Here is a 144,179-nt window from a genome sequence, read left to right as displayed (position 1 = left end):
TAGTAGCCATCTGGCAATTTGGCATTTAGCATAAGGCTTTATCACAAGATAAGTAAAGCTTGATTATCAACAAAAAATGTGAAGGAGTGGCAAAACTTCTCAATCGCATAAACCATTTCTAAATCCTCCTGTTCAGTTGTGGAATAATCTATCTCAATCTTAGTGAGTTGCCTGCTTGCAAAGCAAAAAGTGTAGGTTGTGTTCACCAACTTGGTACAAAAGAGCTCCAATGGTAATTTTGGATGTATCATATGAATATGAAATGTGATCCTCCAATTTGGGGCTTATAAAATAGGTGCCAAAACAAGAGCCTTTTTCAATTTTTGTTGAGATGGTAAGCTCAACACTGCGGATATTGATGATGGACCACCTGGTTAGATGGGTCCACACATCTGCACTTAGCATGTTGGTAGTCATTATAACACCTACATAGCCATTGAATTATTAATTATTATATTTGGTTTATTATAATTATCTATGACTAGCATTTATAGTGCCAACTGATTAGTGTAGTCCCTTATGTAGTATTTGACTTAGTAGGCCATTTTTCTTTAAATTGTACCTTATCTATACTTTGTATACATTGAAAAGTATGTAAAATAAGAAGAAGAAACTAGTAAGAAAACGTTTTGACCTCCATCTCTCTTCTTATGTTTTTGAGTAAGCTTCCTTTGTGTGTATGGTATGTGTTTGGTGTAGCAGCTCGAGCAAGTCCCCGCACCACTCGATTTGTGACATAGTATTGGAGCTACACCACTGACAGAGACTAGTTTTTGAGGTTGAATTGAAGGAGAAGAAGCAAGAATTTGAGCAAGTAAGAAATGGATAAAAATCTCTCCTATTCTCTCACTCTCTCTTGAATAGTGCATGTGGAGGCACCAAAACCAGACCAGAGCAAGAATCTCAAATTGTTGTGAGATTTGTATGTAAGCATAGGATTGTATATTATTTACAAGATTCCTTAAGGACTGGCCCACTACTTTTTTGGCCATCTAAGGCCATTTTTAGGCCCCATTTTAGACACATAAAGTTGTGGATAGTAGTTTTAGGGTATACTATAGTTTTGATTGTGTCAAATCAAAAGTGGGTGTATATATTATAGATTTTGAACTTGCAAGTTTTGAGGAATTTACTAGAAAGTAAATACCTTATTATTGAGCAGTCAATGAAAAAGGTTTCTTGATGTGTTGCTATGCATTTATTGTAAAAGGTTGTAGAAGATTTTCTTGATATTTTGTATCAATTTTGTGATAATGGCAGAGAACAGTGAAAATGCCATCATTGAGAAGCGAATAACTCTACCAGTCATAGAAGTTTTATGTGACAAACTTCCAAATTGAAAAATGCCTCTTCGAGTTTGTTTTAGGTGAAGAAAAGAAGTCAGAGCTGAGTGACCCTACAACTGTAGATGAATTAAAGGCATGGAAAGAATGGAATGAAAAAGATAAAAAGGTGATGTACTAGCTATCTACAATCATTTGATAATACTATATTGAGACATATAAAAAATATAAAAAGTTCACATGCAACATGGACTATGTTTAAAAATATGTTTTTTGTGAATACAAAGGTACAAAAAATTCAACAAAGCAAGAGTTGAATACTTTGAGGAAAGAGAAAATGTCTATCAATGAGCATGTTTTGAAGGTGAGGAGCATTGCAAATGCTTTGGCAATGATTAATACAATACCTAATGATGATGATTTAGTATCATCTACTTTAGGTGGTCTTAATAATGAAAAGACTTGAAAATTGTTTGTTACTTTTGTGTATGTACAAAAGTCATTTCCAGATTTTGATGAGTTGCTCTCTCATGATCACTAAAGAGATCAACATGTAGGGTGAATCATAAAAAAAAAAGTGGTAAATAGGTCCAAGCATTCTATTCTAGCTCGTAAAGGGGATATTGTAGGTCCTCTTCAAGAGATCATAATACAAGACATGCTAATGATAATTGGAAAAATAGATTAAATCAATAGTTTTGTGATATACATGTTTCAAGAGGTTGTGGCAACTTTACAGACAAGGGGAGCTCTAGAGGAAGAGGTGAATGGCAGAATAGAGATTCTAGAAATTATGATATTATTTGTCATTATTGTGGCAAAACAAGTCATATCGCAGTCCATTCTTATGCCTAAGAAGGATGATATCAATAATGGTAAATTACAGTAAGAAAACTATGCATTGTCTTCACATGACTGAATGGAGACAAAAATGAGTGTTGGAGCCCCAACAAGAACACCAAGAAAATAGAAAAACTACTACAAGAAAATCTATCTTGTCTCACCAACAAGCATGTTCTTCATACTTTAATCAACTATAAGAATAAAAATAACACCAAGAACAACTAATCTTCACATAGCATCATATAGTGAATTTACCATGGATTTATTATAACAAAATTTCAATATATTTTTTATATCCTTCATATAAAACATCAAAGAACCAAAATAACACAAATAAATGATCAACTTTGAATGGAATTCATCACATACTATTCATATTTCATCAGCTTCATAGTCTTCATAGTCTTTTTCTTAATCTCTGTTATGTAGGTATAATATTTCTTCATAAAAATTAGCTATCTCTCATACACAATCTCTCTCATATATGCTCTCTCTCAATAATATATAAGAATAACACTCAATAATCCTCACTTGGTTGTAGATACCCCTCCCAAAAGATATGCTTGATATAAAAAGTCACCAGAAATGCTACAATGACCTTTGAGAGCTCACTACTATCATTTTCACTTCAGCCACCATCAAGTCTTCATTAGCTAATTCTTTTGCTTATTCAAGATATTAAAGAGCTTCCATTCATACATTTTCAAGATTAGGAAACATCCCCAAGCTAAACATTCATCCATCAAAACACTCACAGAAGTGCACAAAACAAATACAAAAGACTTATAGAATCTCTATAGAACACTTCATAGAAGATCAATGGAAAACACAAAGATCATTCAACTCAAACCAAAGCCAATTGAATTAATCAAAAACCATTTGACAAACTCTCAATCATTCCTCAAATCATTTATCAACAATAATAACCTCTTAGAAAGAAAACATACCGAAACAGAAGCCAAACAAACCTACCAGAACCAAACAAACACAATATAGAGCCAATCAAAACATCATAACTCAATCAAAAAATATCATGAGCTTCGCAAACCTACTCAATCCATTCAAAAACACTTCAAAGCACTTCCAAATTATAAAAAATCAATCAAGCAATCAAAAGATAAAATAAAAACTAGCCATAAATTTAATAAAAAATAATTAAAAATACAACCACTCCAGCACTCAGCAAGTGTCTATTTATTATGTAGCATAAGATGAATGCTATTACAAGAAAGGGCACACATGATGATGCATGGTATATTGATTTAGGTGCATCTAATCATATGAGTAACCATATTGAATAATTTGGAGAGATGAAGGATTTACAAAATCTAGGCTATGTGTAGATGGGTGATGATTCATACCATCCAATTTCACACATTGAAAAAGTTCCCTTGTCCTTGCATGATGGTCAGACAAAGAGTTTATTAGATATATTATATGTGCCAACCATTTAAAAAAATTAGTGCTTATTAGTTATATGGTAGAGCAAGGCTTGTAGATTCGATTTAATGGAAAAGTATGTTTTGTGAAAAAATTTAATTATAAGTGTAGGTTGGCTACAAAATGAAGTAGAGTTGGCCACATATTTACTTTAGATACTGAAATTCTTGCAATGAAGGCTGCTATGTATGCTAAATACAAAGGAGTAGTTGTAGACATTGAAATATAGCACAAATGTATTGGACATGCAAATTTGCAAATGCTAAAAATTACTCCTATCTAAAGGATTAGTTATAAGGTTGCTTGCTTTTAGAGTTGCAGAATTTCATAAAGTGTATGAAGCATGTCAATTTGGTGAGCACGCAAGATAACCTTTTTGGCATGATAGAGATGTGAGCAAAAAAATACTTGATGTTGTGCATATATATGTTTGGGGGCCTACACAGAGTATATCTCTTGATTGGTAGCAAATATTTTGCCATGTTTATTGATGATTGTTCAAGAAAGTTTTTGGTATATTTTATGAAGGAAAAGAGTGATGTGTTTGAGCATTTTAAAACTTTCAAGGCTGTTATTAAAACAAAAACAAGCTTGAAAGTTAAGTACTTGAGGTTAGATGGAGGGGGAGAGTATCTCTCTAATGAGTTCAGTGACTTCTTAAAGTCTCATGGGATAAAGAGACAATTTACTTACAAGTATACCCCATAGTAAAATGGGATTGTAGAAAGAAAAAATAGGCATATTATAGATGTTGCATGGGCATTGATGTTATTGAAAAGAGTTTACTAAAACATTTTTTTTTGAAGTTCATACTGCTATCTATATTATGAATAGAACTTCCACAACTACAGTTCATGGAATGGCCCCCCAAGAATGCTTTACAGGCAAGAAGCCTAATATTTCACACTTGAAAGTGTTTGGTTGTAGTGCATATGTTAATGAGCTAGATGAGTTGCAAAAGAAGCTTGATCTAAAGTTTGAAAAGTATATTTTCATTGAATACTTTTTTTATGAGATAAGCAATCGGTTTGCATCTAGTGGTGTTGCATTGGATGATGATGATGATGATAGTAATGTGCAAAAATAAAAGCAAGAATCACAGAGCCTTAATGGATCAGAAACATCATCTGATACTACATCTACAATTAGCTCTTGGTCTATAGCTCTTAGTCTGGGAGACTAAGGAGCACTTCCACATCTTTAAGTGTATCTATTAGTGTTGCAAGTAAAGATAAAGAGAAGAAAAAAGTGTTAGATGGTAATGATGTATCTACTAGTCATTTGGGGTTTGATAGAGATTCCAGTGGTTTGGAGAGATTGGATAATGAGATCTTGGTACTCCTTCAATCAGAACATGAGGTGTGCAAAGAGCACATAGTAATGTTGAAGCTCCATTGAGTGATCTAGTGATACGAAGGACTAGTAGGGTCAAATATCATGCTAAAAGATTGGGTTTTGAAGGTTATGCAACTCACCATTATGCTTATATGATAAAGATGGTTAAGGATGTTGTGCCCACTTGTTTTGAGAATGCTATTGGTCATGCTCATCAAGATGCAGTACAATGGACGAGAAGATGGTTGGATTAGAGGCCAATAAGACTTGGGACCTAGTACCATCATGTAAGGATAAGAAAACTATTGGCTATAAGTGGGTTTACAAAATTAAGTATAATGCTACTCACAAAAGGCTATGCTCAAACATGTGGCATAGATTATGAATAAACATTCATTTCGGTTGCTAGCACGGTAATTATTAGATGTGTGATTGCTTTGGTAGTAGCAAAAGGTTGGAGTTTATAGCAAATTGATGCAAAGAATTCATCCTCACATGGTGAATTACAAGAAGAGGTGCATACGGAGAGCAAGCAATATGTGTTACAATGATTTAGAGCATCCCACATATGTATGAAAGTTAAAGAAGGTGCTCTATGGGCTAAAACAAGCACTTAGAGCATGGGCTAACAATATCAGAGAGTATCTTGTCAAAATTGGCTTTTATGTTTTTGATGCCAATCACTCATTTTATGTGATAAAGGGAGATACAAGCTTAGTCATCGTAGCCATCTATGTGGATAACTTGATTATTAGTGGTGATAGTGATAGTGGGAAGGCAAGGATATTTTGAAAAAGAAGTTTGAGATGAAGGATTTGGGTGAGTTGAGGTACTTTCTTGGTATTGAGGTGATCATATGTGATGATGTTATATGATTGTTGCAAAGACAGTATGGCTTAGATATGTTGTCCAAGTATAGTATGACATCATATAAGCATCTTTTAGTGCTATTGGAGCAATATGTGAAGCTGAGTACTGATGTTGGGGATGAGATCAAAGACCCTAATATATTTAGGAGGATAGTAGGGAGTTTTATTTACATGACTATCACGAGTCTAGATGAGCTATAATGTTGGCCTTATCAATCAGTTTCTATAAATACCTAAAAAGCCTCAGTTGGATGTAGTTAGATGCATATTGAGATATGTGGTCTACTTTGCATTATGGATTTTTTAATGAGGAAGGTAAGGATATATATGTGTTTGGATACAGAGATGTAGATTGGGTTGATATTAAATCTGATAGAAGATCTACCAGCGAATTCATGTTTATTCTTAATAGTGCAGCAGTTACATGGAGCATCAAAAAGCAATCTATAGTTGGTTTATTGAGTACATGCTTGCTACTATGGTAGCATATGAGGTGATATGGCTACAAAAGTTATTGGGAGATTTGGATGTGTAGGTAAATGGTCCAATTATCATTTATTGTAATAACATCAGTAGCATACAATTGGATAGAAACCCTATGTTCCATATCTTGATAAAATAGAAGTGCATTACCACTTTGTGAGAGAGAAGGTACTTATAGGTGAGATTGACTTGCTATATGTCAGTATAGAGGATTAGATAGCTAACATTTTCATGAAGGAATTAGGTGGAGAGAAGCTTTGCAAGTTTTGAAGCATACTTGGAGTTGCAAAGATGTAGTTGAGCTTGAGGGAAAGTAATGAGATGATAAGGCCAACATGTGTAGACATTGATGATGGACCACCTAGTTAGATGGGTTCGCAGGCCTATACTTAGCATGTCAATAGTCATTATGCCTTTTACATGGCCTTTTACTAATCACTATTATTATATTTGGTTTATTACACCTATTTACAAACTGGCATAATTATAGCGTCAGTTAATTAATGTAGTCTATTATGCATTATTAGACTTAATAGATCTATTTCCTTTATATTGTACCTTATTTATACTTTGTATACATGGAAAAGTGTGTAAAAGAAAAAGAAGAAATGAGAAAGAAAATGTTTTGGTTTCCATCTCTCTTCTTGTGTTCTTGAGTGAGCTTTCTTTTGTGTATATTTGAGCAAGAAAATGTTTTGGCCTCCATCTCTCTTCTTATATGCTTGAGTAAGCTTCTCTTTGTGTATATGGTGTGTGTTTGGTGTAATAGCTAAAGTAAGCCTATCACCATGCAATTTGTGACATTAGTGCCTCATAGGCTTCTTGGCATTCAATGGTCCATGCCCACATAATCAAAAGCTTATAAAGGGACTTGGCAATAGTAGCATAGTTGAGAATAAAGTAGCAATAACGGCTAGTGTGCCCCAATAAAGCATTGAATGCCTTTTGAATTAGCAAGAGGTGGAAGCTCTACAAGAACATTAATCTTGGTTGTATCATGGCAATGCCAATCTCGGACACAACTATCCTAGAATAGTATTGTGTTTTACCCAAACTTGACATTTCAACAAATTTAGGGAGGGTTGTGTCATCACGTGCTCGCCTATTGGCTATCCAAGCACATTTTGGCAGTTCGCCGAGAAACGAATCTAAGTGTCACCGCCCAGCACTCCCATGGAATGTCACAGGGTTTGTTACCTAGGGTTTCCCGAGTCTGCCTCACAACCGTACATTCATAGCTGAATCCACTAGGATTTACCTGAAACTTGAGTTCCTAATGGTCATGGTCTCCTGACATCATTCTAGCACTAGGTCTCGGACATTCTGCTTTACGTGGAATTATCCAATCCGAAGCAGATCCATACCCCACTTGGTTCAAGGAGAATGGGAAACAAGAGGGATGTGCTGCTCAACCTCTCTGCCTATAGGGCATAGTCCCATTCAAGTCCCCTAAAACGGTATGAATCAGGTTCTAACTTAACACTACCTAAAGGTCAGAAAACCTTGCAAGAAGCCTCCTAGTTCTCTGGGACCACCCTTCCATAGGACATACCCATCGGGGGTTCTGCCCACCTGCTTCCCTCAATAGGCATACTTTAGTTATCTAATTAGCCCTATCACATTTATGGGCGACATTTAAAAGTAGCTTCTTTAATTAAGCCTTTTAGGGAACATGGTTCATTCACATAATCTTATGGCACTGACACGAAGACAATTTCAAACATGTTCCTTGGAAGTAAACTTAGTATTAGCATTTTAATTGAGATAAAAGTCATGTTCAAAAAGGGACAATATCTGTTATCCATGAGGATGCACCTTATTTCCTCCAAGATTCTGTCCTTGCACTAGTAACAGGGGCCCTCGAGAATCTATCTCGAGTCATGCAGATCATTTGAGTAGGACTCGAAGGCAGGAAATTTATAGCCAGAGCCCCCCCTGACATCCAAGCGTCCTCCCATGTTCAAACCAACCCACGGAGAGACCTATCGTGGCAGGTTTGGCGCACGTTCATGTTTCGTCGGCTATTTAGAACCCCCTTGGCTAGGGTTGGCGGGCAGCTGGGGGTGGTTTGGCACACCCTCCAAAAGTTCAACCTGATTCATTATTCCCATTTCTTTTATGAGTTTGGGGTTATACGATCTTTTACAAGTGGTGTTCCTAAACTTACAAGCATAAACAATGATATAGGCGAGTGCTCGGGACATCTGCTAAGGTGGGGTCCCTATCTTTGATGCTTAGTATTTGTCCTCCTTGCCTTGGCAGCAATTTCCAATATCCTCTGGGTGTTTGGGAATACCTTCTTTGTGACCCCGCTCATGTGTGATAGGAGTGAGCAATTATGCAATTGGATCTATATGCGATAGTTTCGGATGGTAGTTGTCCTAGCTTGCTAGCCTTTAGTCTAGGGTTCTGGTCTTGGAAAAATGACACCCAAATTTTCTTGTATTAACATCGAGTTATGTCATGGTTAAGGGTGATATCATCAAGGTTGGTTTGCCTTTATTGAGGCCAGATGTAGGATAGAGACCAATGAGTGTTTTACTTGTCTCAAGGTCCTCCTAGTAGTTTGATCCTAAATAAGTCCTCCTAGTAGTTTGACTCACTTACATTTAAACCCTAAATAAGTTGAGTGTTTTACTTGTCTCAAGGTCCTCCTAGTAGTTTGACTCACTTATATTTAAACCCTAAATAAGTCGAGTTAAGCCCTGTCCTTGCATATATAGGGTTCATTTTATTGAACGACCCTAAGAAATTTTAGCATTTCATATGCGCATCTTACAACTATCTTTAAGATGAATCCCTAGTAGCGCAACTGAAACTGACCATGATGCCACACAATCTAGATGCATGCCTTTCCTAAGACGATGATGCAATGCAAGCTTTTGCTCTTGGAAATTCATTTCGACGCACTTATGCAAAACATACATAGAAACTTGTATTTTTCTTTTGAGTGGGGGACATGAAGTTATCAGGCCTAATGCAAATGGGAGCTACTCAATTAGGGGGGTTCATATGGCAGGAGGGAGGGAAATGTTACATTCTTCCCCCCTTAAGGAATCGAGATGTCCTCAACTCGAAAGGTATTGGGGGTATTGTTGGTTGAGAGTACTCTTGTCAATCCATGTGGCATCTTCTTCTAGAAAGTCCTTCCACTGGATGATGTACTCCTTGAGGGTTCTACTCCTCAATCTCTTTCTCAAATGTCTAGGATTCTATTTGGCCAGAGCTCAAGGACTCCTTGGCTTGGCATTACAACTTGTTGATCATTGAGTACATGGCTAGGATTGGATACATATTTCTTTAATCGGCTAACATGAAATACATTGTGAACCTTTTCGTTCTTAGGGAGTTGGAGTTTTTAGGCATTGGGCCCTAGGCACTTGAGGATCTTGTAAGGTCCATAATACTTTGGACTCAAATTTTCAAATTCTCCCAATGATAAGGAACTCTTCTTGGGTTGTAAATGAATAAAAACCATGTCTCCCTTATTGAAGAGTCACTCTTGTCTATTTAGATCTTCATAGGCTTTCTGCCTATCCTTGGCGGCTCTAATGTCTTATCTGATGGCCTTAACCTCCTCATCCATTTCCTCAAGAATTTCCTTAGAAGCTTCTACCCTTAAATTAGGATCTGAAAATTTCAATGTAGTACAAAAATTACAATGCTTGAAAAGGTGTCATTTGAATGCTTTGTTGGTAGGAAGCATTATAGGTGAACTCTACCAATGGTAGATATTGGATCCATTTCCTGGGTTCCTGATAACAATAAGCTCTAAGGATATCTTCAATGACTTGGTTGACCCTCTCTGTTTGGCCATCAATTTGAGGGCGATAGGCTGTACTGAAACAGAGTTGGGTCCCAATGGCCTCGAATATCCCTCTCTAGAAGTGAGATATGAATAGGGAGTCACGGTCATTGATGATTCTTCTAGGCAACCCATGGAGTCTCAATATCTCCTTGATGAACAGTTTGGCAATATCTGAAGCCTTGTAGTTTGTCTTGACTGGAATGAGGTGTGCAACCTTGGTGAGTATGTCTACTATAACCATAATTGAATTGTAGCCGCCTTGCACTCAAGGTAACCCAACAACAAAGTCCATGCTGATGAATTCCCACTTCATTTGGGGGATGTCGAGAGGTTGCAACTTCCTAGGCATCTTGACATGTTTTTCCTTAATGTGCTGGCAAGACAAACATTCCGTGACATATCTGAGCACATTTCTCTTAAGGCTTCCCCAATGGTGGCTCTTTCTGACCGTGTTTAGGATCTTGACATATCCAGGATGGCCTGAAAAGGGGGAGTCATGTGCTTTCCAAAGTATTCTATGTTTGAGTTTCTTGCTCGAGGGTATGCATAATCTCGTCCTAAAATAGAGAAGTTTCTCATGGACGGAGAATTCTTGATATTTGGCCTTAAGTTTGGGGTTTTGGCCATTTTCCAAAAATTCCTTTATCATCTCCAGATATTTTGGGTCATGGCTAGCTTCTTCCTTAGCTAGTTCAAGGATAGGGTTGTTAGGTATTGACACCATAGCTGCCAATGATTCGGCCATTGAGGGTTCCTCCATGATAAGAGAGTTGAGGAATGCCTTGTGATTTAGGGTGTCAACGACCACATTCTCTTTGTTGGGTCGATACCTAATCTCAAAATCATATTCCTGCAGAACTTCTATCCAATGACATTGCCTCATGTTGGGTCGATCTAGGTGGAGATCCATTTAAGGCTCTTATGGTCTGTGACCAAAGAAAACTTGTTACTAAGCAAGTAATATCGCCAAAGTTTGAGGGCATGAATCTTTGCTAGTAGCTCCAGGTCATGGGTGGCATAATTCCTTTCATGGGTTTTTAGCTTCCACGAGGAATAGGCTATAGGATGATCTTCTTGCATTAGTACACATCCTAGTGCAAGTGAGCTGTAATAAAGCATTAAGTCACCTTAGTCTAGAGTAGGCTAGGGTTAAGTATAAAAGGTGGAGATGTAACTTGTGAGGGATATTTTTGCCATTTTCAAACGATACATGTTTTGAGGTTCCTTCCTCCCACCAACTAAGAGGGTGCATGCTCTTGCCACCAAGATATGGGGTGCATACCATGTCCCACCTTGACATGAGGTGAATATTCATGTCACAACTTACATCTTTGATTCTCAGCCTTCCATGGCAATATTACTTCAAGCTTAGCTACCTTGGCTATGGCTACTTTACAAACATGGTGTATTTCTTCTATTTCTTTGTAAGAATGGTATATTTCATGAATTTCCAATTATTTGATTTGCTATGAGAACTAGTTTATTACATTGGTATCAAATCATGGACTTTAATCCATGAGAAGAGTCATTTTCTTGGAGAATTTAGTCACAAGGACAAGAACTAGTTAATTGGAGCACCAAGATTTGGTCACAGGGTTTGGTACAGTACAAATTGTGACTAGTTAGAGTTCTTTGCAACAACTAATTTTGAAGGTCTCTTGAAGAAGATATTGAGGAAGATGGAGGTTCTTGGCCGAAATAGCACGACGTGGTCAAATGGAGGTCCATTTTGAAGGTTTTTAACTCTAAGTGGAGTTCAAACTGGGATTACAGGGGTTTAACCTTGATTACTTTTTGGGACCAGCTTCTCTCTCTTGCTTCTCTCAAGCTTTCTTTAAGTTTTCATGGTGGAGCTTGCCTTTGTTCTTCTCTCAGGCCCTTCAATGATTCAAGTGACCTCCAAGACTTTAATCTTCATGCTTTAAGATTTCCATAGAGTAGCCATATGCCTTGATCAAGGCAACTTTCATCTATTGGTACAACAGGCTGAGGTTGCGCATTTTGCGCTAAATTGATCATTTCTTTCTCCAAAAATCTGCAACATGTGGCATTGGCTATGGCTTTTGCAAGCTTTGACAAGGATTCTCTAAGTCTTCTAACAAGCATACTGAACTATATCTCATTCTCTTGATCATTCTTGATCTCTCAAACCCTGGCTATAGCAGATTTAGGACAACAGTGAGTTTTCTTGAAATTTCTTCAAAAGATCAAAGGGCTTTTACTCCATCAAGCTCCCTGGAGCTTCTTCAACACTCAAGGGATAGACATTGATGCATTCTTGGACGTGAAGCTTCAAAGAATGGTGGCTATGGAGTAAAAATAGGGCAAGAAGCTTTAAGAATCTAATTTTTGGATTATTTCCTTCAACTTCATGGGGCTTTTGCTTTAAAACACTTCAGGAAACTTCCTTCTACTTCAACCACTCAAGATATTGAAGAATCCAAGCAATATATTCAAGATTGAAGCTCAATCTTCTCTTGGATTGCAACTATGACATGGATTGAATAAATTTACTAAAATCTTCATCAAATAGGCTTCAAATTTCAGGGATTATCATCTACGCTATTCAATGGAGTTGAAAACTTGATCTATATTTCATTCTTGGATCAAATTTGAAGCTAATGAGTTGGTTATGGAGCTATTCTTCTCATGATCAACTGTTTTATTCAAGAGGAAGATCTATAGATCTTTGTGACTGAGGATTGACTCAAACAATGTAATTCTTCTTCAACCATTGAAAGAGGTATTCCTACTACTCTACTTTAATCTCTCCAACCTTCATTCAATTGCTGTTGCATTTCCTATTGCTAAAGGAGAGGTTAAGTAGAGTACTATTGCATTGTTGATTGATTACATTGACCTTCAATTTTGTCATTGAATGATTGAACCATAATGCTCAAGTAATCAAGAATAAATTGATTGATAAATCAGACCAATTGATTGCTAAAGAATTGCTTAGCCTCTAACTTTGGGGTCTTTTGTGATTCAACCCATTAAGAATACCCAATAAATTGTAAAAGGTGAGCATAGTAAATCAGTGAATCACTGATTATTATTGGTAAGCCTTTCTCATCCTCAGTTTTCATACATTTTACCTTTCAATTCTTGCATACCATGAAATGGCACAATCATGATTTAGCCATGCATTGCATGCCTTGATTGTTAGAACATTAGCTCTACCATATATATTCCGACCGAGGAAAAAGGTCGAAGCCGATGAGATAGCAATACAAAAAAGAGGTGACCCTCCCTTGCTATTTAAGACTCTGTAGGGGTGCACAACCTGGCCCGAAAGGAACTTTGCACACCTTCTGGAGTTTCAAAGCCCATTTAGGTTCTCGTTCTGCTGTTTTATCCCTCACCACAAGTGGTGGACCATGGAAGACCACTTGGGAAAGAGTGGATGAAGATTTGAAGACTAAGGGTACCAAACAGGGCAGTTTGTGACATCCTTGGGTAGATTTACAGGTCTTTCCACACACGTGTCTATCAGTTGGGGGGCAACACCTTTGATCTAGCCCTCTAACCATGATTTGCTCACTACTAAACCCTCAAATAACCTACCCTTTTATGTTCCACCAATTTCCAAGGAGTAGGATTCATAGTTACCTACTAACATTGACTTGGATCCTGAAATACTTCAACGTACCCCTCTCCCCTGCTCCAAGATGAACATGCTCATTCACTTGAGACCTATCAAGCAAAGGCCTTATCCCACGAATCCTCTCTACACTTAGCATATGAAGGAGGAATTAGACAAATTGTAGAATGTAGGATTCATTTATGAAATTGAGCATACTGATTGGGTATCACCCATTGTTTGTTACTCAAGAAGGATAATAAAATCGAAATATATATCAATTATAACAAAGTCAATGCAATGACCAAATGAGCTCACTATCTACTGTTGAGTGTTGAAATGACTTATTTTTGGCTGATTTTTGTTGTTTTTGAGAGCTGAATGGTTGATTTTATGATATGATTGATTGGTTTGGAAGTGGTTTGAGAGTGTTTTTTGGATGATATTAATTATGTTTTGGAAGTTCATGATGTTTATTAGTAGAGATGTGAAGTTATGATGAAGTTCTGTGATGTTCTGATATGTTCTGATTGGTTCTGTATAGCTTCTGTTTTGTTCTGATTGTCTTCTGTATGAAGCATGGATTGATGATTGATGAAGATTGAGATCTTATGAAAGCTTATTGAATAGTTTTTGAGAGTTTGGAATGGTTTGAGTATGAGTTATGAGGTTTTGATGACTTCTGTAACCTTCTGTAGATCTTCTGTAGAGCTTCTGTCTCTGTTCTATTCTGTACTATAGCTGTTCTGGTACTATACTGTGATTGTTCTGTATGCTTCTGTATGTGTTCTGATGGATGAGAATGTAGCTTGGGAAAGTTTTTTAACCTTGGAAAGAGGTGAACACAAGTGCAAAAGAGCTAAAAGAAGTGAAAGAAGTAGCTGCTGAAGACTCAAGTAAGGACTGGAGTGAAGTGACAGTGGTGAGCTATGAAAGGACACTGTAGTGGCTCTGGTGACTCTTCATATCAGATATACCTCTTGGGAGGGGTATCCACGACCTAAAAAGGATTATTGTGAGTGATTATGAGAGATTATAGTGAGGATATGATGTATTATTGATGGAGAGAGAGAGAGAGAGAGTCAGAGATAGCCAATTCTATTAAAACAGAGTGATTGTATATGAGAGATTGCGAGAGAAGACTATGAAGACATTGAAGATGAATACTATGTGATGTATTTCCATTCAAAGATGGTGTATTCCTTTGCTTTCTTTGTTCTATTGATGGATTTTGTGAAGATATTGAAGAATATGGTTGATTTTATCAAATCCGTGGGAGATCTACATGATGCTGCATGAAGATTTGTTGTGCTTGGTGTTCTTTTCTTCATTGTGATCATATAAAACCTAATTAAAAAACTTGTTGATGTTACAAGATAGATTTTCTTGCAAGAGAATTCCCTTTTCCTTGGTGTTTCTCTTGGGGCTCCATGTTTTTGGTGCGCAGCCAAGAAACCTTGCCATCAACAAGCACCAGAAGAGGCTGAAAATGAAGGAAATGGCATTGCCAAGAAGAGAAGAATTCAATGGATGTTTGTCAAGTTCCTTCTTCCACTGAAGAGTTGGAATTTCTCATAATCAAAGCCACTTTCCACAAGAAGTTCATCCCACAATGGCGGAAACACATCACCATCATGATGCATGCTCTATGTGGTGGACAGTTTCCTCTTCCTGATGAAGCAGCAGAAACTTGCATCTTGGTGGCAAACTGTTTGGGAACAAACTGAAGAGCAGAAACATAGAGAATGACCATACATGGAAGATTTGGCATTCATTGAGAAGTTTCCAAACATTATCAAGTGGGAGATTGTGAAGAAGCTTCAGGAGTCTTGGTCTGTGGAGGTTCATAGAGACAAGAAGGAAAAGACTTGGAATTTGTTCGTGGATGCTTAACAGCAAGATACATGGGATGCTTGGTGTTCTGACAATCTTCTGTTTGTTCAATTAGCAACCCACTGGAAGTTGGTAGACAGAGTTTTCTTTACAACATACACTGTTGAAACCATCAGAAGCTGGCATTACTATGATGATGGCACCACTACAATGCTTAGATGTATGCATTTTGACACCTTTAGAACCGAATACCTTCCTCTGTGCAGTGGCATGAAAGTAGAATTTAGAGACGTTGAAAAGGAATAAGTAGAAGAAATGTTGGCAAGAGAGTCCTCCAGAGACTGAAGCCTTCTGTTAACCCTCTGTGGAGCACTAACAACAAAGTGGAGCCAACCCCCTGATGAATGACGCAATAATGAGGCAAGCGTTAGAACGAGTCCAGTTGTACGTGAGAATGAGCTCGCAGCAGAAGCCGCCTTTGACGCCCTTGTGGAACTCTTTACAGAAGTCCCAATGGCACATCAAGCCCTTCCTCCTCCTGCTGGAGGTCCACTTCCAAGCCAGATCTGTCCTAGAAATATTGATGATAGGCCAGCGAATGTAGTCCCGTTGCCAGTTTTTAAGGGAGAGTACAATGAAGACCCCGATCTTCATGTAGCAGAGTTTATGGTAGCATGTGTGGCTAACAATGCCAGAACCCCTGAGCATTGGTTAGCAATATTCCCTGCCACTTTCAAGGGCGTGGCGTTTCAGTGGTATGAGAGACAAGCAGCAGGAACTTTTGGCACATGGGACGACCTGAAGTTGGCCTTCCTCACTAAATTCAGGCGTGAAGGTTTTGAAGAGCGGATGCGAGAGGAATTTATGAATTTAAGTCAGTCCTCTGGAGAAAGAGTAGAAGCTTATGTCTCACGAATGGAATCTATCCTGAAGAGATGGACTAACCATAATCTAGATGATGGCATTCAAAAGGGGGTGTTTCTCAAAGTATTACAACCAGAAGTCCGTAAATTTGTGGAGCTGCAAAGACCAGCCACACTACAAGCTACAACAGACGGTGCAAGACTGTACGATGAAGTGGAAGCTAGATTGGCGATGAATCCAGGAAGAGAGAGTCCTACCTCCTCTGATGCCAGGAATGATGTACCCACCAAATGCAGTCCCAGGGACAATTCCCTACCCCTACCAACAGATGCCCCCAGTATCACAGTATAGTGCACAAAATCCACAGTGGCCACAATCAATGCCTCAAATGATGGTTCAACCACAACAACAATGGTCCCAACCAATTTCCTCAATGTCAAATCAGCAGCAACAGTGGAACCCTACCAACTGGAGCCAACAGCCAACAGTTCAAACAGGAGCTCTGAATCAGAACCAGAATAGAGATCCCTCTGTACTAGCCCAACCTGTTTATGCAGCAATTACAGAGACTCCTCAAAACCCTACTGCCAGTATCTCAAGAGGAGAAAGCTTGAAGGATTATTTATCCAATCAGTTGCAAATATCAAAAAGGAGTTGATGGATGTGATTACAGAGCAGCTACAGACGCTGAAAGTGAATACCGCTAGCATATCCAACGTTGCAGGAGTAGGAAGAGATGTGATGCGGTCAAATACTTGGTGTGGTAAGTGTCATCAAGCAGGCCATTTAGCCATTGAATGTACACAAAAACCAACCATTCCTGGAGCTTTCTGTTCCTACTGTTTACGGAAGAACCATACAGAGGATATTTGCTCTCTGAAGGAGATGCATGATAGGAGAAGGAAGGAAGAAGATGCAAGATTCAACTTGCTGGAATCCAAAATGACAACACTGGATATTGGACCCAAGCCTAGGGAGTTTGGTCCTAATTTCGGACCCAGAAGATTTCCCTCTCAAAGTTACAGAGGAAGACAGTCTGGCAGTGGTCAGAGATCAGAAGTGGAGTGTTACAAATGCGGAGAAAAGGGATACATTTCACCAAATTGTCCAAATCCCAGAAGGTCAGTGGATTATAAGCCCTTATGCAGTCGATGCAAAGGAGAAGGCCACACTACAAAAGACTGTCCAAGCCCAGCCCCAGTGAAAAACAGTGCTACTGATAGTCTAGCCAAGGCCCAAGAGCCTACCTCCAATTTAGTGGAATTGGAAGTTGCTGCCATCACGCGTGCAAAGAAAAAGGAACCACCTATCCAGAAAGAAAATAATTCTCCTGCCAGAACAGTGAAGTTCAATCTTCCACCAGAAGAACAGAACAGAACAGAGCCTGACAGTGCCGTACAGAGCACCACAGTGCCACAGAGAGTCACAGAGACAGTTCCAAAGACAGGACCAGAGGTCCAGGAGATAGAAGAGGAGGAAGTGCCACAAGTGGAAGAAGAAGTTCCCATGATACCCCTATTGGAAGAACAAAGGAAAATGAAAATGGGTGTTGCCCCATTCCCTAACCGGTTAGAGAAGCCAGTGGATCCTATTAAGGAATGATCTGGTTAGAGATCTAGATACCTTTAAACCAAACCTCACATTCCGACAATTGTTGATGTTGTCTCCCAGTTTGCCGAAAAAGGTTCAAAAGTATACTAACAAGAAGACGTGGATTAAGGATTGCTCCCTCAACAGCAACAAAGTCCAACAAAGCTCCAGAGCCTGTAAAAGAAGTGGATGTGGCTAACGCCTTCCTAGATCCGGGTACCCCAGAGACTGGCGTGTGGATAGAAGGCTGCTTTATTGCAAATGCCTTGATTGATGATGGCTCATCAGTGAACATTATGACGGTGTGACAATGAAGGATCTCGGCCTACAAGGTGTGCAACCAACCCAATGGCTCATCAGACTGGTGGATCAGAGCAGAATCAAGCCTTTGGGCATTCTCCCATATGTGAAGACTACAGTGGCTGGAAGAGATTATTGGCTAACCTATCTGGTGGTGAAACCAAACTCTTATGGTAGCCTTGGCTTTGGTTGCTCAGCTTGACTTGGATTTATACCATATGGATGTCAAGATGGCTTTCTTACATGGGGACTTGCATGATGAGATTTATATGGAGCAGCCTAAGGGCTTTGCAGAACCTGGCAGGGAGCACCTAGTGTGCAAATTGAAGAAAAGTCTTTATGGCTTGAAGCAGGCACCTAGGGAGTGGTATCATAATTTTGATGGCTTTATGCAATCACAGGGCTAGAGCAGGAGTGCTATGGATCCATGTCTTTACACGAAGAACTCCCGTGATGGCTTTTTATTTGATTTTGGTACTCTATGTGGATGATATGCTGATAGTAGGGAAATCTCATGATGAGCTAGATGCTCTTAAGGCTCAGCTCAAGAAGAGCTTTGAGATTAAAGATTTGGGACATGCCTCTCACATACTTGGTATGCGCATTAGACGCGACAGGCATCAGGGACTCCGCTACTTGTCACAAAGGGAATACTTCATAAAGTCCTTGAGCGCTTTCGTATGCAGGATGTAAATCCTATTGGTTGTCCATTGCCTTCTTATGTAAAGGTATCACAAGCTGATTGTCCGCAGACAGATGAGCAGAGGGCCGAGATGGCCAAGATTCCCTATGCATCTGCAGTGGGCAGTCTTATGTATGCCATGATAGTCACTCGTCCAGATATTGCCTTTGCAGTTGGTGTTGTGGCACGCTATATGGCTACACCTGGCAAGAAGCATTGGGATGCCCTGAAAGGTATCATGAGGTACCTGAAGGGCACTACAGATATGTGCATATGCTATGGCAGCCATGATACATGAGTCGTGGGGTACATTGACTCTGATTATGCAGGACATGTAGATAGTAGGAAGTCCACTTCCAGCTATGTATTCACCTATGCTAGAGGTGTTGTTTCTTGGATGTCTAGGGTGCAGAAATGCACAGGCCTCTCTACTACAGAGGCCGAGTATGTTGTAGCCATTGAAGCTTGCAAGGAGGCCATTTGGTTGGGTCGTTTGGTTACTGACCTTGGTATTGATGCTATCCCTACACTGCATTTGGATTCTATGAGTGCTATTTAGTTAGCCAAGAATCCGTTCTTCCATCATGTGAAGACAAAACACATTGAGGTGAGGTATCACTTCATACGTGGGGTCGTTGAGGACAAGTCTGTTGACCTTGTCAAGATCTCGACTAACCAGAATCCTGCAGATCTGCTCACAAAAATCCTCTCTATAGAGCGCTTTGCCTTCCTCAGGAGATTGATGGGCGTGGGATGAGATGATGTCTTTCCTCATCCTATTGTACATGTATACATGTTGTACTATCTTTTTTCCTTTCCTTTTTACTCCTCACTAGGGCAGATTTGCCGTTAAGTGGAAGGTTGTTGGGGATAAAAGCGCCTCCGCCTATCCGGCCATGTATTACTACACTGACAGTCACCACCATTGCACACTGCAGGTGGTGGGTGCCCATCACCGTCACTTTATTCTTTATTCTTTTAGTGATAGTTTGAATAAAGGAAGGCCCAGTCACACATTGTGACTCTTGGAGTTCCCATTTCTTGTCTCTCTCTTTCTTGCTCTTGCTCTCCTACCATAGCTCTCGCGTGCAAGCTTCAATCCTTCTCACCTTTCATCCAATTGACTATTGCACACCAAGTTAGCTAGATTCTACTGATGCCCTCATTAATGAGGGTTTTGAATATAACACTCTTCTATATGACATCTAGATGTAGTTGGGCCAACCCACTTTGACCCTCGCTCACACCAAACTCAATCCCTATGGTGGCCAACTATACTCACTCTTAGGAAAATGTAAGCTCTTGCTTAGTGTTATGACTAAAAGCATCCCCCTATTTTTTTATGTTCTTTAAAATCGAGAAGACGTGGGGAAGGTACTTCTCTTGGGTCGCTCCTTTAAGTTTCAAGTTCCTTGTAATATCAACTATGTTGTTCAACATATTCATTTGCAAATCCCTAGTGCCTAGGTTGTTTCCACTTTTAGTAAGGGGGATCTTTTTGTTGGGAAAATGCCAACCCCTACATCACACCCTTTTCCACGTTAGTAGCTTATTCCTCCATCAATTGCTAATAGATCGCCACATCCACACCACTCATGTTAGTCGAGCCTCCATTCCCCAACCTAAGAAATCCATTGCCTTTTAGTAGCAACCTCAACCCACCTTGTTGCTTCCCCCTCCACATCCTAAACCCTCACAAGTCTTGTGCAAAAACCCCATTCGATGTTGCAAGTTTCCTCCCCAGCCCATGATTTTCTCATGTTGGGTAGTTTATTCCCTTTTAGAGGCTCAAGGCTACTACAAGGGGTAATGCCAATATTTGGATCCCCAAACACTCTAAATACCCATATGTCCTTGCAACTTGCACTTTCCCTACAATTGCTCTAGGAAAATACTAATGTCACAGTGGTATCCTCGCCAATCCCCATCCCCAGTTGCACCATCTCAGGTAGAGTTCGCTACTCTTGCCTCTCCCTTTCTACTTGAACAACCACTTTCTACAATGTCTACTATGTTCTCCACTTCCGATCTTTGTCCTCCATCTCCTGCTACTTCCCCCTACTAGGATCCATCTATTCCCTCACCCTCCCTTGTAATCTCCAAATATTTTGAGGCATCTACTTTTCCCCCCCTCTCAATCATCCCACCAATTGGATTAGGTGGCATGGGCTAAACTCCAACATGCATATGAGGAACTAGTGCACTCTCATCTCCAAATGAGTTCCACTACCCTTGACCGCCCTTTTGATCCTAAACCTCTACTCATTTGTCGTTCTCTCAGCAACATGGCCACCAACTTGGCCACAAATGATAATTCTTTTGAAGCCAATGTTAGAAGTGGTCATATCATAGGTTCGCGGGTGCCCACGGCTTAATTTATGAGCACTCTCTTTATTCTTTATTTGGTAATTGGCCAACTTATTTTGTGGTAGGGCAACTTCTTTATTTTTGTCTATAAAATGAGCATGTGGCCACAATCTATCTATCACACTTATCCTTGCAGTTTCTTGGTGTGGAAAGAGGGAGCTTGTGGAGTGTGTGGGCTAGTGCTCAACCATTGTACTCTTGTCATAATGGATTTCTATTCTTGGTTACATCTTGCATATTTGTCTTTTATTGATCTTGTGTCTTTCATTATTTCATTACATGTTTTATTCTTCTAACATGGTATGAGATGTTTAAGGTTTTTTGAATGAGATATAATTATGCTTGTTGGCATTTATTTTTTGTGCATCCAATCATTTTTTAATTTCATGTGACCTAATCCAATTGCATTTCGTTATGCATGGCAAACCTATTGTTTGTTGGCTAGTCATATAAATTGTCCTACATTCAGTGATGGTGATGACCACATTTGTGGTTTTGATTGTAGTAATCCATTATTGCCGATACTTCTTGGAGGTGGTTGTCATTGTGTTTTACCGCATCACCTTGTGTGATAACTTTTTACTTGCATTTTTTACATAGCATACTATATTGGCTATTAGTTTGATTGTCTCCTATTAGTGTTGACTTGGACTGCCACTACCTACTTTTTTTGATCTCTTGATGCACTGTGTTTGATAGAGGTAAAGAACTACTAGCATTGTTGACCTGTGTGTGATGCCAATGAATCCCATTATGCTATTGACTTAGCTATTGGCCATTGATTTGGACCTGTCTTGGATGTTGTGCTTGCCTATGTTGCTAGTACCACCATATTTTCATGTGCATCCATGTGGTTAAGCTAGCTGCACTTGACAAATGGTGACAAATTGGTTGCACAGCACTGCTGATCCCATCCCTGATGGGTTATGTTGTGTCGATTGCGTGCATACTATTGCAGTTGATGATTCTAGATGTCGCATTTGTGGTGTGTGTAATTGCATGAATCATCATTTTTCTTGCATTGATATGGTTTTCATTCTGAGATAATTGATGCTTTCCATTGAATGTTTTGACTTGGTTCTTAGTAGCGTTCGTGTGCTATTTAACTTGTTTGAAGGATTATTCACATGCTATCTATTTGAAGCGGTGAGTATTGAATTTTGGTTTGAGCTTTCATGTTTGTAGGCATTTTCACACTCCCTCTGCTACTCTCTCCCTATGAGGTAATTTGCAAGTACTTTTCTTTCTCATTTCACTTCATTATGATCATATAGGTTTCCTTTTGATTGGGAGATTCACTATTCTAACATATATTATGGAATTGTGGTTGTGTTCCTATGGTCACGAATGCTTTTCACATAAGGTATTGGATTGCTCCAACCTATGGAGGATTGTCTACTTCCATCATGATACAACACAGTTTTGCGATCATGCATATGAAGGTGAAGAGATGGAATGGTGTGGTGTAGTATAACATTGGAAAAGAAGGAAGATACAAAAGGCATGCTACTACTTCATGTGGTGGATATCCTAGTCTTGGTGGAGCACAAGTTCACCTACATATCTACATCCTCTTGGTTCATTACTAAAGGCCTACTAGAGTGGCTCGACTAGACAGTTCTTCTCTACTCTAGTGGTGCTGCATGCCCACACTATGCTCCTAGCCAAAAGGGGCAAGTGTGCAGGTGGAGAGAGAGCATGTTAATGCTCTTTCGTTATTGGTGGATTTGATGTGTGTCATAGAGTTCACATCTTCTAGAGATCCAAATGTTGGACATGTGTATCCAACACCAAGTTCATGCTAGGATAAGTGATATGATGTGTTCATGTGGTATCGCATGAGGGGACATGAAGAAGGACATGCTAATGCTCTAGTGGAGGAATTTTGGTGTCACAATGAGTTATCCATGGAGCTATGGCTACAAGAGGTGTAGGTGGCTAGCTCAGCTACTTTTCTTTTAGAGAGGGCTTATGGTATTTAGACTTCTTCTTCAATGTACTTTCTTAGTAAGGTGCATTCAACAAAGTATACACTATTGGAGTATCCATATCACATCCTAGGTGCTCTTATTCACTACTTGTTCACCTATGCTCTGAGAGAGGGTGTTAGAAATGGTCATATCCTCATAGATTCACATGCACCCATAGCCTAATTTATGGCACTCTCTTTATTCTTTATTTGGTAATTGGAAAGCCTATTTTGTGGTAGGAAAACTCCTTTATTTTTGTCTATAAAGGAGGGAGTATGGCCATAGTCTATCTATCTCACTTGTACTTGAAGATTCTTGGTGTGGGGAGAGGGATCTTGTGGAGTGTGTGAGCTAGTGTGCTCAACCATTGTACTCTTGTCATAGTGGATTCCTATTCCTAGTAACATCTTGCATATTGTCTCTTTCATCGATCTTGTGTCTTTCGTTATTCCACTGTGTGTTTTGCTCTTCTAATAGTTAATTGGTTCCTCTAGTTTGATTCTATGGTTTTCACTTTTTCCAAGCTCTTTGATATAATCTAGCTAAACTTTCCAACAATGAGGCACTTGACCTTGCTACACAATGGAATCCCACATGGGAGGAGAATGAGCATCTCTTTCACAAAAGTTTCCTAGTGCAGGCTGAGTATATCAAGACTCTTCCCAAAAAGCATCTTCAATCCTCTTGTCCCACCTTATGCTTAATGACCAAGTGTGATGTTTTTGATGAGATTGTTGATCTTACGATGAAACACACCACTTATAGTCCTTTTTTTACACTATTGCTTTGGCCACCCCCTTGAAATCACTCAAGTTAGTAGTAGTCATCTCAAGAGCACTACTTAGCAATGGTACTCCATTAACACTCTTCAAGTTGATCCTACATATCATTGTGTTTCACTCCATGTCACTATTCTAGCTCAGGAGCTCGAGGCACCATCTAATTTGTAGCATCACTAACAAGATTCTTATGGAGGAGGAATTGCACACGGCTAGTTTCTTTGCCAGTCCCTACATGCTCAAACAATATTATCACTTATTTCACTAGCTTGGTTATGTTCCCCTTTGACCTTGATGCATTTACCGAGTTGAATTACAACATCAACTTTTACACGTAGTGGTGGTCCATCATCCCCTCATCTTCACCCTCACTCTAGTTGCTTTAGGATTTTCCTTGTACATGCTTTGTTCTTGTTTCATTCCTTTTTTTTTTTTGGGGGGGGGGGGGGGGCAGGGATGTGTTGGAGTGACACATTTCCTAGTCCTTTGCTTGTCTGTGAAGTGCTTGCCAATCGGCTGTAGGCACGCTTTTAGCGGTCTATCGACAAACAAATCTAAGCGTCATTGCCCAGCACTCCCATGGAATGTTCTAAGTTTTGTCGCCTAGGGTTTCCCGAATTAGCCTCGCAATGGAACGTTCACAGCCAAACCCACTAGGATCGACCTGAAATTTGGGCTCCTAGTGGCCAAGGTCTCCTAATAGCATTCTAGCATGGAATCCTGGGCATCCTACTTTACGCAGAGATACCCAAGCCAAAGCAGACCCATGTCGCACTTGGTTCAAAGAGAATGGGAAATTAGAGGGATGCACTCCTCAACCTCTCTACCCGTAGGGCATAGTCCCATTCCGATCCCTTAAAATGACATGAATCAGGGTTCTAATCTAACAATTCCTAAGGGTCATCGGACGTCGGTAATACCTTGTGAGAAGCCTCCCAGTTCTCTAGGACCACCCTACTGAAGGACAGACCCGTCGGGGATTCTGCCCACCCGCTTCCCTTAATAGCTTTAGTTTTCTAATTAGGTCCTACCACATTTATGTGTGACACTTAAAGTCAGCTTCATTAATTAAGCCTTTTAGGGAACTGGGTTCATTCGCATAACTTATAGTAAAGACACGAAAACAGAGCAAGCAATCTATTGACAAACAAGTTCAAACAAGTTTCTTAACTTATCTTCAAGTTAATCTTTGTCTCTCACCCATACAGGAGAAATTATGTATCCCTTCTATCCAACAGAAGTATATCTTCTACCCTACAGAAGTAACTGATCCAAATCTCATGGCACCACAAATTCAATCCTTTATCTAGAATAGGATCTCCCAACATGCCCAGATGTTGGGGGCCACGGAGGTCTTCAACTCTATTCTAGACCTAGCAAGGGGTGTCCAGAGCTCCAACTGACCCGCAAGCTGTCTAGGAGCGAAACACCATTCCCATGGTTGGCCTTTTCACTACTCGACCTTCGGCCCATGAATCAAGCAGTGCCCTCTTTGGGTTAATCCGCGGTGCAATCATGGAGGTGATCCACCCGTGCAATATATCCTTCCTTAATTAAATCCTTCAAGAATCAAGGACAAACAAGGAATTTAGCCCTAATATCCTTTTCCAAGAAAACATTCATTTATTCCCATGGCAACTTGTCATCACAGACCCTTGCCATGCATTTACCATAAATCACAAGCACTTGGAATAATCATCCAAACAACAAAGCAACAACCAGTTGAATGTAAAAGCGTTTTGGATGTTGTTCGATCAACCAAAAAAAAACCAATTGTATTCTTTCCAAACAACGCAAGACTAGATGATATAACATTTCCATTGCATATTTGCTCTTCCCCTTGGGATCTAAGAGCGATACTATGAAAAATGTTTCTTAACACTTCCTTCAACTAAGGCATATGTTAAGGGTTCAAACACTATTCATGGCGTAAGTTCTATAGGTCACTTACATTGATCGATAACCCAACCCTGAATTGGATTATAGTTATCCAATGGATCTCAAAACATCTTGGTTTTAATCCGTATGATTAATTTCTTGTACTAGCTCTTAGTCAAGTCATGAGGCAAACAGGAAATTATTCTCATATATCAAAACATGTTATAGGCCTAACGTGTAAATACTTGATAAGATAAGTGCGAGATTATCTCAAATAATTAGACTCCAATAGGCCTTGCCTTGAGCTAGAATCTAGTTCTTCTTAATATTTGGGCTCTTAAACTAAGTACTTTTGAAGTGTCTAAACTTTTAAACTAGTACTCTCTATTCATGATTCTTAATGTCATATTCTTTTAGCAATTATGCTATTTATAACCCTTGACTATGCTTTAACCTAGCACTTATATGCACAATCTTTTAATGTCGTTCTTTTGATGACTATACCATTCATAACCCTTGACTAATTCTTCCTTGTAATTGCTCTACCAGTAAATAAGCCATATGCAACTAGGTGCAATTAACTTCCCTTGATATATGCACTTCAGAAACTCCATCTTTCAAGTAGGTGAGATGAAATGTATCCTTTCCGATGGCCTATACTCAAGCATCATAGTATGGGGCCTAACATCTCTCATACGAGAATCAAAACAAGCATCTATCAATTTGGAAGTACATCACTTACGACCAGAACCATAGTTGGATTGACTGTGATGCCTTCACCCGAAGCTTCATTGCTGGTTGTGGGATTCCCATCTGCACATGACATTATTTGCTTGGGGGCCATCACAGCAAGTAGACTCAAGAGATAAGGAGGGTGGAATAGATTTGAGATGGGAGAGCGTAAGAGAAGATGGGTAAGTCGAGGATCGAAATAGAGGGAATTAAACTAACTCTCTCCTTGCAACCTCTCTCTCTCTCTCTCTCTCTCTCTCTCTCTCTCTCTCTCTCTCTCTCTCTCTCTCTCTCTCTCTCTCTCAAGCTCTCTCTCACAATCTCTTGGAGGGGTATCATTCTCTCTACCTCTCTCTTGTAGCCTCTCGGGGTCTCCTTATGCTTTTTCTATGCCTCCCCATGCCTCATATTTATAGTGAATTAGAGAAGACGGCTTGTGGCTGAGAAGTGAAGCCCTTTGTGGAGGGGGATATTGGAAAGATCAGTGATTTGATGCTCAGATCATAAATTTGATGGTTCCATTGGCTCCAAAAGGGGGGTAAAACTCCAAGACACTTGATTAGAAAGCTCTTAGTTCACTCCTTCTTTTCTCTGTTTGAAGTGTTGTTTTCTGTCTGTGAACTATGATTGCGACGCACGCAATTTCGCAAATCCTCTCTTTTTTTTCTCTTTTTATAAAATATCCAAACTAACTAAAACATCACTTGCCTTTTCTTTTAAATGACATCCAATTCTAGAAATCTCCATATCTTTTTTTAGGATAATATCTAAAATATCTAAAATATCTAAAATATACTAGTTTTACCCAAAATCTATTATTTTTGGACCATCCAAACTATACACATTAATATTAGTGATTAATATAGCTCATAAGTCTCATTCACGTTGTAACTTACGTGAAGGGTGGCTACGGTCCTTGTCAATCCGAGAAAAATATCGGATTTACGAATCTCTATTTTTAAACATATTTTTTTAATTAAATAAAAATCCTTAGTTATTAATGTTAGTTAGTCTTTAGTTAGTAATCTTACTAACTTGTTAATTGACTAACTAACTTTTGAACTAACCAACTAAATTTTATTGTGTGGAAATATTACATTGTCACACCTATAAGCTAGGAAGCTTGCTCGTCTTTCTTGTCTTTGTAGGGGCAAACTAGGGCTAATCTATTTTAGGCATTTTTGCTGACAAGTAAAGGTATGGTTTATTTATTGTATTTTTTTATTGTTAGTTAACTACAGTTTCTCAAGATGTGGTGTTACTTGTCCATTAAGCAAATGTCAAGTACACCAACCAAAATGTCTACATTGATGGCTATGAAGGAGATTCGCTATGAGGAAAGGGGAGTGTTCATAATGGAGCAATGCAAGGAGTTTGATCTTGAAGTTAGCTTGTGGAGCTTTAGAGCTCTGAAGTTCCACCAACTTACCAATTTGAAAAACATTATTAGCAAGCATTCTACAACTAGGGATTTGGTAGTGAATGTGGATTGAATGACTATGTTAGAGCAGCCAATGGGCCTATTCACATTCCAAATTGTTACAGTTTTGTTCAAAACTATGAACCTAATTCTAGAACAAGTGTGATGAGATATTGGGTAGGAGAAAAGATTGACCAAAAGTGGGATGGTAAGCCTAGTGTCACATTGTTTGGATTATTGTTTGCAACTATTAAGGAGGAGGATCTTAGGTTCATCGCTTAAGTTTTCCATCATTTGTTTACCTTCAACAAACCCACCATATATCCAGGGAGGATACCTAAGGGTTTCATGGAGGATATTCCATCTAGCAAGATACTTGCAGAGGATTCGAATTTGTTTTGGTTGGACCAAGTGTGTGAGAACCTTACCAAGTTACACATGGTTCTTTCCAAGACTACTAATGAGAAGCTCACTATTGCTAAGGCCAGGTTGTGCATGATCAACTTTTGTGGTGCTCTCACTAGGGCCGTCTCCCTACAACCTTAGGAATCTCAGAAACTTTCCAAGTGGCTCTACTAGTCTCAAAGGTGGGTCAAAGAAAGGAGAAAAGGCCACTAGAGGAACATTAGCCAAGTATTGTGAATCCACTCAAGAAAATGAGCCAAGAGAAAGTAAGACAAGACAACCTACAAAAAGCACCACATAGCCATTAAGAAGTCATAAAATATGCACAACATATGAAAGACAAAGAGGGCATAGCCATGGCCATTGAAGAATCATCCGAGGAAAATATGAGAAGGAAGAACATTGTAAGGTATGTAGAAGGCCATAGTTGAAGAATCAGCTAGAAGATTTTTAGATGATCATGACCACTCTTCAAACCATGCAGATCAAGATCAATGAGTTGGAAAGGAAAATATAGAAAAAAGATGTAAGCATCATTTCTAAAACCGAAGTGCAACAACCTATTGTGACTTCAACAAGTTCGAGAGAAGGCACAAAAAGGACATCAAAGGCTTTGGGTGGTCTTAGCACATTAGAGCTCTTATGTCATTGAAATAGAACAAAGAAAGAGAAATTTAGGAGAGATTAGAGATGCAAAAGAAGTAGGAGAAAGAGAGAACACTCATCAGGAATTTATGAGGTGCTCATCCCAACAATCACATGACTTGCAAACCCAACTTGTGGAGAAAAACTAGGAGATAGCAGGGTTGAGAGATAAGCTGTAGAAGTGGAAGTTATGAGACAAAGGGAAGAAAACACTCTTGCACAGGTTGCAGATCTTATGGTCTAGTTGGATAAAAAAGCACGAGGAGCAACTCTTACGATTACTGTGGGCTATTTGCACTATGTTTTCTAGAAGCATTGATAATATCAAGGAACTCAAGGTTCAGTTGGGATTGGCTACATGCACTTTGGCCCATTTTGACAACCAAGAAGGAAAGCTTGCACTTTTGACCTCTAATGCAACTAGGAGCCAGATGATTGATCACTTGCATGATATGAAAACAAGAAGAAAAAAAATACAAAAGCAAAAGAGAGAACAAGCTCCACAATTAGTTAGGAGCACTCATATTTCACTACATCTAGGGGTTCTCAAGTTAGGTATGTCTAGTGGCTTCAGTCGGTTGGCTCCATCTCTAATCCCCTAGCCCTTCCCTCACTACACAGTCTCAAGGTGAATTAAGAGTAGGACACCCCAACTTGCTTGAACGACTTGCTACCATAAGTTTAGCACTGCACACTAACTTTTCACAAACTAAATCCTCAAGTGTAGGACAACACTTTAGGATTCCACTTGCATATGCACACATCACTACACAAGTAAGACACATCCCTTAGGGAGAGCACAAATTGGCTTACACAATTTTTGTGAAGAAGGACCATTTGATGAACTAAAGACCCATCAACATTGATTGTCTATGCATGCTTCTTCTTCCATTATTCATTTCTCTTCTTTAATAGTGCCATCAATGATCCATCATGCATCTGCCTTCTTCCATTTGCAGGCATATCACTCTTACCTTCCATGGTTCTTCAACTGCAACATTCATTTTTCCTCCATCAAGACTACTTCTTCATCGACTGATCCGAGCATTCCACGTCTACCTTTGATGTGTGTGCCATGGGATTGGTACTCCTCTCAAAGGGAGATAATGTTAACAATATTTTGTATAGGCTAAAGTAAAAGAATGCCAAAGCAATATCACAGTATAAGTGCTACATTAATTTGATGGTGGATTATTCTTTTTGGAGTGCTTCAATGATTATTTTGGACACTTGTATATTACACATCCACCACACCCCTCACCTTAAAGGTTTTTACATTTCGAGGATATGGCTTAGGATGAGATTGACCCCAAGCCACCTATAGAGGATTGCTCATGCAAAGAGCCCGTATTTTACCCACCAAAGGGATTTGGAACTGCCACCCTAAAATAGACAAACAAATAAGGAGATTGTGCCATTTGATATCCAAGGATTTTAGGGGGATAATCTTTAGATTTCATAGAGTATGTGTAGATACAATATTTGATGACATGACAATGCATCCAAAGAATGAGGAGGATCATAGAAAACACTCGGACATAGTGTTTAATCAACTACATAAGCATTGATTAATTGATCAATCAAGAGAAGAGTGAGTTCTCTTTGCATCAAACCCACTTTCTAGGGCATATTATATTGGTTGAAGGTGTATGCATGGATCTCACAAAGGTTGAAGCAATATGATCATGGCCACACTAACAAAATGTGCATGCACTTTGCATATTTTTGGGCCTATGTTCTTGCTACAGAAAGTATGTTTGGCACTTTGTTGAAATTTCTTATCCATTACATACTTTGCAGAAGAAGGTTGTTCCATTTAGATGATAGTAGTGGAAACTTCAGCATTCAAAAAGTTAAAGGTATGACTTCAAATCTAGTCCTTATATTGCTAGATCTCAAGAAGCCTTATGTAGTGCAATATGATGCATGTGGTAACAACATTGGGACTGGTTTAATATAAGATGGTCAAGTGGGGCCTATGAGAATCATGTCCTCCATACTTGAGAGAAGGATTTGTAGGTTTATGAGAAAGAATCACTTGATATAACTCATTGTCTTTCCCAATAAATACATTATATTTTAGGGGTTAATTTCACAATGTAGATAGACCATTAGACATTGTGTTACTTTTTAGGTCAAACAAAGTTATCTAAGAAGCTTATGAGATGGGAAAACTTCCTCTCAATGTTTCACTTTCAAATTGTGCATATTGATGGCAAAAAGAATGTTGTGATTGATGCACTGCCAAGGAAGCCTAAGATTTCAACAGTTATTGTAGTCTATCATATTAAGTTGGATCCCATGAAAGATCAATATGCTACTAGTTCAAGCTTTACTAATGCTTATGATCGGTTTTTCAATGGACAAAGACATAAGAATTATGTGCTTAGAGATGGATTTTTTATGATGCATGGGTGGTTAGTAAAGGCCAAAAATAAAGATCGAAAGTCATGCTTCCCCTTATGCAAGGCATAGAGTGCTACATTGAAGGAAATGGAGCACTTTTTCTATTTGCCAACTTTGAGACATTGTGTAAGTCAATTTGTATGCACATGAATTGTCTCTCAAAAGGTCAAGTATGATAGACAAAATATGACATGTTTATTGGAATCCTTTTCACTACTTAATAGGCCCTGGCAAAGCATTGCTATGGGCTTTGTCTTTGATTCTTATAGGACACCTACAAGGAATCATGGGATACAAACCATTATTTGCAAGTTCTATAAGCATGCCCATTTCATTCAAGTGGTGAACAAGATAAAGGCTAGCCATATGTCACAATTATTTTGCAACATGTTCTAAGTATCATGGCATACCAGATTTGACCATTAGTTATCGACATTCGTGAATGACTAGTTTGTTTTGGAAGCGAAATCTAAGAATATGGCCACATTGAAGTTTTCATCTTCCTTCTATCCACAAACAAATGATCAGTCCTCCGAAGAGGAAAACTCCATAACTTTAAATCTCTTGAAGTACTATTTGTAAGAGCATATCACAATGGAAGCAATGCTTGACTTTGGTAGAATTTGCATAAAATATGATGCATGGTTCCACTAGTAAGGCTCCATTTGAAGTTGTGGGGGGTGGCAAGAAAGTGTCCCCTATTTTGCACACTAATGATAAGATCTTAAAGATTGATTGTTTACGGGGAGAACATGGATGCAACCTATGAGAAGGTTGAGTATGCACTTCATAGATCATAGAAAACCAAAAGAGGATAGTTGATTGCCATAGACATGCTTTACAATTCATAGAGGGTGATTATGATTAATACATTTTGAAAAGACAAGGCTGAAAAATATGAGAGAGATTGTATCCAAAAGTGAGTATCTGATATTATGGGCCCTTCCAGGTGTTGAAGAAGATTAGTGATATATGCCAAAATTACCTCTACACTAATGAATGCATAATACCTTTCATGGTAGTTTTTTAGGTCTTTTCATAGTGATATACCAAAGGCTGTATTTGCAAAAGTTCAACCAAAGGTTGAGGAGTTGGATGAGATATTGGTACTACCCGAACATAACTTGGCATATAAAGGGAATGTTCAAGGTAAAGATGCCTCTGATAGCCGCCCGTGTATTACTACACTGACAGTACATGTACATGCACACTACAGGCAGTGGGTGCCCATCACTGTCACTTAATTCTTTATTCTTTCAGTGACATTTGAATAAAGGGAAGGCTGGTCACACATTGTGACTATTGGAGTCCCCACATTGTGTGTGTCTCTTTCGAGCTTCCTATCTGTTGCATTCTTCTTGGGCACTCTTTGAGTCTTCTTAAGAAAGTTGGAGTAGCCCCCCATATCCCTCACCCTACTGGTGTAGCATCATGTTGTGTAAAACATGTCCTTATTTTAGCAGCAACTCACATTTTTCATCTCCTATAGTATATCTTCTTCATTGGGTAGCTATACAAGCACTTATACACTTGGTTTTGATGCTTGGCATTGATCATTCCACTCTTGGAATTTGATTTGAGTGCTAAGCTTCAATTTTGGACTATTATAATAGTCCACAGACTATTATAAAATAGGGTATCACTTATCTTTAATGTCTACACTCATTGCCATTGGTTAGATGATGCTCACTTGATGCTTATAAATTCAAGGATGCTATGCCATTTCTTGGAGTTGATTTTGGGCTGATTTAACCACTTCATTTACTCTATTTTGGAGAGGTTTGCTAGCTGGAAATATAGGGCAGCACTCTATTTGATGCTTCTATGGTCAGCTTTGTTGGTCTTATGATGCCAAGTTATGATGGGGTAATGTCTACATGTTTGGGAATGCTATGCCCATGTTATGGACTGAATTTGGAGCTGATTTTGGTACTAAAATAGCTTGGTTTGATAGTGTATTCATTGTTGTATACATTAGGTCTGAACCTCTTTTAACGGGAAATGTATATGCCTATTGCTCTTAGCCATGACTCGGGTGTTCTATATGCACTATTGATGTGTACCATTAAGGCTTTGAGCTTGATTCAACGATTGATTTACTCAGTTTTGATAGTGAATTTAGTGATGTAATAACGCTGAAGCCTATTTGGTCAGTGTATGCTCTACTATTGGTTCACGGGTGCTTCTCGGGTGACTCATATGACTACACGAATGTATACGTAGGTTTGCACATGTCTTGTATTGCTCCGGAATGCCTTTTGAGCTTCAATCAAGCTCCATCTTGGTTGGCATTTGATTGACATTGGTCTACAGTGGCATGCTTTGTGACAATCATTATGCCTATGGTCTATGCTTGACCCTTCAATACATGCTTTGACGCATATGTCAAAAATGCATGCTCCTTACATTGTCTGTGTTTGATTGCCACTTGGAGCTCCAATTGGGCTTTCATTCGCATTCTTTGGAGCTCTTGGATGCTTATTTGGGTTGTTAGAGATTTGACATTGACTGTTACATGATGTTTTGGATGTTATAGGTGATGCTTGACTGAACCCCTTCTTTGGATGCTCCATTGATATACGGTCTTGGCTCCATGATGCCTTATGTATTCACATGTTATCTTTGAGCTTGGTTTCTTAATTGACATTGATCTTTCTGCTAGTGGGAGCTTCATGCTATCTCTTGTTGAGAGTGGAAAAAGACTAGATTTTTTTATTGATTTTTATTGTTTTTGAGGTTTGAATGGTTGACTTTTGATAGATTTTGAGTGATGATTGGTTGTTTTGGAAGTGTTTGAGATTGTTTTGGATGATATTGATTATGTTTTGGAAGCTCATGATGATTCTTAGTAGAAATATGAAGCTCTGTGATGTTCTGATAGGTTCTGTTGAGGTTTTGATTGGATCTTATACCTTCTATTTAGCTTCTATTTTGTTCTGATTTTCTTTTGTATGAAGCCTGGATTGATGATTGATGATTGATGAAGGTTGAGATATTTTGAAAGCTTATTGAATAGTTTTTTATAGTTTGGAATGGTTTTAGTATGAGTTATGAGGATCTGATGATCTTCTGGAACCCTCTGTTAATCTTCTGTAGACCTTCTGTATAGCCTCTATCTCTATTCTGTTCTATTCTGTTATGTAGATCTTATGTAAGTGTTCTATGGAATGAGGGTGTGACTTTGGGAAAGTTTTCTAACATTTGGAAAAGATGAATCTAATTTCAAATGAGCTAAAACAAATGGAAGAAGCAGTTGTTGAAGACTGAAGAGCAGACTGGAGTGACAGGGATAGAAGCAAGATATGAAGAGACACTGTAGTGGCTCTGATGCCCTTTCATACCTCCCATGTCTCTTGGGAGGTGCATCTAAGACCTAAAAAGGATTATTATGAGTGATTATTGAGTATTGTAGAGAGGAGATGATGTACTATTGATTGAGAGAGAGAGAGAGAGAGAGAGAAAGAGAGAGTCAGAGATAGTCAATTCTATCAAAAACAATGTATCTATCTATGAGAGATTGAGAGAGAGAACTATGAAGACAATGAAGATGAATCATATGTGATTATTTCCATTCAAAAATGGTGTATTCTTTTGTTTTCCTTGTTCTATTGATGGATTCTAGGAAGATGTTGAAGAATATGGTTGATTCTATCAAATCCGTGGGAGATATCTACTATGATGCTACGTGAAGATTTGTTATTTTCCCTGTTGTGGTTCTCTAAAGGATGAAATAAAAGCTTGTTGATGTTACAAGGTATATTTTATTGCAGTAGAAACCTCTTTTCCTTGGTGTTCCTTTTGGGGCTCCATGTATTTGGTGCATAGCCAGGGAAGCTTGCCATCAACAAGCATTTGAAGAGGTTGAAAATCAAGGAAATAACATTACTAAGAAGAGGAGAATTCAATGGATTGCAAAGTTCCTTCTTCCACTGAAGAGTTGGAGAATCTTATTGCCAAAGCCACTTTCTACAAGAATTTCATCCCACAATGGCAGAAACATATTACCATCATGATGCAAGCTCTATGTGGTGGACTATTTCCTCTTTCAGTTGAAGCAATAGAGACGTGCATCTTGGTGGCAAATTGTTTGGGAACAAACTGAAGAGTAGAAAATAGAGAGAATGACCATCCATGGAAGATTTGGGATTCATTGAGAAGTTTCCAGTTATCATCAAGTGGGAGATCGTGAAGAATCTTTAGGAGTCATGGTCTATGGAGGTTCACAAAAACAAGAAAGAAAAGAGTTGAAATTTGTTCGTGGATGCTCAAAAACAAGATACGTGGGATGCTTGGTGCACTGACAACCTCCTGTTTGTCCAATTAGCAACCCACTGGAAGTTGGTAGACATAGTGTTTTTCACAACATACACTGTTGAAACCCTCAGCAGAAGCTGGCATTATTGTAATGATGGCACAACAACGATCCTAAGAAGAATCAGTTTTGATACTTCAAAACAGAATATCTCCCCCTCTGTAGTGGTTTGAAAGCTGAATTCAAAGATGTTGAAAAGAAGGAAGCATAAGAGATGTTGGCTAGAGAATCCTCCAGAGACTGAAGTCCCCCTCTTATTCTATTCTGCTGAGTATAGACCAACTAGTTGGAGCCAACCCCTGATGAATGATGCAATCAAGAGGCAAGCGATAGAACGAGTCTAGAGGTACGTGAGAAGAGAGAAGGCAAGAATCAAGGCTGCGAATGAGCTTGCAGCAGAAGCCTCTTTTGATGCCCTAAAAGCACTCTTTACAGAAGTCCCCATGGCAACTCAAGGTCCCCTTTCTAGTTAGATTTATCTTGGAAATATTGATGGCATGCCAACAAATGTAGTCCCATTGCCAATTTTTAAGGGAGAGTACAATGAAGACCCTGATCTTCATGTAGCAGAGTTTATGGTAGCATGTGTGGCTAACAATGCCAGAACCCTCGAGCATTGGTTAGCAATCTTCCCCGCCACTTTCAAGGGCACTGTGTTTCAATGGTATGAGAGACAAGCAGTAGGAACTTTTGGCACATGGGACAACCTGAAGTTGGCCTTCCTCATTAAATTCAGGTGTGAAGGTTTTGAAGAGCGGATGCGAGAGGAGTTCATGAACCTAAGTCAGTCCTCTGGAGAAAGAGTAGAAGCTTATGTCTCACGAATGGAATCTATCCTAAAGAGATGGACTAACCATCATTTGGATGAAGGCCTCCAAAAAGAAGTGTTCCTCAAAGGCCTAAAACCAGAAGTTCACAAGTTCGTGGAATTGAGAAGACCAGTCAATCTGCAAGCTGCAGTGGAAGGTGCAAGATTGTATGACAAAGGTGAACCAAGGTTGTCAATGACTCCAGGAAGAGTTTTACCTCTAGGAATGGTATACCCATCAAATGCAGTCCCACGGACAATTTCCTACCCCTATTCCCACATGCAAACACTGCCGCAATACAATGCACCTAATCCACAGTGGCCGCAAACAACAATGCCTCAAATAATGGTTCAACCACAATAACAGTGGCCTCAAACAGTTCCTCCAATGGTGACTCAACAACAGTGGAACCCTACCAACTAGAATCAATAATCCCAAGTCCCAATAGGAGCTCTGAATCAGAACCAGAACAGAGGACCCTCTAGATCAACCCAACCAGTGTATGCAGTAATAACAGAAGCTTCTCAAAACCCTACTACAAGTACTCTAGGAAGTGAAAATCCAAAGGACTACTTATCCAACTCAGTTGCAAGTATCAAGAAAGAGTTTATGGATGTGATTATAGAGCAGCTACAGATGCTGAAGATGAATACCACCAATATATCCACTCCTACGGGAGGTGGGAGAGATGTGATGCGTTCTAATACATGGTGTGAAAAGTGCCATCAAGCGGGACATTTAGCCACTGAATGTACCCGAAAACCAACCATTCTTGGAGCCTTCTATTCATACTGTTTGAGAAAGAACCATACAAAGGATATTTTCTCTCTGAAAGAGATGCACGAACAAAGATAGAAAGATGAAAATGCAAGATTCAACTTGCTAGAATCCAAAATGACAACACAAGACATTGGACCAAAGCCTAGGGATTTTGGTCCTAATTTTGGTCCAAGGAGGTTTCCCTCTCAAAGTTATAGAGGACGACAGTCTGGTGGTAGTCAAAGATCATAGGTGGAATGTTACAGATGTGGAGAAAAGGGCCATATCTCCCCGAATTGTCTAAACCCTAGAAGATCTGTGCATTACAAGCCCTTATGCAACAGATGCAAAGGAGAAGGCCATACTGCAAAAGATTGTCCAAGTCCACAACCCTTGTGAAATCTACTTTTGGTACCCAACAGAAGACCCAAGAACTTGCTTCCATTTTGGTGGAATTGGAAGTGGCCGCAATAACACGAGTAAAAAAAGGAGAACCTGTAGTTCCAAAAGAGAACATTCCTTCTGCAAAGACGGTAAAATTCAACCTCCCTTGGGAAAAACAAAATAATACAATCCAAAATAAGGAAGAACATAACTCCATAGAGCCACAGAGAGCTACAGAGACAGTTGCAAAGACAGGACCTGAGGTCCAGGAAATAGAGGATACGAAAGTCCCTCCTCATGACAAAGAAGCGTATATGTTGCTACTCCTAGAAGAAAAAGGAAAGATAAAGTGGGTGTGGCCCCATTTCCTAGTCGATTGGAAAAGCCTGTGGATTCTATCAAAGAGTATGATTTGGTCAAAGACCTAGATACCTTTAAACCAAACCTAACCTTCTGACAATTGTTGATGCTGCCGAAAAAGATTCAAAAGCAACTTGACAAGAAGACACGGACTAAGGATTACTCCCCCAACAACAACAAAGTCCAACAAAGCCTCAGAACCTATGAAGAAAGTGGAGGTGGCTAACGCCTTCCTAGATCCTGCAACCCTAGAGACTAGTGTATGGATAGAAGGATGCTTTATTTCATATCTATTGATTGATGATGAAGGCTCATCAATAAACATAATGATAGATGAGACAATGAAAGATCTAGGTTTGTAAGGAATGCAACTACCCAGTGGCTTATCAGATTGGCAGACCAAAGTAGAATCAAACTATTGGGCATCCTCCCATATGTAAAAACAACCCTTGCAGGAAGAGACTATTGGCTGACATATTTGGTGGTCAAACCAAATTCTTATGGGACCTCATACCCTCTGCTCTTGGGAAGAACTTGGCTTTTTGAAGCAAGAGCCAGGATAGACTGGTTCAAAGGCACCCTAACCCTAGGCAGAGGACCCAACAAAGTAGTTTTGAAATTATATGGATCGCAAAAAGGCAATGGATCCACATCCATCATAGTCAACAGACTCCTCCAATGACGTAATAGATAGTACATCAGGAGACAAAGATGTTGTTAAGCAAATCTTTCCCAAGAAAATAGAGGCACAGTCCCTAATAATGGGCACTGTAAGCCAACTACCGGAGGAAGCAAAGTCTTTGTCCATGGGAGAATACCTCCTGCCTCAACTCGAAGTGACTTCTGAAATCACCTCTGATAGTGAAATAGAAGCATGGATATATTGTTCTCCCTGTTACATAGCAATCGCAGAGAAAAAAGCAGAGATAGAGCCAGAAACAAAGGCAGAAGCAGAAGCAGACACAGAGGTGGAGAATCTGTTCTTCTCCTAGAGCCTCTACAGAAGCAGAGATAGAGCCTCCAGAGGAAGAGGATGAAAATGATGAGGAAGAAAACGAAGCAGGTTATGAAAGTGTAGATGAAGAAGTTCCTTTGATAGCGAACAATCTTATTGATGTCCCCTTAGAGACCTTAGAGACTGAAGATCTCAAGGTATTGGATGGAATGACCATGGTTCCATTTGGGTTGACCAATGGACCACAAAAGTATGCAGAATCTGCATAAGAAATGGATCAAAGGTATAAAAATTAAGTTTACCAATGGTTCATGTCGCCCTGACCATTCATTCTGGAGAAAAGTGGATGATTATGACCTTTGTCAACAGAAGCCAGAGCCATTAGATCCACGGCTTATAGAAGGTTCGTGCTATGTGACATTCTTGGACGCATCCTCTAAAGATGAATCCCTAAGTCCAAAAGAAATCACCACTCACACAGAAGCAAACAAAGCTATGATACCCTTCCAGCAATCTCAACAGACAAATGAGTCATCTGTTCAGAAGGAGGACACCGGTTCTAGTGGAACATCAGACGATGACACTACTCCCTTGGAGGAGTCAGACCTCTATCCAGAAGCAATCCATGGGACATTTATCCACGAAGTGGAAGGTGAAAGGCAAGTGACATTCATGGATACTCACGGTACTAAATGTCACCTGAAAGTAGGTCTCAATCTTCCAGAAGAAGAATTAGTGGTCCTGCGAGACTTACTAAAGGAGAACTTAGACGTGTTTGCTTGGTCATATAAAGATATAAAAGGGATTGATCCCACAGTATGCCAACATCACATTGACCTAGAGCCTGATGCTAAACCTGTAAGGCAAAGACAATGGCATATGAATCCCAATTATTCTGCTCTGGTGAAGGCTAAATTATTGAAGCTCCTTGAAGCAGAGTTCATTTATCCCATGGCTAACAGTGAATAGGTTTCACCCATTGTGGTTGTACCCAAGAAGAATGGGAAACTTTGAATATGTGTGGACTTTCGAAAGCTCAACTCAAGATAAAGAAGAATCATTTTCCTATCCCTTTCACAGACCAATTGTTGGACACATTGACAGGCCATGAGCTCTATTCCCTCTTGGATGGATTCAACGGATATAACCAAGTCCAAATCGCAGAGAAGGACTAATCCAAAACAACCTTCACCACAGAATGGGAGACTTATGCCTATAGAGTGATGCCATTTGGGCTCTGTAATGCTCCTGCTACCTTCCAATGAGTAATGATGGCTGCCTTCCAGAATCATCTGCATGATTTCATTGAGGTGTATCTCGGTGACTTCTGTGTCTATAGCCTAATCCGGGAGCATTGGGGACACCTAGAGCAATGATTTGAGAGATGCCGAGAGTATGGGATCTCTCTCAACCCTGACAAATGTGTCTTTGGGATCTCATCAGGAGTTCTTTTGGGCCATATTGTCTCTGCACAAGGAATTGCAACAGACCCGGCGAGAGAAGATTGCCGCCTTGACAGCACCAACAAACCTCAAGCAATTGAGAGGATTTATTGGCCATGTGGGTTACTACAAAAGATTTATTGCACATTTTGCAACCAAAGCAGTTCCTCTGCACAAGCTCCTAAGGAAAGATGCGGATTTCCTTTGGTCTGATGATTGCGAAGAAGCCTTTAATACCCTAAAACAATGCCTCATTAGAGCACCCATCCTGCAGCCTCCTGATTGAACAAAGGAGTTCCATGTGCACACAGATACATCAGTTGAAGGGCTAGGTGCTATCTTATGTCAAAAGGGCCCCTCTAAGTTGGATCAACCAATCTATTATGCAAGTCAGAAAGTAACTAACCGAGAGCGGAACTACACAGTGACAGAGCTTGAGTGCTTAGCAATGGTGTTTGCACTGGAGAAGTTTTGACACTATCTACTGTCAACGCATTTCAAGTTCTACGTGGATCATAAAGCCCTGGCCTTTCCTGATGAACAAAGCAGATGTCAAAGGACAACTGATGAGATGGTTTCTCTTGTTCCAAGAGTTCGATTTTGAAGTGATCACTAAGCCTAGCCGTTTCCATGTCCTAGCCGATCATCTATCACAGATCCCTCAAACTGCAGAAGAGGAACAGGATGATCTAGACCTTCCTGATGCTTCCTTGTTTCTAGTCGAAATAGTTACTCCCTGGTATGCAGACATAGCCAACCTCTTGGCAACTCAACAATATCCTCCTGGCATCTCAAACCATGAGAAGAAGAAGCTTCTGTTAGAATCAACCCCCTACACCTTGCTAGGCGGTGCACTGTACAAGAGAGGCAAAGATAAAGTATTGCGAAGATGTGTTGCAGGAAGCGAAATCGGCATAGTATTGAAAATATGCTATGATGAACCATATGGTGGACACTTTGCAGGACACTTCGCAGGAGAAGCAACAACCAGGAAGGCTTTGTTAGCGGGATATTGGTGGCCGACCCTCCACAAGGATGCCTATGACTACTGTAAGAGATGTGATACTTGGCAAATGGGGAAACCCACCAAAACAAGTGCCATGCCACTACAACCTATCCTTCCCCTAAAGTCGTTCGAGAAATGGGGGATTGATTTCATGGATCCCATTGATCTGCCTACCAGACGGAAGCAGAACAGATACATCCTGGTATGTACAGATTATGTCACAAAGTGGTGTGAAGCTAAAGCTCTGAAGCGGGATGATGGTAACAACATAGCCCTGTTCATGTATGAGAATATTATCACCCATTTTGGCAGTCCCCTCGAGCTGGTAAGTGACAGAGGTACTCATTTCCTTAACAAGATCATGGAAGAATTGACGAAACTCTATAAGATCCGCCATTGCAAGTCCACCCCCTATTATCCCAAAGCCAGCGGCCAAGTCAAAGTCACCAATCGCATCCTCTACTCGATCCTGACAAGGATAATTTCCGCACATCGCCGTGATTGGGATGATCGACTTACAAAGGCCCTCTGGGCATACAAAACTTCATGCTTGCACCTATGCCAGATGGGTGAAACGCACAAATGCACCATCAATTGTGCACACTGGCATACTCCCTCCCAATCACTTTCCCCTTATTCAGTTCTACACCGGCCGTGAGCTATGGGGTTTCATGCCTATTCATTGAGAGATGTGCATCATGGGGTGAGTGAGTGTTCTATCATCCTCTTGAGTGCCCGTGAGCTAAGAGTTCTATTCTTCGTCATCGACACTTGAATCGACGGACTTTATCGATAAAACTACCTCCCTAGGTGTTATTGCATGGTCTTTGCCGTGCTGGACGTGTTCTATGGTGCGCCCTGGTCCCTCTTGCTGCTTGACGATGGCTTCAATCTTTCTGCATCAACAACGGTGATTCCCTTCAACCATATACGAAATGGGCCAAGTGTTCCTAACCCTACCTTTCTGTTTGCAAGTGCATGTTATGTCTTAAGTGTGGGGATGCCAGTGTCCAGTTGGTTGACAAGTTTGCAGCTGTGTCAATCAATCTACCCTGACCAGTAAGGCCTTAAGTGTAGGGACACATCCCTGCGTGTCTAATATGCATACCCCCTGCATATGTCATTACCCAATCATGTGTGTCTACCAAGTACTAGTTCTGCCCTGATGGGGTCCCTTCCTTACCCACCCACCCTTGTACCCCTTGTCGTCGAGGCCGTTTCCCTCGTGGTTGCTTTTATTGCGCAATTTTTTCATTTTCTATGTGAACATCCCCTACGTTCACCAAACTCTCGATCCAACCTTATACCCCTATTCGTCCCTTTGAATGACACACTTTTCCTTTTTATATCCCCCTATTCTGGCTTATCATTTTTGTGTTATTAATTTTTGAAGCTTTTTCCACACAATTGGATGTATTTCCATGTGAACACGCCCTTATCGCTTTGGAACAGTGATCTAGCATACCAGCCCTATCCTATACTTTTCTTTGGATATTTTTTTTAATCACATGTTATTTTGACGTACGGTTTTATCCATAATTCTTTTTGTATGGTTTCGTGTCTTTTTCGCGTATGTTTTTGACCTTTTTCCATGTGAGCCTGCCCTATTCTCCTCAGAATTCAATTCTAGCTGGATTTCCTTGTCTGTCACCCTTTATGCATAATTTTCCTTTTTCCTTTGCCTTATTTTGACCTCTCAATTTTTTGTTGTTAATTTTTATTGGTGTTATCAAGCTCCATTTTATTGTTTTTTCCATGTGAACACCTCCTAACCCCATCCGAACTGTAATTTGCTATGCCACCCCTGAAGACTCTATATATCCTGACATTTTTTCTTTTTCTCACCCTCCCTTCCAGTGCACAGATCATTAGCTATTAATTTTTGAATCCCGTTTCGGATACAATTTTTGGGTTTTTTCAATGCAACTGGGGTTTCTTTTGCTCAGCACTATGTTCTGATGTGATAGACTTGTTGGGCACAATTTTTTGCACATTTTACCTTCTTCCCTCACTTTGTTCCAGCTAATGGATTTTTCGATATTAATTCCCGTATACATTTTCGGGATCGATTTTTGCCTTTTTTGCATGCGAACCCTTCCTTCTTCTTTTGGCTATGCATTTTATTGCGCTCTCCATGTGAATCCCCTTCCCACTGACATTTTTCATTTTTACTACCCTTCATTTCGGTGACTAGATCTTTTTATATTACTTTCTGTATTCCATTTCGGAGTTGATTTTTTGGTTTTTTTCCATGTGTACACGTTTTATCTCTGTCGGAACGATGTTTTGACATTATAGGCCTGTCTGGCTTGACTTTTCTCACCAGTTCTCTTTTTTCTACATTTCCATTCGGTAAATGGATTATTTGATACTAATTGTCGTGTGCGTTCTCAGGCTTGATTTTTGTCTTTTTCCCATGGGAACTCCCTGACTTGATCCCAGACACCCTTTTGTACTTTTCTGTCGTCTCCCTCTCGCCTTCCAACCCAGCTTTCCTTTTTACCACATTGCATTCCAACTCACGGTTTGCCTGTTATTCAATTTTCTGTGTTTTGTCGTGTCCCTGCGCACCTTGCCTTGCATGTGAACGCACGTGTTTTTGTTTGTACGCCCCTCGCGACGCCCCCGTGGCGTCTGTGCCTTCCTCCTCATCGTCCTGGTCCCCCGTTGCTTCCCGTTACTGCAAATTTTTTTTTAACCCCGCCCCGCGCACGCGCGCGGGACAAGGGCAGCCTCCATTCTTTCTTTCTTTCTTTTCATTTTCTTTATTTATAGGTTTTTTTTTTGCAAACAAAAAAACAACACAAAACCAACCACTAAAACAAAAACAACAAACAACCCACCCAAAAAAAAAAAACTAAAATTAAAAAAACAACTCAAACATTTGCCACAAAAAAAACAAAAACAAAAAAAAACAAAACAAAAAAAAACACACATGAAAAAAACAAAAACCAAAACAAACAACCAAAAAAAACAAAAATTAAAAAAAACAAAAGAAAACGAAAAAAACAAAACCAACATAAACAACAACATCACCAAAATAAAACCATAAAAACAAAAATTTAAATTTAAAAAAAAGAGAAAAATTTCAAAAAACCCCCCCAAAAAAACACCAAAAAATCAAACCCCCTCCCCCCCGATGGTTTTTCCCTCCCCCTCTCTCTCTCTCTTTCTTCTTCTTTCTCTCTCCTCGATCTTCTTCTTCTTCTTCCTGTTCTTCTTCTTCTTCTTCTTCTTTCCCCTCCTCCTCCTCCTCCTCCTCCTCCTCCTCCTCTCCTTCTTCCTCCTCCTCCTTCTTCTTTCTTCTTCTTCTCCTTCTTCTTCTTCTTCTTTGGTATTCAATGATGTATACAACCTGTAAGTATCTTACTTTTTTTCCTATAGTTCAAGACCAGTTTCTTGCTATTCATTTTTTCCCTTTTCAATAAATGCGCTTCGTGGGATGGGCACGTACAATCTTTTGAGCTGTCATTGCTTATCGAAGTTCTAGTTATGTCCTGAGTGGGTTATTGAGGTATTATGGTTTGATTGTATGTTACGATTATGGGTGCAGTCTGTAGTTTTCTTTTCTGCCTGATATGGGGTCTCAAGTGCATGTTTGTTACATAATATGAAGCTTTCGATCGCATATGTGTAGAGGTCATGCCAAATTTTTTCTAGGATGTGGATTGTTTGGGATGGTTAGTCAGTTAGTCACGTTTGTGTGCTTATTCTGGTTGGTTTCTTTTTTATGGATATTCAGTTGTTTTGCAAGCATTCCCTGTGATTGTCTATGTGTGTGGTGAGTGTGTAGTCTATCTGAATGGTGCATCAAGCTCCTCCTCCAGTCCAGTACGTCCCAGTGGTCTCTCATGATTATTCTTTATTGCTGGAGTCTGAACTTATTGGCAAAGTAGGCTTAGCAAAGTTCATCGCACTCTCATTACCACTCATCCCTAAGGATACTGATACTTGTGATCAGTTTCTAGCCTCTTATAGTAAGAGATATGGTCATGTCAAAGGAACAGTTATCCAATTGACGCCTAAAATTTTGGGCAAGGCTCTGTCGTTACCCTATCAGGGAGACTCTTTTCCTACTGCTAGACAACTGTTCTCGAATGAGGATATCCTTAAATTGTTGCAAAAGCAAACACATGATGTGTTGGATTAAAAGAAAGTTATTACCACTTCTGGCATCAGTGTCTCCATGATCTCCAATCCTGTGTGGAGGAAGCTATGTCAATTGCTTCACGACAGGTTTATGCCTGCTAAGACATCCTCTAATTACCTTTCAAAGGAGCTGTTTACAGCTTCTAGAATAGTGTTAAAAGGCATAATAATTGATTGGAGTTCCTACCTTCTATCCAAATGGATCAACACTTTGTCAGAGCTACCAGGGGTAATGTAACTAATGTTACATTTGGATCCTATCTTTCTGTCCCCCTTCGAAGGAAGTTCCTACCTTGATAGTTGATCCACCAGATGCTCCTCCCCCTGCTGCCTGCTAAACACTCTGATGGCATCATTCAGGATCTTGATCCTATCCCTCCTATGGTAGTTTAGAGGAAACGCTTAAAATGAGTGGTTGAATCAGCCCCAGCTCCTCCTGCAGTCTCCGTTCCTGATCAATCTAGCAGTCACCTACCAGTTTTCCTCACAACGTCGAATCTTTTCATAGCACATCATGAGGGAACTCTAGAGATTTTCATCCCTTCAGTGCAACGCTTGGTAACTGGAGATGCAATTCCCTTTCTATGTCAAGATGTTCAACGTTCTATTGAGCTCTCAGGGACTGCATGTATCTAGCAGCTCTATTCCTGTTGTTATGATGAAATACAACAGACTAAAGAAGAGCTAACAAAGGCAAATGCAGAGCTAGCTTCTACTCATGAACGCTTTTCTGATCTGTGTACCCAAATGGAGCAATAGATCAAGATCATTGATTCTTAGAAAATGGAAATTTCTAGTTCACACACTCAGTTGGCTGACACTAACACTCAAGTGGTTAATGTAACTGAGAAACGAGATAGATTGTTGAAGGAATCTCACAAGCTTCAAGCTTTGTTAGCCACCTAGATACAGAGCAGCTTAAAATAGCAAATACCACCTTAGACCAAAGCCGAAACCAAATTCAACACCGTAACGAGCAACTGGCCTAGTCACATTCTTCTTCACAAAGCCTTATTGTGCAACCAGTTCATTCTTTAACCCCTGCAAACTTGGCAGTTCTCCAGAGACAGCCTGCATTATGTCTGTTGTTTCAAGATAAAGTGGAAAGATTGTAGTCCAGGATGGATTTATTATGGTCTACATAGCAATTTCAAGAGTATGTTCCTCTTGACCATTCCTTTTTTGTCCACTATCAGCTACAGAAGTTGGCCTTCTATATTAAGCTTTCAACGATGGATCTACCTCTTCCAGAGGATGGAGTGGAGCCTGGTCTTCTGATTTTCTAACATAAGTTGTCTGTATGGTCTTTGAGGTTTCTATGACTTTGGATACAATGCTGATGTCTTATATGTATCTACGAGGTGATCTATTAATTCTAGATGATGTAGATCTGGCTTGGTATGTAGGGGATGTGGTCTTACAAGCTGCCTTGTATGTCAACCATTTAGAGTTGAGGATAGATGAAATATTCCAGTGTTATTCTTCTAAAGTGGCTACTTGCCCTGACACTTTATGGCATTCAATGATTGATTCTATAGTCCTAAACCAACAAGAGAATACAGCCTCTACTCATGTGTAGAACACTAACCAACTGAGGGTGGATCTTTTAGCTTATCTTTCCAAGAACCATCCATTTGATTCCTCCTTCTTTGATGCCTACCATCAACGATCTGTTTTAGGTCCCTCTGTTCCTAGCTTATTTTATTATCAACAAATGGCCCATCGCTATGATGCTTATTTTTCCCTTTATCAATCCAACTCAACATCCATCAACCTCAGGGTACTCCTCAAATTCCAATATTTACCTATTGTTCTTTCATTGAAGATCGAGTCTTTTTCCCTTCACTGCCTTGTTCTTTCCCATCTATCCATATACCTTCTACTTTTCCTGCTTATCAATTAACACCTTTCTTAACTGATTCGCCTAAATTTTCAGCTAATCCTTCTTTAGCTTATTCCTCATTTTATGATTTTGACTACCCATCTCTTCATCCTCTTTTACTCATTCCTCTTCCATCTCCTACCACTTTTATTTCTCAACCCCCTCAGTTGGTTAGTAGATATGAAGAATTTGATCAACAGATTCCAAGAAAAAGAGGATAGAACTCAAATGATTCTCTTACGGGACCACATATTAATTGGCCATTAATTCCAGGGGACTGGACAACTGGTAGTCAAGCATATCAAAATTATATCCATTTTTTCCAACAATATTCACAATCTCTAGATCCTTCAATGAGATTGACAGCCCATTCTGCTTGGTACCTAGCATATATGCATAGGCATTCCCATAACGATCAAAATGTCATTCCCAAGCTTTGTATGAACGTCAATGTGAACATCAATTCCCAACAATTGGATGTTCTATATTTTCATGCCCTTTGTTTACCTAACAGATACCTTGTCTTGCTAGAAAGGATGTGTTGCCTTCAATTCTTTCAAAATCCTCCAAAATCTTTTGTAGATGAATCCTTATCCATGGATCATTTTCGTAATCATCAAGCTTTCAAGAGGGATCATCTTCACTGATACCCCTGGATGTATCTTGTATGCTTCTTAATGATATATCTCTCTTGGGAGGTGCCATTCAGATGGTTGTTTTGTGTTTGTGCTATATTAATTTTTATGTGATGAGTTCATGCTGGTTGAATAATGGATTTGTTCGAGAACTCTCTTTTCAACTATTGACACTGATGGTGATGGTGGATGAAAAGCCTATGATGCAAAGCTGAAGAACCTCTTATATCCTTTACAAATTTGTCATGACTTTCTATTGTTTATAAGATGTGTTACTGAATAACGGTGTTTTCCTTTAGTTGTATTCTTTCTTAGATACAGGTGACAAAGTTGGGGTCGTGGTTGGGTGATTATTGAAGATACTAAAAAGAAAAAAAATCGAATGGAGCTCTTTATTGAACTTATATTCTTCTTTTCCTAAGGTCGCGAGGACGCTTCCTTTCTAAGTGTGGGGATATGTTGAGAGTGGAAAAAGATTAGATTTTTTTATTGATTTTTATTATTTTTGAGATTTGAATGGTTGACTTTTGATGGATTTTGAGTGATGATTGGTTGTTTTGGAAGTGTTTGAGAGTGTTTTGGATTATATTGATCGTGTTTTGGAAGCTCATGATGATTCTCAGTAGAAATATGAAGCTCTATGATGTTCCGATAGGTTCTGTTGAGGTTCTGATTAGATATGATACCTTATGTTTAGCTTATGTTTTGTTCTAATTTTCTTCTGTATGAAGCCTGGATTGATGATTGATGAAGGTTAAGATCTTTTGAAAGCTCATTGAATAGTTTTTGATAGTTTGGAATGGTTTTAGTATGAGTTATGAGGATCTTATGTTCTCTGATGACCTTGTATAACCCTCTGTTGATCTTCTGTAGAGCCTCTATCTCTGTTATGTTCTGTTATGTTCTATATGTTATGTTCTGTAGATCTTATGTAAGTGTTTTGTGGAATGAGGGTGGAACTTTGGAATATTTTTTCAACTTTTGGAAAGGATAATCTAAGTTCAAAAGAGCTAAAACAAATGGAAGAAGCAACTGTTGAAGGCTGAAGAGCAGACTAGAGTGACAAGGACAGAAGCGAGATATGAAGAGACACTGTAGTGGCTCTGGTGCCCTTTCATACCTCCCATGCCTCATGGGAGATGCATCCACGACCTAAGAAGGATTATTATGAGTGATTATTGAGTATTGTAGAGAGGAGATGATGTACTATTGATTGATTGATTGATTGAGAGAGAGAGAGAGAGAGAGAGAGAGAGAGAGAGAGAGAGTCAAAGGTAGTCAATTCTGTCAAAAACAATGTATCTATCTATGAGAGATTGAGAGAGAGAACTATAAAGACAATTAAGATGAATCATGTGTGATTATTTCCATTCAAAAATGATGTATTCTTTTGTGTTCCTTGTTCTATTGATGGATTCTATGAAGATGTTGAAGATTATGGTTGATTCTATCAAATCCGTAGGAGATATCTACTATGATTCTACGTGAAGATTTGTTCTTTTCCCTATTGTGGTTCTCTAAAGGATGAAAAAAAAGCTTGTTGATGTTACAAGATAGATTTTCTTGCAGTAGAAACCTCTTTTCCTTGGTGTTCCTTTTGGGGCTCCATCTCTCGATATTGCAGAGCTTGTGGTTTATGAAGTTGAGCTTCTTGAGTAGATGAGACTAGGATCTCTTACATGTCTATGCTCTTGATAGATACTTGTCTACATTGGATACTTTTGGGCTGGTTTGATCCATCTTCTCTTTGAGCATACACCGACCTTTGTCAAATCCTATTAGTTAGGTATACACCTAGCTTGGCTTACCCTCTGAGTTATTTATGCCAGGGCTTGTATCCTTCTATTGGCATCGATTTCTTTGACATATTTGGATGTTTGGCTCATGGTTCTTGGCTACTACAATGTTTGTTATATGCCCGCTTCATGCAGGATCTGACCTAGCGGTCATATTTGACTTTAGATCACTATTAGCTCACTGTTTGCTCTCTTTTTCTCACCACTATGATTTATTATAAGTTATTTTATGCGCATTGTGATGTATTTACTGAGCTTAATCATATCATTTTGATGTGCTTTTGGTACTATTTGGTGGACAGCTGGTCATTTTAACAGTTTCTCTTATTTTCAACTTGTTTTAGCAATGGTTTTGGCATGTTTATTGCTAATTAAAGTAGGTTTTTTTCTACATAGTCTGCCTCTATTTGACTCATTATAGTTGGTCATCTCAAAGATATGGCTTTGTTTAACATGGCCAAGTTGGATGGCACCAACAATTACTACTACTAGTCTCAAATATGGCAGATTTTGGTACAGAAATTGCAGATTAAGCCACTAAGAAACAAAGGTATTAAACCTGAGAACATGGATGATGATGGATGGGCTAATTTAGATGCACTATGCAAGTCCACTATCATTTTATCACTCTCTAAAGAGGTCCACAATAATGTTGTTGAAGATGAAGATCAGAGTGCTTGGAATTTATGGGAAAATATTCAAGAACTTTATGCAAAGCAGAGCCCTGCTTCACAGATCTATTGGCTTGATCTCCGCATGAAGAAGGGGAACCCATTGTCTACTCACTTTAGCTAGTTTCATTCTATCATGAAGAATCTGCTGCAATGGGGTATTAAGTTTCAGGATAATCTGCATCCTTTTTTTCTGCTTGGCACTTTACTTAAGTCTTGGGATGTATTTTGCACCGTGGTCTATACCAACAAACTTGATGGGCTGAAATTGAAAGATGTAGAGAGTGCTCTTTTGACTAAAGAAATTAGTAAGAAAAACAATTATGCTTCCCACAATTCACATGCTTTATCCACTAAAGGTGGCAAAAGTGGCAAGAAAGATAATGATTGGCACGGGAAGGACTCTCAGAAGTCCCAGTCTAAGTCACGTGGACGTAGCAAGTCCCATGGATGTAAGTCTGATCTTACATGTCATTATTGTGGGAAAGCAGGACACATACAGATACAGTGCCATAAGATACGCGATGACAAGCACAAAGAAAAGGGAAAAGAAAAATGCAAGAAAAATCCAATGATCGCAACATTATAGCTACAAAGTCCAGCGTAAAGATTGAGGAGATAAATGTCATGCAATAGCTTGAGGAGTCTAATGGTGACTATATCGCAACCTCTTCATGTGATGCCTCTTAGCTAACCAAGGCTCGATCTATGCATGCATAATGTTTGCTCTTGGATTCAAGTATATCTTTTCATGTGACCCCCTACCATGAGTGGTTTCATACCTATCACAATGTATCTAGTACTGTGTGCTTAGGTGATGATTGGTCTCTTGCTATTGTTAGTATTGGTGATATCGCTCTACAATTTCCCTCTAGCAGCACTTTTGTTCTACATAATGTACGTCATGTACTTGCACTGACTAAAAGCCTTATGTCTGTTGGGTAGCTTGATGATGCGGGTTATCATATATGCTTTGGTGATTCTGCATGGAAGATAACTCGTGGCAAGCTTGTTCTTGCAAGAGGTGCCAAGTTTGGCAACCTCTACCCCTTGGTTGTATCCGATACTATTGACCATGTTTTGTCAGTGGGTTCTATCCCACATGTATCTCTCTGGCATGCTTGTCTTGGGCAATGTAGCTTAACGGAATGAAAATGCTTAGTACTTTGCAGTATCTTCCGACTTTTGACTACTCGCATTTTGAGTCGTGTCATCATTGTTTATATGATAGCTAGACTAGGAATTCGCATAAAAAGTCCAGTATTCCACGCATGGGTGAGCCTTTGGCTCTTGTGAATTCAGATGTATGTGGGCCCATGCCATGTCAGTCATTAAGGGGTAGGAAGTACTTTGTCACATTTATTGACAATTATTCACACAAGGTTTGGGCTTATCCCATAAAGCAGAAATTTGATGTCTTGGCAGTCTTTCAGCATCGTTGGCTCACACAAGGCTTGGGGTTATCCTGTAAAGCAAAAATTTGATGTCTTGGCAGTCTTTCAGCATCGTTGGCTTGCTTTAGTAGAAAACCAATCTAGGCATAGGCTGAAATGCCTAACAACAGATAACGGGGGTGAGTATGTCTCATGTGCCTTTGAGAAGTTTTGTGACGAGCGAGGTATTAAGCATCAATTGACCGCCAATTACACCCCTCCCCAAAATGGTATGGTTGAATGTATGAATAGGACTATCTAGGAGAGGGTTTGTAGTATGCTTATCCAAGTAAGCTTACCACAATATTTTTGGGCCGAGGCAGTCTCTATTGCCATGCATCTCATTAATAGGTCCCTTGCAAAGGTATTGACTTCCAGGTTGCAGAGGAGGTATGGGCAGGAAAGCCTCCCTCATATACTCATTTGCATGTCTTTGGATAAGAGGCCTTCTGCCATGTGCCCAAGGACAAATGCAATAAGCTTGATCCTAAAAGTGTGAAATGCATTTTCCTTGGCTATGGAGATGCAAGTGAGATGGGATATCGTCTTTGGGATCCACATCTAGACAATAGCCTACACCAGCACAACCGATCCTCATGGCCAATATGTTAGACAAGATGTGAGATAGGATGTTGGACAGGCAGCACAATCTGCATTGAGGCATTCTATTAGAGATAGATGAGCCCTCCATAAATTTTGTCTTGGTTACAAATGCAAGAAAGTCTCTCACCTATGTGATGTGGCTATGCGCAGGGGGTGTGACAGTCACCTGGGAGAGGGCTATACATTCTAAGATTGACTCATTGCATAAAAATCATACGTGGGGTTTGGTTTCCTTGCCTAGTGGCAAGTGGGCTTTGCCTTGCAAGTGGGTGTACAAGTTGAAAAAGTACCTTTGGACATCCCAGGCTAGCATACAGGGCCAGATTGGTAGCAAAAGATTTTAAGCAGGAGCATGGTGTTGACTTTGATGAGGTCTTCTCTCCTATGGTTAAGATTACCACCCTATGCTTAGTCTTGGCTTTGGCTGCACATCTTGACTTGGACTTATATCAGATGGATCTCAAGACGGCTTTCTTACATGGGTACTTACATAATGAGATATACACGGAGTAGCCTAAGGGCTTTGCAAAACCTGGCAGGGAACACCTAGCGTGCAAATTGAGGAAGAGTCTTTATGCCTTGAAGCAAGCACCTAGGAAATGGTACCACAAATTTGATGCATTCATGCAGTCACACAGCTATAGCCATAGTGCTATGGATCTGTGCTTTTATGCAAAGAAAGCCTGTGATGGTTCATTATTGATTTGATACTCTATGTGGATATGACATGCTTTTAGCAAGGAAAGCTCATGATGAGCTAGATGCTCTTAAGGCTCAGCTCAAGAAGAGCTTTGAGATGAAAGATCTGGGATGCCTCTCATATACTCGATATGCCCATTGCATGTGACAAGTCTCAATAGGGACTACTCTATTTGTTATAGAAGGAGTATATCCATAAAGTCCTTGAGAGCTTTCGTATGCAAGATGTGAAGCCTATTAGTTGTCCATTGCCTTCTCATGTGAAGGTATCGCATGCCGATTGTCCGCAAACAGATGAGCAGAGTGCCGAGATGGCCAAGATTCCCTATGCATCTGTAGTGGGCAGTCTTATGTATACCATGATAGCCACCTATCCAAATATTGCATTTGTAGTTGGTGTTGTGGCACGTTATATGACTACACCTAGCAAGAGGCATCGAGATGTCATGAAGGGTATCATGTGGTACCTGAAGGGCACTGCTCATATGTGTATATGTTATGGCAGCCAGGATATAGAAGTCATGGGATACACTGACTCTGAATATACAAGACATGTAGATAGTAGGAAGTCAACTTGTGGCTATGTGTTCACTTTTGCTACAGGTGCTATTTCATGGATGTCCAGAGTGTAGAAATACACAGACCTTTCTACTACAAAGACCGAGTATATTGTAGCCCATTGAGACTTGCAAGGAGGCCATTTGGTTGGATCGTTTGGTTGCTGACCTTGGTAATGCAGATGTTATCCCTACACTGCATTCAAATTCTATGAATGTTATATCTAGTTAGCCAAGAATCTGGTCTTCCATGCAAAGATGAAACACATTGAGGTGAGGTATCACTTCATTCGTGAGGTCATTGAGGACAATTCTATTGACCTTGTCAAGATCTCAAATAACCAAAATCATGCAAACTTGCTCATAAAAAGCCTCTCTATAGAGCGCTTTGCCTTCCTTAGGAGGTTGATGGGCATTGGATGAAATGGGATCTTTCATCATCATGTTGTATCTATGTATATGTTGTAATGTCTTTCTTTTTTCCTTTTCACTCCTCACTGAGGCAGATTCGCCTTTAAGTGGGAGGTTGTTGGGGGTAAAGGTGCCTCCGCTTAGCCGCCTGTGTATTACTACACTGATTGTACCCGCGCTTGCACACTGCACGCGGTGGGCACCCATCACTATCACTTCATTCTTTATTATTTCTGTGATATTTGAATAAAGGGAAGGCCGATCACACATTGTGACTATTGGAGTTTCCACATTCTCTCTCTCTCTCTCTCTCTCTCTCTCTCTCTCTCTCTCTCTCTCTCTCTCTCTCTCTCTCTCCACCATAGCTCTTTCTCCCACTCGTACTTCCACTTCAAGGCTCACCTCCCTTCAAGGATAAAGACCAAAGATCAAGTGTCCATACCAATAGATATTTAGTGAAGTTTCACAATTATTTACCAATGGATACTAACTAGATGGAAGAGTTGACCAACCACTCTCAATTGTTTCATCTTTACCTTGATGCCAAACTTTGAATCAAGCTCTTTGAGATTCAGACAAGTAGGAGGTTCAGAGCACTACATAATGCTCAGGAAAAAGATAGTACTTCCACTCCTCTAGTGATGGATATCTCATGCATATGCTAGATCTTAGATAAATTCAACATGCATCAAAGGTGCTATTTACTAACAATATGCTTGCCAAGAGGACAATATTGTATGTACTAATCACAACAATTGGAATGTGAATGGATATAGTTTTTACTATGGTGCTATGGCTCTAAAACTATACATTTGCATTAGATTATGATCTTCATAGATTGATTATTAACTACCGGTTTTCAATGGATGAACATCTATAAATCAATGGTATTCAAGTGGTTTTTATGGATATCTAAGTGTTATTGGATGCCATTCATAGTTTAACTATAGTTTATGCTTATTTTATACTTTATTATGGTTATTTGATTAGAATACTTCTAGTTTAGAGTTAATGGATGCATGCCATATGGTTCTGGTAGCAATTATGATTCATTTCTGGTCAATTATGACTTAATTATATTAGCTTGAAATTTAAGCTTGTGTTTGGCAATAGCATAGTATGAATAGCAACAGTTAATGTTCTTTGACTATGATGCCAATGATTTTTCTAGTTCATTGGTTATTTGCTTTTGTCACATTCCAATGAAATTGGGCATAGTTGCAAGGAATTCAAGGAGGAGGCCTATCATCAGGACATTTAGTTTTAATGCTTAGCTTTGTCATTATTAAGTTATGCACCTATGAAGTGCAAGTCCATTCAACCACAATGGCAGCCTAAGTAATCCTAGTGAACAATGGGTCATATTGATGAAAGTTATACAAAGCTATGTTGAGCAACTCCTTGTGGGTACTCGTTGGTGTTAGTTTGGGGTATCGGTCATTAAATGGACCATTAAATATCTAGTGGTGACATTGTCGAGTTAGGCATTAATTGGGCCATTAAATGTCTAGTGGTGGCATTGTTGGACTAGACATTTAATTGGGCCATTTAATGTCTAATGGTGGCATTGTGGGACTAGGCATTAATTAATAAATTAATGCTAGTCCAATCCAACTAATATTGGAACCATTAAATGTCCCCCCATGGGGGTTAGCACTTTAATTGTGAATGGGTATTAATAACTAGGTCTTAAGCAAAGTCAAACAAATAATTAATTAATTATTAAAATTTAAATTCCAAAAATTAATTAGTTAAAGACAGAAATTACAATTAGAAGGTTGTTAAGTGGCAAAAGAGATTGCCACTTACCAAAATTACCCATACAAGTTTACAGAATAGGCAATTTGGGTGTTGATTGAGGGTCATTCCTGCATTTAGAGACTGTGGGAAAAAGGAGCCAACACTGGATGAGCTCTTTGAGAGATGATAGTTGATCAAGTAGCACAATAGGATAGAGCAAGAGGTGCAATCATAGAAGAGGAGGGCTCTGTAAGTCACATTGGGGTTTTAGTCCCCCCTTTTTGAATATATTGATGCCATCAAAATTGTCATCAAAGCAATCATTTAAAGGATACCCCTTCAAGTTGATTTTCTCTCTCATTTTTTAATATTCCCTTAGTAATTCTTAGCATGCTCAAGTCATTGGCAAGGAGCAATTGAAGAAATTACTACCAAAACCTAAATTTACAACAGTCACCATTAGGGTCTCGACAGCCACCTTTGACTAAAGTCCCATGGCCAATTGGGTATTAGTTGTCTAAATTTCATTATAAGGTGTGTATTTTCATATTTATGTATTTAATGCTTGTTGTAAGTTGAGTTAAATTAGGTTATCGCCACCCTTGCTGAGAAGAAAGGCTACTTTCAAAAGAAGTTTGAGGAAATATCCGACAAGAAGTTTATGTCTTTATCATTTGAAGTTGATGTGCAACAAGAATGAGATGACCTAAAGCAAAGTCAAGGAGAAAATGGAGAAACATATAACAACAGTTTTGTAGCAACTATTTTCCTTCAATGTCCATCTCTTAATGAAGTTCAGTCCAATATAGAGATGACAAAGTTTATCCATAGTTACATCCAATTGTATGACAAGCAGTCAAGATGATAAAACCATGTACCTTACAAGTAGTCCAAGATGCACCCATAGAAATTGAAGGACTACATACCCCATGGATGCTTGGGAAGTCATTCAAAGAAGAATTTCAAAACGATAAGGCTAAGATGTTTGATTCGAAGAATTAGATTAGCTAAAGTGTAAGAATGGAGGTCCTCCACCTTTTCACAACTTCTTGAGCATTCAAGATTTCACAATGGTCTTGATGTTCATCTTTTGAAGCTTTATCATGGGCCTCCACCATTAGAACCTATGATTCAAGATCCATCAAAGTGGATGAACAAGAAAAGTTGCTCCACCCAGAACAAACAATTTTCCACATAGTTAGGAAATGAGCAAGGAACACTTACAAAAATCTTCTTTAAACATTTTAAAAAAATACTCACTTAGATTCTAAATGGATGCTAGAAGAGTATTTCAAACACTATCCAAAAATACTTACAACTTATGAAGAGTACCCAAAGTACTACAAGTAATGTTTGAGAGCAAGATAGTTTTCAAGAGGGAGCAAAGGTTGAAAGGTGGAGCAAGGGTGAGAGCACAAGTGGAAGCAACAGAATACAAGAGCTATGGAGACTCAACCAAGAGAGAACAAGATGCTATATGGGAACTCCAATAGTCACAATGTGTGACCAGCCTTCCCTTATTTTTTAATCATAGAAAGAATAAATAATAAAGTGACACTAAGATGGATAGTCACCACTTGCAAAATATGGGTGTGTGGGCAGTAAGTACAAGTGAATGTAGGTAGTTATACACATGCAGCCTTTAACCTCCCAACAACATCCCACTTTTAAAGGCAAATGTGCCTCAATGTAAAGAAAACAAGAAAAATAGTAACAAAGTATAAAGTATGCATATAAGTATAATAGGATGAGAAATAGATGTCATCTCATCCTACACCCATCATTTTCCTAAAGAATACATGCCATTCCACTAGGAGACTTTTAGTGAGAAGATCTATAGGATTCTTATTAATCATGGTCTTGATAAGCTCTGTCTACTTGCCCTCAATCACCTCTCTGATGAAGTGATAGCAAACCTCAATGTGCTTGGTCTTCACATGAAAGATCAATTTTTTTGCCAACAAAATGGCACTCATAGAGTCTGAATGCAATGTAGAAATCATAGTCGTGCCAAGGTAAACTAGAAATCCTAATAGCCTAACCATAGGGCCTTCTTACAAGCCTTGGTAGAAGCTACAATGTACTCATCCTTGATAGTAGAAAAGGCTAGCATGTACATAAGCCAACTATGCATACGAGATCTCTAGAAGCAACAGAGATCCACCAATCTACAATTAACTCACTACATATGAATAGTGAGGCTCAAGTATATAACCAAGCATGCATCCAAAGTTGACAAACCCATCTCACAAGAGAAAGTACCAAGTGTACAAACCAAGGCTAAATCGGCCCACAATCATCAGTATCCACATGAACAATGTAGACCATATATACATAGGCAAATAAGTCCTCCCACTGCCTCAAGAGTCTAAGATTTGCAAAGAAAAGATCAAATTGCTCCCATACAAGCAAACAAGAATATCCAAAAGCAAAGCAAAGCTCAAATGCATGTGCCTCATAACATCTGATTACCCAATGACATAAAGCAATATATATAGGAGCAAATTCCTATAATAATCCTTCAAGTCTATAACCAAAAAAGCCTCAAAGCAAGTAGCCACTGCAAATATGCAACCATCAAAGCTCAAAACCAAGACCATAGAGCTCAACATAAGCATATCAAAGCATAATAACCATGCTAAGTATCAATAAACAATGTAGCATCCCCAAAGCATATATAGGCATTCAATACATAGGCCTTCACAATGAATGTTTGCTTCATATAGGCTATAATAGCAAAGAACCCTTCAAGAAGTGAGCTAAACAAGCTCTAATTTATCCAAAACCTTTCCCGATCATCAATATATCATCAGGGCATTGCAAGATTTCCCAACCATAAGCATTAATTGAGCCCAAAACAAGGGAATACTTGTTGTCCAAACAATAAACAATAGGATTGTCCAAATTTTAGAGTAATGGTTGATCCAAAACTCTTCAACTGATACCCAAGGAAGCTAGAAAAACCCCCAAAGATTAAGCAAAGCACCAGCCAAAGTAGTAGAACAAGTGGTAGGGAAGGGAGCAACAAGGTAGTCCCCTAAAAATATATCCAAATTTGTGGGGGTTGTTCTTGGGGCTCTAGCTATTGTGATTGGCCCTCCTAGGTCACTTGGCAATGGGGGGGGAGATGCAATGAAGGCCAGGAAATGAACCAAGAAGAAAGGGGTGTTGTTACATACTACAAATGGGTTGGCTATGGAAGCTTGATTGAAGCTCTCTTCTCACGTTTAAGTGAATGTCATGAAGCTTCTCAAATGCCCACTTTGATACAAGTTAAAAGGTGGAACAAGAGATGAGAGCACAAATGAAAGCACTATGGAGGTTCAAGCAAGAGAGAGCAAGATAGTATATGGGAACTCCAACAATCACAATGTGTGACTTGCCTTTCCTTATTCTATTTCATAGAAATAATAAAGAATAAAGAATAAAATGACACTAACAAGTAACCACCACTTGCAATGTGTACGTGTGTAAACAGCAAGTACAAGTGAATGTAGGTAGCTAGGCACATGCAGCATTTAACCCCCCACAAATGTAACCAAACTTTTTAATATTAACTTTTCTCAAATTGAATTGCACAATGATTCACATTAGTTTTTTGATTATAGAGCTTAAAATGCGATTTATATATGCTCCAGTATTTAAAAATATAATTAAATACTAAACATTTTATTCAAGGGTGGCCAATGGCTAAAATTTCTTTTAGTTAAAGTTGGGTCATCATGGTCAATCAACCAAAAAGCCCATTTGACTAAGACTTTTACAATCAAGTGGTTAAGTTAATTAGAAGCTCTCATAACAACTAGTCTCAAAGGGTGAAACTAGATGCTCATAAATCAAAGATACAAATCATGAACTAGTGAACCTTTACAATGAAGCTCTTCCAAATCCAAATTTGACTACTCCTAAATTTTAAGAGGATACTATTTTTCAAAGTTACCTTTGACGAAAATTCTATTCATATCAAAATCTCTTAATTTTGCACTTTTAGTAGCTATACCAAATTCTCAACTAGTTGAGATATTTTTTAAGTGAAAGGTATAGAAGCATCTTTCTCTAGAAATTTTGGCCTTACACAAATGTACCAATGGGTGTAAATGTAACCCTTGATCTTTGTCATCGAGAGTAATTAGGGCTTGGACTCCAAGATTACATGAAACTGATAGAGCTCAAGCTAGTCATGCATAGGCTAGCCAAACATTGGGAATGTCAAAAATACCGGTATCCATGTCAAATCTTAGCATACATATAACTCCACTGCCATCTTCTAGTGTGCAAAGCATCTCATTGCAAGACACAAGCATCCATATCATGCTTCAAAAGCAAACAATGGCAAATGCAACTAGAGAGTTCACATGTGTATTTATTCAATGTGCTATTCCTTTCAATATGGATATCCTATAACAATGGAAGAGGACTATCATAGCCATTAGTTGCATAAGGTACAAGTGAAAAAGTCCCCTAACTAAAGCATTTGTGCAAATAAGAGCTAAAAAGAAAATAGACATCCATAGAGGCTCAATTGAAGCCCTCGAAGAAAAGATGGGTCAAATACGAATACATCATCTTATGCAATGGGTGTTTGGATATTCGTAGAAGAAATGTTTGGCATCTTCTCTCGATATAGATCTTACCATCAAACAAGGTTTTATTTGGCATCATCTGCAAATGCCATCTCATGGACATAGGGGTCCAAAATGTAGTGTAGGTGGTAACAAATAATGGAAGCAATAGTGTGGCCATGGGATATATACTTAAGGATGAGTTATCTAGCATCACATGGACTCCCATGTGTTTCATATTACCTAGGCTTTCTCTGAAGATATTGGTCAAATATCTTGGGTATGCAATATCTTCAAGACAACAAGAAGTATGGCAAGATATGTGAAGAAATGGCCATTACTCACTAGTATATTTTGAGCTAATAGCACACTTGAGCTACTCAAGCCCTCTACTATGAGATTTGTCTACTACGAGATTTGTCTACTCAAGCCCTCTACTACGAGATTTGTCTATATGTCTATTGTATTGGAGCAGCTTGTAAAGATCCATCCAAATTTCATAGGGATCATTGCATGTTAAAGGTGTTCATATATAGAGTAAAAGAAAGTATCCAAAGATTCTTGTACTTAGGCATAGTATCTTAAGAGGCTAAGCACTTGTGGCTTGAGGTTGAGGTATTGGTGAATACTCTTTACTCCGACCTACATTGTCTTGTGCATTATCAACAGGGAGGGGAGTACGGTATGTCTTCTCTATGAGTAAATGGATAAGATCTAGAAACCCTTGCTTCACAATATCTACTTGCTGAATAACAAGCAAGTCTCATTTAACACCATATTGGGGAATATGGGAATTTCCCATAAGTTTGGGGCATATGGTCAAATCTTTGGATTTGTCATAGCTTGAATACTATAACTCTAAATTGAATGCTCTAAAGCTCAATAGATTCTATTTTTCAAGTGCTTTTCAATGATAGGTCACATCATATGGTTTTGAGAAACTTATGGGCATGTTATCCGGGTGCCACCCTTTTTGTATTTTAAAAAATAGAAATTGGAAGCTAACATTGTGTTATTTTGTGTGTGATACATATTTATAATTGATTTATCATTTATCTATTGTTTAGCTCCATTACTATCAAGGATTGATGAGATTGGTTTCATAAACCAATCCATGTTGTTGCATATATATTACATTCTCTTTGGCACAACGAGAAACAATACAATAATGAGGAGCTTGAGAAGGGCTTCATGGAGTACATGCAATGCATCACAGTGGATAACTTGGATATTATGAGGAGAATAGAGGATGGTTTGCTAGTATTTTACAATCACTCTTTATTTTGGCTGACCTATTGCTATACTCTAAGAGACAACTTCACCCCATCTCTTAGTGAGAGAGATATAGCAATTGTGCAATCCTTTTGGTATGTGACTTTGAGAATCTAATGCAACTTGCTACCTTGTTAAAAGTTTGCTTTTCCCTAACCTCAATCTCTTGAATTGTGTAAAAACTCATTGCCATTCGTGTCCTCTCATAAGTTTGTATTTGAGGGCTTGCCGAGGTGGATTGAAATACATGGGCTCTCTTCTTCACAAAGAAGAGAAACAAGTTCAAAAAACCCAGTTGGAGCACCTACATTTTTGTCACTACAATCTTTAGCTTCTTCAAAAGGCAACTTTGTCTCCTAAGACTTCACATGTAAAAGGAGCATAACATCTATATTGTACTCTATGAGGAGCTATCAACACCAGTCCATAATGCTCATGGATAGAGAAAGGCTAGAGTAAGAAACACATGTGCATGAGAGATAGAGCGAGTCAATGTCCTAATAGAGGAAGAGGCTACTTCATCATCCTCTTAGTTAAGAAGTCCTCAGATGAGGAGATGGTGCATGGATCCTCGAATGATCCTTAGAGTCTAAACATGTGCCATTATCCCATCATCCATGTTCTATAAATTATAGCATATCATTCTATGATGGATCATGGTAGATACACATAATCTTGACAATTACATATATCTTGATTCTAGAGTCATGTATCTTGAACTTGCCACTCAACATCATGATTCATTTTATTGTTTTGAGTCTTAACATTAGTATTTGGATCCTAGCCCCTGAGATTCATGATTCTATTGTTTCACTATTATATATGTACTCATGAGTCCTTACAATCTTTCTAGATTTTGAATATCTATGCAAATAATGACTCTATCACTTGCTCAATCCATTATTTGTGAAATTGTAAAATGTGAGTCGCAATTTTATGTTCCTCGGTCATATGATCATGTATGATGTAAGTTGTAACATGTTCAAACTTCATGAATCATATAATATAAAGACTTAAAGTTTGGTGTGAAATTTAAGGAAATGTTGTTGTGGACAATAATGTATTCAAAAACCTATATATGTATTTTAGGCTAAACTCAAAAACTCCTCCCTCGTTTTCAAAGTGGCTAAAATACCAATTCTATTTTTTTCCATTTCTGTTTAACCCATTTCATAAACTTCCACATACTATCTAGTGATAATTGTTCACTCAAATTGGATAGCTCAAAATATTATCAATCTCATGTTCTTTTGAGCATTTACAACAACAAAGTCCTATTATAGTACTCAAGGTCCTATTGTCCACATAAAGGGTGGTGATCAAGCCATGACAATATCCTATGAATAGGACTTGACTACCCTTATCATAAAGTGCCCCTAGTGGATTCACATTAGGACACTTTACAACCACTATGACCAACACTACTCATGCTCATCCAAATATGCAAGCATGTTACATCCTTTGACATTCAAATAGGCACTATCGACATTGATCACATTGGTCATAAGTGACCTAGTACCAGTATTACTAGCACACATTCAAGTATCCAAAGATGTGACTAATAGAAGGTACATTGGCCTAGAATCGACTAGTTACATAATGGAGAGATGGAGACATTGAGCTACTAGAGGAAGGCCCCCATAGAGAATGTTGTGATCATAGAGAATGGGTTTAGAGAGGACCATTCTGAAAGGTGACAAGGATCGAAGCTTGCTTGGAAGAGCTATGACAAGAGAGTAAGAGCAAGAAAGAGAGAGAGCAAATGGGAACTCCAACAATCACAATGTGTATCTAGGCCTTCCTTTATTCAAATTGTCACTAAAAGAATAAAAAATAAAGTGACAGGGATGGGCGGCCGCCACCTGCAGTATGCAGTGGCGCGTACTGTCAGTATAGTAATACACTGGCAGCTAGGCGGAGGTGCCTTTACCCCCAACAACCTCCCACTTAAAGGCAAATCTGCCCCAGTGGACTGAAAAGGAAAAAAGAAAAGACAGTACAATGTACACATACAACAGGATGAGGAAAAATGCCATCTCATTGAATGCCCATCAATCTCTTGAGGAAGGCGAAGCACTCAATAGTGAGGCTTTTCATGAGCAAATTCTGCAAGATTTTCGCCAATGGAGATCTTGATAAGGTCAATAGACATATCCTCCATGACCCCACATATGAAGTGATACCTCACCTCAATGTGTTTTGTATTCGCATGATGGAAGACCGGATTCCTAGCTAGCTGAATGGCACTCATAGAATCCGAATGTAGCATAGGTATAGCATCAATCCCAACGTCATGAACCAAACAGCCTAACCATATGGCCTCCTTGCAAGCCTCAGTGTGGTTGCGACATACTCGACCTCAGTGGTAGAGAGGATCGTACACATAATGCATCAAGGGCCCAAATCTATCAGGTGGACGTCTATCTCTAGTAGACCATCTCACGGCACGCTCTCCAACACCCTGGCCATATGTACCAATTGTTGCTGCATGCTAACCATCTAGCTATGCAAGCTATACTAGAGCACGGGACTCCTAGAATGTAATCATGTGTATCTCTACCACCTTCTTAGGTTGCCTATAAATCTTGTCTTCATGGAATACATCATGACTGCAGATGACTTTCTGCGCCTGCGGATCCTAGAGGCAGTAGCCCATCTCGCATACATCTCCATAGCCAAGAAAAATGCATTTGATACTCTTAAGATCCAGCTTACTACACTTGTCCTTGGACACATGGCAGAATGCCTCACATCCAAAGACACATAGATGCACATAAAACGGAGGTTTCCCAGTCTATACCTCTTATGCAACCTGAAAATCCAAACCACTAGAAGGTGATCTATTTATGATATGCACAACTGTATTGACCGTCTCTTCCTAAAAGCTCTGTGGTAGGCCTCTATAGCTAAGCATATTGCGTACACACTCTTAGATGGTTCTATTCATCCGCTCAACCAAACCATTCCAGGGTGGGGTATAGGGAACAATCAACTAACGCTTAATACCCCTCTTATCATATAGCTGCTCAAAGGCACGTGGCACATATTCTTTCCCATTGTCAGTCCTAAGGCGTTTCATGCCCAGTCTAATTCTCAACCAATGCAAGCCATCTCTGAAACACATCCAAGATATCTTACTTAAGCTTAATGGGATAAGCCCAAACCTACGCGAAAAATCATCAATAAACGTCACAAAATACTTTGCACCACCCATAGATTGAGAGGGAATGGGCCCACAAACATCTAAATGTACCAATGCTAAGGGCTCACCCAAGCATGTCCTACCAGACTTCTTATATGTATTTCTAGTTTATCTACCATAAAGACAATGCTCACATTAATCGAATCATGAATAGTCAAGGGACGGTAAGTACTACAAATCAAAAAGAATTTTCATTTTCTTCAAAGACATATGGCCTAAACGGACATGCCAAAAAAATACATGTGGGATGAAACCCACTGACAAAATATGGTCAACAGAGGACCCATCAACTACAAGAGGATAGAGGCTATCAACCTTGGTACCTCTAGCAAGCACAAGTCTACCATGTGTAATCTTCCAAGCAGAATCCCCAAAAGAGACATGAAATCCAATATCAAGCTATCTTGCAAACATAAGACTACGTGTAAGTGCAGGTACATGGCATACATCCTGTAACAGAAAAGTACTACCAGTAGAGAACTATAGCCATACATCCCCAATGCCAACAATAGTAAGTGACCTATCATCACCCAAGCGAATTGAACCAAAGGCAGTGCGATAGGAATGGAATCATTCACAACATGGTATAACATGAAATGAAGCACCAGAGTCTAAAAGCCAACATTGCACATATATAGAGTGAACCTCGATCAACGACATAACATCACAAAAACTTCCTACAAGTATATATTCTCTATCGAAGTCATCAGTCTGTATGACATTTATTTTCTCGATTTTCACACTTAATTTCGCAAATATCGTGCTACGATCATAGGACTTTTGATGTACTTTGTATTTTCCCTTCTCTTTGTGCTTGTCATTGTGTAACTCATAACACTGGACGTATATGACCCTTCTTGCCGTAATGATGACATATCACATTAGCATTTCTCCAATGAGACTTGTTACATGACTTAGATCGAGACTTTTACAAGTCTACCACGCTCATACCCACGGTCATTCTTTCCAATACCATCTTTACCTCTAATAGTCAAAACATGCGACACACGAGAGACATCCAAGTTCTTACATTTGATCTCTTCCTACAGAAGAGCACTCTCTACATCATGCAAGTTCAAAATAGTGACAGGAGCATATAAGGCAATGCGGAATACATCACGTGACTCACTCAAAGTCCCAAGCAAAAACAATGGAGTAATCTTATCATTGAAAGTAATTCTCTACGAAGTTCTTGAGGATAGCATGAAACTTACTTAAATTAGCAGAATTGTCATATTCTCCTTCATGCGCAAATCCATAAGTTGCTTCAGCCAATACATCTGACCTGCTAGACTTTTCTTGTCATAGAGGTTCTTGATCTTATCCCAAAGCTGCCAAGCACTTTGTGCTTCCTCAACCACATTGTAATACACATGTTTAGTGAGAGACAATATGAGAATAGACTTGCATAACTTATCAAGCTCCATCCATTCATCATTAATCATGGTTTTAGACTGCTCTCCATACAACCTTAGTGGTTTTATCTGTGGTTTCTGCACCAATACCTACCAAACTTGGCTCTTCCAATAGGCATAATTCGTACCATCAAGCTTAGTGATGTTGAAGATAACACTGTCAGTGGAAGAAGTTACCATACTACAAGCTAAAACAATGCAAAGATAGTTCAAAACTATGTGTTATTTTTTGTTGTAAACAACTAAAATGTCACCAAAACCAAGGCAAAATGACCACAAACTGATAACTAATGATGCTACACACCAAGTACCTTCAAAAGTACATAAAATCAAGTGATTCAACATAAAAATTTCACGTCAATCCATACATAACTGCTCGTTGTAATAAATTACAACTATATACAATAAGAGCAAATTGTAAACAAAATGAATGCACTAAATTAACCACTGACTGTCAAAGCATAACTAGCAAAAGCGAACATAAATCAACATGTGACAGTCATACAAGCATTGAGCAAACACCTAAGCATGTCAAATGAATCCATCAGTAAGCCGACACACCCCCTATATAATAGGACAAAGTGTACACAACACTGGAAAGACCTGACACAAATAGGTATATGCTCAAGGAATACAAAGCCCAAATCAGCCCAAGTACATCTGTGAGAACCACGACATATCAACCATGCAACATCCAAGTGAAGATCCCAGTCTCAAGTATCTGAATGCTCAAGTAGCATAAACCCAGCTGCTCTATGTCTGTCAAGCATATCAAGACACTCCCACTAACACAAAAGTCGTAAATGTCAAGCAAAAAAGCTCGAACAAAGCATGTAAGAGTGCACCAATGAGAAGTGTCCAAGATCAAGCATCAATGAGACATCCCAAGCATATAGACTCGTAGCATCCATAGATATCAAGTACATCCAAACTGTAACTCTGGCAAGCCAAGAAATAGCCAAAGTAAGCTGCGGACAATGAAATATCAAGCCAAAGCAAGGCTCAATAGCATCTAACTCCAGACAATGTAATGGACATATAGTAGTGACATAGGCCAAGCATGTCAAGACCGGTCAGACATAAGTGAAATACATGCCATAAGTACATCAAAGATGGAAATCCAAATACTATGTGAAGCGAGCTCAAGCTCAACTAATGATCCAAAGCAATATCAAGCTCAAAGTCGATCCTCGATGATCAATACATCAAAGTACATCTCCAAAGCATATCCGATTCCAAGAGGCATAAGCAAACATGAAGTAATAAGCTTCACCCCACTGTTGTACAGCAATGATTTATTGTTCAAAACTGAGATTTTTCAGCCCAAAAATCAGTCCAAGATCATGGCAAAACATGTCTTGCATTCCCCAACAATCGATCACCAATAGGCATCAAAACACTTAGCTAGGAAGCTCCAAACAAGCATTGTCATTAATTGCTAATGTAGCATTGACATTTAGTGTCTGTAAGCTGCTGTAAACTATTTCAAAATAGTGCTACAAGACCTCAGATCAATGTCCAAGACTCGAGAGGCTTCAAAGCATGTCAAGTATCATTGCCAAGGGTACCACAATGATCTAGAGATATGTCATAAAGTTGAAGAGGAGCTATCCAAGGGCTGCAAAAACAGACGCAAATTCGCGTTGATTTACCGATGGCTTCTGTTGCTCCTGTTGAGGCTATACAAGGTGAAAGAGGGCTCAACCTTGAGCCAATGAAGGCCTAATGCAAGCCCAAGATAGCCTACAAAGGCCTCAAGCAAGATATGATGTAAAACAAGCTCCAATGGTGGGAGCGATGGCTGCCCCTGATCTTGCAGACCCTGTTGTACCTATAAACTTTAATGAAACCCTGAAGCAAGTGAATGAATACCTTTATTGGAATGCCCTGAGGATACCCAAAGGGACCGAGTAGATGCTCAAGAAGCCGAAGAGTGACGGGAGCTCGAGAGAGTCGGCTATGGCTGCCAAGGAAACCCAATGAGTGTAGATAATCAATAGAAAGCTGAAGGAGTCACGAACCAAGTCGGAATGCTCGAGCAACCATGCTCTAATACCAATTAAAAGGTGAGAATGATCGAAGCTTGCTTGGAAGAGCTATGGCAAGAGAGCAAGAGCAAGAAAGAGAGAGAAAGCAAATGACAACTCCAACAGTCACAATGTGTGATCGAGCCTTCTTTTATTCAAACTGTCACTAAAAGAATAAAGAATAAAATGACGGTGATAAACATCCACCTTCTGCAGTATGCAGTGGCGAGTACTGTCAGTGTAGTAATACACAGGCGGCTAGGCAGAGGTGCCTTTACCCCCAACACATTCTTTGATAGACCTTGTGGCATTCCCTTCTTTAGTAGCACCACTAGGTTGGAAAGAAGAATACACGTGGCAGATGCCAAAATCAGACCAAAGCCACATGCTACTCAACATTCGCACCAACACATCTCGACACCTTTCTAACAAATTTTGGAGATCAGATGAAAGCTTTGGACTTAGGAATCTCGCTCTGTTCCTATGGCTCGTCGCCCATAGGAGTCTGTCAATTCTAAGGCACTGGGCCCAGTTATGACATGACTTGTTGCATATAGTGTAGAGAAATAGAGAGATAGATACCCAAAGGCACTGTCTACGGATTGCCCCATAGCCTGGGAGGTGTGGAAGAGAGCTCTCACTGCGGGGGCATGCAGGTTACTGCAGCCTAAAAGTTTCAGAAACACACATGGATATAGACACCACACACAAATAGATGCACACAACACACATATACATGCATGTGTCTACAGCTACCATGCATTCACTTCTATATCACTTAGATCTTAAATTTTAAGCTTGTGCTCAAACTCACTGTTTGTTGGCCCATTTTGAGGATCCAATACCTCAGTTATTCCTTAGCCCATAACAAGTCTCTTTTAGTTTATGGCAAATTTCCATCCTTAACACAGCATTATCTTCAACAGTCCATATTTTATGGATAGGCAGACGATGAAAAGTAGGCAATCGCAAAGATTGTAAAGCAATAATTCTACTTAAAGATGTTATCTTGCTTTTGCATGGAAGCATTTGAACACCATCTGTCAACATTTCTAGTTGATACATTCTTCATCTGCATATTGTCACCCACCTCGGCCCTTCTCTGATCAGTCTGTTAATCAACCTGGACTTCAATGAATATGGTCTGGTTGCAGCCGCAGAGTCATAACTACCGACAGGCCCAATTTCTGGGAAAGGAATCAACGAGGCCGGCCACTGTCCAAAGAAACACGGCTTGGACAATCATCAATTTTGATAGAGCTTTGGACCATATCCAATGCTGATAATGAAGGGCTCTTTCTTTGCACACAGCTGGTAATAAATTCATGAAGTGTCCCTGTCTTAGTTCTTGCTTCCAGGATACCTTTACTCTCTTGTCTGTGTAGAGATGGTTCATCCTGCTGCCTTTTCATCTCTGGAGGAACTCTTTTAGATTCACCTCTTGATGAGATTGGTACTAACACTAACTCTTCACCTCTGATGATACAGGGTGTCTTTTTTAACGCCCGCTGCAGGCCCGCCACTGTCTGCATAAATTACAAAGCTGGTATCAGCACAAAGCAAGCTATCGGAATCAGTGGTGGCAATCAGATTCCCCAGACAAATCAAGTTTAAAGAAATAGACAAACCTTAAAACCGACGCTTGCATGTGAACCACTTGGGCATATCTGCGTCCTCAATACATCACAATCTTCAAAATGCTCGTGGAGTTCTGCCTTAGATAAGGTCCTCAAAACAGAATTTGCCTGAGGTTGTGTTACTAGCAAGACTTCATGATCTCCCATAACAACAGCAGATGACTCTTTTTGCACATGCGGCGGGTCTGGCATAGCTGATGAGATCATTTCCTCCCAAGAAAGGTCATTTGTTATTCCCATATCTGGTGATAGATGAACCCTTCTGCTCACAACAGTTCTATGCTGCATAGAAGTCTGAGAACAGGAACCTGGTTTGGACTCTTTCAGAAGCTGGCTTCGTCTTGAGTTATTATTCAAATCTATATTGGTTGACAGCCACTTTTTTAACACGTTAACTGCATGCTCCGAGTTTCCCTTGTTGTCTTCTGCTGCACCATTAAGGTCATGATCATCCTCACGACTTCCACATGATCGATCTACGGAGCCCACATGATCCAAACCTGCAGCTCTGGAAGGAAGACCATTCATCTGAATGGCATCATCCGAGCTGCTAGCAGAGTTGTCTTCTGCTGCAGCAGTAAAGTCATGATCATCCTCGCGACTTCCACACAATTGATCTGTAGAGTCTGCGTGGTCCAAACCTGTGCCTTTGGAAGGAAGACCATTCATTACATCATCAGAACTGCTAGCAGATACAGATCTTTCAGAACTTAACAGGTGATTATCATGCTGGGGTGCTGCTATACTTAAGTCCAACAAAGGCCCAAGTTTCCCGGATTTTAACTTATCCATTATTTTCTTTGCAGTATATCTGGTAGCTCCAGTTTCTTTCATGGTAGTAGAAATCATTGGATACTCGCCATTAGCAATAATATACCTGACAGAATATTTGGATATGTCATTAAAGGGACTTCAAAAATTAGAGGTAATGTCCACCACAGTACAGAAAAATGATGCCACACAAATTTTGCTTTCTTCAGCACCTGCCGTCAAGTCAGTATGCTTTTACAGCTCTTTGTAGTTGATAAACAGTAAAAGACAAACGTGTTGATTCAGGACACAGAGGATAGAATTACGTGGGATACAGTTTGCTAGATAAAGGGGAAAATAGTAAGGCATCACGACAATCAGGAAAGTCTTGCAATTATCAGCTGAAGTATACTCATGTTTAGAATAAAAGTTGTAAGACATGTGAGGTGCCACAAATCAGAACAATTACAGATTGGTCTTTCTCCAGAAGATAAATCCTATTAAAAGGCACCTCAGTGATAATCACCACGAGAGTAAAAATACATAAAAGGTTCCTCTACAAAACAAATAGATCGATATAACAAGTAGAGTGACTGTTATCATACTGGCTCTCTGCTCAAGAGAAGATGTCAAACACAAGTTAAAAGACTAATGAAACCACCAGTCAAGGAGACTGTAATGCCAAAGATCCCTAAGCAAAAGGTGTCAGTCTGCCTCTCTCACCTCTTGCCCATGCAATCTAAGTCACCCTGTGGTCTCTCTCCTGTACCTCTCAGGGTATATATGATCTCTGTTTATTTACCAATGAGATCTCTGAAACAGAAGTCTGCTGCTGCTCCATGGCCTCGCTCCATCTCACTAACCAAATGTACCATGCTGTAATGCTGCCAAAGTTCTCACGGTAACCTGCTGTCCATTCTATCTAATAGAAGTCTGGGATAGGGATTACAATCTGCTGTTGCAATACCTGATATGTTTTGCCGTTGCTCCCCTTAAAGTTCCAGCGGGCCCTCTGACCATGACCTAGGCTACCGCTCCCCAGGTCACTATCATCTCATTGTGAGTGCCATGGTAATCAATCTGAGGGCTCTCCTCTGTACCTCCAGGAGAGCCCAGGAATGCAATGCCTCTAAGTCTCCTCGCCGCCATACATCTTAAGCATGTGACAAGTCCTCTGCCCAGTGCTTATTCCCAGCCAGATGCCTAGTACCAAACTCCAATGTGCCTGTAGCTGCAAGAAGAGTGAAATCTTGCTCGACCAAAAATTGACCTGCAATCCCCTCCAAAAGATTCAAGATAGCCTAGGAGATGACGTGCCTTGCCAACTGATGGCAACAAAACTCTTCTGGAGCCTACTCATCTGAATCCTCCTGCCAACCCGGTCATGTACAGGGAAAAAGGTATGTTTGCAGCCACATCCAGTAAAGGGTCTCTCCAGACTCAGGTCTCTGCAAGAGTCTCCTCTAACATGTCCAAAAATTCCAACCCTCCTGAGTACAAGTACAATCCAGGTCTATGTGCCACTTTCACTCACAATGAGCGACTACTTTAATCCTCTGTCTAGAACAACCTGTATACTCCTTCCACTCAACCACTGTTGCCCTCATCAGTCTGCCATCCCCCTCAACTGTCAAATGAAAGGAATTCCATTTTACAACGACTGCCACCAAGAGCAGCACATCATGTCTCAAGAAGAGATCAATCCAAGTCTGCACCTTTTCCGCTTTTGCATGTTGCATACAATTTAATGAAACGGAAATAAACAAGTACTTTAAAGTACATCTGGAACTGAAAAACAAAACTCAAATTCAATGGAGAAACTCGATAACTAGCCACTGAAAAGCAAAGCTAGAAATGTCATGAATAAGGTGCCAATGTTAATTGTCAAATGATCTGGAGCAATCTGCAACTAGTACAATAGTGCAACGAGTAGTCTCATGGCATCATTTTACTTACTGAGGCCTGCTCTACAATGGCAATCAGGAGGCAACCCGATTCTCTATTTGGGATTTCCCTGGGCCAAGGCAGTAGCTTGCAGTCTCCAAGAGTGCCCAGTAGCCTCTTCTGAGAGACACGATTATTATATTGATCTGATAAAGTGGCATTAGTAGTATTCAATGTGTCACACAACCCCTGCCTTGTAATGCTGGTATAAGCACATAGGCCTCTCTTCTCTGGGATGACAGTGTGTTCTGGTATTTACCCATGTTGCATGCCATGTGGGTTAATGTTAAGTAAAATGTAAGATCGGAATGGTTTCCAAAAACTAGACATATAATCAGCTAAACTTCACCTTGGCAGATAAGGAAAGATGTGAAAGGGCACAATTTTCCTGCTATTACACTAAATTTTCTGTACTTTAACCACCATCTTAAATTCAGGTATTTAATAAGCAGTCCTGACTTTTATCTTGTTAGAAATGCTGTCAAAATTACTCTGATTGCTAAAAACATAAGCATGATGCTCTCCAAACCTTTGAATGAAGTTGGAACAAACATGGGGGGGCCACGATGTATTTTGAGAAAAGCCTGAAATTTGAAATATGCCTCGAGGGTGTACCCAAGGTTTGAACTCACACACCCATGTACACACCCACACACATGAACCACTTGAGCTACAAACCATTGGCATATTCTACCTAAGATTTGCAGCTATGTGTAGCTACCTTCTGTGCTCTATAGCTACCTAAGTTATATCCATGGAATGTGTAGATGACTGGTGCACTTAGTGTTACCATCTTTCACATCGACATGTTGTACAATCTGCAGCTCTCTGCCACAAACATTTCAATCTAGAACTGCCTATGAAGCATGTGATTAAGGGCACCAGAGACCTTTTCACAAACATAAGAACTGGAATAAGGTACTTCTTCTCCACCTTTGATACTACAGCAAGTTGCTGTTCTACTTCCTGTAGAGCTCCAAAAAAGCGGTTGCTATATGTACCTACAAGCACAAAAGAAGCATATTATCCGATAGTTGGTGAATCTTGACAACAACACAAGCACTAAAATCCCAAAGTCTCGACTCTCAACACACTTCATATGAGCAGTACACAGTCTACAGTCCTGGCCAGCAGTCCACAATTCATTCCTCATGATGAAAAGAGCCACTACTAGCACTTACGATTCTTAAGTCTCAATGAATATTACATCTACAGATGATACATAGTCGTCAGTCTGCCAGAACGAGTGCATAGCATGCACCAAAAATGTGCTAGAATCCAAAGCAGTGCTATATTACACTAACGAAGAGCACTGTAGATTGCTTTGAAAGTTAGTTGTGTGAGAGTGCACAATGGAAGAGGAACACAAACACGGAGAGAAAAGGAGAAAAAAACAGTAGGAAAGAAAGAGAAATCTGAACGAATGCTGAATACAATGATGGAGTGATCAGTCCCTGCATGCAGCCCGAAGCATCAGTGAGGGCACCAGATCAGGCTGAAGACGATGATGGCAGCACCAAAGACGGAGACAAAGATGGAGAAAGAGTGCACAACCTGCAAAAGACGGAAGATGATGGTCAGCCCCAAACAGACTGGCAATAAATAGCCAAAGTCCTCCAAATCTGGCCAACCTGAAAACTGCCCCAAAGATATGCAGTCAGCCTGCTAAAAAACTGGCTGACAAACCTTCCAGCGGTGCAAAAATGCTGGCATGGCACTCTAGGGCTGATTGCTGGTGTCAAGAGCTGCCAGCCTCTCGCAGAGCAAGAAGTGGCTGCCTACTCAGTGTGAATACACCTGACACTGGCTGAGAAAGAAATACACACTAAACTGAATGGAAAAGACAGTTAAAGCTCCAATGTCTCCATTAGACCCCAACAAAGCTTACAACTAGGAGATGACTAACTGACAAAACAAAATGGCAAGCTAACACCCCCTCTTGAATCCTAGGAGTGTCTAAAGACACAAACACCTCATATGATGAAGCATAGAAGCATGTGGAAGAGGCTTCGTGAAGAGATCTGATGCATTATCCTCTGTGGGACAACACGCTACTGCTAACTCAGAATCCCTGATCTGCTCCTGAACAAAGTGGTACCGAACCTCTATGTGCTTCGTGCGAGCATGAAACACAAGGTTCTTCGCCAAAGCTAAGGCACTCTGGTTATCCATGTGCGATTGTGTGGATCCTATCTGTAGAAAGCCAATCTCCACCAACAAGCAACGGAGCTAAATTGCCCCTTGAGCTATAGAACGAAGAGCACGGTACTTAGCCTCCATAGCCCGAATAGTAGACATTACAGGCTGTAGCTGCAAAAGTCTCCAAATAGTCCAAATCTGCCCTCTGTGTAAAGCCCTTAGCAACAAGCCTAGCTTTGTGCTTGTCTAAGGAACCATCAATCACGACCCAAGCAGTTGGTCTTAAAGACCCAACCATCCCAATCACATTCCACTTCCATGGATGTAGAACCAAACTCCCAAGTTTGGTTATGCTCGATCGCATCAAGCTCCTCCTGCATAGCACGGCGCCATACATCTTATGCAAGAGCCTCATCAACTGTAGTAGGCTCATGATCCCGAAGAATCCGTGACATAAGAGCATAGTTCACAGGAAAGTCAGTCACTCTTGCATCCTCCATGAGTTGTTGATACCACAGTGGAGTGGTGATAGCCTCATCCTACTGCAATGGAGACCAAGAGGCCTCCAATACTTGCAATGCACCTGTCTAGAATAGGGACTCATCACTAGGTAAAGGTACATCCCCAACATCAGAAGAAGAGGGCTCCTCCTTAAACAGCTCAAGAGCCCAAAAAGATACTTGAGGGGATGGAGAAGGAGTAGAAATGCTCAAAGAGGAAGGAATAGAAGAAGCCATCAAAGGTGGAAGAGAAGCAAAAGGTGGAGGAGGGGATGTTGGGGGAGAAGTTGAGTACCAATAGACAACCTGGAAGAAAGGGGGGCTGATGATGAAAGAGTGTCAATCGATGATGGACCACCTACACAAGAAGCACCATCAATTAATTGGATCATCAAAGGCTGCAGCTTCATCAAAGATCACATCCCTACTTACATCAATATTTTGGACCCTTGGGTCGTAGAGCCTGTAGCCCTTCGTGGTCTTACTGTAGTCCACGAAGATAAGCTTCTTTGACTTCAAGTGTTTGCTACCGCGACTCTTCTTGTCCACTTGGACATAAGCATCACACCCAAATATGCGAAAGTGGAATATAGAAGGTTTCTTCGCAAAGAAAGCCTCATAAGGAGTCATATCTTGCAATGCTAAAGTCAAAGACCTATTGCAAATGTGTACCACTATGGCAATCGCCTCATCCCAAAGAGAATGAGAAAAACTCTAATGCTCCAACATCAATCGAGTCATCTTAGACATGGTCTAATTAGCATGCTCCACTACAGCGTTCTCAGATGGTGTATTCAAATGGGCTGGAAAACTTAGAAAAAACATAAAACAAAACTAGTCGCCAAGATCAACACCTACACCTCAAAATCTTAAAAGTCGTTTGCAAACTCTTTCCAATCATAGAGGTTGGAGTGTGCCTCACTCTTGCACTCCAAGAAATACGGCCACATATATCTGCTAAAATCATCAACAATCAACATCAAATACTAGGCCTTCCCAAGGGAGGCCATGCCCATGAGTCCCTAGAAGTCAGTGTGCACCAATCTAGTAGTGTAGTAGCCCTTGGCGAAGCAACTTTTGGATGAGATAACTTGTGCTACTTAACCGTACGTAAATAGAGCACAAAGTGTGAACAGGAAGAAAATCTAGAAGTCCCTCCACTAACTTCTTCGGAGAAGCCTTCCGTCTGAAGTCAAACCTCGAGTACCCATAACACGCATGCCAAAGGAGCCCAAGCTCGTCAAAAGTCCACATAGCAAGGGTAGTAAGCTTATAAAGCTCACCCTCCTGAGTACCTATCCAAAGAATAGAACATGTAGAAGCTGTTTGAAGTGGATGCAACAATGAAAGCATAAACATATGCTGAAATTAACTTTTGAACACAAGGACAAAAGAGAAAAACATAGAACACTGCAAAGAAGAGAACTCAGAAGAATGCTTAGGAAATGAAATCCATATACCAAACACGAGAATGACACGTACAACAATGAGTCAAGCTCGTAGACACTTGCACTGGCTCCCTCTCTCCACAAAACTTGTAGGTGATGATATGACTGAATGAGAAGGAAGCCGGGTATAAGTAGGAGAAAACAATGCCAAAATAGGAGGACATCAGCCAACATAAAATGCCCCAAATAAGCATCATAAATACCGTAATAAAATCCTTAAAATGCCTAGTCATGCCAACATAACTCAAACTCACAAATGAGTTGTCTGGACTACTAGCACCCTCTCTTAGATCATGGGTGATTTGATACAATACAATAATACAATGATAAAGTCTAATCATAGTCCATAGAATAAAGAATCACCAAACTAGAACCATGGATATCCAAGCAATGAGTGATCAAGCCACTAGCAAGATACCTTGGAGAGAACCTAATGTTGATGTCGATCATACAAGCTCTTGAAAAATAGGGAGGAGTCATAATAGATCTCTATGTCTATCAACAATGTCTCGCGATAACATACAAGACCATCCTATCTAAATTGCCTCTGAACATACGGGACCATGGATTCCCCACCTTTGACCAAGACTGCCAAAAGTGTCCCTCATGTGAGCTCAAACTAGGAGTCAATCCCACTCTCTATCAAGTGACAGCCCATCTAAACCTCGAAATCAATCCGAACTCCAAGATTTCAAAACCTGCCAGACTTCAATCGATGCATCAAGGATGTTCCTCTTTGGAACTTGTACACCTGTATACTTGTATAGATGAGGCATATCTGCTCCATCTCACCACCCTCTCACACTCCCACTCTGGCAAAGGAGAGTCGTAAGGAATGACCGCATCACCAATACTAGAAAGCAAAAGAAGGAGGAGCTGCCAAACCCTTCTCGCAGTTGAAAGAAGATGACCCTATCCGCACCTTGGCCTTAGCCTTAGCCGAAGGATCCAAGTCGAAGTCTAAGAAAGGAAATGACTCAACAGGAGTCAGGATCTTGCCTCTTTTTCTTCTCCTTCTTCCTCCTCGAAGCTGCTAACTCTTTGCAATCCTTGCACAAATGTCCCTTCTTACCACAGTGATAACATTGGGCCTTTGACGACTTCTTCCTGTCACCCCTCTCTAAAGTTGTACATGTCTCACTGGAGCCACCAGACTACAATAAAATCCTCCCCTATAATCGCAAAGACGTCTCTCTATCAATGACGTTCGAGCCCTCAAAGCATTGACCACTCCATTAAACTCCAGAGGAAGCTTATAAGCCACACTCCCCACAAGATAATCCTCCAGAAGGGCAAACTACATATGTCAAAGCCAGTCCTATTAGCAGATATGTCAGCTCATGTGTGAGTTTTGAGCTGCAAAGGCTTGGGCACATTATTTAGGCATTTTTTAATTGTGTCATTTCATGGTCATATTTAGCATTTATTGCTGGCTGACCAGCATTAAATGCTGGCCAACCTGACATATTTTGTGGCATTATTTGTGCCTATTTATTATGGGCTCCTCCTCCTCAATTGGTCAGTTCACCACCTAGAGGCCCCGTGGAGAGAGGAGCCGGTGCCGATGTCCACGTAGCCAATGACTCACTATTGTATGCAACAATCTCGTGTCTAATATATGGATTCCATTTCTCGAGCATACATCTAAGTTCTCATCTGTATTGTGTTCTTTCTTTCCCTTTCTCTTTTGTCTTGTGTTTCAGCAGTTTATTACAGCTTATGTTTACGCTTCCATTGCTGCACCACTTCTGACAAGTCCTATATGAAGTAAGAAAGATTGAATCCTATCCATCGGCTCGAACTTCATCTATTGGAGCTATCCATAAAGAGTAATGCCACGCATAGGCAAAGGAGTCTCATACAATATCTAAAGCTTCGCCCAAATCGCAAGAGAAGTCCTACAAGCAATGACAATTGGAAGAACTTCTTGGAGATGAAACGAAAAAGGGTAGAATATGCATGCGCATCATTAATATCCCATGTGAACACAGCTTCTTCATAGTTGTCCTCATCAAAATCAAATGGAAGAGGATTAGGATGCTTAGGACGCTCACAAGCTCTAAATACGACATACCATAACAAGTTCTGCACAAACCAAGCTTTCATAACATCACTCCAGGTTAGGTAATCAAGGCTGTGTAATTTCTCATTAGTGGAACAACATGAGGAGCCATCTGGAGAGGATAGGAATAGAAAAGAACAAAAAGAAGAGGAGAGAGAGAGTACACCCAAACTAAGAGCACAGACTAAAAGGTAGAGTTCACATGCACTGGATAAAGTGAAAATACGGACCAAACATATCAAAAATCAGCCTGAAACACTTTCACCCAGCCCTCCATAAGCACAAGCAGTGAAAACACAAAGAGCGAAGTCAAAACACATTAAGGAACTGTAATAAATGCAATGACCTTGCATAAATACACGTCACATCAGCCTATTGTCCCTGAAACGCAAATGGGAGATTGTGAAATGTTGACAAAAGAAGCAAAAACCAAGCTAAAATTGAGCAAAAAAGGTTACCCACGCTAGAAATCAGTCACAACAATCAATAATAGATCCAATCAGCAGCAGCAAAAGACAAAACATAGACCTAAAACAATAGAAAACAGCAACAAGAACCTAATCTTAAGCTTTGATACCATGTCAAAAGTGGATGTAACAATGCAAGCATAAACAAACGCTCAAATAAACTGTTGAACACAAGGACAAAAGAGCAAAACACAAAAGAACATTGCAAAGAAGAAAACTCGGAAGAATGCTCAGGAAATGGAATCCATATACCAAACATGAGAACGACACATACAACAATGAGTCATAGGCTCGTATGCGCTAGCACCGGCTCCCTCTCTACACAAAACTAATAGATGATGATATGACTAAATGAGGAAGCCCGGTATAAATAGAAGAAAACGATGCCAAAATAGGAGCAGGCCAGCCAGCATTTAATGCTAGGTGGACAGCATAAGATGCCCCGAATAAGCATCATAAATGCAATAATAAAATCCCTAAAATGCTTAGCCATGCCTAGCATAACTCAGACTCACACATGAGTTGTCTCAACTGCTAATAGAAGCATCTTCAATGGTCACAGCATCCTGGGTAAAGACCACCCAAGGATCTAGCTATGTCAAACCATGGATCTAAAGAATATTAAAGCCTGCCTCTAGTACATAAAGGACTTTGGCCATTGAAGCCTAGCAATCTGGTAAAAGGGGAATAGTCCTTACCCCATGAAATGGCATAGAAGAGATTTCACCGATGGTGACTAAACCCCCTCTGGAATGAAGATCCTGAAGCCATGTCGGTAGGTCATATGGAAAGTGGTTCCATTGTCAACGATTCATGGCTTCTCCTTTGTAAAGAAAGCAAGAGATGTATCCTCAACCTCAAATAGATGCACAAAAACAAACTCAGTAATAGCAAGGGTAGTCTTCGAGTCCTTTGAATCTTCCTTTGGCTTCAAATGGGGGTACTCCTATAATACTTCTCCGCCAGGTGAGTCCCCTTCTCACAATGTAGGCAGTTGGGCTTAAACTTTTTCTCATCCTTCTACTATCCTATTTCTTGTTATTGTTGTTCTTGGCCTTCTTGTTTCCCCCTTTGACACTTGTGGTAAAAGCTTTGGTAGAGCCAAATCCATTGGCTCCTATCTCTTTGAGATGCTCATCATGCTCCAAGACGAGCGGGGCTAACTTCTCCCAAAGAATGAGTCTTGTGCACTCTTGATATAAAAAGCTTGGTGTAGAAAACATCATACTTAAGAGATGGCAATTGGATAAGAAGAACCATTGTCATATCCTCTGAAGATATTGTCATCCAAGAGATACAAGCTCATCCCTCATATCCTCCATTTTGTTGATATGGTCCTTCATAGAAGAAGATTTGTCAACCGAGAGTATGCGAACCTGCTTCTCCAAGGTGAGTGGGCAAAGGTCTTCTAATGGTAGAGAGAAAAAAGCTTTGTTCACAATTCTGCTCCTGTCTTTAACTTGTGCACATGAACAATGACAAAATCCTAGAGGCCCATAAAGAGAAAGGACTGGGCTCTTAGGAGTTGAGTCTATCCCAAAGGGTTGCACAATCCATAGATGAACCAATAGGCTATAGCAGGATCCTCCATGGGCCAAGAAATGGGGATAGTCACAAAACCCCAAAGATCAAATGTGTCAAGAATACACTCCACTTTGTAGGACCAAAGGAAGCAATTAGATCCATCCAACCGATCTTCTTTGGGTAAAGAAGAAAGGACAAGCACTTATACAGAATGTACCATCATAGGCATCCTAGGGCCAAAAGGATGGGCCCTATGGGAGACATGGGGCGGGGGGGGGGGAGAAGGGGGGAAGGCTGCTCTAATCTCCGTTACCTGTCACGTGATGGTTTCTATGCAGAACGAGACTCCTCATTTGAGTAATCAAAGCCTTGGAATGGGTGATAATCCATGTCTCTAGGCCTACACACACACTAAATCTATTACATTTTGTTGTAGAAGAACCCAAACGAAGAGAACAAACGGCTACAATTGTAGGAGATAAATTGTAGATGTCCCTCCTTTGTCGAAAGCACTTGTAGAATGCAGAAAATCTACATTTTCTGCAGCAAACAGTAGGCTGAAAATTCATGTTTTCAGCAATAGGGTAGTCTTCTCGGTTTGGAACCTCTATGTCCTCACTTAGGCGATGATACGAAGTGAGAGTGCACCAACAGAAGAGGAATACAAACACAGAGAGAAAGGAGAAGAGAAAGACAATAGGAAAGAAAGAGAAATCTGCACTCAACCTGAAATGAATGTTGAATACAATGATGGACTGAACAGCAACAAACACAAAGATGAAGACTGAGATGGAGTGTGCAACCTACAAAAGACAGAAGATGATGATCTGCCCCAAACAAACTGGCTATAAACAGCCAAAGTCCTCCAAATCTGGCCAACCTGCAAACTGCCCCAAAAATATGCAGTCGTACTGCTAAACAACTGGCTGACCAGCCTTCTAGCAGTTCAAAAATGCTGACATGGCACTATAGGGCTGATTGCTGATGTCTGGAGCTGGCAGCCTATGCACAGCATGAAGAAATGGCTGCCTACTCAGTGTGAATACACTTGACACTAACTAAGAAAGAAATGTACACAAGACTTAATGGAAAGGATAGTCAAAGCTACAATCTCTCCATCAAACTCTAATGGAGCTCAAAGCCAAGAGATGACATATTGACAAAACAAAATTGCAAGCTAACAAGTTGAACATGGGTCTCTTAGAGGGGCTGAGACCAAGAACTTATAACAGCTCAGTTACCCAACCGTATGCATAGTTTTGTTAAATTCTCCACTATGATAGATACTAGTTTTGTTAAATTCTCCACTATTTCAAGGCATGTGTTATTTTATTTGATATTGCTTCGTTATTTTTGTTTTGGCACATGCTTGTAGAGATGGATGTAATTTATCAAGGATTTAAACTCTAGTTGGAGTTTCTCATCTGTAATACAATTATGTACTATAGGAAAAAAAACTAGTGAGTGAGATAAGTGTGTTTCTAGCATATCCTTCAAAGAAGATATCCGCCCCTAGAGACTTAAATGTATGAAAATAGAGGCTCCATGAGTAAGACTCTCTAGTTGAAGGCTTAAAAATTAAGACTTTCATGTCTGTAAACATTGGCTCTAGTGTTTGCCTTGAATCTTCAATGATTTGGCAACCCAAAAAAAGCAACCAATTGAAAAGTTTGGTTGGAATGCCTTCAACAAGCAATTCCACACCCTAATCTCTACAAACCCTAGCCACTAATTGGCTGTAAACAGCCAAACCCTAACGTTTGATCTGCTATATTATAGAATCTGCACAACCTAGCTATCAAAACTAACCAGCAAACCTTCAAACTAATTTGCCCCTAGGTTTGCTCGAGGATTGATCTTCACCTTACTCCTTGAAAGACGAATTTCTCCCCAAATTTGATACTAACTAGCTGGCCTCTTGAATCTTCCTTAAATTCTTTAATTTAAACTGCCAAAATTCAAGTCCTAGGTCCTCACTTCTGAGCACATATCTCGAGGTGGCTATCAAACCGTGATTTCTATTGTAAATCAAGGTTTACAATAGAGATTTTCCAACATCTCCACCTCTAATGACTCAAGTGGCAGGATTTTGTTGAGATAACTTGAGAGATGTGATGAGAGAGAAGTTTGAAGAGACACAGAGAAAGAGAGAGAGAGAGAGAGATTATAAAGTTCATCGCGAGAAAGGCTGAAAAACTGTTGCTGCCTTGCTCAAACAACCATGGAAGCTGTGACCTATAGCTTAAGACCACTAGAAAGGCTACTACCCCCTCTTGTATGTTGTCACCTGCAGTAGAAGAACCTTGGGCTATTGTCACCTGCACGTGGAGGGCTCCAAACAAGTGTCACTTGCTGTAGGACTAGTCCCTAGTGGCTGCAAATCAAATTAGCAGCATCTTCTTGCTCCGTAACAACCTCCTCCTCTTCCACAATGGCTGGAATAGACTTCCTAAGCTGTAGGTGGCAGCCATGAAAGCTATCACCTATAGCTTAGGACCACTAGAAAGGCTACTGCCCCCTCCCGTATACTATCACTTGCACCAAAAGGACCTTGGGCTATTGTCACCTGCAAGTGAAGGGCTCAAAACTACTGTGTAGGATTGGTCCCTAGTGGCTGCAAATCACATTAGCAGCATCTCCTTGCTCTCTAATAATCTCCTCCTCTTCTATAATGGCTAGAATAGGCTTTCACCAATCCCCAAAAACGTATTTTCCACTTGCATGAGCAAGTTTTGCCAAGTGGCAACCTTCTAATCCCATTTTCTAACATTATCCAACTTATTAAATTAATTTTTAGCTTATTTAATTTTGAAATTTAATTGATTACTTATTCTAGTGGCCAGAAATATAATTACACTAGCCAATAATTAAATTGGCTACTAGGACAATTTGTCTCCAAAATATCCTTGAGCAATTATTGATCCCTAGATTAGCATTAATTCATTAATTAATGCCTAGTCTCTATTGTCGCCAATGACATTAGTGACCAATAAATTGGTCATAAGCTAAAATCTAACACCGGAACAACTTAGTACCTATCAAACATAACTTATTACAACTTTTGCCTTTGGCACCAATAAATATTTCGAGGTCTTGGGTCCCACACTATGAAGTAATTAATGGCATGATACAAATGGTGTCACGAGGAGATGAATTTTTAATTTAATCCTCTTTGGTAGTTAAGTTGTGAATATGTGTGGTGCACATGGAAGGTTAAGTTAAATGTGAGTCACAGTACAGATAATCCTAGCTTGGCTAATGGGGAGACATTAGCAAAAGTTGTTGTGAACAAGTGCCTACAAATCTTGGATAAGGACATTGAATCTTCCCTTAAAAATAACTTTTGGTATAATCCTAGCTTGGCCAATGGGGAAACATAAGCAAAAGTTGTTGTGGACAAGTGCCTACAAATCTTGGATAAGGACATTGAATTTCCCCTTAAAAATGACTTTTGGTGTCATGGGGTTAGAGTGTAAATGGCTTATTGTCCGAAACTAAGGTTTATGGAAAGTTTCAACACTTTAAGTTCAAAGACATTAGAAATTTAAAATTAAGGTTGGATGACATTTAATGTTATTTTTAACAAGGGCAAGGCCAAAAGGCTATGGCGCTCGAATTCGCATGCAAAGACCCCAACGAAAATGGAAATTTACCAATGTCAAGTTTGGATCAATTTTAGGCTGCATGGAAGTGTATCTACCATGTTGGGCTTTTTTTCTCCCATTGGAGTATGTTTTAAGAGCTATAGTAGCAAGAGAAGATGTAGTCTTTAGGTCAGACTGCAATATGCAGCCACATTATCAAAAGGTCAATAATTAGTCTACCCAACAATCAAATTTACAGTATTTACAGCCAACACTTGATAGGACAAGTTTCTCAACAGCATCGTGCCATCCGACTACTCACATTGCCCAACTAAACATGCACTATAGTGGATGTTCTCCCTCAAAAGAACTACATCTCTTCGCAGCTGTCACACCCTTTTGAATCCATGAATACACAATCAACCCCTTTGATGATGACCACAGCACTCTAGCCCATGGAAACCAGGGCCTGAACTTCTCACTATTGCCTTCTTTGCCAAAGTAACCACCACAATCAGATAATTAATCATGGTGTCACTCATCTAAGCATTTGTAAAACATGAGAACTCCGCCCATGTGTTGGGTGTTTGAGCCCAAGAGTAATGAAACAACCAAATTACTAATGACAATAACACTCATCTAAGCAATTGTAAGACATGTAAACTTTGCCTATATGTTGGGTGTTGGAGCCCAAGAGTAATGAACTATGGTGAATGGAACTCCATGAGAGAGAGACAGACAGAAGAGAGAGCGAGGAGAATGTTGCAAGTACACAACGCCAATGATGAATACTATATTGAGTGATTTGAAACTCCAAAGCTAGGGTCTCAATATATAGGCCTAATATACACCCAAACCTTTGATCCCTATTAAATGCTTGGTAGCGTAGAAGGTGCTCATACTCTTACAATAACACTAATGCACACTAAAGTGCTTGCACAAAAGGAGGTGATAAATAACTAACCCCCTTCCGGTCATGGGTGACTAAACCCATGGCATCAAAGGCAAAAGAAAACAAGAAGGCCTTAACTTAAATGAGGTAGTGTCTTATCCAATAGAAAAGATTTCGATTAGAGATATACAAAGTAGCACTGTGTTGAGTGTTGAAATGACTTGTTTTTTGACTGATTTTTGTTGTTTTTGAGAGCTGAATGGTTGATTTTATGAGATGATTGATTGGTTTAGAAGTGGTTTGAGAGCGTTTTAGATTATATTGATTGGGTTTTGGAAGATCATGATGTTTGTTGGTGGTTCTATGATGTTCTGATAGGTTCTGATAGGTTCTGTATACCTTCTGTTTTGTTCTGTTTTGCTCTGTTTTGGTCTGTTTTGTTCTGATTGTTTTCTGTAAGGAGAGATGGAGTATTGATTGATGAAGATTGAGATCTTGTGAAAGTTTATTGAATGGTTTGTGAGAGTTTGGAATGATTTGAGAATGAGTTATGTGGTTTTGATGACCTTATGTAACCTTCTGTAGGTCTTCTGTAGAGCTTCTGTCTCTATTCTGTTCTGTACTGTAGCTGTTCTGGTACTGTTCTGTAAACTGTTCTGTATGCTTCTATATGTGTTCTGGTGGATGAGAGTGTAGCTTGGGAAAGTTTTCTAGCCTTGGAAAGAGGTGAATACAAGTGCAAAAGAGCTGGAAGAAGTGGAAGAAGTAGCTGCTGAAGACTCAAGAGAAGACTAGAGTGAAGTGACAGTAGTGAGCTATGAAAGGACACTGTAGTGGCTCTGGTGACCCTTCATATCAGGCATACCTCTTGGGAGGGATATCCACGACCTAAGAAGGATTATTGAGAGTAATTTTGAGAGATTGTAGTGAGGATATGATGTATTATTGATGGAGTGAGAGAGAGAGAGAGTCAGAGATAGCCAATTCTACTCAAACAGAGTGATTGTATATGAGAGATTGAGAGAGAAGACTATGAAGATATTGAAGATGAATACTATGTGATGTATTTCCATTCAAAGATGGTGTATTCCTTTGCTTTCTTTGTTCTATAGATGGATTTTGTGAAGATATTGAAGAATATGGTTGATTCTATTAAATCCGTGGGAGATCTACATGATGCTGTATGAAGATTTGTTGTGTCTGGTGTTCTTTTATTCATTGTGATCATATGAAACATGATAAACAAGCTTGTTGATGTTACAAGATAGATTTTCTTGCAAGAGAATTCCCTTTTCCTTGGTGTTCCTCTTGGGGCTCCATGTTTTTGATACACAGCCGGGGAAACTTGCTATCAACAAGCACCAGAAGAGGCTGAAAATGAAGGAAATGGCATTGCCAAGAAGAGAAGAATTCAATGGATGTTTGTAAAGTTCCTTCTTCCACTGAAGAGTTGGAATTTCTCATAATCAAAGCCACTTTCCACAAGAAGTTCATCCCACAACGGCGGAAACACATCACCATCATGATGCATGCTCTATGTGGTGGACAGTTTCCTCTTCCTATTGAAGCAACAGAAACTTGCATCTTGGTGGCAAACTGTTTGGAACAAACTGAAGAGCAGAAACAGAGAGAATGACCATCCATGGAAGATTTGGCATTCATTGAAAAGTTTCCAGACAACATCAAGTGGGAGATTGTGAAGAAGCTTCAGGAGTCTTGGTCTGTAGAGGTTCACAGGGACAAGAAGGAAAAGAGTTGGAATTTGTTCGTGGATGCTCAACAGCAAGATACATGGGATGCTTGGTGTACTGATAATCTTCTGTTTGTTCAATTAGCAACCCACTAGAAGTTGGTAGACAGAGTGTTTTTCACAACATACACTGTTGAAACCATCAGAAGTTGGCATTACTATGATGATGGCACCACCACAATACTCAGACGTATGCATTTTGACATCTTCAGAACCGAATATATTCCTCTATGCAGTGGCATGAAAGCAGAATTCAGGGACATTGAAAAGAAAGAAGTAGAAGAAATGTTGGCAAGAGAGTTCTCCAGAGACTGAAGTCTTCTGTTAACCCTCTGTGAAGCACTAACAACATAGTTGAGCCAACCCCCTGATGAATGACGCAATAAAGAGGCAAGCGTTAGAACGAGTCCAGAGGTACGTGAGAAGAGAGAAAGCAAAAATCAGAGCCGAGAGCAAGCTCGCAGCAGAAGCCGCCTTTGACGCCCTTGCGGAACTCTTTACAGAAGTCCCAATGGCACATCAAGCCCTTCCTCCTCCTACTGGAGGTCCACTTCCAAGCCAAATCCGTCCTGGAAATATTGATGACAGGCCAGCGAATATAGTCCCATTGCCAGTTTTTAAGGGAGAGTACAATGAAGACCCTGATCTTCATGTAGCAGAGTTTATGGTAGCGTGTGTGGCTAAAAATGCCAAAACCCCTGAGCATTGGTTAGCAATATTCCCCGCCACTTTCAAGGGCGCGGCGTTTCAATGGTATGAGAGACAAGCAGCAGGAACTTTTGGCACATGGGACGACCTGAAGTTGGCCTTCCTCATTAAATTCAGGCGTGAAGGTTTTGAAGAGCGGATGAGAGAGGAATTTATGAACCTACGTCAATCTTCTGGAGAAAGAGTGGAAGCTTATGTCTCACGAATGGAATCCATCCTGAAGAGATGGACTAACCATAATCTAGATGATGGCATTCAGAAGGGGGTGTTTCTCAGAGGATTACAACCAGAAGTCCGTAAGTTTGTGGAGCTGCAAAGACCAGCCACACTACAAGCTGCAACAGAAGGTGCAAGACTGTACGATGAAGTGGAAGCTAGATAAGCGATGAATACAGGAAGAGGAGTCCTACCTCCTCTGATTCCAGGAATGATGTACCCACCAAATGCAGTTCCAGGGACTGTTCCCTACCCTTACCAACAGATGTCCCCGGTATCACAGTACAGTGCACCAAATCCACAGTGGCCACAATCCATGCCTCAAATGGTGGTTCAACCACAACAACAATGGTCCCAACCAATTTCCTCAATGCCAAATCAGCAGCAACAGTGGAATCCTACCAACTGGAGCCAACAGCCAACAGTTCAAACAAGAGCTCTCAATCAGAACCAGAACAGAGACCCCTCTGTACCAGCCCAACACGTTTATGCAGTGATTACAGAGACTCCTCAAAACCCTCCTGCCAATGCCTCAGGAGGAGAAAGCTTGAAGGATTACTTATCTAACTCAGTTGCAAACATCAAAAAGGAGTTGATGGATGTGATTACAGAGCAGCTACAGACGTTGAAAGTGAATACCGCTAGCATATCCAACGTTGCAGGAGCAGGAAGAGATGTGATGCGGTCAAATACTTGGTGTGGTAAGTGCCATCAAGCAGGCCATTTAGCCACTGAATGTACACGCAAACCAACTATCCCCGGGGCCTTCTGTTCCTACTGTTTGCGGAAGAACCATACAGAGGACATTTGATCTCTGAAGGAGATGCATGATAGGAGAAGGAAGGAAGAAGACGCAAGATTTAACTTCCTGGAATCCAAAATGACAACACAAGATATTGGACCCAAGCCTAGAGAGTTTGGTTCTAATTTCGGACCCAGAAGATTTCCCTCTCAAAGTTACAGAGGAAGACAGTCTGGCGGTGGTCAGAGATCAGAAGTGGAATGTTACAGATGCGGAGAAAAGGGACACATCTCACCAAATTGTCCAAATCCTCGAAGGTCAGTGGATTACAAGCCCTTATGCAGTCGATGCAAAGGAGAAGGCCACACTGCAAAGGACTGTCCAAGCCCAGCCCCAGTGAAAAATAGTGCTACTAATAGTCCGGCCAAGGCCCAAGAGCCTACCTCTAATTTAGTGGAATTGGAAGTTCCTGCCATCACTCGTGCAAAGCAGAAGGAACCACCTGTCCAGAAAGAAAATAACCCTTTAGCCAGAACAGTGAAGTTCAATCTTCCACCAGAAGAACAGAACAGAACAGAGCCTAACAGTGCCGTACAGAGCCCTACAGTGCCACAAAGAGTTACAGAGACAGTTACAGAGACAGGACCAGAGGTCCAGGATACAGAAGAGGAGGAAGTGCCGCAAGTAGTAGAAGAAGTTCCCATGATTCCCCTGTTGGAAGAAAGAGGGAAAATGAAAATGGGTGTTGCCCCATTCCCTAACCGATTAGAGAAGCCAGTGGATCCTATTAAGGAATACGATCTAGTTAGAGATCTAGATACCTTTAGACCAAATCTTACATTCCGACAATTACTGATGTTGTCTCCCAGTTGCCGAAAAAGGTTCAAAAGTATACTGACAAGAAGACGTGGTTTAAGGATTGCTCCCTCAATAGCAACAAAGTCCAACAAGGCTCCAGAGCCTGTAAAAGAAGTGAATATGGCTAATGCTTTCCTAGATCCGGGTACTCCAGAGACTGGCGTATGGATAGAAGGTTGCTTTATTTCAAATGCACTGATTGATGGTGGTTCATCAGTAAACATTATGACGGATGTTACAATGAAGGATCTAGGCTTACAAGGTGTGCAACCAACCCAATGGCTCATCAGACTGGCGGATCAGAGTAGAATCAAGCCTTTGGGCATTCTCCCATATGTGAAGACTACAGTGGCTGGAAAAGATTATTGGCTAACCTATTTGGTGGTGAAGTCAAACTCTTATGGTACATCCTACCCTCTGTTACTGGGCAGACCATGGCTTTTTGAAGCCCGAGCAAGGACGGATTGGTTCAAAGGAACCTTGACCTTGGATAGAGGACCCAACAAAGTGGTGCTGAATCTGATGGTTCTCAAAAAGGACAAGGATCCACCTCCTTGGAATTATCTTCTGACTCCCCTAATGAGGCTACGGACGGAACATCAGCAGACGAAGATGCTGTCAAACAGATCCTTCCCAAGAAAACAGTGGCACATTCCTTAACAGTGGATACTGTAAGCCGACTTCCAAAAGATGTAAAGCCATTATCAATGGGTGAATACTTCCTGCCTGAACCAGGAAGAACTTCTGAAATCACTTCTGACAGTGAGATAGAAGCATGGATGTACTGCTCTCCCTGTTACATGGCCACAGCAGAGAGAGAAGCAGAAGCAGAGACAGAGGCAGAAGAGGAAACAGAGAATCTATTCTTCTGTTACAGAGCTCCTACAGAAGCAGAGACAGAGACAGAAGCAGAAGCAGAAGCAGAGACAGAGACAGAAGAGGATGAATATGATATGGACGAAGAAGGTGATGAAAGTGAGCCAGAAGAATCTATCCCACCTGAAGAGGATACATTTGAGGAAGAAGTTCCAGAAGCATCAGAAACAGACGAGCTCATGTTATGGGACCAAATGGTGATGGTACCATTTGGTCTAGTAAATGGATCTTCTCATATGCAAAACCTTTATAAGAAATGGATTAAGAAGAACAAGCCGTCTTTCAGCAGTGGCTCATGCCGTCCTAACCCATCCTTGCTAAAGAAAGATGATGATGATGCACCGTGCCAACAAGCACCAGTCCCACCAACCCAACAGGCGTCAGAGGGTCCCTGTTATGTGACGTTCCTGGATGAATCATCAGAAGATGAGTCTTCAAGCCAAGAAGTAATTAATCTTGAAACCAAACCCAAAACAGCTCTAATTCCATTCCAACATCTTAAGGAGCAACCTAAGTCTCCACCAAAAGAAGAAGTGGGTTCTAGTGGGACATCAGAAGAGCATACCACTCCCTTGAAGGAGTCAGATCTGTATCCAGAAGCAGTCCGTGGGACCTTCATCCGTGAAGTAGAAGGTAAAAGGCAGTTAACCTTTGTGGATGCAGAAGGCACTGAACGCCACTTGAAGGTGGGTAGCAGCCTCCCAGAAGAGGAGTTGTCAACCTTGTACAACTTGTTGAAAGAAAATTTGGACGTGTTTGCATGGTCCTACAAAGACCTAAAGGGGATTGATCCCACAATATGTCAACATCATATTGACTTGGAGCCTGATGCCAAGCCAGTCCAGCAACGACAAGGCAAATGAACCCGAATTATTCCACATTGGTGAAAGCGGAGCTGCTGAAGCTTCTGAAAGCCGAGTTCATCTATCCAGTGGCAAATAGTGAATGGGTTTCACCCATCGTGGTTGTACCCAAGAAGAATGGCAAATTGCGAATATGTGTGGATTTCCGAAAGCTTAATTCCAAGACAAAGAATGATCACTTTCCTATCCCTTTCACAGACCAACTGTTGGACACAGTGGCAGGACATGAACTTTATTCTCTTCTGGATGGATTCAGCGGATACAACCAAGTCCAAATAGCAGAAGAAGACCAATCCAAAACAACCTTCACCACAAAATGGGAGACCTACGCTTACCGAGTGATGCCATTTGGGCTCTGCAATGCCCCTGCTACTTTCCAACGAGTCATGATAGCTGCATTTCAAAATCATCTGCACGACTTTATTGAGGTATATTTGGATGACTTCTGTGTCTATAGTTTGATCCGTGAACACTGGGGACACCTGGAACAATGCTTTGACCGATGCCGGGAGTATGGAATTTCCCTCAACCCCGACAAATGCATATTTGGGGTCTCTTCTAGAGTCCTGTTGGGCCACATTGTCTCTGCACAAGGGATATCAACAGACCCTGCAAAGATTGAAAAGATCGCAGCTCTGGCAGCACCCACCAACCTCAAACAGTTGAGGGGATTCCTAGGCCATGTGGGTTACTACAGAAGGTTCATAGCCCATTTTGCAACAAAGGCAACCTCCTTGCACAAGCTTCTGAGAAAAGATGCAGAGTTTACTTAGACAGAAAAATGTGACAAAGCCTTCCACACTCTGAAGCAGTGTCTGATTGAGGCACCCATTCTGCAACCTCCTGATTGGACGAAAGAGTTCCATGTACACTGTTGAGTGTTGAAATAACTTGTTTTTTGGCTTATTTTTGTTGTTTTTGAGAGCTGAATGTTTGATTTTATGAGATGATTGATTGATTTAGAAGTGGTTTGAGAATGTTTTGGATGATATTGATTGTGTTTTGGAAGATTATGATGTTTGTTGGTGGTTCTGTGATGTTCTGATAGGTTCTGATTGGTTCTGTATACCTTCTGCTTTGCTCTGTTTTGGTCTGTTTTGTTCTGATTGTCTTCTGAAAGGAGGGAAGGAGTATTGATTGATGAAGAATGAGATATCGTGAAAGCTTATTGAATGTTTTGTGAGAGTTTGGAATGATTTGAGAATGAGTTATGAGGTTTTGATGACCTTCTGTAACCTTCTGTAAGTCTTCTGTAGAGCTTCTGCTTCTGTTCTGTCTGTACTGTAGCTGTTCTGTAGACTGTTCTGTATGCTTCTGTAAGTGTTCTGTGGAATGTATGTGTGACTTTGGGAAAGTTTTCTAAGCCTTGGAAAGAGGTGAATACAAGTGCAAAAGAGCTGAAAGAAGTGGAAAAAGTAGCTGCTGAAGAATCAAGTGAAGACTAGAGTGAAGTGACAGTAGTGAGCTGTGAAGAGACACTGTAGTGGCTCTGGTGACCCTTCATATCAGACATACCTCTTGGGAGGGGTATCCACGACCTAAGAGTGATTATTGAGTGTGATTTTGAGAGATTGTAGTGAGGATATGATGTATTATTGATAGAGTGAGAGTGAGAGAGTCAGAGATAGCCAATTCTACTCAACCAGAGTGATTGTATATGAGAGATTGAGAGAGAAGACTATGAAGATATTGAAGATGAATACTATGTGATGTATTTCCATTCAAAGATGGTGTATTCCTTTGATTTCTTTGTTCTATTGATGGATTTTGTGAAGATGTTGAAGAATATGGTTGATTCTATTAAAAACCGTGGGAGATCTACATGATGCTGCATGAAGATTTGTTGTGCCTGGTGTTCTTTTCTTCATTGTGATCATATGAAACATGATAAACAAGCTTGTTGATGTTACAAGATAGATTTTCTTGCAAGAGAATTCCATTTTCCTTGGTGTTCCTCTCGGGGCTCCATGTTTTTGGTGCGCAGCCGGGGAATACTTGCCATCAACAAGCACCAAAAGAGGCTGAAAATGAAGGAAATTGCATTGTCAAGAATAGAAGAATTAAATGGATGTTTGTAAAGTTCCTTCTTCCACTCAAGAGTTGGAATTCCTCATAATCAAAGCCACTTTCCACAAGAAGTTCATCCCACAATGGCGGAAACACATCACCATTATGATGCATGCTCTATGTAGTGGACAGTTTCCTCTTCCTATTGAAGCAGCAAAAACTTGCATCTTGGTGGCAAACTGTTTGGGAACAAACTGAAGAGCAGAAACAGAGAGGATGACCATCCATGGAAGATTTGGCATTCATTGAAAAGTTTCCAGACAACATCAAGTGGGAGATTGTGAAGAAGCTTCAGGAGTCTTGGTCTGTAGAGGTTCACAAAGATAAGAAGGAAAAGAGTTGGAATTTGTTCGTGGATGCTCAACAGCAAGATACATGGGATGCTTGGCGTACTGATAATCTTCTGTTTGTTCAATTAGCAACCCACTGGAAGTTGGTAGACAGAGTGTTTTTCACAACATACACTATTGAAACCATCAGAAGCTGGCATTACTATGATGATGGCACCACCACAATGCTCAGACGTATGCATTTTGACACCTTCAGAACCGAATATATTCCTCTGTGCAGTGGCATGAAAGCAGAATTTAGGGACGTTGAAAAGAAAGAAGTAGAAGAAATGTTGGCCAGAGAGTCCTCCAGAGACTGAAGCCTTCTGTTAACCCTCTGTGGAGCACTAACAACATAGTGGAGCCACACCTCTGATGAATGACGCAATAAAGAGGCAAGCATTGGAACGAGTCCAGAGGTACGTGAGAAGAGAGAAAGCAAGAATCAGAGCCGAGAGCGAGCTCGCAGCAGAAGTCGCCTTTGTCGCCCTTGCGGAACTCTTTACAGAAGTCCCAATGGCACATCAAGCCCTTCCTCCTCCTGCTGGAGGTCCACTTCCAAGCCAGATCCGTCCTGGAAATATTGATGACAGGCCAGCGAATGTAGTCCCATTGCCAGTTTTTAAGGGAGAGTACAATGAAGACCCTGATCTTCATGTAGCAGAGTTTATGGTAGCGTGTGTGGCTAACAATGCCAGAACCCCTGAGCATTGGTTGGCAATATTCCCCGCCACTTTCAAGGGCGCGGCGTTTCAGTGGTATGAGAGACAAGCAGCAGGAACTTTTGGCACATGGGACGACCTGAAGTTGGCCTTCCTCACTAAATTCAGGCGTGAAGGTTTTGAAGAGCGGATGAGAGAGGAATTTATGAACCTAAGTCAGTCCTCTGGAGAAAGAGTAGAAGCTTATGTCTCACGAATGGAATCCATCCTGAAGAGATGGACTAACCATAATCTAGATGATGGCATTCAGAAGGGGGTGTTTCTCAGAGGATTACAACCAGAAGTCCGTAAGTTTGTGGAGCTGCAAAGACCAGCCACACTACAAGCTGCAACAGAAGGTGCAAGACTGTACGATGAAGTGGAAGCTAGATAAGCGATGAATACAGGAAGAGAAGTCCTACCTCCTCTGATTCCAGGAATGATGTACCCACCAAATGCAGTTCCAGGGACTGTTCCCTACCCTTACCAACAGATGTCCCCGGTATCACAGTATAGTGCACCAAATCCACAGTGGCCACAATCCATGCCTCAAATGGTGGTTCCACCACAACAACCATGGTCTCAACTAATTTCCTCAATGCCAAATCAGCAGCAACAGTGGAACCCTACCAACTGGAGTCAACAGCCAACAGTTCAAACAGGAGCACTGAATCAGAACCAGGACAGAGACCCCTCTGTACCAGCCCAACCCGTTTATGCAGTGATTACAGAGACTCCTCAAAACCCTCCTGCCAGTACGTCCGGAGGAGAAAGCTTGAAGGATTATTTATCCAACTCAGTTGCAAACATTAAAAAGGAGTTGATGGATGTGATTACAGAACAACTACAGACGTTGAAAGTGAATACCGCTAGCATATCCAATGTTGCGGGAGCAGGAAGAGATGTGATGCGGTCAAATACTTGGTGTGGTAAGTGTCATCAAGCAGGCCATTTAGCCACTGAATGTACACGAAAACCAACCATCCCTGGAGCCTTCTGTTCCTACTGTTTGCGGAAGAACCATACAGAGGACATTTGCTCTCTGAAGGAGATGCATGATAGGAGAAGGAAGGAAGAAGACGCAAGATTCAACTTGCTGGAATCCAAAATGACAACACAAGATATTGGACCCAAGCCTAGAGAGTTTGGTTCTAATTTCGGACCCAGAAGATTTCCCTCTCAAAGTTACAGAGGAAGACAGTCTGGCGGTGGTCAGAGATCAGAAGTGGAGTGTTACAGATGCGGAGAAAAGGGACACATCTCACCAAATTGTCCAAATCCCAGAAGGTCAGTGGATTACAAGCCCTTATGCAGTCGATGCAAAGGAGAAGGCCACACTGCAAAAGACTGTCCAAGTCCAGCCCCAGTAAAAAACAGTGCTACTGATAGTCCGTCCAAGGCCCAAGAGCCTACCTCCAATTTGGTAGAATTGGAAGTTGCTGCCATCACGCGTGCAAAGCAGAAGGAACCACCTGTCTAGAAAGAGAATAACCCTCCTGCCAGAACAGTGAAGTTCAATCTTCCACCAGAAGAACAGAACAGAACAGAGCCTAACAGTGCCGTACAGAGCCCTACAGTGCCACAGAGAGTTACAGAGACAGTTACAGAGACAGGACCAGAGGTCCAGGATACAGAAGAGGAGGAAGTGCCACAAGTGGCAGAAGAAGCTCCTGTAATTCCTCTGATGGAAGAAAGAGGGAAAATGAAAATGGGTGTTGCCCCATTCCCTAACCGATTAGAAAAGCCAGCGGATCCTATTAAGGAATACGATCTAGTTAGAGATCTAGATACCTTTAAACCAAACCTCACATTCCGACAATTATTGATGTTGTCCCCCAGTTGCCGGAAAAGATTCAAAAGTATACTGACAAAAAGACGTGGTTTAAGGATTGCTCCCTCAACAGTGACAAAGTCCAACAAGGCTCCAGAGCCTGTAAAAGAAGTGGATGTGGCTAACGCTTTCCTAGATCCAGGTACTCCAGAGACTGGCGTATGGATAGAAGGCTGCTTCATTGCAAATGCACTGATTGATGGTGGTTCATCAGTGAATATTATGACAGATGTGACAATGAAGGATCTAGGCCTACAAGGTGTGCAACCAACCCAATGGCTCATCAGACTGGCGGATCAGAGTAGAATCAAGCCTTTGGGCATTCTTCCATATGTGAAGACTACAGTGGCTGGAAAAGATTATTGGCTGACCTATTTGGTGGTGAAGCCAAACTCTTATGGTACATCCTATCCTCTGTTACTGGGCAGACCATGGCTTTTTGAAGCCAGAGCAAGGACGGATTGGTTCAAAGGAACCTTGACCTTGGGTAGAGGACCCAATAAAGTGGTGATGAAACTGTATGGTTCTCAAAAAGGACATGGATCCACCTCCTTGGAATTATCTTCTGACTCCCCTAATGAGGTTACGGATGGAACATCAGCAGACGAAGATGCTGTCAAACAGTTCCTTCCCAAGAAAACAGTGGCACATTCCTTAACAGTGGATACTGTAAGTCGCCTTCCAAAAGATGCAAAGCCATTATCAATGGGTGAATACTTCCTGCCTGAACCAGGCATGACTTCTGAAATCACCTCTGACAGTGAGATAGAAGCATGGATGTACTGCTCTCCCTGTTATATGGCAATAGCAGAAGCAGAGACAGAGGCAGAAGAGGAGACAGAGAATCTGTTCTTCTGTTACAGAGCTCCTACAGAAGCAGAAGCAGGAGCAGAAGCAGAGACAGAAGCAGACGCAGAGACAGAGACAGAAGAGGATGGATATGATATGGACGAAGAAGATTATGAAAGTGAAATGGAAGAGTCTATCCCACTTGAAGAGGATACATTTGAAGAAGAAGTTCCAGAAGTATCAGAAGCCGATGAGCTCATGCTATGGGACAGAATGGCGATGGTACCATTTGGTCTGGTAAATGGATCTTCTCATATGCAAAACTTTTATAAGGGATGGATTAAGAAGAACAAGCCGTCTTTCAAGAGTGGCTTCTGCCGTCCTACCCCATCCTTGCCAAAGAAAGATGATGATAATGCACCGTGCCAACAAACACCAGTCCTACAAACCCAACAGGCATCAGAGGGTCCCTGTTATGTGACGTTCCTGGATATGTCATCGTCAGAAGATGAGTCTTCAAGCCAAGAGGTAATTAATTTTGACACCAAACCCGAAACGGCTCTTATCCCATTTCAACATCTCAAGGAGCAACCTAAGTCTCCACCAAAAGAAGAAGTGAGTTCTAGTGGGACATCAGACGAGGACACCACTCCCTTGAAGGAGTCGGATCTCTACCCAGAAGCAGTCCGCGGGACCTTCATCCGAGAAGTGGAAGGTGAAAGGCAGTTAACCTTTGTGGATTCAGAAGGCACTGAACGCCACTTGAAGGTGGGTAGCAGTCTTCCAGAAGAGGAGTTGTCAACCTTGTACAACTTGTTGAAAGAAAATTTGGACGTGTTTGCATAGTCTTACAAAGACCTAAAGGGGATTGATCCCACAATATGTCAACATCATATTGACTTGGAGCCTGATGCCAAGCCAGTACGGCAACGACAGAGGCGAATGAACCCGAATTATTCCACATTGGTGAAAGCAGAGCTGCTGAAGCTTCTGGAAGCCGAGTTCATCTATCCAGTGGCAAATAGTGAATGGGTTTCACCCATCGTGGTTGTACCCAAGAAGAATGGCAAATTGCGAATATGTGTGGATTTCCGAAAGCTTAATTCCAAGACGAAGAAGGATCATTTTCCTATCCCTTTCACAGACCAACTGTTGGACACAGTGGCAGGACATGAACTTTATTCTCTTTTGGATGGATTCAGCGGATACAACCAAGTCCAAATCGCAGAAGAAGAGCAATCCAAAACAACCTTCACCACAGAATGGGGGACCTACGCTTATCGAGTGATGCCATTTGGGCTCTGCAATGCCCCTGCTACTTTCCAACGAGTCATGATGGCTCCATTTCAAAATCATCTGCACGACTTTATTGAGGTATATTTAGATGACTTCTGTGTCTATAGCTTGATCAGTGAACACTGGGAGCACCTGGAGCAATGCTTTGACCGATGCCGGGAGTATGGGATTTCCCTCAACCCCGACAAATGCATCTTTGGGGTTTCTTCTGGAGTTCTGTTGAGCCACATTGTCTCAGCACAAGGGATATCAACAGACCCTGCAAAGATTGAAAAGATTGCAGCTCTGACAGCACCCACCAACCTCAAACAGTTGAGGGAATTCCTAGGCCATGTGGGTTACTACAGAAGGTTCATAGCCCATTTTGCAACAAAGGCAACTTCCTTGCACAAGCTTCTGAGGAAAGATGCAGAGTTTACTTGGACGGAAGAATGTGACAAAGCCTTCCACACTCTGAAGCAGTGTCTGATAGAGGCACCCATTCTGCAACCTCCTGATTGGACGAAAGAGTTCCACGTACACACTGATGCATCAATTGAAGGCTTAGGTGCTGTCCTCTGCCAAAAGGGCTCCTCAAAGTTGGATCAACCGATCTATTATGCAAACCGAAAAGTCACTGATAGGGAACGGAACTACACAGTGACAGAGCTGGAGTGCTTGGCAATGGTGTTTGCCCTGGAGAAGTTTCGCCACTACCTCCTATCCACCCACTTTAAATTTTATGTGGATCATGAGGCCCTATCCTTCCTAATGAACAAAGCGGATGTGAAAGGACGATTGATGAGATGGCTCCTTTTATTCCAGGAGTTCGACTTTGAGGTGATTACTAAGCCCGATCGTTCCCATGTTCTGGCTGATCATCTGTCGCGTATCCCACAAACTACAGACGAGGAGCAAGATGATCCAGACCTCCCTGATGCTTCCCTATTCTTGGTAGAGACTGTAACTCCCTGGTATGCAGACATTGCCAATCTGCTGGCAACCCAACAGTACCCTCCTGGTATCTCTAGTCGGAAAAGGAAGAAGCTCATGCTAGAATCAGCCCCATACACCCTGCTAGGCGGTGCATTGTACAAGAAAGGCAAAGATGAAATGCTCAGAAGATGTGTTGCAGGGGATGAGATTGGGATTGTTCTGAAGGCTTGCCACGACGAGCCATGTGGAGGTCACTTTGCAGGAGAAGCTACAGCCAGGAAGGCTCTGCTAGCGGGATATTGGTGGCCTACCATCCACAAAGATTCCTATGATTACTGTAAAAGATGTGATGCTTGTCAAAGAATGGGGAAACCCACCAAGACAAGTGCCATGCCACTGCAACCTATCCTTCCTTTGAAGCCGTTTGAGAAGTGGGGCATTGACTTCGTAGGTCCGATCGATCCTCCTACCAGAAGGAAACAGAACCGATACATCCTCGTATGTACGGATTATGTCACAAAGTGGTGTGAAGCTAAAGCCCTAAAGCGGGATGATGGTAACAGCGTGGCCCTGTTCATGTATGAGAATATCATCACCCGTTTTAGCAGTCCCTTAGAGCTGGTAAGTGACAGAGGCACTCATTTCCTCAACAAAGTCATGGAAGAATTGACAGAGTTGTATAAGATCCGCCATCGCAAGTCCATTCCTTATTACCCCAGAGCCAACGGCCAAGTCGAAGTCACCAATCGCATCCTCTGCTCGATTCTGACAAGAACAATTGCCGCACATCATCGTGATTGGGATGATCGACTTACAGAGGCCCTCTGGGCGTATAGAACCTCCCATAAAGCAGCAACAGGACAGACACCTTTCCAGTTGGTGTATGGTACAGAAGCAGTTTTTCCTGTTGAATTGGAACTACCCTCTTTGAGAGTGGCCATCAAAGAGCGTTTGGGGGACGATGATTCACTGCAACGCCGTCTCCTGCACCTGGAATGTTTGGACGAAATTCGTAGGATGGCTCTACAGTGCATGGAAGCCACGCAAGCTCCACGTAAGGCTTACCATGACAGTTTCATCAAGCACAAGGAGTTCAAAGAAGGTGATTTGGTCCTAGCCTATGATTCACGCTTTGGCAAGTTTCCTGGCAAGCTCCAGCAGCGGTGGATGGGCCCCTATAAGGTACTTGCAGTCAACCCTAATGCATCTGTTCAAGTGCAGACCGTTGATGCCTCTGATGATCCCTTTCTGATCAATGGATATCGCCTGAAGAAGTACTTCCCTCCTTGGGGATCTTGACAATTACGGACACTTGATCCTTCCCCTTGTTGGCGCGGCACTGTACTTCTTATGATGCTACTTTTGATAGCCGTTCTTCAATCACTTCTGATGAAGAGGGTGCAACCCTCTGTCCCCTCCAAACCCCCTTCCAGTCTTGATTTCTTATCCTCTATTTTCCACCAGCGACAGTGGCGAGGTTGGTCTTGAGACATGGTTTTTCTACCATTCCCTTGCTCAACTGGAAGAGAAAAAAAAAGAGAGAACAACAAAACAAAACAAAATATATCGGTTATGGGAGAAAAGGACTTAGGTCCCTGTCATGCCGACCTATTCTTCGAGAAAAGGTGGAAACACCCTCGGGAATAGGGGAAAATAAGAAAAAGAAAAAAAAACAAAGAAGAAAAAGAAAAAACAAAACAAATCTGTTATGAGAGAAAAGGAAGCAATTCCCTGTCATAGCAGGCCTCGTGCCAAGAAAAGGTGGTAAACACCCTTGGGCGAGAAGCTGGCTGTGGAAAAGGTGGTAACACCCAACAGTCCAGAAAGTGGATTCATTGATTGATATCCCTAGGATCCAATTCCGACGCTACCTCCCTTGGTACGCTGTGTCCTAGGTCTCTCTGCAAAGTGACTACCTGTCCTCTTACAGACGACATATTCCTATCCAACTCAATGTTCGATTTGATGGCTACCTCTCTGGGTACGCCTCTTCAACAATTGACGAAGCGATCTTCATCGACAACCCCTTGAGTGATGTGAGCTTTCATCCTAACCGGATGGGGAAGTGAGTATGGTTGCCCTCTGTATCTATCAACAGAGAGTGAGACAGAGGGTGGGGCGAGAGACCAGTTTTTTCCCTTCAAATCAAATGAGAGGTGAGAAGTGTGAATGAAGTATTGCACGCACGGGATGGGCCTCTCAATGCACAAAGCACAATTTGTTTCTGTGCACTGCACCATAAGGCTCCCTTGCCTTCCTTCTTGCACCGTATGCCGGCACAGGGCGGGATGCACTGTTGCACCATCAATTGCGCACAAGGCATACACCCTTTGCACAAGTGACTGTGAGGATTACATCAATGGGTTTCAGAAAAAGGCTGCCCTCCTGTATCTATCCACAGAGCGTGAGACAGAGGGTGGGTTGAGTGTGACTGGAGTTTCTTCAATCAATTACCGAGAGGTGAGATTGAGGGACGTTACGACACTTGGAGTCAGGTATATTCTCGTTTCCCTATGCACCCACGGGATGGGTTTTTACCGTCAACACAAGACACGTCACCCTGTTCTGTACACTGCACTGTAAGGCTCCCTTGCCTTTCTTCTTGCACCTATCCCAGACGGGTTAGACGCACTAATGCACCATCAACTGTGCACCCTGGCATACTCCCTTTGCACCATTTCTCCCTTGTTGATTCCTCAACCGGGTATGCGATATGGGTTTAATCATTCTTCCTCAAGTGATATTAGTCATGGGGCGAGTGACTGTTCTTTCATTCCAATTGAGTGATTGTGAGTTGAGTGTAGTATCCCTCATCATTGACGAATTTCTTGCGATTCCTTCCATCAGTTACCTCCCTGGGTGCTGCCGCGTGGTCCCTTCCATGACGGACGTGTGCCGAGAAGATGCCTTGGTCCCTCCAGCGCCGACAACCACACTGGACGTGCCGTCGACACTCAACCTTGATTCTTGACGAAACGGACCAAGTTTTTCTAACCCTACAACTTCTGTTTCTTAGTGATGGTCATGTTTTAAGTGTGGGGACGTTAGTGGATGGTCTATGGCGTAGTCCTAGGTCCCTGTTGCTCGGTTAACCCTATCCGTTAAGGTCTTAAGTGTGGGGACGCGTCCCTGCGCGTCTATGTTGCATACCCCTCTGCATATGCCTTATCTTGCTCATGCATGAATGCCATGCCTTGCTTTTACCCTAATGGGATCCCTTCCCACCCTTCCGGTTATGTTCCACCCACCCTTAGGGCTGTTTCCTTGCAGTTTTCCTTCATTCCCTGATTTTGAGGTCCTGCCATGTGAATGCACCCTATGTTCACCAAAGTCCCCATCCAACCTTATAGCCCTGTTCCTCCCATTGAGCGGTCCATTTTTCCTTTTTACCTACCCCTGTTCCGGTGCACGGTTTTTGAGTTATTAATTTTTGAAGCATTTTACGCAATTTAGACGGTTTTCCATGTGAACGCGCTTTTCTTGCTTCGGAACCGTGATCTGATGTCATAGCCCTGACCAGCGCTTTTCCCTTGACATTTTTCATTTTTATTCCGCATCATTTCGATACATGGTTTGTCCGTTATTAATTTTCCGGTTTTTTAAGACTTTTTCGTGTGTATTTGTGACATTTTTCCATGTAAACCTGCCCTATTTGCATCGGAATTCCAATTTGATTTGACAGCCGTGTCCCTGTGCCTTCCCCCACTTTTCCTTTTTCCTCCACCCTTTTTCGACTTCTGGATTTTTACTTATTAATTTTTAAATGAGTTTTCGAGAGTATTTTTGGAGTTTTTCACATGTGAACCCCTCCTAGTTCCGCCGGAACTGCGTTTTAACGTGATAACCCTGTGCCACCCCTTCCTGCGGACATTTTTCCTTCTTACTGCATGTCATTCCGGTGAATGGTTTGTTCGATATTAATTTCCGATCCCATTTTCGGGTTTATTTTTAGGGTTTTTCCCATGTGAACGCGTCTTATCTCAGTCGGAATTATGTTTTGATGTGATAGGATTGTCGGGCACATCTTTCTGCACAGTTTTCCTTTTTTCTGCACCTCATTCCGATGCACGGATCTTTCGATATTAATTTTTAAATTGCGCTTTTGGTTCGTTTTTTGTGTTTTTTTGCACGTGACCGCCTTTACCCCTCCCGGAACCTCCTTCATATATTCTTCTTGTTTTCCCTCTGTCGTCCTGCCCACTTTTTGTTTTTACGCTATTTCGTTTTGACGTCCGGATTGGGAGTTATTAATTTTTCTTTATTTTTACGTTTTTTCTCACGCCCGTTTTGCGCGTGAACGCGTCTTTTTTCAATTTTACGCGTCTCCACGCGCCCCGGTTGTGTCCGCATAACCCGTACCGTCTTCCCCGCGCCATTTCAATCCCGTCACGGCAAATTTTTTTACCCCGCCCCGCGCACGAGCGCGGGACGGGGGTACGCGCCCTTGCCCCCCACCCCTTCCCCCCACCTGCCCACCCCATGGCCCCCCCCCCATGGGCCCCCACCCCTTTCCCCTAACTGCCTACCCCTTCCCCCCAACCGCCCGTCTCTCTCCCTCTCTTTCTCTCTCTCTCTTTCTTTCTTTCTCTCTCTTTCTTTCTCTCTCTCCTCCTGTGTCCTCTACCTCCCTGCCATCTCCAGCGCCTCCCTCCCCTCCTCCTCTATCTCCCAGCGCCTCCCTCCCCTCCTTCTCCTTCTCCCAGCCTCCATGCCGTCGCCCCTCCCCTACTTCGCCTACTCCCTACCCTCCCCGCCATTTCTTCCCCCCCCGGCGGCGTGCTCCTCCCCGCCCTCCTGCTCCTCGCGCCCCCCCAGCGGCGTGCTTCTCCCCGCCCTCCTGCTCTTCCCCCGCCCTCCTGCAATACCTCCGCCCTCCCCCAACGCCCCCCCGCCAGCACCTACCCTCCCCGCCATTTCTTCCCCCCCCGGCGGCGTACTCCCCGCCCTCCTGCTCCTCGCGCCCCCCCGGCGGCGTGCTCCTCCCCGCCCTCCTGCTCCTCGCGCCCCCCAGGCGGCGTGCTCCCCGCCCTCCTGCTCTTCCCCCGCCCTCCTGCAGCACCTCCTCCCTCCCCCAGCGCCCCCCCGCTAGCACCCCCGCCCTCTCCTCCTTCGCCCTCCCCCCTCCCTCCTCCTCCTCCTCCTTTCTTTTCCCTCCTCGTAGCCGCTGCCACTGGACGGAGTCGCCGCCGCCGCCATCGGACAAAGCCGCCACTGGATGGAGCCGCCGCACGCCTGCCGCCTCTCTCCACGCCGCCACCACCACCGCCATGCCTCCACCACCACTAACCCTAACTGCCTCCACTAACCCTATTCTGGTTAGTACCCTAACCTTAGTTAGTTTTCACCTAACTAACCTAACTAAGACCACTAACTTTAGTTAGTTCCCTAAAATAACTATAGTTAGTTGACTAACCTAACTATAGTTACCCTAGACTAACCTAACTATAGTTAACCTAGACTAACCTAACTATAGTTACCCTAGACTAACCTAACTATAGTTAACCTAGACTAACCTAACCATAGTCAACTTAATTAACTAACCCCAACCTAGTTAACCTAACTTAGTTGATTCACCTACCTCGTTGACTAACCTAGCCTAGTTGACTAACCTAAGCAACCTAGACTCACCTGACTTGACTTCGGTGGACTAACATGACTTACCCCACTAACCAGACTTAATTGACTTATGCCTAACTGACTTATTTGATTAATGTGATTTAGGTGACTTAATTAATCACTACGTTAATTTTTCCATTAAAAAATTCAGAAAAAATTCTAAAAATTCCTTTTGCCTTTTGTTAATTTTTGGGAATTTGTCTGCTGGCAATTGCCTATCCTAAAATTTCTGAAAATTAAATATTTCCTCATTTCACCTCCAAATTGCCCATCAATGTAAAAAATTCATTTAAAAATAGTAAACAAATTCTTTAAAAAATTCTACAAAATTCTAAAAAATTTCCCTTACCTCCCTTGCTCATTTTCCATTTATTCAACCCTAAATGATCCCAACTTACAACAATTTTTTTTATTAAAAAAACATAAAAATAAAAATAAAAATAAAAAAACCCACAAAAAAAGAAAAAAAACCAAATTAACACATCTGCTAAGGTGTTGTTATTGTTGTTTCATCAGTGATCTTTACTTTTCCTTTACTGGATTCCCTTTTTTTGGTGGACTCTTCCGTGCGCATTTCTGCATTACATACACACCCCTTCCAGGTATTTATTTGATGTGCTTTATTTATTTTCATTTCCCCCTTAATCACAAATTAATTGTTAAAATGAATTCTTTAATTCACCCACAGTTTCCACGCGCATTCGCGCTAAACACACATACTTTTTAACTAAAAATGAACCAGCCGTTCAATTAGCACGCGCTACGTGCGCTAAAGAGACTTTAATTTTTTATTAAAAAGAACAAGCCGTCACATGAGCACGCGCTGGCAAAAAAGCGCTCCACATCACCTTAATTTCTAATCAATGAATTGCATTTAGAGACCCGGTCGGGAATCGAAGTCCGGGAATCGAATAACTGCACCGCTTAACTTAATAATTAGTAATTAAATAACTAATAAGAAACCGCCGTTTTCTTATTAAGGTTTATCACCTAATAAAAATTCACCCATTTTTAATAATTGATTAAAATCAACCCTTCATTAAATTAATTCCCCCTCACTGCACTTAATTCTCTTTTTTTTTTTAATGAACCCGTTTCGTGGGATGGGTATGCGCCGTCATTAGAGTTCTTTTCCATGGTCCAGTCTTGGTTTATCATTGATATAGTTTTGATATGTGTCAGATGTGGTTTTATTTTGGTTTCCTATCTTTGTTATGGTTACACGTACGGTATGCAGTTTTTTTTCTTTTGTTGCCTGATACGAGGCTCAGGGTGTTTGTCTGATACATCGCATGAAGCTTTCGGTCGCATTTGTCTCAACCTCATGTCAAATTTTTTCTAGGATGTGGTTTGCTTGGGGTTAGTTGGTCGTGTCACGTCTTATTTGGTTATTCTCTTATCCTTGGTTTTTGTCTGTTGCTTTGCAGGCATTCTCCTTGATTGTCTGTGTTTGTGGTGTGTGTGTAACCATCTGAATGGCGCCTTCTCATGCTCCTCCCCCTATCCAGTACGTCCCATTAGTTAGTAGGGATTACTCGTCCCTACTTACTTTTGAGCCCCTCACGAAGGCGGGACTTGTTGCTTTTGTGGCCACTCCTTTTCCATTACTTCCAGAGGATCCGTCGTTATGTGATGAGTTCTTGGCCTCTTACAGCAAGAAGACAGGCGTAGTCCAAGGAATGTCTATGACTTTGACATCTCGAGGCTTAGGGAAGGCTCTGTCTCTTCCCTTCAAAGGAGAACCTTTTGTGACCACTCGTCAGCTCTTCTCTAATGAAGAGATTCTCAAGCTGTTGCAGAAGCAGACAAGGGAAGTCCTTGATGTTAAGAAAGTGATAAACTCTTCAGGAGTTTCGTTTTCTATGATTACTGATCCCGTATGGAAGACGATGTGTCAGTTCCTTCAGGACAGGTTCATGCCTACCAAAACGCCATCCCACTATTTGTCCAAAGAGCTTTTCACAGCTTCCAGGATGGTGCTAAAAGGAGTTGCTATTGATTGGAGCACTTACCTCCTTACTAAAATGGATCAGCATTTTGTTAAAGTCACGAGGGGTAATGTTACCAATGTTACCTATGGATCATATTTGTCTGCCTTCTTGACCTATTCAGGTTTACAGAAGACTGTACCTCCACTTCCTCCATCAGATCCAGTACCTCCTCCTCCACCTTCAGAAGAGTCAGCACCTATTGACATTGAGGATGATGATTCTCCGCCTCCCCTGGTCATACAACGCAAACGCTTGAAGAGGATAGCGGATAAAGCCCCTGTTGTACTTCCCTCAGTGCCTATCCCTGCTACTTCTGGCAGTGAACTCCCTGGGTATCTCACTTGCAATAACCTGTTCAGAGTACATCGAGAAGGATCCTTGGAGATCTCAGTTCCCTCCCTGAACAGTCTCGTTTCAGGAGATGCCATTCCTTTCCTTTGCAAGGATATTCAAAGTTCCATTGAGTTGTCCGTGACAGCCTGTGTTCAATAGCTGTACGCATCTTTCTATGAGGAGCTCATGCAGTCCAAAGACCAGTTGCATAAGGCAACATCTGAGTTAGCTTCTGCTAAGGATACCCTAGCAGATCTATTTAAGCAAATGGAACAGCAAACCCAACTGGTTGCCACTCAAAGCGATGAGATTTCTTCATTGAAGACCCAATTATTCGAGGCTCAATCACAGGTTACTAGCCTTTCAGCAGAGAAGGAGAGGATGTCCAACGAAGTGAAAGAAATCCAAGCTATTTTAGATTACAAGCTTTTAGCTTTACAGACTGCTAATGACACAGTGGCCAACCAAGCCTCCCAAATCCAGCAGTTGCAAGATCAGCTTGCAAAGTCCCGCTCTGTTCCTCCAAGCCCTCCTGTTCCATTAATTCCTTCTCTTTCACAGCAGGACTTGGCTGCCCTACAGAGACAGGCTACTTTGTGCCCTCTATTCCAAGATAAAGTGGAAAGATTGCAGTCCAGAATGGACTTGGTATGGTCTACCTTTGAGCAGTTTCAGGAATATGTCTTACCAGACCATTCTTTCTTTGTCCACTACCACTTACAGAAGTTGGTCTTCTATATGAAGCTTTCCACGATGGATTTACCTTTTCCAGAGGATGGCTGGAGTGGGGCTTGGTCTGCTGAGTTGTTGACAGAGGTAGCCAGAATGGTCTTTGAAGATTCTGTCACGCCAGATACCATGTTGATGTCATACATGTATCTCCGAGGAGATTTGTTAATTCCAGATGAGGTCGATATGGCATGGTATGTGGGGAATGTGGTCTTACAGGCTGTTTTATATGTCAATCATTTGGAGTTGCGCATAGCTGATATGTTCCAGAGTTATTCCTCCAAAGTAGCTGATTGTCATGATAATTCATGGCATCCCATGATTGATTCGGTGGTCCTAAATCAAAGACAAAACACAGCTCCTACCTTTGCCCAAAGTACTAACCAACTGAGGATGGATCTCTTAACCTATCTTTCCAAACATAATCCATTTGATGCTACCTTCTTTGATGCCTATCATAGACGATCTCTTTTAGGACCTTCTGTTCCTACCCTCCTCTATTACCAACAATTGGCTCACCGCTATGATATATATTTTTCCCTTTGTCAATCTAATTCCACAGTAATTTTACCACTTCTTTTCCAACCTTCAAATTTCCCTCAAATTCCTATTTTCATTTACTGTTCCTTTATTGAGGATAGGGTATTTTCCCCTTCTCCACCCTGTTCTTCACCCCTCATAAATGTACCCTCCACATTTCCTATTTATCAGTTAACACCGTTCCTTAGTGATTCCTTACAAATTTCTGCCACTCCTTCTTTAACCTTTTCTTCCTTTTATGATTTTTTCTATCCTTCCCTACATCCACTTTCTCTTATTCCATTACCCTCTCCTCACACTTCCATATCTCAACCACCTCAGTTGGTTAGTGACTGTGACGGTTTTAATACTCAGATTTCCAGAAGAAGGGGATGGAGTTCGGATGATTGCCTTACAGGACCGCAAATTAATTGGCCAGTAATTCCAGGAGAATGAACAGCTTCTAGTCAAGCTTATCAAAACTATGTTCATTTTGCCCAACAATATTCACAGTCTGCAGATCCCTCAGTGAGATTAACTGCTCACTTTGCTTGGTACCTGGCGTATATGCATAGGCACTCTCATACTGATTCAAAGCCTATTCCAAAGTTGTGCATGAATGTCAATGTTAGCATTGATTCCCAAAAGCTGGAGATACTGTATTTTCATGCCCTCTGTTTGCCTAGCAGATACTTGGTCCTGTTGGAAAGGATGTGCTGTCTCCAATTTTTTCAAAATCCTCCCAAAAACTTTGTAGATGAATCCTTATCTATGGATCGATTCCGACAACATCAATCTTTTAAGAGGGATCATCTTCATTGATGCCTTTCCAATGTATGGTGGAAGTTTCTAATGAACACCTCTCTTTTTGAAGAAGTCATTCAGATGGTTGTCTTGTGTATTAGTGTTTGTGTTGTGAGTTCCTTTATGTCAAACGAACGTGGTGGTTTCCTATTGGATTTCGTGTACGAGCTACGTTTTGGAGATTTGTGGTGATGGGGTCGTGGTTGGAGAATTGAAGACGATGCAGATGAAGAAGAGGCAAACTCTTATATCCTTTACAAATTTGTGGTGATTTTTAGTTTGATAAGAGGTGTTAATTTCAAAAGGGTTTTCCTTTCTTTGTATTTTTATATCAGAAACAGGTTATAAGATGGGGTCGTGGTGGATGGATTCTTTTTGAAAAGATATTGAAGATCAAAGTTAAGCTTTTCAATGCCTTGTATTCCCTTTTTCCTGGGTCGCGAGGACGCTTCCTTATTAAGTGTGGGGATATGTTGAGTGTTGAAATGACTTGTTTTTTGGCTGATTTTTGTTGTTTTCGAGAGCTGAATGGTTGATTTTATGAGATAATTGATTGATTTAGAAGTGGTTTGAGAATGTTTTGGATGATATTGATTGTGTTTTGGAAGATTATGATGTTTGTTGGTGGTTTTGTGATGTTCTGATAGGTTCTGATTGGTTCTGTATACCTTTTGTTTTGCTCTGTTTTGGTCTGTTTTGTTCTGATTGTCTTCTGAAAGGAGGGAATGAGTATTGATTGATGAAGAATGAGATATTGTGAAAGCTTATTGAATGTTTTGTGAGAGTTTGGAATGATTTGAGAATGAGTATGAGGTTTTGATGACCTTCTGTAACCTTCTGTAGGTCTTCTGTAGAGCTTCTGCTTCTGTTCTGTCTCTGTTCTGTCTGTACTGTAGCTGTTCTGTAGACTGTTCTGTATGCTTCTGTAAGTGTTCTATGGAATGTATGTGTGACTTTGGGAAAGTTTTCTAAGCCTTGGAAAGAGGTGAATACAAGTGCAAAAGAACTGAAAGAAGTGGAAGAAGTAGCTGTTGAAGACTCAAGTGAAGACTAGAGTAAAGTGACAGTAGTGAGTTGTGAAGAGACACTGTAGTGGCTCTGGTAACCCTTCATATCAGACATACCTCTTGGGAGGGATATCCACGACCTAAGAGTGATTATTGAGTGTGATTTTGAGAGATTGTAGTGAGGATATGATGTATTATTGATAGAGTGAGAGAGAGAGAGTCAGAGATAGCCAATTCTACTCAACCAGAGTGATTGTATATGAGAGATTGAGAGAGAAGACTATGAAGATATTGAAGATGAATACTATGTGATGTATTTCCATTCAAAGATGGTGTATTCCTTTGATTTCTTTGTTCTATTGATGGATTTTGTGAAGATGTTGAAGAATATGGTTGATTCTATTAAAAACCGTGGGAGATCTACATGATGCTGCATGAAGATTTGTTGTGCCTGGTGTTCTTTTCTTCATTGTGATCATATGAAACATGATAACAAGCTTGTTGATGTTACAAGATAGATTTTCTTGCAAGAGAATTCCCTTTTCCTTGGTGTTCCTCTCGGGGCTCCATACACACTGATGCATCAATTGAAGGCTTAGGTGCTGTCCTTTGCCAAAAGGGCTCCTCGAAGCTGGATCAACCAATCTATTACGCAAGCCGAAAAGTCACTGATAGGGAACGGAACTATACAGTGACAGAGCTGGAGTGCTTGGCAATGGTGTTTGCCCTAGAGAAGTTCCGCCATTACCTCCTATCTACCCACTTTAAATTTTATGTGGATCATGAGGCCCTGTCCTTCCTGATGAACAAAGCAGATGTGAAAGGACGAATGATGAGATGGCTCCTTTTATTCCAGGAGTTCGACTTTGAGGTGATTACGAAGCCTGGTCGTTCCCATGTTTTGGCTGATCATCTGTCGCGTATCCCACAAACAGCAGATGAGGAATAAGATGATCCAGACCTCCCTGATGCTTCCCTATTCTTGGTAGAAACTGTAACTCCTTGGTATGCAGACATTGCTAATCTATTGGCAACCCAACAGTACCCTCCTGGTATTTCTAGTCGGGAAAGGAAGAAGCTCGTGCTAGAATCAGCCCCATACACCCTGCTAGGTGGTACACTGTACAAGAAAGGCAAAGATGAAGTGCTCAGAAGATGTGTTGCAGGAGATGAGATTGGGATTGTTCTGAAGGCTTGCCATGACGAGCCATGTGGAGATCACTTTGCAGGAGAAGCTACAGCCAGGAAGGCTCTGCTAGCAAGATATTGGTGGCCTACCATTCACAAGGATGTCTATGATTACTGTAAAAGATGTGATGCTTGTCAAAGAATGGGGAAACCCACGAAGACAAGTGCCATGCCACTGCAACCTATTCTTCCGTTGAAGCCTTTTGAGAAGTGGGGCATCGACTTCGTAGGTCCGATCGATCCTCCTACCAGAAGGAAACAGAACCGATACATCCTTGTATATACGGATTATGTCACAAAGTGGTGTGAAGCTAAAGCTCTAAAGCGGGACGATGGTAACAGCGTGGCCCTGTTTATGTATGAGAATATCATCACCCGCTTTGGCAGTCCCTTAGAGCTGGTAAGTGACAGAGACACTCATTTCCTCAACAAAGTCATGGAAGAATTAACAAGGTTGTATAAGATCCGCCATCGCAAGTCCACTCCCTATTACCCCAGAGCCAACGGCCAAGTCGAAGTCACCAATCGCATCCTCTGCTCGATTCTGACAAGAACAATTGCCGCACATCGTCGAGATTGGGACGATCGACTTACAGAGGCCCTCTGGGCGTATAGAACCTCCCATAAAGCAGCAACAGGACAGACACCTTTCCAGTTGGTGTATGGTACAGAAGCAGTTTTTCCTGTTGAATTGGAACTACCCTCTTTGAGAGTGGCCATCAAAGAGCGTTTGGGGGACGATGATTCACTGCAACGCCGTCTCCTGCACCTGGAATGTTTGGACAAAATTCGTAGGATGGCTCTACAGTGCATGGAAGCCACGCAAGCTCGACGTAAGGCTTACCATGATAGCTTCATCAAGCACAAGGAGTTCAAAGAAGGTGATTTGGTCCTAGCCTATGATTCACGCTTTGGTAAGTTTCCTGGCAAGCTTCAGCAGCGGTGGATGGGCCCCTATAAGGTACTTGCCGTCAACCCTAATGACTCTGTCCAAGTGCAAACCGTTGATGCCTTTGATGATCCCTTTCTAATCAATGGATATCGCCTGAAGAAGTACTTCCCTCCTTGGGGATCTTAACAATTACGGACACTTGATCTTTTTCCTCGTTGGCGCGGCATTGTACTTCTTATGATGCTACTTCTGATAGCCGTTCTTCAGCCATTCCTGATGAAGTGGGCGCAACCCTCTACCCCCTCAAAACGCCCTTCCAGCCTTGATCTCTTATCCTCTATTTTCCACCAGCGACAGTGGCGAGGTTGGTTCTAACAAATGGTAGTTCTACCATTCCCTTGCTCAATTTGAAAAAAAAAAAAGAAAAAAAAACAAAACATATCGGTTATGGGAGAAAAGGACTTAGGTCCCTGTCATGCCGACCTATTCTTCGAGAAAAGGTGAAAACACCCTCGGGAATAGGGGAAAACAAGAAAAAGAAAAAGAAAAAACAAACAAATCTGTTATGAGAGAAAAGGAAGCAATTCCCTGTCATAGCAGGCCTCGTTTCAAGAAAAGGTGGTAAACACCCTTGGGCGGGAAGCTGGCTGTGGAAAAGGTGGTAACACCCAGCAGTCCAGAAAGTGGATTCATTAATTGATATTCCCAAGATCCAATTCCGAAGCTACCTCCCTTGGTACGCTGTGTCCTGGGTCTCTCTGCAAAGTGACTACCTGTCCTCTAGCAGACGACATGTTCCTATCCAATACAACGTTCGATTTGATGGCTACCTCCCTGGGTACGCCTCTTCAACACCAACTGACGACGCGATCTTCATCGACAAACCCCTTGAGTGACGTGAGCTTTCATCCTAACCGGATGGGGACGTGAGTATGGGTTGCCTCTGTAATTATCAACAGAGAGTGAGACAGAGGGTGGGTCGAGAGACCAGTCTTTTTCCTTCAAATCAAATGAGAGGTGAGTAGTGTGAATGAAGTGTTGCACGCACGGGATGGGCCTCTCAATGCACAAAGCACAATTTGTTTCTGTGCACTGCACCATAAGGCTCCCTGGCCTTCCTTCTTGCACCGTATGCCGGCACAAGGCGGAATGCACTGTTGCACCATCAAATGCGCACAAGGCATACAATCTTTGCACAAGTGTGTGAGGATTATATCAACAGGTTTCAGGAAAAGGCTGCCCTCCTGTATCTATCAACAGAGAGTGAGACAGAGGGTGGGTCGAGAGACCAGTCTTTTTCCTTCAAATCAAATGAGAGGTGAGTAGTGTGAATGAAGTGTTGCACGCACGGGATGGGCCTCTCAATGCAGAAAGCACAATTTGTTTCTGTGCACTGCACCATAAGGCTCCCTGGCCTTCCTTCTTGCACCGTATGCCGGCACAAGGCGGAATGCACTGTTGCACCATCAAATGCGCACAAGGCATACAATCTTTGCACAAGTGACTGTGAGGATTATATCAACAGGTTTCAGGAAAAGGCTGCCCTCCTGTATCTATCAACAGAGAGTGAGACAGAGGGTGGGATGAGTGTGACTGGAGTTTCTTCAATCAATTACCGAGAGGTGAGATTGAGGGACGTTACGACACTTGGAGTCAGGTATGTTCCCGTTTCCCTATGCACCCACGGGATGGGTCTTTGCTGTCATCACAAGACACATCACCCTGTTCTGTACACTGCACTGTAAGGCTCCCTTGCCTTCCTTCTTGCACTTATGCCAGACGGGTTGGACGCACTACTGCACCATCAACTGTGCACCCTGGCATACTCTTTCTGCACCATTCCCCCCTTGTCGATTCCTCAATCGAGTACGAGATATGGGTTTCAATCATTATTCCTCGAGTGATATTAGTCATGGGGCGAGTGACTGTTCTTTCATTTCATTTGAGTAACTGCGAGTTGAGTGTAATATCCCTCATCATCGACGAATTTCCTGTGATTCCTTCCATCAGCTACCTCCCTGGGTGCTGCCGCGTGGTCCCTGCCATGACGAACGTGTGCCGAGAAGATGCCTTGGTACCTCCTGCAGTCGACAACAACACTGGACGTGCCATCGACACTCAACCTTGATTCTTGACGAAACGGGCCAAGTTTTTCTAACCCTACACCTTTGGTTTCTTCGTGACGGTCATGTTTTAAGTGTGGGGAAGTTAGTGGATGGTCTGTGGCGTGGTCCTAGGTCCCTGTTGCTCGGTTAACCCTATCCGTGAAGGTCTTAAGTGTGGGGACGCGTCCCTGCGCGTCTACATTGCATACCCCTCTGCATATGCCTTATCCTACTCATACATGTATGCCATGACTTGCTTTTACCCTAATGGAATCCCTTCCCACCCATCCGGTTATGTTCCACCCACCTTTGGGGCTGTTCCCTTGCAGTTTTTTGTTATTCCTTGATTTTGAGGTCCTACTATGTGAATGCACCCTACGTTCACCGAAGTCCAAATCCAACCTTATACCCCTGTTCCTCCCTTTGAATTGACCATTTTTTCTTTTTACCTACCCCTGTTTCGGTGCACGGTTTTTGAGTTATTAATTTTTGAAGCATTTTGCACAATTTAGCCGGTTTTCCATGTGAACGCGCTTTTCTTGCTTCGGAACCATGCTCTAACGTCATAGCCCTGCCAACCACTTTTCCCCTGACATTTTTCTTTTTTACTCCGAGTCATTTTGCTACACGGTTTGTCCACTATTAATTTTCCGGTTTTTTAAGACTTTTTCGTACGTACTTTTGACATTTTTCCATGTGAACCTGCCCTATTTGCATCAGAATTCCAATTTGATTTGATAGTCGTGTCCCCTGTGCCTTCCCCCACCCTTTTTCTTTTTTCTTCACCCTCTTTCGCCTTCTGGATTTTTTATTATTAATTTTTAAATGTGTTTTCGAGAGTATTTTTGGAGTTTTTCGCATGTGAACCCCTCCTACTTCCACCGGAACTGCGGTTTAACGTGATAACCCTGTGTCCCCCCTTCCTGCGGACATTTTTCCTTCTTCCTGCATGTCATTCCGGTGAACGCTTCGTCCGATATTAATTTCCGATCCCATTTTCGGGTTTGTTTTTGGGTTTTTCCCATGTGAACGCGTCTTATCTCCGTCGTAATTATGTTTTGATGTGATAGGATTGTCGGGCACATCTTTCTGCACAGTTTTCCTTTTTTCTACACCTCATTCCGCTGCACGGATTTTTCGATATTAATTTTTAATTGCGTTTTTTTTGTTCGTTTTTGTGTTTTTTGCATGTGACCGCCCTTTCCCCCTCCCGAATCCTCCGTCATATATTTTTCTTGTTTTCCCCCTGCCGTCCTGCCCACTTTTTGTTTTTACGCTATTTCGTTTTGACGTCCGGATTGGGAGTTATTAATTTTTCTTTATTTTTACGTGTATTCGCGCGCCCGTTTTGCGCGTGAACGCGTCCGTTTTTTATTTTACGCGTCTTAATGCGTCTCCGTCGCCTCCACGTGCCCCGTTGCGGCATTCCGGTGCCTTTTCAATCCCGTCACGGTAAATTTTTTTACCCCGCCCCGCGCACGTGCGCGGGACGGGGATACGTGCCCTTTTGGCCCTGCCCAACCCCCTATTCCCCTTAAGCCTGCCCACCCACCCTGCCCTCCCACCCTTTCCCCCCGCCCATTGACCCTGCCCACCCCCCTACCCCTTGTCCCTGCCCACCCCTTCCCCCCAACCGCCTCCCCCCTCCCTTCCATTCCTCTCTCCTCCCTCCATCGCGGCTCCTTCCCTCCCCCGCCTCTTCAGCCCCTCGCTCCCACCCTTCGCCGCCGTTCGCGGACGCTGCAGCCACCCGACGTCCTGACGCAGCCTCCCACCCGACCCCCGTCGTCGCTCGTCGATCCGCCGGGCTGCCGGAGCACCTCGCCAGGTGCTGCCACCGGACCACCCCCACGCTCTCGATCTTCGTCACCAACCCCGTCGGCTGGCCCCTCGCGTACTCTCGCAACGGGCCTAGCATTCCCCTCACCGATTCAGCAGCGCCCGAGCCCTCTCCACAGTCGCCCGTCGCTGCCGTCCAGCGCCGCCGTCGACACCTCGCCGCCGCCGCCGCCGCTCCCCGGCCGTACCGCCTACCTCCTCCTCCTCTTCTTCCACCTCCTCCTTCCTCACTAACCCCTGGTTAGTTCCCACTAACCTAACCTCACATTAGTTCCACTAATTACCCCTAAGTTAGAATAACTAACCTAACCTACTAACCCTAACCCTAGTTAGTTCTTATTAACCTTAGTTAGGTTAGTTGGTTTAACCTTAGTTAGGTTAGTTCTAACTACCCCTAACCCTAACCCTAGTTAGTTCTTATTAACCTTAGTTAGGTTAGTTGGTTTAACCTTAGTTAGGTTAGTTGGTTTAACCTTAGTTAGGTTATTTCTAACTACCCCTAACCCTAACCTGACTAACCTAACTTGCCTTGACTTCCTGTGACTAACATGACTTACCCAGACTAACCAGACTTAACTGACTTACTTCTAATTGACTTATCTGATTACCATGATTTATATGATTTAATTAATTTCTAAATTAATTTTTCCATTAAAATAATTCAAAAAAAATTCTAAAATTTTCCTTTGCTTTTTGCCAATTTTTGGGAGTTTGTCCGCTGGAAATTACCCACCCTACAATTTCTAAAAATTACATATTTCCTAATTTTACCCCCAAATTGCCAACAAATGTAGAAAATTCATTTAAAAATAGTAAAAAATTCTTAAAAAATTCTAAACAATTCTCCTCACCTCCCTTGATCATTTTCTATTTATTCAACCATAAATAATCACAACTTAGAAAAAAAAAATTACTTAAAAAACCCAACAACAACCAAATCAACACATCCACTAAGGTGTTGTCTTTGTTGTTTCGTCCGTAGTCTTTACTTTTCCTTTACTGGATTCACTTCTTTTGGGAGACTCTTCCGTGCGCATTTCTGCATTACATACACATCCCTTCCAGGTATTTATTTTATGTGTTTTATTTATTTTCATTTTCCCCTTAATCACAAATTAATTGTTAAAATGAACTCTTTATTCACTCACAGTTTCCACGCGCATTCGCGCTATACACACATATTCTTTTTAATTAAAATAAACCCGTTGTTCACTTAGCACGCGCTACGTGCGCTACAAAGACACTTTAAAATTTTATTTAAAATGAACCAGCTGTCACATGAGCACGCGTTGGCAAAAAAAACGCTCCACATCACCTTAATTTGTAATCAATGAATTTGCATTTAGAGACCCAGTCGGGTATCGAAGTCCGGGATTCGAATAAAAGCACCGTTTTCACCTAATGATGGGTAATTTAATTTATAATAAGGAACCGCCGTTTTCTTGCTAAGGTTTATCACCTAATAAAAATTCACACATTCTTAATAATTTATTAAAATAAACCCTTCATTAAATTAACTCCCCCTCACTGCACTTCATTCCTCTTTTTAATGAACCGTTTCGTGGGATGGGTATGCGCAGTCATTAGCGTTATTTTCCATGGTCCGGTCTGGGTTTATTACCGATGTAGTCTTGATATGTGTCGGATATGGTATTGTTTTGGTTTACTGTCTTTGTTACGGTTACGGGTACGGTATGCAGTTTTTTCTTTTATTGCCTGATACGGGGTTCTGGGTGTTTGTCTGATGCATCGCATGAAGCTTTCGGTCGCATTTGTCTCAAGGTCATGTCGAATTTTTTCTAGGATGTGGATTGCTTGGGGTTAGTTGGTCGTGTCACGTTTTATTGGTTATTCTCTTATCCTTGGTTTTTTGTCTGTTGCTTTGCAGGCATTCTCCTTGATTGTCTGTGTTTGTGGTGTGTATGTAACCATCTGAATGGCGCCTTCTCATGCTCCTCCCCCTATCCAGTACGTCCCACTAGTTAATAGGGATTACTCTTCCCTACTTACTTTTGAGCCTCTCACGAAGGCGGGACTCGCTGCTTTTGTGGCCACTCCTTTTCCGTTGCTTCCAGAGGATCCGTCGTTATGTGATGAGTTCCTGGCCTCTTACAGCAAGAAGACAGGATTAGTCCAAGGAATTTCTATGACTTTGACACCTCGAGGCTTAGGGAAGGCTTTGTCTCTACCCTTCAAAGGTGAACCTTTTGTGACCACTCGTCAGCTTTTCTCTAATGAAGAGATTCTAAAGCTGTTGCAAAAGCAGACAAGGAAAATCCTCGATGTTAAGAAGGTGATAAACTCTTCAGGAGTTTCCTTTTCTATGATCACTGATCCCGTATGGAAGACGATCTGTCAGTTTCTTCAGGACAGGTTTATGCCTGCCAAAACGCCATCCCACTATTTGTCCAAAGAGCTTTTTACAGCTTCCAGGATGGTGTTGAAAGGAGTTGCTATTGATTGGAGCACTTACCTCCTCACTAAAATGGATCAGCATTTCGTTAAAGTCACCAGGGGTAATGTTACCAATGTCACATATGGATCATATTTGTCTGCCTTCTTGACCTATTCAGGTTTCCAGAAGACTATGCCTCCACCTCCTCCATCAGATCCAGTACCTCCTCCTCCACCTTCAGAAGAGTCAGAACCCATTGACATAGAGGATGATGATTCTCCGCCTCCCCTAGTCATACAGCGCAAACGCTTGAAGAGGGTAGCGGATAAAGCTCCTTCTGTACTTCCTTCCGTGCCCATTCCAGCTACTTCTGGCAGTGAACTCCCTGGGTATCTGACTTGCAATAACCTGTTCCGAGCACATCGAGAAGGATCATTGGACATCTCAGTTCCCTCCCTGAACAATCTAGTTTCAGGAGATGCCATTCCTTTCCTCTGCAAGGATATTCAAAGTTCCATTGAGTTGTCAGTAACAGCCTGTGTTCAACAGCTGTACGCGTCTTTTTATGAAGAACTCATGCAGTCTAAGGACCAGTTGCATAAGGCAACATCTGAGTTAGCTTCTGCTAAGGATACCCTAGCAGATTTATTTAAGCAAATGGAACAGCAAACCCACCTGGTTGCCACCCAAAGCGATGAGATTTCTTCTTTGAAGACCCAGTTACTAGAGGCTCAATCACAGGTTACTAGCCTTTCAGAGGAGAAGGAGAAAATGTCCAGAGAAGCGAAGGAGTTCCAAGTTATCTTAGATGACAAACTTTCAGCTTTACAGATTGCTAATGACACAGTGGCCAACCAAGCCTCCCAAATCAAGCAATTGCAAGATCAACTTGCAAAGTCCCGCTCTGTTCCTCCAAGCCCTAATGTTCCATTGATTCCTTCTCTTTCACAGCAGGACTTGGCTGCTTTTCAAAGACAGGCTACTTTGTGCCCTCTATTCCAAGATAAAGTGGAAAGATTGCAGTCCAGAATGGACTTATTATGGTCTACATTTGAGCAGTTTCAGGAATATATTCTACCAAACCATTCTTTCTTTGTCCACTACCACTTACAGAAGTTGGTCTTCTACATGAAGCTTTCCACGATGGATTTACCTTTTCCAGAGGATGGCTGAAGTGGGGCTTGGACTGCTGAGTTGTTGACAGAGGTAGTCAGAATGGTGTTTGAAGATTCTGTCACGCCAGACACCATGTTGATGTCATACATGTATCTATGAGAAGACTTGTTAATTCCAGATGAGGTGGATATGGCATGGTATGTGGGGGATGTGGTCTTACAGGCTGTTTTGTATGTCAATCATTTGGAGTTGCGCATAGCTGACATGTTCCAAAGTTATTCCTCCAAAGTAGCTGACTGTCATGATAATTCGTGGCATCCCATGATTGATTCGGTGGTCCTCAATCAAAGACAAAACACAGCTCCTACCTTTGCCCAGAGTACTAATCAACTGAGGATGGATCTCTTAGCCTATCTTTCAAAACATAATCCGTTTGATGCTACCTTCTTTGATGCCTATCATAGACGATCTCTCTTAGGACCTTCTGTTCCTACCCTCCTCTATTACCAACAAATGGCTCACCGCTATGCTATATATCTTTCCCTTTGTCAATCTAATTCCACCACTATTTTACCCCTTCTTTTCCAACCTTCATCTTTCCCTCAAATTCCCATTTTTACATACTGTTCCTTTATTGAGGATAGGGTATTTTCCCCTTCTCCGCCCTGTCCTTCTCCCTCCATTAATATACCCTCCACATTTCCTATTTATCAGTTAACACCGTTCCTTAGTGATTCCTTACAAATTTCTGCCACTCCTTTAACTTTTTCTTCTTTTTATGATTTTTCCTATCCTTCCCTTCATCCACTTTTCCTTATTCCACTACCCTCTCCTAACACTTTCATATCTCAACCACCTCAGTTGGTTAGTGACTGTGACGGGTTTGATAATCAGATTTCCAGAAGAAGGGGATGGAGTTCGGATGATTGCCTTACAGGACCGCAGATCAATTGGCCAGTAATTCCAGGAGAATGTATAGCTTCCAGTCAAGCTTATCAGAACTATGTTCATTTTGCCCAGCAGTATTCACAGTCTGCCGATCCCTCAGTGAGATTAACTGCTCACTTTGCTTGGTACCTGGCGAATATGCATAGGCACTCTCATAATGATTCCAAGCCTATTCCAAAGTTGTGCATGAATGTCAATGTGAGCATTGATTCCCAGCAGCTGGACATATTGTATTTTCATGCCCTCTGTTTGCCTAGCAGATACTTGGTCCTGTTGGAAAGGATGTGCTGTCTCCAATTTTTTCAAAATCCTCCCAAAACTTTGTAGATGAATCCTTGTCTATGGATCGTTTCCGACAACATCAATCTTTTAAGAGGGATCATCTTCATTGATACCTTTCCAATGTATGGTGGAAGCTTTTAATGAAAAACTCTCTTTTTGGAGGAGTCATTCAGATGGTTGTGTTGTGAGTTCATTTATGTCATACGAACGTGGTGGTTTCCTATTGGATTTCGTGTACGAGCTACGTTTTGGAGAATTGTGGTGATGAGGTCATGGATGCAGAATTGAAGCTGATGCTGATGAAGACGAAGAAAACTTTTATATCCTTTACAAATTTGTTGTGATTTTTAGTTTAATAAGAGGTGTTAATGTATAAAGGGTTTTCCTTTCGTTGTATTTTTATATTAAAAACAGGTTATAAGTTGGGGTCGTGGTGGATGGATTCTTTTTTAGAAGATATTGAAGATCAAAGTTGAGCTTTTCCCTGAACTTGTATTCCCTTTTTCCTAGGTCGCGAGGACGCTTCCTTATTAAGTGTGGGAATATGTTGAGTGTTGAAATGACTTGTTTTTTGGCTGATTTTTGTTGTTTTTGAGAGCTGAATGGTTGATTTTATTAGATGATTGATTGGTTTAGAAGTGGTTTGAGAGTGTTTTAGATTATATTGATTGGGTTTTGGAAGATCATGATGTTTGTTGGTGGTTCTATGATGTTCTGATAGGTTCTGATAGGTTCTGTATACCTTCTGTTTTGTTCTGTTTTGCTCTGTTTTGGTCTGTTTTGTTCTGATTGTTTTCTGTAAGGAGAGATGGAGTATTGATTGATGAAGATTGAGATCTTGTGAAAGTTTATTGAATGGTTTGTGAGAGTTTGGAATGATTTGAGAATGAGTTATCTGGTTTTGATGACCTTCTGTAACCTTCTGTAGGTCTTCTGTAGAGCTTCTGTCTCTGTTCTGTTCTGTACTGTAGCAGTTCTGGTACTGTTCTGTAAACTGTTCTGTATGCTTCTGTATGTGATCTGGTGGATGAGAGTGTAGCTTGGGAAAGTTTTCTAGCCTTGGAAAGAGGTGAATACAAGTGCAAAAGAGCTGGAAGAAGTGGAAGTAGCTGCTGAAGACTCAAGAGAAGACTAGAGTGAAGTGACAGTAGTGAGCTATGAAAGGACACTGTAGTGGCTCTGGTGACCCTTCATATCAGACATACCTCTTGGGAGGGGTATCCACGACCTAAGAAGGATTATTGAGAGTAATTTTGAGAGATTGTAGTGAGGATATGATGTATTATTGATGGAGTGAGAGAGAGAGAGTCAGAGATAGCCAATTCTACTCAAACAGAGTGATTGTATATGAGAGATTGAGAGAGAAGACTATGAAGATATTGAAGATGAATACTATGTGATGTATTTCCATTCAAAGATGGTGTATTCCTTTGCTTTCTTTGTTCTATAGATGGATTTTGTGAAGATATTGAAGAATATGGTTGATTCTATTAAATCCGTGGGAGATCTACATGATGCTGTATGAAGATTTGTTGTGTCTGGTGTTCTTTTCTTCATTGTGATCATATGAAACATGATAAACAAGCTTGTTGATGTTACAAGATAGATTTTCTTGCAAGAGAATTCCCTTTTCCTTGGTGTTCCTCTTGGGGCTCCACACTGTTATTTGTAATTGGAGCTAGAACATGGCATATTCTTGCGACAAGCTCAAGGACTTAATGTTGCCAGGAGACACCTACACGAGGAGATGAGCACCTTCAATGGTTCTCCCTTGTGTGGATGTTAACGGAGTGAGTACCTTGACTGGTTCTCTATTAACGCAAGGCACGTTTCTAAGAGCAAATTACTTTTCATCTTAGGTAGAAGGTTGAAACGGACACCTATCCTTTCCGGGCATGAGACTTGCAATTGTGAACACAAGTGAAGTCGTACATGGGTGATGCCATAATATTCATATCTCAAGTGCTAATGTCTATGTGATTTGAGTATTTTATAAAATTCCAATGATTATTTGATTTATTATGGCTAGTTGCATTTATTCAATTAATTATTGTTATAACATGGTTTTTTGAATTTTTGATAGGAGCTCATATGTAAAGCAAGATGAATTGGATATACACAGCAAGCGCAATTTATTCCATAAACTTCTTCATTAAATTATTTAAATAGACACACCGCCATTTATTCTAACGTATACATACATCCTCTTTGTAAATATTTATTGATACTTGAGAGTCTAGGTGATATATTGAATATATTTTAGAAATATTTTATGGCTCTCAGCAATTGTGAGTTGTGCAACTATTTGCAACCATTTATTCAGTTAACTCAACCTCTTTTATTAAAAGAATGATTGTAAATGGCCTATCTTTGGGCAAAGCAAGATTCATTTTAATATTATAACTACGGGATGGAGGAGATGCCCACTCTATGTATAAGGGAAAATTGCTTCCAAAAGTGTGTCACTCAATTTTGCTTTACTCTTCTTTAAGTCTATTTTGAGTTTTATAAGTTATGCTTTCAATTTTATAAGAAAAAGAGGAGGGGAGAGAGAGAGAGAGAGAGAGAGAGTCTTCGCTAGCTACGTGCAAGTCTCGCATCCAAACTCTGTAACAATGGTATCAGAGCTCAGTTACATCTGGGCTTTCAATCGCTTACCTTCTTGCGCGAATGCGAGCTCTCTGGAGCAATCGGGCTCTATGGTCCATCTCAACTCAAACCAACTTCGCAGCTAGATTCCCAGGGCTTCAAAACCCCAAACCCATATCTCTCTACTCAAAAATTTTGTTGTTTAGTCCAACATTGAAAAATTCAAACCCCCCTATCATGGCACTATCATTCTATGAGTTCCAGGCCAAAAGAAGGTTTGAAGGAGCTTAATTAAGCTTTCAAACTAATCCTTGATTAAGCTTTAAGAAGCTTAAAGCTTCATTTTGCAATTCACGGGGAGGTTGGCCCGTTTTGTTGGCCGTCGTAATCAGTAACGGCATTGTTAAGTCCTTTTAAGCCAAGTTTTTTTAAAAAGGCTTTAAGCCTTGATTAATCCTTGCTTACTTACTGAACTTCAATCTCTCCTACACCAAGTCACCTGCTCACTTCTCTAATCAGCCCAAATCACTATTGACTTCCAGTTTTTAAGAGAGAATTCATGCACCATCACTCCAGGACTGTGAAACTTCATCAACATACCATCAAAAATTCTGGTCTTTCTTGCCTATTCCATCTTATCATTTTGCCAAGAAGCCGCTCTTTATTTCGTGCTTACACGCCAGGATTTTATTGACACAGGTGAAGCATCTCTTCAAGGTATCTTTATTATTCGGATATCTTTATCAAGTCATCCGCAATCATCATGTCTCATGAAGGACCGTCCAACACTACAAATTTTGATTTTGCATCGCCACTCTAAATTTATTGGCCATGCAATTAGAAGAAAAGCACCAACATCGAGTCCAACTGGAGCAAGAGCTACGATCTCTCAAGTGTCCATCCCAAATTTCTACTGTCGATGACGTTGTGGCCCATACCATCAATGTCACCCTTGAAGCACAATCCATACGCAAAGAGGCGAAGATAAGCAAACGTACCTTCAATTTAAATACTTATAATGGTATTAAAGATAGTCATGATAAGATTCTCTCTTGGCTAAGTCAATTCGATTCATATTTTGATAGTGAAAGTTATGCTGAAAATTATCTCAGAGCTCATGAAGCAACAGAAGACCTTGAAGCAATGTCTGATTTTGATAAAGCCACGCTTATGGGAGAAAACTCTAACGACACTGACAAACCTGCTGATAAAACTTATATTCGTGCTTTATTGAAAATGAGATGAACAATTCATAATAATGAAATGACTATTCTGCACGATAACAGAAATATACCTGACTTTGTTTCGAAAAAGACAGTCAAAAAATTGTAACTTATAACTATTCCGTCCACTTATAAAATTAAGGCTGCATTTTTTGAGCAACGATATAATGGAACCAAAGAAATACATAGATTAGAAATTTGCATTGGACTTTATAGAGAAACACAAAATTTTCTAGTAGTACCGTTACAATCTACTGATGTAATTTTAGGTATGCCTTGATGGCGTCAATTTAATCCTAATATTAATTATAACATGCATTCAATGCATACTCAACATAAAAGTAATATTCTTTTTCTTGAAGGATCAACAAACACTGAGTTATACCCATTAATTACTCACATTTAGAAGAAACGTGCCATTTGAAAACAATCTAAAGCTTTTCTCGTATTAATTAATGAAGTCGAAGCTACTAAGTCTAAGTTAACCATAAGACAACAAAATTTTATTAATAAGTTTTTTGATTGTTTTTTCTTCTGACTTGCCTCTTCAACTTCCTCCATCACAACTTGAGGATCATCAAATTGGCATTCTACCTGATAGTCAATCTCATTGTAAAGCTCCTTATCGCCATAATCGAGTAGAATAAAAAGAAATCCAAAAATAAGTTGAATAATTATTAAATAGAAAGTTAATCCGACCTAGCACTTCACCTTTTGGAGCTCCCATTCTTTTAGTAAAGAAAAGAATCAAACCTATCGTATATGCATAGATTATAGAGCTCTAAATAAAATTATTGCTTAAAAACTGATATCCAATTTCTCGTGTGAATAGTCTGTTAGACAAATTACAAGCTGTTATTGTGTTTAGCAAGATTGACCTTAAGTCTGATTATCATCAAGTCCACATGGCTATACTTGACATTTATAAAACTTCCTTTGGGACCCAATTTGACCATTGCAAATTTTTAATAATGTCCTTCAATCGTACTAATGCATCTGTCAATTTCAATAGGATGATGAATCAAATATTTTTAAATTTTTTACATTATATTATTGTTTTTTTTTATGATATCCTTATTTTTAGTAAAACTGAACGAGAACATGAACATCATTTATCTTTAGTCTTTAGTTTACTCAAACAAAATCATCTTTTTGCTAACCCAAAAAAAGTAATTTCTTTCAAACAAAAATTGAATATTTAGATTATATCGTGTCTACTAAAGGAATCCAAGTTTATCCATGTAAAATTAAGGCTATTAATACATGGCCTACACTCGAAAATATACATGAAGTTCGCTCATCTCTAGAACTAGTCAATTTTTATCGTAAATTTGTTAGAAACTTTTTTTTTTCTTTGCCATTAACTTTGTTATTAAAGAAAGATTTTATATTTCATTGGAGCGATAACCAACAGTGATCCTTTGATTTACTAAAGCATACATTAACGCATGCACTTGTTTTACAACTCCCTAATTTCAATAGACCATTCTTTCTAGTCGTTTTTACTGACGCTAATAGTTCTAGTATCGATGTTGTATTGATGCAAGATAACCATTCAATTACATACTTTAGTTGTAAATTGAAATCTTCTCAACTTAAGTATAGTATCTATGACAATGAATTTTTAGATGTAATACATGCATTATGTATATGAAAACATTATTTAATGGACTCAGAATTTATGATTAAGACAAATCAACAAAGTATCAAACACCTTCTTTTCCAACCGTAAATTTCAGATAGGCATATACAATGAGCATCTTTCATTCAGTCTTTCCATCCTTTAACTCAGTATCAACGTGGTAAAGAAAATGTTGCAGCTGATGCATTAAGTCGCAAACCATCTGTAAATAATATTTCTGTGCTTTCTACATCTTCCTTAGATGCTATGAAAAATACTTATTTGCATGATTCTAATTTTCATGATGCTTGGTTGGATATGTCTCAAAACTAATGGATTCATGTTAATAATCATTCTATCTCTGATGGATTCCTCTTTTATGAGAAGCATTTATGTGTTGCTCAACTCTTTCATCATTTTGTTCTCCAAGAAGTTCACAATTCCCCTGATATGGGTCATCATGGCCTCATTTCTACTCTTCATAATTTGCAAGAAGATTTTTATTGGCTTCACATAAATCAAGATATTTCTTCCTTTGTTTTTTAATGTCTTGTTTACCAATGAGTTAAAAAACATCACGGTAAGCAATATGGATTGTTAATGCCTTTACCTATTCCTAACTCATCTTCAGAACGAATCTCAATGGATTTTATCACTGGTTTACCACTAACTTCTTCGCAAAATAATATGCTTTGTACTATTATCGATAGATTTAGTAAGCAAGTATATTTTATTTCATACAAGAAAACGTTGAATGCTTCGCATGCTGCTAATCTTTTTCTTAAGAATATCTTTGTACATCATGATCTACCGACCATTATTGTCTTTGATCGTGACCCCCGTTTTTGCAATAATTTTTGGATAACTCTATTCTCTAATCTTGATACTAAAATTGATTTTAGTTGAGTCTTTCATCCTGAAACAAATGGCAAAATTGAAGCTACTAATAGCATCATTCTTGATTTCATTAGTACCTATACTATCTTTTCACCTAGCACATGGGATCAACATTTACATCTTTTACAATTTGCTTACAATAATACACCACTCTGCCACCAATAAAGCACCTTTTGAAATTATCTGTGGTCGCAATTTACCTATATCAACGTCTCATTTAAGTCAAAATATGTTGATGATTGGGTTCATATTCATTTCACTATTTTTGAATCAATTAAACAATTGATTGCTAAGGCCCAGCAATCCTATGTTAAACAAGCTAATAAGAAACGGTAAGCTATGCGTTTTAAAGAAGGTAATTATTTTTGGTTGCGCATTGAAAAGCAGAGATTGCATAGTGTTGAGAAGAATCCTAATCTTAAACTTGCACCTCGATTTTATGGTCCCTTCAAAATTCTTCATTGTATCAATGCTAATGCTTTTAGATTAGAATTGTCTGCACATTGAAAAATTCATAATACTTTTCATATTAGTCTTCTTCATCCATTTAAAGGATCATCACTTGCCTATCCTTGTATAATGCTCCACCATTACTTGAAGATGATCATGAACTTTTAATTCCTGAATCTATTATTGATACTAATTATATGACAACTCACACTAGCAATACTTATCCTCGCTATCTTATAAAATTTCAAAACCATCCTATTGAGGAATCTCAATGTATGACTCCACATCCTTCGCGTGGTTCTCCAAATTTATTGACTCCACATCTATTGTCATGAGGACATGAATTTTTAAAACCTCACTTAACATGTGGATTAATTTTTAATTACATGATTAAGTAAATGTTGCACATGTGAGGTGCAACTGGGATTAGAGTAAATTTACAAAACCGCGACCCGAGAAAATCACAGGATATCAAAGGCAAAAGTTACTATTAGTTATGTTAAACAGGTATTTGGTGGTATCTAGTGTCAGTTGTTGGCCTAGGTCATTCATTTGGCCATAAGTGTCAATTGGTGACACTAGAGATGTGGCGTTTAATGGTACCTAGCACCAATCTAATGGTCAAAGATGGCACAGAGAGACTCGGAAGTGGAAGATGCCTAGCCAATTTAATTATTGGCCAGTTAGATTTTTTTTTGGGCACCGAAATAATTATTAGATTAATTTTCAGTAATTAAATGCTGAAATTTAATATTTAATTATAGATAATGTTGAAAAAACCATTTGGAAAGGTTACCACTTGGCAAACTTGCCCATACAGGCTAGAAAAAGGCTGAAGAGGAGGAAAAACAAGATCATTCTTGCTGTAGCAAAATGTGGGAGTTGTGAGCAATCATGGCCATCCTATTTTTAGCCATTACAGCCAGCCACAAGTGAGTTTTGAGGAGGCAATTGCAGATTTGGACCCTCCACAACTGGGCGATTGCATCCAAGTACAAGATAACAGCTGATTTGGATATCTCAGCTGTAGGCGACAGCATTTAATGCTGTTGTGGCAGGGCAGCAGCTGCATTTGACTAATTTTCAATCATTCCCTGTGACAAAACTCTGAAATTTCTCTCTCTACAGCTCTCTCTCACATCTCCCAACCATTTCACAGTCTTGCTCCGAAGATCTCAGCATTTGGACCCTTGGAGACTGAGAAATTACAAATTTCTCTGTTGTAAATCCTAATTTACAGCAGAAATTAGGGTTTAACAGTAGCCTCAAGAAGCGTGCCCAAAATTGGAAGCTCTAAGACTTGGATTTTTCAGGGCTGAAGGTGAATTTCAGCTAAATTCAGGTGGAGGACTAGCCAGCCATTGAATTTGGGGCATTTCTATCGTCTATGAAGTGGATAAAGGCCAATTAAGTACTCGAATCAAGAGGCAAATCAGATTGAAGATTTGCTGGTCACTTTGGACAGTAAGGGGAGTTTGGATTGTGAAGGGTATCGGGAGAATCCCATCGTAAATCAACTTATTCTTCAATAAAGCTAAAGAAATACCAAAAGAGGCGCCAATTTTGGGGCCAATTGGATGTGCATTGTCCAAGATCAATAGGTAAATTTGTATTTTCAAAATTGCATTTATTGTTTGCTGCTGTAATTAAGTTGTAATCAGAGATTTACCACCCATCCACAGAAGGAAGGCTGGTTTCATCTATCCCATAGCAATTGAGGACAATTGCTATCCCACCCGGGGGTATGTTGCCAAAAGGCATCTACACGAGGAGATGAGCACCTTCAATGGTTCTCCCTTGTATACATGTTGATAGGGTGAGTGCCTTGAATGGTTCTCTGGTAGCACGAGACACGTTCCTAAGAGCGAATTACTTTTCGTCTTAGACAGAAGGTTGATACAAACGCCTATCCTTTCCAGGCATGAAACTTGTAGGTGTGAACACAGGTGAAGTTATACGTGGATGGTGCCACAATATTCATATCTCAAGTGCTAACATTTACGTGGTTTGAGTATTTTACGAAATTCCAATGATTATTTGATTTATTATGGCTAGTTGTATTTATTCAATTAATTATTTTTCTAACATGGTTTTCTGAATTTCTGGCAATTGATGTGTAGAGCAAGATAAATTGGATACACGCGACAAGCGCAATTTATTCCATAAACTTCTTCACTAAATTATTTAAATAGACGTACTGTGGTTTATTCTAAGGTATGCATACATCCTCTTTGTAAATATTTATTGATACTTGAGATTCCAGGTGATATATTGAAGATATTTTAAAAATATTTTATGGCTCTCAGCAAATGTGAGTTGTGCAACTATTTGCAACCATTTATTCAATTAACCTAAACTCTTTTATCAAAAGAGTGATTGTAAAGGGCTAGTCTTTGGGCAAAGCAAGATTCATTTTAATATTATAAATATGGCATGGAGGAGATGCCCACTCCATGTATAGGGAAAAATTGCACCCAATAGTGCATCGCTCAATTTTGCTTTACTCTTCTTTAAGTCTATTTTGAATTTTATGAATCATGCTTCAAATTTTATCAAAAAAAGAGAGAGGAAGAGTTTCTTCTCCTTGTTATGCCCAAGTCTCACATCCAATCTGTGCAACTTACAAGTTAGGCTTGATTCAGAGGTGCATGTGTATGGCTCAAAGGTTGATCAAAGGCCAGCATAGCTGAAAGGCATAGTGCACATTAGCAGGACCCAAAACCCAAATATGGTTCTCAAACTCTATGCAAAGGCCATGGAAAATGGTTTAAAAACCCCTCTGAAACATGTGACTCTTCGAGAATCAAAGAAAGGAAATGCTAAGAAAGAAGTACAAATCATTTCACATTTAGAGTCTAGGCAAAGCACCCACATTGGTTTTTAATACATGTAATGGAAAGATGCATGAGTTAGCATCTCATTCCAATCCAATTTTTAACTTTATTTTTATGTTTATTTTTTTTACTTTTCAATAAAATATTTTGACAATTTTTTAGACTTAATATATTCCAACCAATTTAAAACAAAACTTCCCTTGATATAGGGTAAGAGAACCAGTATAGTGACATCCAACTAGAACCCTATTGGGAATTTTCTGTAGCTATGATTTTGGAAAATCCTTTTTAGGAGAGGTTCACAAGAGTAAGGCGAGGTGGGGGAAACTAATTTGATGACATATCTTGTTGTAGTATTTGAGATTAGAGCACATGAAATTTTTCTAGTGTAGTAAGAAAAACCTGCAAAGCAATTGCATATCTTCCCCATGGACCTCGTGGGAGTAGGACGTTGATGAGCGCTCTCTCTCCTCTAATCATAACTTTGAATTTTTGTCTCTTCATTTGCTTTGGTGTCTCTCAAAAGGGGGGTGCATTGGATGTCGCCTCTCCTTACAGCGGTGGCACCAACTGAATGCTGCTCGGCTGGTCATCTTATTCTCAATGGAAAAGGTAAACAATCTGATCGACTTTAAGTGGCTTAGATTTAAAAGTCCCAAATTTTAAGGGATCAATGCATTGTTTTGAAGCTCAAGAATAAAATTCCCCTTTCAGCATGTGTGAACCACCTCCTTCCTTGTCTTTTTGAATTTTTAAAAAATACGCATGACATTAAGATTGTTAAACCTTATCTTGACATGTGGGATCATGGCACAATGGAGAGGCCAAAAGGAAGGGTGAACAGGAATGGGGAGGCTGGACATATGACATATGTGGAGTAGGGGTGATGAGTTGAATGGATGCAAGTCGACTGTTGATGTCATTGAACATGTAAGTAACTACTGCCATTAGGGCTGCCACGAATAGAACCACAAATGGGGTAGTCAAACTGGCAGCAAGAGCCAATCTGACGAAAGTTCTGGGGCTGCAGTAGCACAATCTGAGCTGGGAGCAAACTAATGATTTAAATCTTCTGATGGTTGATGCAGAACATGACAATTCAATGGCACCAAATCCACTACTGTCTTCGTCAGCAGGTATGCCAGAGTCAATCATGCAGTAGACGAAGTAATTGGGTATTGCAAGTGGAGCTACGACAAGTCACGAGCAGAGCTAGAGTTGCAAGCGGCATTGTGCAACCAGTCCTCCTCCTCCTCATCCTCCACCTTTCTCTTCCTCTTTCTCCTCCTTTTCTTTCTCTTCCTCTTCCTCTCTATCTTCTTCTTCTTCTTCCTCTTTCTCTTCCTCTTCTTCTCTCTCCTCTTTCGTCTTCTTCTTCTTCTTCTTTGTCATCATCTTTTTCTTCCTCCTCTTCCTCTTCTTCTTCTTGTTCTATAATAGCGACCACACCAAACTTCATGCTAACAACATTAACCTTTCACATGTTATAAATCTTGATGCTTTGATACCACTATCAATTGTCAAAGCCTAAGAGTGGTGGCCCGACAAGTATGGCAGATGGAACTCCATGAGAGAGAGAGAGAGAGAGAGAGAGAGAGAGAGAGAGAGAGAACATTACAAGTACATAAAGCAAATAATGAATACTAAATTGAGTGATTTGAAGGACAAAGTTAGGGCCTCAATATATAGGCACAAGTATACACCCAAACCTTTGACCCTCATTAAATGCTTGGTTGTGTAGAGGGTGGTCACAAATTTACACTCACACTAACACAAACAATAGTATATTCACACACAAAGGCCATAAATAACTCTCTTGACCTGAAGCTCTAGAGCATTCTCTCTCAAACTTTGGTACCTCTCCATTCCAATCTAAACCACAATGACACAACAATTACAGTTTTTTAAACTACGGATTTCAAACTTTGTGTTGCACTGTCTTCATCACTATCAAAATCCAATGCTGAGTCACTCTCACTCTTGTGAATGGACCTATCCCTTGAATTTTATCTTATCATCTCTATTGAGGAAACTCATGATGCTATGACCCTTTCGGTGCACTTAGAACACTTGCTTTCCTCCTATAATCATTGTGTTGGATGACAAGCACATGTCTCCATGGAAGTGTCTACTTCTGTGATTTAGGACTAGCCCTTTGCTTTGGCTTCTACAGCAAACCCGCTAAGCTATCCAACGTTCATGCACTTCTAGTGGGCTCAAAGATACTAGTAAACATATCCATCCCCTCTGTAATCCTAGTAGGCCTCTGGGTATTCCAAAGTGATATTCATGGTTTGATGCCTTGGTCTATTTGATGTGACCTTTCGGGTACATGGTCTCTCTCCCCTTCAACTTTGAGGGTCCAAGAGGGAATGTTGAGCAAGTAAAATTGAAGGCCTGAATTTATCTCAAATCATCGTGAATTTGGACCTAATTAACTCCACAAAAAACACCCCAGAAAGATTTATCTAAAAGAAGACAACATTTTGTAATTGGTAGGACGTGTGTCTGGAAATCTCCTAGTAACAAGGTGTGTTGTGTGCATGCATCCCTCTCACGTCATCTTCATCTAGTTCTAGCACCATTTTGCTACACCCATCTTCAACAGCCTTGCAATCACTACCATCCTCCCTACTATTGACGCTATCATGCCCTACTGCTCCAACCCCTCAAATATTGTTGCCACACCATCATTGCCAACATCTCAAGGACTCTAGCTTGTGTGTTGGATACATGCTGTCACAGCCAATCATTGCCAATGAAACTAGCCTTCCTCCTCAAGTAGGGTGGTAAATAACTTGATTTAGCACTAATTACAACAAGCATAAAATTCACATAAACAAAAAATACACACTTTACCACTTTAATCTTGGACATTGGACACCCTGTTGGCCCCAAAATTGGCGCCCCTTGTTGTGCTAAGAATTGCTCTTAGCCATTTAAGCAGCCCCAAAACATGCTTATTTTAGGCTTATTTTAGCTAAAACCCTAAAATGGGGAGTGGATCGAGAGAGTTAAGTGGGAGAGGATCTAAAACCCTAATTTTCCATAAATTGGCAGCCAATCCTCCACTCTTCCCTGAATCTCGTTTTTGCAGGTTTCAAGTGTTATCAGCTTGCTGCCCACACCCCGTTCGCAGAGGACATGTTAGCCCTTGCTGTCCATCATTGTTCCCTACAGTCTGGCACCTGTTTCCAGCCCCCCACACGCTGATTGCTGCTGTTTCTGCCTGGCGACTGACTGCTGATCATCTGCACTGCTGTCATACAGCCTGCCACGTCAACAAACTGCTGCATTTGCAGGCTCCAGCTACCGCCCTGACAGTTATCTCTCTCCTACTGCAGTCGCTGCAGCCTCTCTCTCACCTGTCAGCTGTTGTCTACGGTTTTCTCCTGCTGCACTCGCTGCAATTTTTCTCTCTCTTGCAGGCTGTCCTGCCTGCATTTTTAGTCTTTTTCTCTCCTACAAGCCTGCGATTTTAGTCTTTCTCTCACCTGTTGCCTGTGTTTTTAGTCTCTTTTTCCTCACTGCTGTCTGCATCAGATCTAGCTTCTCACTGCTACGTTTTGCTAGTGTTCAGCATCCGGAGGCTGCCTTGCTGCGATTCCAGATCCGTTCGGAGTACGACACACTCTCCTACTCATTACCCCTCCCTGATCCTTGAGATACATGAGTTTGAGGTACAGTATTCATTCACTGCATAGTGTGTTTGCTACATGAGCATCGTATTATTAGTAGTCATATCATTTCATTTATTCACTGTGTTCATTGTCTCTGAGTTACCCTAACCTTAACTATGTTCTTTTATCAGTCTGTGCTTTGTCGTACGATTTCTGTTTATGCTTTTCAGACTCTTCTGTCCTCTCCGATGCAAGGTACTTTTGATTCGTCTTTTGTGCCTTCTTCTGTTACCTCTTTTGTTTTGCAATATACTGGTAGAGATCATGTGGAAGAAAGAGTCCAGTCTGTTGACTACGAAAAAGGTCCTCTTAAGGACCAATTTTTGTATGTTAACACACATCGTGGGGATTATAAGAAAAAGCCAGGTAACTTTTCTTCTGCCCTTCCTTCTTTTCCGTCTACTTCACATAATCAAAATGAATTTGGTGTTCCTTTCACTTCATTCCATGGTGCATCATCATCTTCACAGTTTCATTTTCAATCTTTAAATGATAAAAATGAACAAAAAGAATCTGCACCTCATATATCTCACTTTCAAAACCCACCCATCCCACCACATTCTTCCGCTGCTTCACCACTCCATTTACACCATTTACATTTCCATTTCAGACACCTCATGTTGCACCGCACATCACACCGGGGGGTTATGAAAACATAGGCACATCCTTTAGGACCTCATCCTTCCCTCAACCGGGTGGTGTTCCACCTACCTCATACACACTTTCGGGATCATTGCAGCCTAAGTATCCCACTCAGTCTCTCCTAAGTGTGGATCAATTGCCTCCACAGTTTACCTCCATGGCATTGCCTAGTGGACCTTCCGGTCATCCTATTGTGTCTTAGCCTCACTTTGGACAAGGCTACCGTGTCCCAGTGTCTCCATCTATACCGGCACCTTATGGAAACATTCATGTCCCAGTGCCTCCATATCAATCAACACTCATTGGACACTCACAACCTCCTGCCTACCCACCTCTTCCCCCTCCCTCTTTCTCTTATCAAACACACCCACCTCCATCATCTTACACCACCTACTCGACACCTCATGGTTCTAGCTCATCTTCTGTCAAGAATGCATTTAATAGCAAGACTCATTTTAACGGGTCAAACTTTACTACTTGGTCAAATTTGATGAGACATGTCCTTGACTCACAAATCAAGGGTCAATTAATGCATGGGACCACTTTGGGTTGCAAATGGCCTAGCCAATTAATTTTTGGATGGGCAAGGTTAATTTTTTGGGCATGGATTAAGGGCTGAATTAATTTTCAGAATTAATTAATTCTGAAAATTAATTAAATGGCTGGAAATTGCTGAAAATGGATTAAGGGGGGAAAGGCTAAACAGGGCTGAAGGGAGAGGGAAATCTCGTTTTTTCATTTTGGAGCTGTTGGAAAGAGGTGTTGGACTGTGGCTACCAGCTATTGGGGCCATTTCCCAGCCATTGGATACCATTTTGGTGATGGAGATTGCATATTCTTGACCTTGGGAAGCTGGCAATTGCTGTTGATGCACTTTCTCCTGAAGATCACAGTCTTTGATGCTCCTATTGTTGTTGGTGCATCCGTTTGGGGCTGGTACAGCAGGGCAGCAGCTGATTTTGATCAGTTCTTCGCGACAAATCTCAGAATTTTCTCTCTTTACAGCATTCTCTCATCTTCTTCAGCCTATGCTCAGCCATTCTCAGCCATTCGGAGGAGATCTCAGCCATTTTTGGTGGGCTGATTTGTAATTTCTGCAGTAAACCCTAATTTACAGCAGAAATTAGGGTTTAGCAACCACCTTGGGATCCGTGCCAGAGATTGAAGGCTCAAGGGATTGAAATCAGCAACTGATAATTGAAGATTATCAAGGGATTTCAGGAGCTAGCCCATCCGAATTGATTTGGGGCAGCATTTGGCCAGCCAAGGGTCAAATTGGAAAAGAAGTCCTAGGTGAATCAAGGGGCAAATAACCCAAAAGGCTTGCTGGTCATTTATGACAGCAAAAGCAATTGGTTAGCAGGGGAAGATTGAAGAATCTCGAGTTGTACTCCTTCCAATTGAATGAAAGCTAAAGAAATACCGCAAGGGGCGCTAGGTTTGGGGCCAACAGGGAGTCTACTGTCCAAGAATGTTATGGTAAAGTGTGTATTCCATTTTATGTGCATTTATTTATTGCTGTAATTAACTCCTAAATCAGGTTATCACCACCCATTCCAAGAAGGAAGGCTGGTTTCAATGCGGCTCGGGATAGGACCCGTCGTATTAATCTTGACCATAAGCTTCAGCTTTTCAAAATCACTAACCGGGATGACTTGAAAGTCAAGTTGGCTGAGTATCGGCGTCTCCTTGCTGAATTCTCCACTACGGGGACTCCCAAGTCCTCTGACGATCAGGTCACATTGTTCCTAAATAAACTCCCCAAGAATTACTTGTGGAAGGAATAGTTTCAAAGCCTACCATGCCTACATTCTATGAATTTGAGTGTCAGTTGTTGCGTTACACACGGTTATTCGATCAGTTTCATATGAATTCCTCTTCAGAGTGGGCTCTTCTTGCTCATTCTCAGAAAGGGCAACAAGGGAAGGGCAAACCAAACCAAACCTCCCCTCAAAATCAAAATCAAACTCAAAAGCTAAATCAATCTAGGGATTCTTAAGGAAACTCCCAGTCACAACTTAAACCAGGGTGGCAAAATGTACCTAAAAAGAATAGGTATTGTCAACATTGTCAAAAGGCTGGTCATTTTAACGACGAGTGTCGATCAAAGGCACGAGGCACAGCACCAAAACGTGAATCTCAGACCCCCGCCCCTCAATCGGGAAACCCCCAACAAGGGAGGCAAGGTGATGGCAAGGGGCAGTTTAAAGGTCAAACTCACACTGCCACCGCACAGCCATCTCAGTCGACAACGTTCTCAACTCCACAGGGCTTGTCTGACTAGTCTGCAAAGGCCCACATCGTCTCCGTAGAGACATCCGCTGCGAGTCTCATTCACAGAACCACTCGTCACAGCCAAGCACTTCAGCTCCAGTTTGGATTGTGGATAGTGGAGCTACACATCACATGACTCCTATAGAGGACATTTTCCGTACCTGAGCCCCTGCAGCCGGGCAGGTCGGTGTAGAAAACAACTCCTCGGTCAAGATTCAGACTCAAGGTTGCGTTAGTTTTGCCACTGACAAGGGTCCAAATCTGGCTTCGCTGGACAATGTATATCATGTCCCTCAGATTGGGGTAAACTTGTTATCTATTCAACAGCTTTGCTAGTTGGGGCGAGCAGTTTTCTTTACAGCGACTACAGTCGAGGTCCTTGACTCTCAGACTAGTTTAGTGATTGCTTGCGGTGAGGCACAGCCTAATAGCCTATACCACATGACTCATTTTCTTACCAAGCCGACTGCCAAGGGCTCTGTGTTCCATAGCTTCCAGGCCTTAGCCACATCTCAGGACCCTATATACAATGAGCGTCTTTGGCATTTTCGCTTAGGGCATCTTGGTTATGACTCACTTTATGAGTTGTCACACCGTGAGCTGGTTGAGGGCCTTCCACGCCTGAAGTGAGCTCGGAATGTCCGTAAAGCCTGTCAGCTCGGGAAGCAGCACCGTACCTCATTTCCTCAGCAGCCTACACATAGAGCTGAGGAGCCTCTTAGATTGATTCACGTTGATCTTTGCGGGCCAACATCCACTGCCGCTTTGAACGGCGCGATGTACTTCTTTTTTATAGTGGATGATCATTCTCGAATCTCGATACATGTGGGTGTACTTCCTCAAGCATAAGTCAGATGCTTTCACATATTTTTTCGCTTGGATGCTGCTGGTTCATAACCAGACGGGTCGTCGTGTTGGGTGCATGAGGAGTGATAGCGGTAGTGAGTTTATCTCCCACGAGTTTTCTAAGTTTTTACAGAAGCATGGCATTTATCGCCAGCTTACCTCTACCAACTCCCCTTCTCAGAATGGAGTCGTAGAGCGTAGGAACCACACAGTCATGGAAATGGCACGCTCTATGCTGTTTGCAACAGAGCTTCCTGAGAGCCTTTGGTCGAGGCTGTTAACACTTCAGTGTACATCCTCAACCAGTGCCCGACTGCGGCTCTTTCTCAGAAGACCCCATATGAGGCATTTTTTGCCCGTTATTTCCCATTTCAAAGTCTTTGGATGTCGTGCGTACACACACACACCTGATGACAAGATAGATAAGCTTATCACTTCGGATCAGACACGGCCAGTGGCCATACCTCTTGATCCTACTATTCACTTGTCCAAGGATACCCTAGGATAGCCCTTCGATGCACACACCTATCGTTTTGTTGTAGAAAAGCTTCTTTGGTTAATTCACACTAGGCCAGATTTAGCTTACTCAGTTATCATACTTAATCAGTATTTCACAGCACCTAGGATGTCACATTGAATTGCATGTCTTGGTGTGTTGCGTTATTGGTAGTGTACTTTTTGTTATGGCTTGACATATGGTTCTGATTTATGTTTACAGGAGTACACTGATTCTAATTGGGCAGGAGATCCTAACACGGCGTTCCCATGGCACCTCTTTACCTTGGGCACGGCTCCCATTTCTTGGTCCGGCCGTAAGCAAGAGACGGTGGCGGCTTCCACGGCCGAGGCTGAGTACCGAGCTCTCTTCGATGGCACCACCAAGGCCATCTATCTAAGGAGTTTACTGGCGACGCTTCATTTTCCATGTGACTCTCCCACATTTGTCTACTGCGACAACCAGAGTGCCATTGCCCTTGCACGCAATCCGATCATCACACCACGGACACGGCATATGGGAGTCCACTTCCATTTTTCCAGAGAGTAGGTTGAGCTAGGCACTCTTCACCTAAAGTTTGTGCCTTCATCAAATAATTTTGCAAATATCTTGACCAAAGCAATCAACTAGCCGGTTCTTCAGTATCTGCTACCCAAGATCTGCTTGGATACACCCTCCCCTACTTCTTTAGCTTGACGGGGAGAGGGTGCTTTCCTCTTGCTTTCCCTTCCAGTCTGAGAGAGGGTAGCTTCTACTCTTGATTGTGACAGTGATGATGCTTACAGTTTTTAGACATTACATTCACTTATTCTTTTATATTGTATTATGGGCATTTGTAATATGTTATGTGAGGTTTCAAAAATACATGTCCTCATAACAAGCTATTATCAAAAGACTACTCTTTTAAGCTCTTTACTCTTTTCGGCTCTATGAACCATGATCAGCTGGATCTCCTCATTTGTGATAGGATAATGACATGTCTCCAATGTAGTCAAAAGGAATTCTAGTCATATCAGAACCTTAGGGAGTTAGCAGAGGATATCACTACTACTCAGTTATTGGCACAAGCTCCTTTGGGGATAAAGTAAGTGTGGAAAGGCTTAATGTCGTCTTCCCTTTGTAGTTCATGTTTCCGATGATGGAGCTTTTCAATCAAGGGTCTACCATCTAGATTTCTTCAGTGAGTACCTAGCCTTGATACCATGTAAAAAAATACTCGTCTACAAAATAAAAACCGACAAACACACAGATTGATAAAGAAGCAAAGTTAGGGTTAGGATTAACACAAAAGATAATGAAACTAAACAATGAATAAATAAATGCAATACTCAATGCAACAAACAAATTCCGAAACACAACAAGCGATCTCCGGCAGCATGTGGCAACAGCAAACACAACCATGTGAAGCAAGATTGATATCAAATGGATAGTGGGCAATGTGGAACCTGCAAACACAGCTATATCTAGGCAGCAACAATCAAGGAAGCAATATCAAGTCAAAATGCAGCAATCTAGGGCTACATTTTCAGTAGTACAACAGCAAACAAAAGAAAACGCACCACAAATGCTGACATCAACATAGAGTAACAACGGAGAAAGTTGCACAGCAGCTCCAAGAGGTGAGATGACAACAAATGTAAGCTAGTATAGCAATCACTAGGCTGCGAACATTCGCCAATAGCATGGAAGGCTGGGCAACAAGTGCTAGATGGTAGACAGCAATGATGGACAGCTTCAACTAAGATATCCTCCGAGAACAAGATATGGACAACAATGAGAAGACACCTACAAGCTGTAAAAACGAGATTAAGGTTGGATGGAGGACAGCATGCCTATTTATGGAAACTTTGAGTCCTCCCAATAGGGTTTGTGGTTTTATTACACAAATAGTTTCCAGAAACATGTTTCTTTTCAACAAAGAGGTTTCATTCATTAATTGAGCATGTTTTAGGGCTATTTTAAAGAAGCTAATATATTTTTAGCTCAACATCTTTTCACTACTATTTAGAGTAGGCACAAACAAAAGGATAAGAAGACTGTATTAGCTGATCACCGCACCCCAATGATCCCGCAATTCACTAGCAATCTACCTTTATGCTACCTTGGACAATGTGCAACTATCTATTTTTTTAATTTGCAACAACCAAACCTTTTTGGTTCATCACATTAATGTTAAAATTTAATCAAAGTGCCATATCATCAAAAGCGTTTAATTATTGACAATGTATTCAGCCAATATACACAAGAATGCAATCTACTTTTCAACACCTAAAGGCTGAAATCACCAGCCCATGGTCCTTGCACACCAAGATCTACCATCATCATGATCTGTCTCACCATCCACATGGCTCTCATACCATGTTATCTGCTCTCACCTATCCAATCACATACCTAGGGTATGAGCATGTGTTTGTGGGCAATGCCCAACTGCATTACATTTGGACCTTTGCTGCTTAGGAGGCAATCTAACTTTGACCCATATTAGCAAACAATGGATTCTCACACGTTGGGCCTACTCTTCTTCACATGGACAATCAAAGTACTCTTGCTCTTGCAAAGAACCCATGTTTCACACCCATGAAACACATTGAGGTCCAATATGATTATGTTCAAGAGTGCATCTTGCCATTTCTTGAGAAGATTAAAGACTCCATTGCAAACCCTAGAAAAAATCATTTAAGGCATCTCAGAGAATGTGTTGTAAAATATGTTCAAAGGAGATGGGTTTCAACCAATACACCATTGCATAGTGTCGCACACTTGTTAGATCCTGAGTATTGGGGCCTAGATTTATGGAGCAATAATGAGGTAGCTAGTACCATCATATTCAAGACCACATCTTCAATGGTGTGTTGGAGCTGATCTATTGTCCCACAAAGAACAATCTACATATATGTTCACAAAGGCCCTTCCATTGCCTTCTAAGCTCCATCGTATGTGTCTCCTTGGTCTTCAGCCACTCCCGAGATCTAGGAGGGGGTGTTAGTAGGATGTTTATTCTATTGTGAACCTCCTAATTGTGAGCTCCATCAGAGTCTAACAGAGACAAAGGAGCTTTGACATGTCTTCTTTGTGTGCATGTATTCGGAGTTGCCATTTAGAGCTGTTCTCAACCTATTTTGAAGGAGCATTCCATCACTTGGCCACGTGGCAGCATAGGCAACATCATTTCCAGTTGGGCAGCCTGTTTGGAGTGACAGGGAGCTTGTGCTTTAGCAGGTTGGCCAGTTTAATGACTTGCAGCAAATCAACTCATTCCCGATGCAGCAGGTCAGCCTGTTTTCCAGTCCCCCGCCCCCGGTCCCCCCCCCCCCCCTCTCTCTCTCTCTCTCTCTCTCTACCTACTTTTGTGTGTGTGTGAGAGAGAGAGACAGAGATTCCCCCTATTGATATCAACTTGGAGCGATCTCCCACAATTTCTGTAACTTAATAGAGCACTAGGCAGGAGGGAAAAAGAAGCTTACCATTGATGGAATGTCGCATGGAAGAGGAGGTGCTGATGCCGCTGCGATGGCAAAGGCCCTTCGCTCCGACGACCCAGCCGTTCTGAAACATCAGCTTCAGCGGGCTCTCGATCCGACGAGCCATCGTTTCCTGTATGTTCATCACCTAGCGTCTATTAGCAATTCTTAATCCTGAAGTTTCAGAGGGTAATAGGGTAGAGTGGCCGAGGATTGGAGTTCAATTTAGATCTATTAGCTACAATCTTCAAATGACAGTTAAAAATTTTGTATGCCTTTGACATGATTTTGAAGTTTTTGCATTTAAGATTTATGATTTGGCTAGTTTGAAAAGTTGCCCTTACTTTGATTAGTCGCAAAATCGTTTTTGGTGAGGATTAGAGGGGCAGTGACCCTTTATTGATGTTTTAAGCTAAGATTTTTGAAATTTTCGTAGGCATCGCTTCTTACTTTCAAATGAATTAGCTAGCCTATTACTTGTGGTTTGCGAGCTTCCAAAGCTCTACACCTTGCTTGCTTTGCATTTTTGTGAGCAAAGGGAAGTGATTGTGCATGCAATTACTTCCTTTTACAAGCAAAAAGATGGGCAATGTGCTTCACACACACCAAATGTTTTGCTCCCATACATAATGTTGTGTAAAACCCTATCAATCTCAAGAAGCAATAAGTTATCCTTTTACAAGATGCTTAGTGAGAAAAATCTATTTCAATGTCAAATATCACACATTCCATTTAAAATCATGATGTATCTTTGCGAAAAAGCATACCTAAAGTGACATATTAAAATCATTAAAGCTCATTAAAGTCTAGAGCTTGAGTGTCAACACTTCCTATTCTCCCTGCCTTGTTCTCTCTACCTTAGTCATTACAGTTTTCTAACATCAATTCTCTTTCTATTTTCAAAATATCAAATCATATTGTAAAGCATGTATAGATAAAGCTTCTATTTTTGGTGAAGCTATTCACCATATGGAATCTTAATTAGTTTAACAATATTATAGCAAAAATATTGTGGATGATATGGACTTACTACCACATATAATTGGCGGATGCCATGTCAAACAAATGCTTGCATAGGGAATCATATATTAAAGTGTTAGTATAGATAAGCATGAGACATTAAAAAATGTTTTTCTCATATTTCTTTTTTAGGATGACTTGAGCTTTGAAAGAGGCCTCAAGGATGTATCATAGGTGCATGAGTTCAAAGTTTCTCTCATATTTCATTACTACCTACGTCTTGGGGAAAAAAAACGCTCACACACACACACACACACACACACACACACTCTCTCTCTCTCTCTCTCTCTCTCTCTCTCTCTCTCTCTCTCTCTCTCTCTCTCTCTCTCTCTCTCTCTCTCTCTCTCTCTCTCTCTCTCTCTCTCTCTCTCTCTCTCTCTCTCTCTCTCTCTCTCTCTCTCTCTCTCATACACACAACCCCTCTAATAAGATAATGGATTGTAGCAAACATGCAATTGTATGTCTACATACATAGATGCACTATGTGCTTGGTTGTGTGCATATAGACATGTATGAATTTATACCAAGTCTCGAGGAGCTTTAATGGTTGATATGGATACCTTGACAACTACATTTTCACTCTTCCTCTTACTTCTACATTTAAAGCTACTTGACACTCATTGGATTGAGCTTACAAAGCTTTAGAAACGAGGTTGTCTTTGGTTCTCCATTCAGCTTTCTCTTACTACTCTTGACTAACAAGATTGTTGATTACATCACAAATAAGAGAGATGGAGTTTGTTTTAGAATTTGTCCTCTATAGAATATACCTTTTAGTTTTGTATATGTCTCTGTACAAGGTTCAAGTATAACGTTATAATAAAATTTTATCATGTTGGCTTGATTTTAGTTCCAAGCTTGTAAGGCTTAGCTTTTCAAGGTGTAGTTTCACTAAGCTTGC

General features: G+C 40.9%; 1 protein-coding gene across 4 annotated transcripts; it reads right to left on the bottom strand.

Annotated features, from left to right (window-relative positions):
* Positions 1 to 69,400: 69,400 nt before the first annotated feature.
* Positions 69,401 to 142,533, bottom strand: LOC148028283 (uncharacterized). Of its 4 annotated transcripts, XM_087690082.1 has the most exons (5): positions 142,262 to 142,533; positions 73,858 to 73,925; positions 71,704 to 72,607; positions 70,222 to 71,107; positions 69,401 to 70,119 (listed from the first exon to the last, which is right to left on the bottom strand). In XM_087690082.1, the coding sequence occupies exons 3-5, from the start codon at positions 71,712 to 71,714 to the stop codon at positions 69,793 to 69,795; spliced, it is 1,224 nt and encodes a 407-aa protein (XP_087546208.1). In that variant the 5' UTR covers positions 71,715 to 72,607; positions 73,858 to 73,925; positions 142,262 to 142,533; the 3' UTR covers positions 69,401 to 69,792. The 4 variants fall into 4 exon arrangements, with proteins under 4 accessions (XP_087546208.1, XP_087546207.1, XP_087546209.1 ...); XM_087690081.1 differs by lacking the exon at positions 71,704 to 72,607 and having other exon boundaries at positions 73,814 to 73,925; XM_087690083.1 differs by lacking the exon at positions 71,704 to 72,607 and having other exon boundaries at positions 72,937 to 73,925; positions 142,262 to 142,532.
* Between the last annotated feature and the right edge of the window lie 1,646 nt (positions 142,534 to 144,179).

This window comes from Lygodium microphyllum, chromosome 12, assembly GCF_053477565.2.
Source record: "Lygodium microphyllum isolate KBCC chromosome 12, Lygodium_microphyllum_v1.1.10, whole genome shotgun sequence".
Taxonomy (NCBI): domain Eukaryota; kingdom Viridiplantae; phylum Streptophyta; class Polypodiopsida; order Schizaeales; family Lygodiaceae; genus Lygodium; species Lygodium microphyllum.
This window is presented reverse-complemented; position numbering and strand designations above follow the sequence as displayed.

Excerpts from the sequence above, each read along its gene's own strand:
- LOC148028283 (XM_087690081.1), bottom strand. The coding sequence starts at position 142,403 with ATGAACATACAGGAAACGATGGCTCGTCGGATCGAGAGCCCGCTGAAG. Across the intron at positions 71,108-73,813 it reads GTTCTTATGTTTGTGAAAAG|GTATATTATTGCTAATGGCG; the intron begins GTCTCTGGTGCC and ends ATATTCTGTCAG. Across the intron at positions 70,120-70,221 it reads ATGCAAGCGTCGGTTTTAAG|ACAGTGGCGGGCCTGCAGCG; the intron begins GTTTGTCTATTT and ends TAATTTATGCAG.